Source organism: Podarcis vaucheri, assembly GCF_965113315.1.
Source record: "Podarcis vaucheri genome assembly, chromosome: 10".
NCBI classification, from domain to species: domain Eukaryota; kingdom Metazoa; phylum Chordata; class Lepidosauria; order Squamata; family Lacertidae; genus Podarcis; species Podarcis vaucheri.
In genome coordinates, this window is record NC_138748.1 from 43148881 (window position 1) to 43253889 (window position 105009).

The window sequence follows — 105009 nt, forward strand, 5'->3', positions numbered from 1 at the left end:
TTCAGTTGAGCATTTACCATCATTTACTGGGGTGGTTACATGCAATTCTGCTTTCAAGACCATTGCCATCTGTAAAAGTTTCAGGGCGGTGACACTGCTTGGTTTGCAATAGGTGCATGCCCTATCATTTCCTGCTAAAATCCTGCAAACTTTCCATACCACAAATGTTTCACGGGAGGTGTGTTGTTCTGCTTTTATTGTGCCCCTCCAGGTGGGGGCATTTGGAGGCATCGCAGAACAACTAGCATTACACCATGATGTGTGGACAGTTCAGTATAAACCCATCAATAATGTACTTTTATTGCATTAACAACAGGCTGCAGATTATACCCCCCACCGCCAAAAAACAACAACCTTGTCTGGAGGGGCCCTGGCAAAGCAATAGCATCCTAGATAGCTCCATATGGTACACTCAGGCAGAAGCATCCAGTAATGTTGCTTCAACAGCAAGCAAAACCAGACTGAGCCTTAAATATAGTTGCAGCACCATCTGGGTGGCTCCATCCATCACCGCCATCCCATAAGCCGAGCCTCTTTGTTCGGAGGGCCTGAGCTGCTGTCTCAGTCATTGGCTGCAACATTAGCATGATGGCACTGGGACTTCTGAGCTGGAGTCCCCAGAGTTGAAGGACAGCTACTCAACTTTCTCTGGTCAGAGAGGTTCAAGCCAAATGGACTTCTTTTGTACTGAAGTTTCCAGGGCAGAGGAGAAAACTTTTAGGATAAACCTCCTTTTGCCCTCTGATTCCTGGCCTGGCCACACTGTGTACGGGTGTGGGTGAAACTTGCCAGGCCATGCAAGTAAGAAACTGCCCTCCTACAAGGCTTGTTTTGCTGCAGCTCTAGGATGGGCTTGTGGCCCGTTTACACAGTCAGAACAGAAACAAGGCTTTCCCCAGAACTTTACCACATTAAGCTTTAGGTTGTAAGGAAGAGAATGCAGGTTGGGCTGTCTTGCGTACGCACACACTTTCCCTGCACATAAACGAACAGCATACAAGGAGAAGGTGAGGCTGACCCCTTCACCCTGACATGCTAAATTTCTGTTTGCAGGGAGAGCTACCTCAACAACAGGGAAACTTGCAAACACACTCCTGTCACTCTGAAGCCTGGATGTGGGCGATATGTAAGAAAAATCTTACTCCCTGACTACTTGTATAAACTGAGGGCTGTTCTGGGCATAACTTGTTTTCTTTGTGATAGAAATGAAAAGCTATGCTAGGCCCAAGCCAGCAATGCCATGGCAATGTCTCCACAGCACTGGTGAGAGCATGAGAGCCTCAGGAAGCCCCCCTTCTTGGGACGGGTCTAAATTGCAGGGGGGTTGCGCTGCGTTGGGGGAGGGAGAGTGAATTCTGCTCCTGCACACGGCAAACTGCTCTTTGTCTCTTTTGTACTTCACCCTGTTGTGAGCTTGCTATCTGCTTTTTCTGAATTGGCCTATGATGATGGGTTTTGCCTTAAAATATTGACTTCTTATAATACACTATTTGATAAATGAATGTTAATGTTCCTTTTAACAGCTGCCGACATTCAACTCAATTGGCAATTCACTTGCAGGAGTGGGGTTTAGTATAAGCTCTTGGCAGTGTGTGTGTGTGTGTGTGTGCGCGCGCGCGCGCACGCGTGTGTGCGTGTGTGCACTTTTACTCAGCACTTTTCAGTGTCTAAAATATTATTGGAATGGGAGACAAAGGATGAGCAAGTAAAATCCTCAATGACACGTTGGGCAATAGATATTGGGCATAATGTAGAGATGAAAGCATGGGAACGATTGTGGAATATGGATATAAAACTTACAGCCTGTTATGGTCTAAGAGAAAATTATATGAAAATGATATATTGATGGTATCTAACACTGAGTAAATTGGCAAAAATGTTTAAATCTAAATCAAATAAGTGTTGGAAATGTTAAAAAAAAGATGGTTCTTTTCATCATATGTGGTGGTCTTGTAATAGGGTTAAAGCTTACTGGGAAAGACTCTCCTCCCTGGAAGAGAGGGGAGTGGTTGTGGGCGGGAGACCGAGCTCCGCCCCTGGTAGGGGGCATTAGCCCCCTCCCCTCCTACCTGGCTGGCGCCCACGCCCACCGGAAGTGGCCAACCAGGTGCCTCTGGGGGGCGTGTGTAGCAGCTTAATGCTGTGGTGCGAGCTCCGCCTCCTCCTCATTCGTCGTCGTCCCTCAGGAGGCAGCAGCCTGCCCAGGGTGTTCTAGACTCCAAGAGCTCTCCAGCTCATAGTGGGGGTGGGGCGTATATTATTCCCTGTTTTCACTCTGCTTGCAAACAGGGAAAATATTGCCAAGACACCATTAAGTCTCCAAGGTTATGTCAACCAAAATCTTTTGTGTTGCTCTTGGAATTTCTCACTTGTTTGGGGAAGTGGAGACTGTAACAACACAGTCTCTGCTGATATTCCTTCTCTCCTTTTCCCCATCTCATGTAAGAAAAAGAGGGGGTGCTTATTTATTTTGGGGGCTGCCAGGAAAAGGGGTATCTCAAAGGCATGCTATGTTGTCTTCTGTTGTTGATTTGTGTTCCTCAGCACAGCGGTGGCCCCCTGCCATTAAGTCGATGGTTGAAACAGGGACTCCTTGAAAGGTAGAAAAAGAGGGAGCAGGGCCAAGTTCATAGCACTTGAGACACGCTGCACCATCTGACATGTGAGGATTCAATTCTGTTGCTTCCCCACTCTTTTCTGCTCACAAACATGGGCTGAGTGGAGAATTGAGGAGCAGATTTCAAATTCTCCTGCCAGATTATGGATAATTCATCACTTTTTGCTGGGGCTCCTAGGCATTCCTCTCCACATATCTGTGTAATATTCGACTTGGAAAATAGAGCTGCAAGTCAGGGACACAGAGCTATGCCAGCAGTCTTTGGAGAAGCCTTCTGGTTGTTCAGTCACTTGAGCTTGCAGCCCCAAGCGCCCATCTCCTCAGCACTATGATACTTCCGTGGCTGCTTCTTAGACCTTCCTGGAATTTTTGCTCCTCCCAAATGTCCAAGGGATGTGAGGTTTCTTGGGATCACCAGGAGATTAGGAGATTCCACAACCATTGCAACCACTGAAAGAAGATTCTTTGTTCACCATGACAAACCATGGTTAGGAAGGAGCAAGTAATGGTACAGGTATGTCCTAGTAAGCAAGGAGGAGGAATACCAAAGGAGAACACCTCTCAGCAAGACATCAGAATCGATGGCTGGAGAGAACTCTTTAATTTTGGATTCAACAGTCAAATAAGATTTTCCTTAAAAAGTGGGGAAACATTAAGTTAAGCATGGTGTCATGTAGACATTCCCCTAAACTTGCACATGTAAAGGCCACAGGCAAATAACTCTTAATAAAATATCTTATTGCTTAGAGGGCGAGTGGTACTGATGAGCAGGCTTTGAAAAGGGTTATCTCAAGGAAGAAGCCACTCTGGAGTTCAGAAGCTGGACAGTTCCCTTGTTAGGAAATCTGCTGCAGTTTTAGATTTGAAATTTTGCTGTCAAATGTGCTTCCCAGGTGCTGAATATTTGTTCACTCGGTCACTTCAGTTTAGGCTAGTTCTTTGATATTGATTTCTGTTATCCCCTGGGGAGGAAGTTGGATGGTGCCTGCTGCAGTCTCTTGAAGAACGGAAAATATTATCAAACCCTACATTTATGAAATCATCGAATTTTAATAAGCCGCCTTTGTTGGAAGGAGCCCAAGGCAATTTGCGGTTTTGAACGGTGAAAGCAATCAATGAAAAATATAGAACAGAGGCAAACCATGGCTCCTTCATGAGCTAATGGCCTGTGTTTCTTCCTTCCAAGTATGTGGGTATGGGTGTACACACACACACACACACACACACCTTCCTTAAATGGCTCCAGGGGAGATTAGGGAAGTGACTGTCTCAACAGTTTTCTCAGCCTGATCCTACTCCTTGCCCTGGGTTCCTTCTTTTTGTTAAAAGGTAATGTGATATTACCACTAAAGTGAGTATTTTGCAAGCAGTCAGTCAATCTGGCTTCTCTTCCACGATAAAGAGGTTGTTTAGGGGGCATTTTCGCAGTTAAGCTTCCCACTGATGAAAAACAAGTGGAATTATTTTTAGCTGCATATTTTAACACTAGCTAAGGGCCTGTCAGTGTGACAGGCCAGGAGTGTAATTGAACCTCCCTCCTGATGGTCCGGCATGCCTTTCCTAGAGCCATCACAACATCTTGTGGCAATTAATTGTGTAAGTTAATTATTTGTTGTACGAATAAGTGTTTTCATCTTGTTTGCCCCGAGCCTTTGTTCCTGGTTCTAACTTGTTCTTCATTTTGTATGCAGGCAAAGCTTCCTTTCTAAAATTAATAGGCAGTCTTGCCAAAATAAGTATGACAGTACAAAGCCCTGGACATTTCTCCTCAGACTTGGTTTATTTTTCTCTCAAGTGTCCTGGAAAAAGTTCTCTGGCTGAAAGAGAATAAGAGTAAGGATTAGCCTGTGCCCTTTCAGAAATACGATGAGCTTCTCCGTGTATGTTTTTCTAGATTTGGACACCTCGAATCATTCCCTAAAGGCACAGGGGGGCTAGAATTTTCATCTCCCAATCTGAAAGAGTAGCTTTAATGCTGCTTTGAAGTTGGAAAAGTGGCCTAGAAATAATTTAAATTCATAGCTAAATGCTTTGGGGGGAAATTCAATAAAAGCAGCTCCTCCTGTCACAACATCAGCCTCTGCCACAGAGCTTTCCTATTTAAAAGCTGTACACATAAACAGGTGGGGACTTGCATAAAGTTCACAAATAGAGAGGGGAGGGTGTGCATGTCTCTGTGTGCATGTGATAACTTCTCTTTGTCCCTTCCCCTTTCGCTCTTTCACATATGTATTCATGCCGCTCATATCCATATACGCCCTTCTCTCGCACACCATTCAGCATAGCTCTCATAAACAAGTAGTATTTTGCACCGTCTGCTTACCAACACTTCGTTCTTGTTGCCTACACTCTTTTTCTGCCGAAACCCTTCCCACAAACAGCACAGTGCCCCATCTGTCTCTAGACTCTGTGGGCTGACCAAGTAAACACATGAGTCGTGCGAATGTTCATAAACATTCCGTGACACTTCAGCCGCTGAGCCAATGACTAAGACTGGGGACTCATTTCAAGAACAGAAGCCAATGTCCTTATGGCCAATCACTGTAGAGGTTCTGCAGGCTGCAGCTTGTGTTTAGCTTTCTTTTGTCAGATTTGAAGGGGGGGACAGAAAATTAGTAAAACAGCTATGTTTTCTGCAAGTGTTCATATTCTGTACCTCATTAGTCTCTTTGCCCCCCACCCAACCGTAGCGTGTGTCTTTAAAAGATATCCCAAGCTATGTTTGACCTCAAACAGATCTCTAGACTGGGGCTGGTAGTAGCTGTAGTTGCTCTTGTTGTTGCTGTTGTTTTTACACAGCAGCAACAGCAACAACAATGCTCTATGACCATCATTTCACAGTCGTGCTCTCAAACATAACATTGCAGTTGTAATACTGCCAGACTGAAGTTATATCTGTCTGTGTGTGTTTGCTAAGAAGCAGCTCTAGTTCTCTGCAGAGCTGCACATGTGAAAAAGGAGAGCAAAGAATCCAGCACACATCCAATTTCCTCCTCTTCTTTGCAAGTAGCATGCTTGTTTCCCTCATGCCACTTGTGCAGGCAGCCCTGTGGACATGGTCAATAAGGAGCTGCTGGTGTCCTCTTGCATCCCCTCTGGCCTAATGACAACCTCTGGCAGCGAGCCAGGACTTTGCACAGAGGACACGGAGCGCATTGGAGGAGTTGGCGAAGCTTCTTCTCTGGTCTGCTTTGGAAACTGTCAGGCAATTGTGGATCTGGCTTTAAGAAGAAATAAGGACCACTCTCACTCCTCCTATGCTCCCTCTCTCTCCCTCCCCTTTTCTTTCTTTCCCTCCTGACAATCCCTCCCTTTCTCAGTGGTGCAAAGGATTTCTTTTTTTTCCAGAAAGCAGTGTCTCTGAGGAAGAGGGAGCGAAAGCAAGAGAGGGACAGGCTGCTTCTAGGATTCTGCTCGAGCCAAGATGGGAATGTAGTCTGTGGTATTTCACAGCGCAGCTTCTCAGACGAAACTAGAAGTGTAGAATATTTGCTACGAAAGAAGAAGAAAGAAGAGAATTGTACATCTCCCCACCTCCTGGGATCGCACAGGAAATTGTGAGGTTGTCTTTTCACTTAGTCAGTGCTGCACATTGTTTTGATATTTCTCCTTAGCCTCATCCCCCTCTCTCCCTCCCTTCTTTTAACTTCCAACTCCCATCTTTATTTCCACCCATCCCACACCCTTCTCTGGGCTAGAGGGTTTTGCTTTGACTGTGGGGTTTGCGCCGGAGAAAACTAGTGAGGAGGAGCTGAAGTATCTCTTCTCTGCTGGAAGTGGTAGACGACGATTTGTGCTGGTTACTTGAGCTTTTAACTGGGAATTTTTGAATTCCCTTCTTTGGATTGTCTGTCTGGACAAAAGAAGATTTTTCTCCTTTGGGGAAGTCAGTCAGAGAATAAGAGAGACGAGACCGTTTCCATGATGAGCTGGGGTGGATTGCAGATGGAACGGGGTTATATTTTTGGATTCTGTTGCCTAGTTCTTTTGGATCCAGGACAGGTTTGGACTGGGAATCCCAGTACCCAGAAACCAGAGCCAGAAGCGCAAATTGAAGTCAACAGCAACACCAGCTTTGGCCCCACTTTGGAGGACACTGCTGTGGCCACCACTGAGGCCATACTTGGGGGCGATCGGTGCCTTGGTTATTACGATGTCATGGGTCAGTGGGACCCACCCTTTAACTGCAATTCTGGGATCTACAAGTTTTGTTGCGGGACCTGTGGGTATCGCTTTTGTTGCCAGTTCACAACTGGGCGACTGGACCAAAGTGGCTGTACCAATTATGACAGGCCAGAATGGATCAACACAGGCCAACCACCACCTCAGGTGGACGAGACCCCCGAGAACCCCACACGGGACAAGACCAACATGATTGTATACATCATCTGTGGTGTGGTGGCCATCATGGTGCTGGTAGGCATCTTTACAAAGTTGGGACTGGAGAAATCACAGAGCCCTCAGGCAGAGATGACCATGTCCAGGTAAGACCCCCCCCCCAAAAAAACCCCATATCTCTGTCTTTTATCCCTTCTGTGTCTCCTTTTGACTTTTTCTTTGCAGTGAATTTCGATAAACAACATGTCCAACTGCCTCCTGTAGCTCTGTCACCTCCTTTGAGGCTGACACTGAGGTCTACAAAGTCAACCAACATCTTTTCCTCTTCTCTTCTCATCTCCTCACTCTGCCCCACACATACAACCTTCTTTGTCTTTAGGTCTAAGTCCTCAGAAGACAAAGAGGGGATGATATGGCTCTGGTGAATCATAAAGGAATTGTGCAAATGGGTAGGAATGAGAAGTTCAAGTAGGTGAAGCTTAGCAAAGAATGTTTCTTGAGAGTGGGAACTGTTAATTTTACTTAAGAGGCTGAAACCTAAGTGGCTAATTTCGAAAGAAAATGTAAGTTGTTATAAAATGTGGAGAGTGGGAGGGAGGGAGGGAGATATACTGTGCAGAGAATAATAAGGGTGTTAAGATTAGCCCGGGCAGGCAGGTACACTTCAAGGCTGAAAGTAAAGTTGGTGATATCTTCATGTGTTGAGAGAGAAAGAAAGAGAGGGCATAATGGACCTCAGTACCTCAGAATATATTATTTCTTTTCCCCAGCGACCCTGTTTTTAAAGCAAGGCTGTGGAACTTTGTGGAACTTTATATGCAGTTTTCTGTTTGTGTTTGTGCGTGCGTTTGAGGAGGGGGTGATGAACACTGGTGCCTAGCAAGCAGACACATGCTTGCAGCTGCCCCTTGCACCCCTTGCCAGCACAGTGCAGAGGGATTAAAAGGCAAGTGGCGCGCGACACTGTAAAAAGCTAGGATATTCAAAAGCGACACCTCTCCAACTTTGCTACTGCTCAAGGAAAAGCAGCCCGGAATGCTGCTGCTGCTGCGGTATGTGCGATGAAAACAAGTTCAAAGCCATGCGGGGCGGGGGGGGGTGTCGGTGGAGATTGGAAGCGGGTTTGGCGGTTAAGAGTCTCCTGCTGGGACCAACCCTTTGCCTCCTCTCACTTTGCAGCTGCCATCTCTAAAGCAAAGCAACTGAACTCGGCAATTAATTGTAGGTTGTCTGGTGGCGTTTCCTATCTGCATCTCTTGCGCGCGCGCACAAGCATTCTCCCATAGTGTGCATTCCATTGTTTTGCTCTCCTTCGCTTCTTTCTTTCGTTGAGCTTCCCTTCCTCCGGGTTCATTCTCTCCCTGTGTTACAAGCCCAGTTGTGAACTGTCCTCTTTTCCGTTCCCCTCAACTTCTGTGCCTCCCCGCTCCCTTGATTTCCCTGTCAGCCCTTTCTGCCAGGGGCCTCTCTCTCTCTCTCTCTCTCTCCCACCCACCCGTCCCCCAGAAGCAATAGGGGAAGAAGGATTAAGTCTCTTGTCAGAGGCGAAGTTGTTCCTCCCAAGGCTATGTAGCACTTGTAGGTCACGAGTCATGGCTCCTACAACACACATAGCAACATGCGCGGTCGTTTTGTCAGTTGTTGTGGGAAGGGAATGTGGGGGCTCAGGGATGATGACATACAGCGTGGAAGAGCCGGGGAGGGGAGGAAGGGGGCAGGCAAGCAGTGCCACGCTGGGTGCCAGCTCTTTGTAATGCTAGCGCTTGATCTGCTTCTGTGCCAGGACTGCAATCTTTTTACCTAATGGGTAGCAACAGCAAAGAAGATGGGCAGCCAAAGGGGCTATCTGCCCAGTCAGCGACTCTCTGCTTGTGCTTGGGATCGAGGGAGGTGTCGAGGCAACGGTGTGTCCCCTTCTCGTGGGCATAATAAGCATCCCGGACAAATGGCCCTGGAGCATCTCTCTCAGCCCAAATCCACTGATCAGCTGCTCCTCTGACTCCCACTGGGCAGCAAGGAAGGCAAAGTCCAAGGCTGAGCACCGCACCAGAATCAAGGATCTGATGAAGGTCTCCACCTCTGTGTATGGGAGGCTGCCAGGGATGAATGCCCATCCAGTGTAGTGCCACAGAAACAGTCTCAGTTCAGGGGCACCCAACAGCCTGCATGAGGCACGATCACAAAAGTAGCCAAATGGACTTTTCTAATTGCCATGCTGTGAACTATTTCCAAGCAGCTATGTGACTCTGGTGGCAAGATCCCCCACCTGCTGTAGCCCATGGAAAGGATCAAGTTCTAGAATGATGTAGTCAAGGATCCAGGAAGCTGAACTTTGGGTTTCATGCCAGTTTGCAGAGCAGGGTGGGGATACCAAATTCTATCACACAAATGTCATTTCCCCAGGCTTCTCTTTGTTTCTGGCAGTGCAAAATATTGAAGTGTTTCTAATGACACCAGAAGTATGTAAACAACCTAACAGGCCGACGGAATCAGACCCAAGTTTATCTGTTCTGTTTCCAGCAGTGGACAGCCAGACATTTCTGGGAAGCTTACAAGCAACTCCCCAAGGCAATGGCCTGCCCCCTTCTGTCCCTAGATTTTAGTATTGCCTCTGACCATGGAGGTTCCACCATACAATGTCTAACAGCCATAGAGAGATAGTTCCCTCCCTATTAACGTAGGGGTGTCCACATCCTCCTTATCTTTTCCATCACATATCACGTTTGAAACCATGGATGCCTTAACTTGCTATAACTTCAGCAAGACTGAAATTTGGTAATGCCGTCCCAAAGTTCAAGTGTTTCATAGGATGGTTATGTGACACATTTTATAGATCTAAAAAGAAGAAATAGGGGAGAGATTAAATTCTTCCCTGTTCTAACAATTTGACCCTTTAACTAAATATGGTTGTATGTGTGCATGAACACATCCAAATACTTTATGCCCACTTTAAATCATCCCATCAATGCTCTTCTCTATGACAGCACAGTGACGTGGTTCCAAGTGGCATCATATACATGGCTGATCGGGCATAGCTGTGTTGTGATGCCTGTCAACTGCAATGCCAGCATAATGGCTTGCTTCAATAGGGTCTGGGGTTTTGCTAGCAGTGGTTGGTTCTGTGATGGCCAAAGTGCCTTTATGGTTGTAAGTGTGTTGTCTCCCCGATTCACCTCCCTCTGACCACTGCCATGCTCCTCTCCTATTGCTACGCTGCGCAACAGCTTTGAAACTCACCAACATACCACATCTGGTAATGACGCACATTACTGGCACAATAGCACAAACCCATCTGCTACATGAATAAGCAGCTTTGGGAAATGTGGTTAATAAAGCAGTACTAAGTAAATAAAAGAAAAGAAAATTTCATTAAGAAAATAAAATAAAAACAGGATCTGCAATGCAGGGTACAACTGCAGCATCCTTGTGAATTTGGCTGCTCGGCCTCTGCTTAAACATCTTCTGCCCACCACCTCCCAAGGCATTCTGTTCCACTGTCCTCCCTGCAAGGAAGTGTCTTCTAACGTTTAGCCAAAATCTGCTTCCCTGCAAATTTTCACCTATTTTTTCTAGCCTTCCTCTTGCGAGCAACAAATGATAGGGAGCAAGGGAGAATAGAACTAAAATAGGGCTCATCCAGACTTCCCTTTGCCCCACCACTTTCCCTCAGAGGGAAACCTGATCTTTAGTAATTGAGTTTTCTCCAGATTGGTGTTTGCTAAAGAGAGGGTTTTCCATTGGAAAGGAGTAGAGCAAGGGGAAAGCTGCTTGTCCCTGTGCCTAGAAATCATGGGTCAAGGGGGAAACCGCTGAGACCAAGGCTTTCTAAGCATGGGGCAAGCAGAAGGGTGGACAAGCCTGTAGTGTTAAACTAGAAGGGCCACAATGCAAACTTCTAGCATATACAGTAGACCACCAAAAGCAACTGGTTTTTCATTTTCTTAGGACAAAACAAACACAGTGAATTACAATTTACTAGTCCAGCTCCGTTTGGCTATATAAGTTTTTGCGGTGGTGGGCCTATATAGTTATTGCAAACAGGCCTTGATTTCAATAGTTTAAATTAGCACGTGTAACTTAATGTTAAATTATAGCCAAAGTCAAGTTAGTTCTGCTTTGGATGAACAGCCAAACTTGGGAATTAAAAAGAAAAAAGAAATCTTTCTATGCTTGGCAAAATTATTGCATCTTGAGGCAATTGTTCCGCTGTGCCCTTGATAGCAAATAAAAAGCATTGATTTTGGATATGGTTCCTCTATTTTGAATGCAGGTAAATATGACTGAAAATTGGGATCTTTGCTGAGCAGCCACTGCTGTGAAAATTTCTGTTTGTTCGGCTGACAAGAGGAACTTTAGATTAAAGGGGTCGGCCAACCTGTGCCCAAGAAGCAATTGCTTTGCTCAAACGTCTCTTGTGCTTTTCCTCTTTTTAGCTGCATCTCCTTCTCGGCCCCATGGCTAGAACCAGGCTGATCTTCTCCTGACCATAATGTTCTTCCTGGGTGCTTTGGGATGCAACTCATTTGTGTCCCTCACTTTTATTAACATGATACTTACTGTATTTTTATTTTAAGATTATTGTAAGCCAATGTATTTGCAGGGTGGGTTATAAATCCAAGTCATACGTAAATGCATGCATAAGTTCATCAATCACTAATGAGGCAGGTGACCCTGCAACTCACTCTGGAGTAAGGGAAACAGAACAAGGGATGTTTAAATGGGCACTTGTCCTCTAGCCCAAAGGAAACTATGGATGCTCCCATCAAGCTGCTTCTGTAATCTACGGAGGTCATTGCAGGAACTGTGAACTGGAACAAAATGTGTTGCCAAAACTAGGGAAGTCATAATCAGAAGAGGAAGAGACAGATTTTGGTATCTATAGAGACAGATGCTAGGGATGAAGTCTGCCTAGGGGCCAGGTGTGCTGGCAGAGGTGGCAGGAGAAAAGAGCACAGAAATAGCACCATCACAGTCAACACAGGTGTCACTGTTTCATCTTGCTTAAGTTAATGCTCTTGTTTTACTATTTCATCAAGTCAAATGTGTGCACGGCAATATTTCCTGGAGCAAGGTGTTAATCATTCCCGCTAGAGAGAGAACGTTTGGAAATCAGTCCTATGCAACCTTCCTAAATATCCAGCCCCCGTTTTGCATCTTTCCTGACCTTTGATAATCAGTCTATCCTCCATAGTACAGCGATTGTACAGGCAGCACTTTATCACTTGACTAACTTTGCTTGATGGGTACCTGGGAGCAACACTGGTCCTAAAGGATCTACACTGGCTCCCATTGCACTTCTGAGCACAATTCAAAGTGTTGGCCCTGACCTTTAGAGCCCTAAATGGCCTTGGCCCTGTATACCTGAAGGAGTGTCTCCACCCCCCATCATTCAGCCTGGACACTGAGGTCCTAGTCCATGGGTCTTCTGGTGGTTCCCTCACTGTGAGAAGTAAAGCTACAGGGAACCAGGCAGAGGGCCTTCTCAGCAGTGGCACCCACCCTGTGGAATACCCTCCCATCAGATGACAAGGAGATTAGTAGCTGTACAACTTTTACACCTGAAGGCAGTCCTGGAGAGGCCACAGAGGCAACAGGAAGCTTCCTCACAGCTGCTCAGGACAGGCACTGGCTCATCCTCCTCCCCAAGCTTGGCAACAGCTGCACTAGTAGAGGAAATAAGGATGTTCCCCATGTCCTCCAAATGCACCAATTTTCCAGGGACATTCACCTTGAGAGCCACATTCCCTTCTGGGAGCCACAGGCCAAAGTGGGTGGAGCAATGGGTGTAAATTTTACCTTTGTACAGTAGATTAGTTTCTACAGTCACTCACTCACACACAATTCTCTCTGTCCTCCCTGCAGACAAACAAGAGGCATTATCAGAGTTCATGGGCACATTCCAGCCAGGCTAAAACACTCAAGGCTGGTACAAAGCCAGGTGGTGAGGGTGTGGCCTGGTAGCTTGAGGAGAGTTTTGAGGGGCAGACGGAGAAGTCCAGAGGGCCCCAACTTGGCCCTTGAGCCTGAGGTTCCCTGCCCCAGAAAAACTGCTCTGCCCCTGAGTCCCTCCCCAGCAGCTCTCAAAGAAACTAATAAGGCTGTCGGAATGGACAGGAAATGTAAAAGCTCTGGAAATTTGGTAACTTATTGCCTCTGTGAGTGTCTGATCAGTGAGGTGCCTGCTCTAGTCTGCAGATTGTCTGCTAGGGAAACAAGTTTGGCAATAAATCCATGTTATATTTGTGGGTGAGTAGGGACTTGAGGGTGAATTGAATGAAATAAAAAAGCTACAAGAAATTGTTTATTAGGGCAAAGAGACTGATCTAGGAAACTGCCGCAAATTACAGCATGGACAACTTAAATTTATGTTTGGGGCTTGGCCTCCACATGCTTGCACACAGTTTATGAAACTGAGTGGTGGATATATTCCCTGGGAATAAAGCCCACTGAACTCGATAGGATTTACTTATGAGTAGACATGGCTAGGATGTACTGTGAGTCACACAACCAACATATGGCATGAAGAAAAGAAGTGGGGCTTGTGCATATGAATCGGCTCTTATTTAGTGCCTAAACCTATATCGTATAAGTGAGCAAACAATTACATGAGACAATATTCATACTAATTTTAAACATGGCGTTTTGGTTTATTTAATTTTGTGAGCTGCTTTGGGCCTATCTTTGATGGAGAAAAGTGGAATAAGCTGTTAAAATAATTGAAATGCATTAAAATAAAATAATAAGATGTTGAATACCACCCACAGCAAACTGAAAAGAGGTCAGCCATGCTCATCCCAGCCTGTTCCCTGGGCCATCAGCAAGAATAATTCTGCATAATTATTGGAAATAACTTAGGGTGAAATCCAAAGGCGTCTATCTTGCCCATCACCCATCAGCAGAATGGGCACAAATGGTGGAACTGATTATTATTCCCCTAATCCCTTGTTCCCCCCAAATCTGCTCTGGCAGGCTGGAGATTCCTCCAGATCAGATGGGGGAGGTGGGAGAGGGCTGCAGGGGGAGAAATGGAAAGGGAGGTCCTCTCTGCTTGCACAGCATGGGGTGTCACCCTATAACACAAAGATGTATATATGTATTGGGCCATTGCAATAACTAATGTATGTAGGAAATATAGACCAAGAATAAAGACTTGTAAAAAGTATTCTTTGTTTGATAAGCGTACAATCAGGGGCTATTAGAAATAATTAAATGGGAAGGAAGGGAGTTTTTGGTGGTATCAGACAGGGGCACAAAAAGCAAGAGAAGGAAGTGAAGAAAATGTGAACAAAGGGATTTCTATTTATTTTCTTAAAAAGAGGCAGGCAAAGTACTGGCTCTGGGAAAGCATTTTAAAATAACCCGTTGATTACAGTAATTGCAAAAAGGACCATATGCTGAGGAAACAGGTTGTGTGAATTGGCCCCAGTGGACATGTAACACTTCTCTGGTGCTGTTCGTGCAATTTCTGGTGTTAAGACTAGAAGCGGCACTTCATTAGGAAGTTTATCAATTAACTGAGATCTCAATTTACACTTAAGGCTCAGTGTAGAAATGTTGGCTCGCAAAATGTACATCCTGCCCAAGAAGTCTATATTTTGATGTTATGTCAACGACAAAAAAGTGCCATTTTGGAATGCCAGTGAGCATGGGCAGAGGTTTAGCAGCACCGAATAACTGAAACACACTCTTCTAAATTTAGAACTCCTGAACCAGGTGTAGTGGCGGAGCTTCATGCTCTGGCACCGGGAGGCGGGGAGCAGGTGAGGATGGGGCTGACGCGCATCTCGGGGCGTGGTGCGCTGCCCACAGGGGCGTGGTGCCCAGCGCGGGCAGGGGGCAGCCGCAATGGCACCCAGTGGCGTAGCGTGGGGGGTGCAGGGGGGGCCGGCCGCACCGGGCGCAACATCTGGGGGTTAGGGTTAGGGGCGCAAATCCACGAGTTAGGGGGCGCAAATCCATGGGTTAGGGGGCGCAAATTACTTGCCTTGCCCCGGGTGCTGACAACCCACGCTACGCCACTGATGGCACCCCGCCGGAATTGCACTGCCGTAGGCGGTGCACTCCCCCCGCACGCCTCTGCCTCTGCCAGTGGCCAGGGGTGGACAACCTCTGGCCCTCCAGATGTTGCTGAACTACAACTCCCATCATCCCTTGCCATTGACCAGGCTTGTGGGGCTGACAGGAGTAACAGCTGGAGGGCCAAAGGTTCCCCACAGGTCTCATTTTAGAAATTAACCACTGAACATTAACAAATGGGTTGTTTTGTTAAGATTCCTCCTTCAGATATGGAGGAAAGAAACCTTTTAAAACAGGCTAGTGTCAGGGAGCAGACATTGTGCCCTCACCTGGAAATGTGCTGGATTCTGGTGCTGAGAGGCAGAAGTGGGGGGTGGCTCATAGCAATCTTCTCATAAGGACAGAGAAGCTGTAATGCAGCCAGGATTAAGCCAGATGGTCTCATACTGCCATGCCAAGAGCCCCAGCAGCAGAAGGTGGCATGGATAATAACCTGTTCCCAAAAAGATGGCAGGGCTATGAAGTCGACTGTAATATATTTGAACAGTGGGTGACAGCACATTTGTGCTTTGGGCTGGGTGAGGAATAGCAGCTTTTGAGTACTGATTATGAAGACCATGAAGAATAGAGATGGGGAACTGGATCCATCTCCTTATTTTGGTCCATGGCCTCATCCGATGCAACCTACTGCTCCCTCCAGGTTCTCCGATGTCCTGGGCCTCTCAGGCTTCAGGAAGAGCTATGAGGTAAAACAAGCATAGGCCAAACTGGAGCTGAATCTACAGAGTTTGTGGAAGGAGGAGGAGAAGTGTTGGAAAACATATTCTGGCCAGAGTTGCCTGCCTATTGTAGTTGTGAATTATGGGCAGTGGCGGTTCTGGTGTGTGTGTGTGTGTGTGTGCAGGAGATGACAGCTTCCCCATGGAAGCAGTTTAGAATAACCCCTGACAGTTATATTGGCTTGAATTTGTTATGCGGACAAAATACTATCACTGCAGAGATTCTGATAGTGGATTTCGGGCTGATATATCAGTGCAAATGTCTTGGACTGGAGGAAGGATGAAAGGGTAGAAGTCTACTTGTGTTTTTGTCGGTTTTGTGTGTGTGCACTGAAAAAAAATCATGATTCTGAATGTATTTACTTGGAGTTGGAAGCAAGTGTGTCTGATTTGAGTGGAACTTACTAGCACTGAAATAGCTTCGTTGGCAGAGCACGAGACTCTTAATCTCAAGGTTGTGGGTTCAAGCCCCACGTTGGGCAAAAAGATCCCTGCATTGCAGGGGGTTGGATTGAGATAACCCTTGTGGTCCCTTCCAAAACTCTACAATTCTATGAAACACGTTGAATGTTAATACTCTATGTGATTGACTAGCATTTTGACCCTTAACACATTTCTGTGGAGGCACTACCCATAGCAGGTACGTGCATGCTTAAAATGAATGTACAGTGGTACCTCGGGTTAAGAACTTAATTCATTCTGGAGGTCTGTTCTTAACCTGAAACTGTTCTTAACCTGAGGTACCACTTTAGCTAATGGGGCCCCCTGCTGCCACTGCGCCTCTGCCATGTGATTTCTGTTCTCATCCTGAAGCAAAGTTCTTAACCCAAGGTAATATTTCTGGGTTAGCGGAGTCTGTAACCTGAAGTGTCTGTAAACTGAAGTGTCTGTAACCCGAGGTACCACTGTACTCTTATCACCCACAGTGGGAATGAAGATAACAGTGCTACGCTTGAGAAAGGAACCTGCCAGGGAGCACGAAGTGCCCTTCCCCCAACTCACTAATGAGAGCTAATTTTCATCTTGTCTCCTTTTATCTGTCCTAATGTCTTGCTTGCATGTAAGTTGAACATACAGTTGCCCCAGGGAACAGGCCTGATTGGCTGGTAGAGTGATGTCTATTAGAAAAGAGCAGGCTCTGCTAAGAAGAGGTTCCCAGCCTGTTGGGAGGGCCACAGGTTGGGAAACAAGGTCCCACATAAGGGGACACCGTAAATATTTAAAGCCCCATAGAGCTGAGGTAGGAGAAAGCAACCCATCAGGCTTGGTGCTGTAAAGATGCAGAAAATAATTGTCTTTCCCCACAGAAAAGAATTCAGCCTTTAAAAGGTATAATTGGGTAAATGCATAGGGAAGCAGGTCAGTTTGGTGATCTGATCAGGAGCGCGGGAAATGGTTGTGCTAAAGCAGGACTAGGGACCTGTGGGACTCGAGATGCTGTGGGGCACGCAGCTCCCATTTTAGCCCCTGTTTGTGCAGCCGATGGTCTGGGGAGCTGTAGTCCAGCAACATCTGCAGGGTCATTTCCTCACGCCTGCCCTCAAGAATCCACACAAAGACTACAAGCAGATCACACTTGAATTAGTCAAAACTGCATATGAATGTGTGTTTATTAGGAGACATTTGCCCTGAAATGTTGATGAATTTTGATGAGGTAACAAACCCGCAAATGGCTGCAAAGTGCAGAGAACTGAATTTAAGATTGGGGAAATGAGAAATGGAGAGAACCAAAACTGAGAGCTCCTTCCATCCCCGGCTGCTGCCAAACTTACTCCTTCCGACTGTGGTGAAGGCTCAAGCCAGAGGGGAGAAAGCGGTTGCCTTTCTACAAACAGAACCAAAGGTGCACTAAACACCAGGAACAAATCCAGAACTGCACACCCCCCCTCCAAAGGCCAGCAAGGTTATTTTGGCAACCTGAGGGAGAAGGTCTCACAAGTGCATTTCCTGGTAGTAAAGATGGAATAATTAAATAACTGACAATTTGTTGCCTTTTCGTGTCGGCCAAAACGTTCTGCCAGAAGTGGCTGCCTCACTCTGGCTAATGATAGGGCTGGCCCTGCTAATCACTCATGGCATCGTTCAGCTGTACAGACAGTGGGCACTTCCACACAGCAGTTTGTGGAGGACTCAGGGCTGCTCACACATGCATGTTTTGTGTGGGATCCACATGAGATCATCCTTGCCATATCCCTCCCCCCGCCCTATTTCATCCAAATTTCTTATTTGGATTCAGCAAGTTTAGAAAAATCCACAGAAACAGCAAGTCTGTGTTCAATAGGGAAATAATGTGTGGTGTCATTTTGATGAGGACTTTGTTGTGTGAATGCTATGAAAAACTTGCAGACAAGAGCAACCCCGACAATAAACTGCAGTGTGGAAGCATCTGGTGTCATAGAATAATAGAATTGTAGAGCTGGAAGGCACCCAGTGGGTAATCTAGTCCAATTCCCTGCAATGCAGAAATAACTGTCAATCCTGAATTTTTCTGCATGTTTTCTTTACACCTCTTTCCATCTCACCCTTACTTTATGGTCACTTGCAGACAGCCTGTTTATTGAGCATTCATCCTGATTTGCTTGTGGGAAGGTTATATGACTTCAGTTATCACGTACTGTCTGGTGCACTTCCCCATTGCTTTCCTGACCAAGAAATCTGTGGGGGGGTTTAAACCCTAAAACAGGTTTCTTTGTGCAAGAGTGCCAAATCCAGCGTTCACTGTGCAACCTTGGCTGGATCTAGACATGTCAAAGAAGCAATTCAGTTAAATGCATTGTAAACTCATACAGGGAAATCCAGTAGGGAAAGTTGGGACTCCACAGCACCATCTGGTGTCACAGTGTTATATCGCATATAAAACACTTTTTCTTCAATCTAGCTGAATCCCTGAATTTGCTGCTTGGTGATTGAATACCACCTGCAAAGTAACCACAGCCTGGAAGCAGCAGCCCTCTCCCTCTCCCTCCATCATTCTGTCGTGGGAACCCCAAACATTGCTTCTCTTTCTCACTGGCTCACATCCCAAAAGTAGTTTGTTCGGTGTGACCAGACGAACGTGTCGCGAGTAGTCTTGGCAGTTAAAACTGGGACTGAGTGTAAATGTTGGTGGGGCAAACAAGAATTTTGTGACACTTGTTTTAGTAGACACTGATTAGTTAAGTATTATTAGCTCAGGGCTAGAAAAGCAGTGATGTATAAGGATTTTGAAATGTAAAATTATTCAGCCTTGTGGTAGGGCTGGTGCCGTAACAAATTAAGATGGTTCTGAAAAGATGTTGACTGGCACCTCGGAATTTGGTGCTGTGTTTTTTTTCCACCCTCTCTAGTCCTCCACACCACACTCCTACATTCAGCATACTATCAAAGTCAACAATCGAAATGCCATTGTGTGAGAAACCCCAATATGGGTTGTGTACTATGTTGTTACAGCCCTGACTGTGCCCTTCATTGTACCCTTCCCTACCAACAGCCCCTCCACTCCTCTGGCAAGGATTTCTCGGCAGCCTATGACCAGCTTCACCTCTAAACATGAAGTCACATGATTCCTGCTCAGGAGAATGCCACCCCCTGCTGTTACTTATCGACTGGTCTTTTCCCTTGCAAAGCCACACTGTGGACCCTATTTATCCTCACCCAGTTTCTGTCATTCTTTCCAGCGATACATCTGAGCTGTTCGGACACATGTTGGGCTCTAAATCAACATGGTCTGGACTAGCTGGGATTGCAGCTCATCACTCTGCCCAGAAATCCAGCATGGAGGCCAAACTCCCCTCCAGAGCTGATCTGACCCACTGAGCAAAATGAAGCAGATATGCTCTTCAGAATGCCAGTGTGTGTGTGATCATTATTGATTATGCAACTGGTACATAGAATTGCTCTTTTTTCCTTCCAGTTCTCCTTTTGCATCCCGACACTTTGCTTGTCCTGTGTCTAGAAAGCAGGGGTCCAAGAGGTGTTCTGCTTGCTTCCCTGCTTTTCCCGGGACACCGAATTTACCAGTGAATTAGAGCAAATGTCAGTCTGCGGAAACGCAGTTGATGTTAGTCCAATTCAGTGAATTTTCCTGGGGGGAAGCAATGGGACAAGCAGATGTGTTTGGAGTGCTTTTTTTGTGTGTGTAAACAGCAAGCCACCTTAACTGCATTGGCAGAAAGGCAGTATATGGAGGAAAAAATAAATACTTTGAACACTCCTCCACTTTTTGTCAGCAGCCCTTGTGTGTGGCATAGTAAAACAATATATCTAAAGGAGAGCAGTGCCCGGTATCAGTTACGCTTATTTACCACATGCTGTAGGGGAGGAAAGAGTATGGTTGGGAAGCTTTCAAAATGTGCCCTCTCAGTCTCTCACCTGCATATTTCTATGTCACCTTCATTCCATGTAACACATATAGATCAGCTCTCAGCTGAGGTGTAGGAGGTGAGTGAACCCCTCCCTGAAACCAAGAAGTTTTCTTTTCAACAGATGGCACAGCAAAGGCAAGTGCCCTGTCTGCATGCCCTCCACTTGCCCTCTAAAACCCACTTCCCGTCTCCTTCCTCTTCCCTCCTTGCATGTGAAAGGAGAAGCCCCCTCTACTCCTGTCAGGTCAGAACAGGGAGGCAAGAACCTTGTGGCACAAATCACTGAGAGGGTTTTTTTCCATCCAGAACTCACCAGAACTCAGCTCTGGCACCTATTAGTATGGCAAGGGAAGGAGGGAAGCGAGGGAAGCAGAGTTTATATTACAGACACAAACACACACACGCTGTGAAGAGTAAGCTTTAGTTGGCCCTTTTGCTTGCATGTACAGTGGTACCTCGGGTAAAGAACTTAATTTGTTCTGGAGGTCCATTCTTAACCTGAAACCGTTCTTAACCTGAGGTACCACTTTAGCTAATGGGGCCTCCCACTGCCACCGTGCCGCCGGAGCACAATTTCTGTTCTCATCCTGAAGCAAAGTTCTTAACCCAAGGTACTATTTCTGGGTTAGCGGAGTCTGTAACCTGAAGCGTCTGTAACCTGAAGCGTCTGTAACCCAAGGTAAAAAGGTAAAGGTAAAGGGACCCCTGACCATTAGGTCCAGTCATGACCGACTCTGGGGTTGCAGTGCTCATCTCGCTTTATTGGCTGAGGGAGCCGGCGTACAGCTTCCGGGTCATGTGGCCAGCATGACTAAGTCGCTTCTGGCGAACCAGAGCAGCGCACAGAAACACCGTTTACCTTCCCGCCAGAGCGGTACCTATTTATCTACTTGCACTTTGACGTGCTTTCAAACTGCTAGGTTGGCAGGAGCAGGAACCAAGCAATGGGAGCTCACCCCGTCGAGGGGATTCGAACCACCGACCTTCTGATCGGCACTGTACAATTGAAAAATAGGCATATGGACACACACACAGAGAGAGAGAGAAAGGAGTTTCTCTTTCTTTCTTTCTTTCTTTCTTTCTTTCTTTCTTTCTTTCTCTCTCTCTCTCTCTCTCTCTCTCTCTCTCTCTCTCTCTCTTTCCTTGACTTTAAAATTTACTGAGCATTGGCAACACTGGTGCGAAAACGCCAGCTTGCCCTGAAACACAGCAACAGGGTTACAGGCTATGGGGTGTGGGCTCCCTTTGACTCTTCAGGTTCCCTTAAGTATAATCCTTCTTGACTAACATCATGGGTCCCTTCTTTCGCCTTTGCTCCTGGGCTTCAGGCCCGTGACTGCGACTGCCAGGCTGCATTTTCTCTGCAGGGCCCTGTACAAGCATTGAGCTGTACACGTCCTGGCTTGCTTTCCCGGGCTTGTAAGCCAGCACCGGAATGCTCACACCAGCTTCCCCTTGAAGAGATGCTTGAAAGCGTTTGGCCCTTCGCCGGTACTCACTGGCTCGTTTATGGTTTTTTCCAGAGCTCCTAACGAGGAGCTTAATCTGTCCACGATGACGAGCCTTTGCTGATGTTGGCTGGAGTGCCTACTTGCGGGTAATAAGCTGGCATCAACTGAGTTTTAGGAAAGCTTCTGTTTCATTTTAGGAGGTCAGTTGGTATCAATATTTCTATCAACGTCTAGGGTTGGCATACATCTGGAATTTCCCAGACATACCTGGAATACTGCAAAATGTCCAGGAAAATCCGTAGGTATGGCAACGTATGTCGGTATTTTTTGTGATTTTGCCAAAAAGAGCTCAACAACTTTTGTGTCTGGATTTTCACTTTTTGAAATATGGCACCCCTAATCACGTCCTCCTAATGCACGTGGGCCACTAAGGGTGGCTTACAACAATTTAGAATCACAATGCAATAAGTGGACTGAAATGCAGAGAATGTAATGAAAGAAATAACAAATAAAAAACATAACATTAAATATCCTTTGAAAAGCAACCAGAAGACTGAACGGAAGATTATTTTTGTAAAACTACCTTAACAAGCAAAAATCTTTATCAGCGGGCAAAAGACAACTGGGGGGAGGGGGTTGCTCAAGCTGCTTTTAACAGGAAAATATTCCATATAAAAACAAGAGTGTCAATGTGCAAATCTTGGTTGTAAGTGTAGGGTCTGAAAGCTCTTGTTGTACCAATAGGACTCCTAGACATTATCTTGATGGCTCTGTCAATGTGATGAAGAACTTTTCATATTCTCATATATATATATATATATATATATATATATATATATCGCTCACACCTTCCTTTGTGGGCGCCCTTTGCGGGACCGTGCACAGCACCTCAGGCCACGTGGGACTCACCAACTGGTTGGGCTGTCCTGCCAAACCCCAGTTAACCTATCAGCACTGTTGGGAGGCGGGGCCAGTTTCATAAATAGGATGAAGAACTTTTCTTTTAGAACTGGATCTGGAACAACTGACTGGTTCAAAATTGGGGAAGGAGTACGGCAAGGCTGTATATTGTCTCCCTGCTTATTTAACTTATATGCAGAAATCATCATGCGAAAGGCAGGGCTGGATGAATCCCAAGCCAGAATTAAGATCGCCGGAAGAAATATCAACAACCTCAGATATGCAGATGACACAACCTTGATGGCAGAAAGTGAGGAGGAATTAAAGAACCTTTTAATGAGGGTGAAAGAGGAGAGCACAAAATATGGTCTGAAGCTCAACATCAAAAAAAACGAAGATCATGGCCACTGGGCCCATCACCTCCTGGCAAATAGAAGGGGAAGAAATGGAGGCAGTGAGAGATTTTACTTTCTTGGGCTCCATGATCACTGCAGATGGTGACAGCAGTCACAAAATTAAAAGACGCCTGCTCCTTGGGAGAAAGGCGATGACAAACCTAGACAGGATCTTAAAAAGCAGAGACATGACCTTACCAACAAAGGTCCGTATAGTTAAAGCCATGGTTTTCCCAGTAGTGATGTATGGAAGTGAGAGCTGGACCATAAAGAAGGCTGATCGCCAAAGAATTGATGCTTTTGAATTATGGTGCTGGAGGAGACTCTTGAGAGTCCCATGGACTGCAAGAAGATCAAACCTCTCCATTCTGAAGGAAATCAGCCCTGAGTGCTCACTGGAAGGACAGATCGTGAAGCTGAGGCTCCAATACTTTGGCCACCTCATGAGAAGAGAAGACTCCCTGGAAAAGATCCTGATGTTGGGAAAGATGGAGGGCACAAGGAGAAGGGGACGACAGAGGACGAGATGGTTGGACAGTGTTCTCGAAGCTACAAACATGAGTCTGACCAAACTGCGGGAGGCAGTGGAAGACAGGAGTGCCTGGCGTGCTCTGGTCCATGGGGTCACGAAGAGTCGGACACGACTAAATGACTAAACAACAAACAACAACATATATATGTATATCCTGCTTAATGCCAGAATAGGCTTCAAAACTATTTACAAGTATAAAAACCAATTACACAAGCATTAAAATATAAACATCTATAATTAAAATGCACAGTGACACAATCTCATTAAAACATGAAAATATAAACACTTCTGGAAGTGGAGAGCCTTCCGGGAAGAGGGCGTGCTTACCTTTCCCTTTCTCTAGCTAAGAATGTGCTAATTTGGTCTGTGCAAAGAAAGTCATTGGGAGGGAACTCAGACACAAGTCAGGCTGCAGGTCAGAGAGTAAAAATCAAGCCCTAGAAGCATCTTGGGGTGGGGAATCAATATGTGCCGAGGTGTTCATGCTGTGAATTTCCACCTATATTCAACCTGTATTATGTGTGTAAATTGGGGTGGGAAATAGCTCCTTCCCATTTGCCCCCATGTGCCCTGCATCCTCCCTCCATCACATCACTCCTCCTGCAGTTAGTTTGGGGAAAAGCCTAATTGCAGTGTGATGATGCTTTGTGGCTGGGGCGTCACAGCTTGGAAAAGGGGGGGGGTTAACTCTCCCTGTCCCATGCACTGCAAACACCATCCCGCAAATGTAGGATAACCAAGATGCTTAAGTCTTATTAATGCATGAAGGAGTTAATACCATAGACTAAGCTGTCCTGCCAGGCTTAGCTATGTCACTTCCCTTACCTTAGAATGAAATAGGTAATCAAGTCTATTGTCCGTCCGTCCCCCAATCTACCTTTGAATTCATTGTGTGAATAAGGTTTGAGCTGGTTGCTCCAGCTCAACTGCATGGCTCTCACCAGCCACTCTTGTGGTCCTGTACCAATAATTTAGGAACTTTACCACTTTGTAACTAAACTAAATTTTACTAGCTGTGCAAATTTTCTGCTGGTGTATGGAAAAGCACATAAAACAAAACTTTGAAGAGTTTTTTAACTTACCAAACGTGTGGTTTTTTCCTGTGCTGGGGTGGAAGAGCAAAATTTTGGAACTCACTTGGAAGGGCATATTTTAAAGGTCTAACAGCCTATATTTCCACACTTTACTGCATATTTTGTGACTTTAAATCTCTGCTAGGGTTATCTCACCAAAGGGTTTTTGCCCCAAACTTGGATCCTGGCATACAGGATTTCATATATATAGCCAGCTGCTATCTCCAGGAACTCCATCCCCCCTCTAGCATTTATGTTTGAAATCCCCTCCCGCTGGCAATGAGGTTTCTGTTGTGTATGACATTTGGGGTTAGAATCATGGAATTGTAGAGTTGGAAGGGTTCGCGAGGGTCATCTAGTCCAACTCCCTGCAGTTCGGCAATATTTTTGCCTGATGTGGGGCTCCAACAAACAACCTTGAGATTAATAGTCTCCTGCTCTACTGACTGAGCTATTGCACAGGGATTGCAAGATTCCAACCCCAAACTGCATGGATCAATGCACCACAATCCTTTTTAACACTTTGCCATACTGATCCTCCATTATATCAATGAAAAGAATAGCTTTGATTATTCCCATAATAAATAATACAACTGTTGTTGCTGCTGCTATTCTACTACAAAGTACCTTAGTGGTCAGTGTCAGATCTTGTTCCTAAATCAGATGCAGGAAATCTTTACAAAATATATAGGTTTCTGAGGAACGGGCCACTGTAAGCATCCTTTAATTCCAGAATGGAAAACCCATAGTCCCCCTGAGGTCCTCCTCTCAGCATGTGCTTTAGCCCATCAAGGCGAAGTTTGTTTTAAGCAAAGGCTCAGTGGACCTTGGTAGCAAGAGCTCATGGCTTTTTTAGGAAAGCATATCACAAGCATATCACCTAGCATGAGAATGAGAACTATTCTTCAGCCAGAACCAAAGAATACCACAGAAAGGTTATCCATTAACCATCATTTTGTTTGAAACGGCAGATAAACGAGTCCTTGATTGCTCTAGCTTCACATTTCACAGTAATCTGTGTCAAGAAAAATGCATGCAGTTGCGATCTTCACTTAAGAATCTCCTGCCAGGAATCTGCTGCCACCCAGTTTGCTTCTGTGTCAATTTGCATGAAGAAAGAACCATTTGGTATAACGGACTCTGGAGCCGCACTATCGTAAGTGCACATGCCTCGGCCCAGGAGCCCCTGGGAATTGCAGGAAAGGCTCCTAGTGTTTCAAATGCAAATGTGACACAAATTATAGATGTTCCTTACGTGAAGTAATTTGGCACTTCATGCTGAAGTTATAAAAGCCATTGTGAAAAGGTATGAGAATGCAAGAACTGCTGGGTTTGGGCTATTCTCTAGGGCTTTTGTCTTATTATTATTTTAAAAGTTATCATGCAAGTTGCCATAATTTTTCTGGGGAGGTTTTTGTGGGGTTTTTTGCAGCTGATTATATTTTCCTGTTAAGAAAGCAGATGTGCTTTTTACATGTATAACAGGCTGCATTCGGGAACCTCAGGCCTGGGGTCAAAACTTCTGGAGAACCAGAGTTGTAGCCTCTAGGCCTCTCTCACTAGCCCTCAGGACTCTTATAAGCTACACTCCCTGCCCCTGCCATATCCCCTCTCTCCAGGCCATGGCCCTCTCCTCCTGTCTTGCTGTGCACCCTTCCTCAAAGTGCGCCTGTCCATCTGGAGTGTGCCCTTGAACCATCCCCCACAAACGTCCCTGAAAAAACAGGACATCCTGCGAGAGCACAGCAGCCATTTTGGGCTCCGTGATCTTACACGAGTCATGTGACTCACACAAGAGCATGACCAGTAAGACATGCGCCCTGGTTTTGGGACTCAACATGTTGGAGTGTATGTTGAACTGTCATAATGCCTCTTGCTTACCTGGATACAAAGAATTATACCTCTTGCACTGCCCACATTTGGACCCACCTACATTTTCCCTCTCAGCCTAGGGCTGCAATACATCCGGGATCTCCTGTACATATCCGGACCACTGCAGCCGGCAGCAGTGTCTGCTTGGAAATTGGTGAAAATTCAGACATATGGCAGCCCATGGCAGCAGTGCCGTTTTGGCTGACTTCACATAGAAATACCTCGAAAACGTCATTTTTACTTTTTTTGCAATTTAGCCTGAAAAGCTCAACAGCTTTGTCCCCTCCTATTCTCACCCTACCCACCATTGCTGCAGGGATCCTGTAAGACTATCCAGGACGAAATGCGGCCCCCAAGTGAAAAAAAAAGGCTTGCCACCCTTGGCAGCTAAGGCCTCAGGCCCAGTCACTGATATCCCCAATTAAAGTAGTGAGGCTGGAGGAGAGTTGACGCCAGTCACAGTGTCCCACTCTGAAACAGATGGGCCAGTCGCCTGCCTTGGTGCAAGGCAAGTTTTTAATCCACACCCAGAGGATATGTCCACAAAGAGCCTGGCAAGCCCTGGATCAGTTCTCATAAGGAAAGATTATACGTTGTGCAATGGAGAACAACAGATAAATTCCCCATAGGTCAGTTATGTGGGAAATGAATACATAAAAAAGAAATACCCTGGAAGCCCAGAAAAATGGAAATAATAGCAACAGTGCCATGTTGGCAACAGCCCAGATGCCAACACAGTAGCCAACACAGTAGCCCACTTATAATATGGCTTAATTGTTTCTCCATTGCTAATAGTTATGTATCTATTGTTGGTTTTGAGTTTCAGTTGTGTTTCAATGGGCTTTTACCTAAAAAGTGGGATAGATGTTTTTCCAAATATGAAATGAAATGAAATAATGAAATGAAATGAAATGAAATGAAATGAAATGAAATGAAATGAAATGAAATGAAATGAAATGAAGGGCAGCTGACAAGAAGCATGATCCAGACTACCAAAACACATCCACATTATACGTTTTGGTGGACAGCCCCCAAAATTCTGATTCGAAAACAAATTATAAGATATTCTCTTTGCCCTCTTCCCCCCCCCTTATAGAATGTGAATAAATTCTTCTTGTTGGTTTGGTTTCCTGTTGGTCCTAGACCAAAGCCCCTTATCGGGTTCAGCAAAGCTGCAAGTCCAACTGAGATTTTTTAAAAATTATGTTGGGGACACCGGAGCTGGTCCCCAACACTGGTGTTCATGACGCAACTCACAGACTATATAACCATGAAAATTGTTCAGCCCCATTCAAGAAAAACTGAGCTCTATCAGCAGATGAAAGAACAAAGTGCTGAGAAAAGGCGGCACCCATCAAACAGAAGCCTGTTCCATTCTGAGCAGGGAGGCTTATGCAACAAATGAACAGCAAGGGCACATACCTTGCTGTGAGTGTCTGGAAAAGCAAGCAGGTGCAAAGGGTAAGCAACGGATGAACCGAAACGACACATGAAAAAAGTGTCAGAATTATACTCACAGTAACAACTGCTTAGGATCTTTACTTATGATGGCGCTGCTTAATTTCCCTCCATACCTTTTCTAGGACGCTCACAGATCTCCTGAAACAGCCAGGAGGACATGGACCATCTGACATCTTGCCAGAGAGCCACATTGGCAGTGTGCAGGTCCAGATTAGCGATGGGTTTTCTCGATCTCCCAGGAATAGCACAGGTAAGATAATCACAAAGTCCTCAGCTGTGTGCATATTAACAGCTTAAAACACAGCTAGACCGTTCTCCTTCTCCCAGCCAAAAATCCAGGAACTGCAATTTGTTAAGGGCACAATAGAGTGGGGGCAAACTACAGTTCCCATGATTCTTTGGGGGGAGGCATGTGCTTTAAATGTGTGGTATTGTATGCAGCCTGTGTAGGAGAAAACTTTCTTTGTATACAGAATATCCCAGGTTCACAAATTGCTCATCCAGGGCAGTGTAGTGGTTAAGAGTGGTAGACTCATAATCTGGTGAACCGGGTTCGTGTCTCCGCTCCTCCGTCACACTTCTCTGAAGTCTCCCAGCCTCACTCACCTCCCAGAATGTTTGTTGTGGGGGAGGAAGGGAAAGGAGATTGTGAGCCGTTTTGAGACTCCTTAGGGTAGTGATAAAGCGGGATATCAAATCCAAACTCCTCCTCCTCCTCCTCTTCTTCTTCTTCTAGAGGATTTGGTGACAATTCACACAATCAGTTGGGGGGGGCATCACCTGGGTGAAACAACCCAAAAGAGGACTTCTACGCACTGGACGTCCAAGGAAACACCTAAGGCTTCTTCCCTTTCAACATGGCAGGGATAGATACCTAGAGTCCATAGAAACCTAGAGACAGCCCCTCCCCCCCACCTCACATCCTTGCATGACCTATATAATGCCTACCCTCAACCCTCAATATGCCAAGCTGCCCTCAGAAAACCTTTAGTCTAAGCACTACTTGGTATCAGTAAAGGAGGAAAATATATTCTCCCTCTCTTTTTGTTGAATGTTGCGTGCCATTCCATATTTATAGCCTACCTTTCCTCCCCAAAGGCAGCCCAAGGCACCTAAGGGGGGTGGGGACACAAATGCAGTCCATTCATCCACATCAGTATCAACTGTATAACAAACTTACCAAGCCCATAAATGCCTACATAATGTATGCAAATGTATACAAACAGTAATCCAGTACTGCTGCCCCATTAAATGTTTCCAGCAGAGCATATGTGTAAGAGGCAGAAACTTAAAGCGTTTCTGCTACGCTGCCTCCATGGGTGGGGGAGAAGCTGTACTTGTTGGACTTCTACCTGTTCCACTTATTTTTGGAAGCACCTAGGAACCCTGGGCAGGGAGGGATGATAATGATGACGACAATAGTTTTATTTTTTATACTCCGCCCAACTAGTTGGGTTTCCCCAGCCACTCTGGGCGGCTCACAGCATATATCAGAACATACTAAAACATCAAACATGGCTGCCTTCAGATGTCTTCTAAAAGTCAGATAGTTGCTTATTTCCTTGACATCTGATGGGAAGGTGTTCCACAGGGCAGGCACCACTACCAAGAAGGCCCTCTGCCTGGCTCCCTGTAATCTCGTTTCTCGCAGTGAGGGAACCAGCAGAAGATTCTTGGAGGACCTCAGTGTCCGGGCAGAGCGATGGGGGAGGAGACGCTCCTTCAGGTCTATGGGGCCAAGGCCATTTAGGGCTTTAAAGGTCAGCACCAACACTTTGAATTGTGCTCGGAAACACACTAGGAGCCAATGAAGATCCTTTAGGACCGGTGTTACATGGTCCCAGTGGCCACTCCCAGTCACCACTCTAGCTTCTGCATTCTGAATTAGTTGTAGTTTCTGGGTCACCTTCAAAGGTAGCGCCACATAGAGTGCATTGCAGTAGTCCAAGCGGGAGATAACTAGAGCATGCACCACTCTGGCAAGACAGTCTGTGGGTCTCAGCCTATGTACCAGATGGAGCTGATAGACAGCTGCCCTGGACACAGAATTGACCTGTGCCTTCAAAATGTCCAAAATTCCAAAATGACTCCCAGGCTGCGCACCTGGTCCTTCAGGGGCACAGTTTCCCCATTCAGGACCAGCGAATCCTCCACACCTGCCCGCCCCCTGTCCCCCCAAAATAGTACTTCTGTCTTGTCAGGATTCAACCTCAATTTGTTAGCTGCCATCCATCCTCCAACGGCCTCCAGACACTCACACAGGACCTTCACTGACTTCACTGGTTGAGATAGATAATATTTACTGGCCAGTATAGAAATATTGTTAAATAATAAGAATACTAATATTGGAACAGATAGCTTTCTGACTTAAATTCTCATGAGCATTTTGTAAAGGGAACAATTGTCAGTAATCCTTTCCCTGTATCTTTTCAGCCTCTGCTGCTTTTGAGCGGGGGGTGGGGGGAGGGATACCCCTGCGGAGAAATGCAGCTGGTCATCATGGGGGGGGGGATGTGTGACCTCTGGCAATGTCAGCCCCCACATTTTGCAAGGTGAACAGTCGCCAGGGTGAAAACCATCTGAGCACACCAGTGACTAGATGAGGGCAGGATTCCCCCACATGCACACTTCCCCCAAACATTTTACACATACAATCTCTTCCTTGCTAATTCTTGCAGTGGGGGGGGGCTGGCAGGCAAGGGGCTATCTCTGCTCCGATTTACATCCAGCTGATGGAGGGGGATGGTTTGCTGCTGCTTCTCTTTGTGTTGTGACTCAGTTCTGCCTGGGGCCGAGAGAGCGCTCTGTCTCCTCCTCTCTTGTTTGCCCATGACACTTGTCCCAGTTTAAATACAGATTTCCTCCCTCCTCTCCCTGCCTCCCTCCCTATCACCTTTGAACATTGGTTAACTGAAGTGAGAACTGACGAGTGTCACTCGCTTGAGGCCCTGAAGAATGAAATCTGAGCGATAACTACATTGGCAGCCACTGCCAGGGGTATCATTCAGATCGTCGTCACAATCGCCATCGCCTAATACTGCCGGGCCCCCAAATCCTTAATTAAGACTGGGATCCATTATCCCCGACATGCTTTGCAAAAGGCACAAACTCTGCCCGAAAGGTTTTGCTGTCACAAGATTAACCGGCAGCAGGTGGTGAGGTGAGAAAAGAATTACAGAACGCAAGCAAATCAATAAGCTATGGAAAGCCTCCTCCTGTGTTTCAAAGGTTGTTTGTTGTGTTGCTGTTCTGCTCATCCCAGTCTCTGAGTGGCAAGAGGCTTCAGAGATTCCTTTGCTTACCCAGGGTTCAGTTTCCTTGGATTGAAGGCCAATGGAGACTGTGGCTTCTTTAGCATATATAGTCTTATTTAGACATGTACAGTGGTGCTCCGCAAGACGAAATTAATTCGTTCCGCAATTTTTGTCGTCTAGCGAATTTTTCGTCTTGCGAAGCACGAAATCCCATAGGAATGCATTGAAAATCAATTAATGCGTCCCTATGGTCAAAAAAAGTCCAAACAAAGCCAAATTTGGTACAACAACAGTTTATTAACTGCTCTTTAAAGTCACACATACTGTAAAGAGCAGTTCAAAAATTTAAGGGAAAATAAATTAACTTTATAAACAAAACATGTCTTTGTTTTTAGTCAAAGAAAAAAAGTCGCGAGACGTTTTCGTCTTGCGAAGCAAGCCCATAGGGGAAATTCGTCTTGCGAGGCAAATCGCGAACGGAAAAACCTTTCGTCTAGCGAGTTTTTTGTATTGCGAGGCATTCGTCTTGCGGGGCACCACTGTATACAGCCTAAGCATAAGATGGAGGGGTTCACAGCATTAACCCTTCCAAGAGATCTTGCTTCCCCACTAGGTTTCCAGGGAAGCCCCTAGCCTAGGTTGCCACCTTTGGGACAAGTCGTGGGGGGGAGGGGGATTGGGGGGCTAAAACATACTTTACCTGGTGCAGAATGAAATGACCACAAAGCAATCCATTACACTGGGTTGTTTCCAATGCTGATCATAATCATAGAGTAGACCCAGTGAAATTTATGGATATAGGTTAGCGATGCACATTCATTCCAATGACTCACATCTTCCCCACCTGCTGAATTTCTGCCTGTCAGAAGAATGGTAAAGGTAGAAACCCAGCCAGAGAAAGAAAGAGGTGGAGAGAGCAACAAATTCTGTTTCTCTTCCTAACAGAGCTTTGCCTTCAACCTCCCTTGCCATATAGCTACTAATGCCAGTTCATTCACACAGACATAGTCAGACAACTTCATCCAGCCACTAGGGTTTACATCTTTTCTTGTCACGTATTTGAGGCGTTTTAAAAAGAATTCATCTGTTGAATTGTAGAATTGTAGAGTTTGAAGGGACCCTAAGGGTCATCTACTCCAACCTCCTGCGATGAAATTTCTAGGTGGTGACCTGGCGTTGGAGGTGGGTTGTAGGTCTTTGTCCTTCTCCATCAACTGCTGTTACCTCCAGAAGTCTGTCTGCTGTGCCTCACCATCTCTCTGCCTGGCACGAGGTCCACTTTCTTGGGAAACAGAATTTGCAATTCTCCTCGCACTTGGGAGGGCCTAGGACACTGAGCGGATTGTGCTGAAGCCTTACCTTGCCTCCTCCTTCTGCTTCCAGACAAGAACCACTTGAACAACGCTGTGGTTAACCCCTCCAGCATCTCACAGATTGGGCTGTCGCATTCACACAACAACCGGCTGCAAATGGCAAGCACGCTGCCACACCAAGCGCCCGACTATGCCAAGTATGCAACTCTCAAGGCTGTAGGTAGGTTTTGCGACACTGCGTCTCCTGCCGGGCAAAGTAAGGCTGGCATTTGCTGGAGGAAGGCTGTGAGAGCTGGTTGCCCCAGTGTGGTATGATATATCTCCATGTACTCATGCCTATCTGCCCATTGCTGTGTATGGGGTGACATCATTATTGTGTCTTTGTTGACTAGGGGTGGGGAACCTCAGGCCTGGGAGCCAAAACATGGGTCAAGCTTTTCTGTCTGGCCATAGTCCAGACCATGCCCCTTCCCTAGGCAGGCTTCACACCCTCCTCAGGTGTTTTTGCCCAGCTGCAATGTGTTCTTGAACTGTTGCAATGTCTCTTGCTTGCCTTGATGGAGAGGTGTTTGCATGGGGTGTGCCTAGGAACCTCTGACAGAATGTAGCCTTCTGTGCAGAGGTTAGATGGCCTCTGACATGTATGAAGCGGGGGGGGTGTTGTAAGGTCCACAAGGAAGTGGGACCATTGGGCTGGACCAAGTTTTCCCCACCATGTTGCTGGCCTTCCATTTTGCTGGATAGTAGCTGGTGAATGGGGAGAAACTAGATTCAGGTCGCATTTAAAGATAAACCTCATTCCACTTTCCAAAACAACACATGAACTGGAATGCTGCCACCTTTTGAAACTCATGCTTTTTCCAGTTTTGCAGTGCAGTTTTCCAGCCATGCAATGTGATGAAAGTTCATATACTAGGGGGACATGTGCATAAAAAGCATATATTAGTGGATAAAATTATGCATTATATTATGGGAAATTGTGTTGTGAAAAATGTGTTTAGGCAAAATTGCATACGAAAACGTGCATATTAGCAGTTCATATGTAAATGCTGATGCATATTAACAAGGACTTTGGTTGTTGTTGTTGTTGCTTTAAAAATACAAGCTGCTGTGAAAATGTGGAGAAGTGAAACATGAGAAACTGAGAGAAACCAAAATTCACAGATTCGCCCATCGCTAGTAGTAAATGCTGGATTTCACTAATGCCGGAGGAAGATTGAATGAGGTGGGAAAGAAAGGAAAGTGATTGCAGGGGAAGAAAAACATGAGCTAAGACAGAAAAGGGAGCTGTTTTGGAGAGATGAATAAGTCATGAGCTGAGGGCAAACAGAGTGAGTCTCATGGCCCAACTACAGTGGGGGTGTTGAATACAGAGCAGATGACTAAGAGCTGATGACAAAAATAATTTAACGTGGATTAGTTGCCCTTTAACAAATATTAATCACCCCTTTATACAATTATTATTCCTCACACTTTGGAAGAGTTTTGAAGGCCTTAAGACAGCCTTTGACGGCATGGTGCCCTCTAGGTGTTTTGATCTACAGCAGCTTCAGTCAGCATAGCTGTGTAACGCCGGGGGTGGATGGGAACTGTAGTTCAAAACATTGGGGGGACACCAGATTGGCAAAGGCTGGATTAAGGCATGACAATGGATTCTACCAACAGGCAACAGCTGGAGAGCCTCCATGGACCCGCCTATGACATAGAGAAGGGGTGAGCACCTCAAATCACTCCCAGCTATTTCTTCAGCTTTTAACCTATTCAAGAAGGCCTCGTTGTTATGGGAACCACAAACAAAGTTATTTAAAATAAAGGCCTATGCAGAAAGCCAAAGCCTATCTAGCTGTACTCACAGGTGTTCAAAACAATTATGGCTTTTCCTGCCAATGTCAAAATACCTGCATGTTTGCTCTTTGATGTAATTTTATATTAGACTTTGTATCATTCTTATCTAAATTGTTGAAATCTACCATTTTGTTGACCATGGTTTGGCTTGCCTGTCATGTTAAGCCAAACCATCACTTTGCACAAACCTCTGAGCTCTAGGAGAGGGGGTTGTGGCTGCTTTGCTCCCCCTTGTTCATTCTGCTGCTGTGCTGTGCCATGGGTTGGCTTGGCATATCCTTTGAATCTGGGCTCACGGTTCAGCCATCTCTAGACTAACCACAATTTGTAACCAAGGTTTGTCTTATGGTTCACAGCTTGTGGCTTGTTCAGGAGAGCTAAACCACAAACATGGGTTCAGACAACTTGCCAAGCCAAACCATGGCTTAGCTGAGCACCTGAACAATCCTGGATTAATGTGTGGTTTAGCTTAGCCTGATACACAAACCAAGACTGTGTGTGTCCAAAGCTTTCGGCAGACCTGACATTAACCTTCTCCTGCTTATGTACAGGTGGAATTAATTAACACTTAACATCCCTAACCCTCTAGTGATACTCACAAGCAGGATGGTTAGATGGTTACAGAGCTGTCAGGAGAGCCATCACAACCTTAAGAACGTTTTGCCCTTCGTTTTCTGCTCTCTTCCATATATTCCCTTCCAGAAAGTGCTCCTGAGGAATTCTACAAGCGGTTTCCTGTGGTGGACATGCCGTCATCAGCCACGCTGTCCTTCCCTCCCTTGACGCTACACCAGAAAGACATTTCTCCCTTTCAGGACGGCTGTGCTCTGATCGGCTTGGCAACACCAGGACAGAAGGCCAAAGTGATGAAAGCCAGTGCCCACACACTGGCAGGCAGCCCGGCCTTCAAACCAGGGTGGGATCCCAACCACCCCGACCTTCGACGGCAGGCCTACACCACCAAGCGCCAGTTCAGCATCGAGAAGCTCCCAGAGGTCTTCAGCCAGACGCCCACCCACTATGCCCAGCAGCAGCGGCCCTTCTCCACCAACAGCAAGACGGAAGTCACTGTCTAGAGCAGACCTCCTCCTCAATCTCCCCTCCCTTTGAAATATTCAAGCAGCCTGTGAGGTGCGGCCTGCCTTGTCAAGCTGGAGCACTTAGTGTTGACTTGGCAGAGCAACCCCCTCCTCTCGGCTGGCACTGCTGGGTTCTGTGAGAGAGCGAGGGAATTTGGAAGGAAGCTTGGCCACCGGAGCTGAGGGATCGTCTGCAGCTCCTGACAGAACTTGCCCATTTGCTGTGGCCCTCTGTTTTCTGCATCCTGACAGAACTCGGCCAGCATGCGTGGTGAAACCGGCATGCATGTCGCTCCACAATTCGATGCACGACTCTTGTTTGTAGCTCACGTCTTCATCACATCGCACATCCCAGAATGGTCAGCATCCACCGGAAACCAGAGGACTCCACTACCGTTCTGCATGGAGATGCATCAAAGGGAAAGTTGGCGGGGTGGTAAATAAAATATATCATTCTTTTCCCCTCGCCAGGAAAGGCCAAGTCAAAGGACAAGACAAACTGCTGCAATAATTAACCAGAACATTGTGTTTGAACATTTGCCCAATATAACATTCCTCTTCTGCCTTTCCCGGTGGTTAAACAAATGCAAAAAATAAAAATAAATGGGAATACAACAATGAAAGCAGTAATAAACTGTTCAAAAAGGGAACTGCCAAGGGCTGGAAGAAATTTTTATACAGTTCCCTTTGTTCTTCACTTCATTCTTGTCCTTCTCTAGCAAACCTTTCGGTTTAAGGCCATTTGTTAATATTTCTTGTCGCATATAAAACCTATATACTGCTGACACGTTTTTTTGCCTGCCACTCGTCAGAGACTCACTATCATGGATCCTTAACGGGGATTGAAAAAGGGGGGGCATTGCTTTCTAGGGGATATTTCCCACCAAACTCTGAGAAAGGGTAGTGCTGCCTATCATGAAGGTACAGGAAGAACTGTGCTGTGAAGAGTGTGGAAGAGTGTGATTATGTGTCAGGGGAGAGTGTGACTTGTGCACCTTCTTAGTGGCATTGCCCATGGAGCCTTGTAGAAATGTCAGTCATGGGTTGGAAAATCAGCTTTCTTATTTAAGGTTTGATCTAGCAAACCAAAAAGGAACCAGTGTGACTGGAGTTGGTGGTTCACCACAATAGCAAGAGATGGCTTTCATTTCACAACACTGAGTAGGAAATATGTGTGTAGACTCATAACATAAGCCAGACTTTCTGATTTGTCATGGTTTACAGTCAGCAAGCAGCATGTTGTCCTTCTCTATCAAACCACTGTTTGCTGTGCCACCATTTCTCTCTCCCTCTTTGCTCCTCTCCAGCGCAAGGGGAACAAACAAGCCAGGAAACCTTGGTTTCCTATTACACCCAAACTAGGGATTGCGATGTGTTGCTCCCTAATAAGTCATAGCCAGCAAGCCAGCAACAAATCACCTGGCAATCATGTCTTGTTAAGGAGCTTGTGTTCCAAATTCAGTCATACTGTTAGAAACTGGGGGATGCCCTCTGCTGACAAGGGCCTGGTGGTCAGGCTTCAAATATTGGTGCAAGTTCAGTGTTTTTAAATTGGGCACAGGGTTACTCCTTCATTTTTCTCAGGATTAGTACTTAAGCTGTTGGTCCAAGCTCGTTGCCCAAAAAAGCTGCTTCAATTGGTTTGTCTTCAGACCTTCTCGTACATATGGGTTATGACACTGCCCTAAAATCAGTAAAACAAAGACTGTGGGGTTTTGCCTTCTGTGATCTGTGGGCCCCCTCATTCTCATCCTGCTCACCAAGTGCTGTGAATATACATTATGCCAGGTCATTTTACACAGTTGAATATTTAAAGAATTTGCCAGCCACCAATTATGGTAGACTTTTTACTAAGGCCAGACTTAATGTGTTTCCCTCTGAAATGTTCCGAGATAGATTTGCTGGTGTCCCTTATTTCACATGATTATGTCTTTGTACTAACCAGGAAGCAGAATGCCTGAAGCACATTCTCCTGTCCTGTAGAATATATAAGCAGGTCCAACAACATTTGATTAATCCACTAATGGCAAATCTACCCGGAAAACCTGCCAATTCTATGCCAAGTTCCTACAAGACATTAAAATTCCCAGTGTGACTTTGGCCATTGTCAAATTTCTTTCTGAGGTGGTCAGGATCAGAGATAAATTTGCATTAGACAAAAGTCTGAAAAAAGCATAGTCTTAATGATTTGTCCAAGTAGATTGTGTACTTTTTAATGTATTTTATATGCACTGAATTTTGTCTATTGGGTCTTTTGGGCAGCAATAAAGAATTGATTGATTGATTGAACAAGCCATAATTCCCAATTCAAAGAAATTGGGAAGCCAAATCTTCCTGGCTTGTCTAAACCCAACTCACACAAAGGGAAAAGCAAAGTGGGAGAGATTGGAGAGTGTGCACCAGCCTATTGCTCATTCATTAATAAACTACAATAAGTCTGACTTGTTGTTACGCGCAAATGCTGCTTATGATGCTTTGATACAACAAAGACTGGACACAACATGTTCCTCTGCTTGGTGTGCCTAGAATTGGAGTCAACCTCTGGTGCATGGATCTCACAATGGACCTAAATCTCCCATTTTTGGTACAAACCTAGCCCTAGCTGTTTACCATTCCCAAGTTGGCCTCCTCCAGCTGTTTTGGATGACAACCCACAGCCAGCAAAGAGAGATGTTGTCCAGGACATCTGGAGGGTGCAAAGTTGGGGAAGGCTGGCATATACAAATGCTGACTTTTCACATGGTGCTACCACAGAAGCAACCAGGAAGGTGCTTATTTCAGAAGCAAACTGGGGGAAGCACCAGGTTGTGAATTTGAACTGGGCCACTGCTTGTTCTCTGTTCTGCACAGCCTGATGCCGTTCCTGATGCTCCCATAACAAACAGGCTCCACTGTTGCTAGGCTTCTCGCTTCAACCCTCGCAGCAGGAGATTGCCCAACACAGAAATTTATCATCACGCATCCCCACTCTTGTTTCCAAACAAAACACAACCTTACAAGTGCATAGATAATGACACAGGAATTAACAAAGTCAGGTTCACACAGCGTGTGGCTTTGTAGGGGAATGAATGGATCCCATCCAGAAAATCAGTGAGTTCTCTTTTGGGAGTGCATGGCAGCAAGGCCCTGGGGAACCTTTTGTCAAATAATTTAACCTGCAGAAGTGGTGGCGGTGGCTGGATCACAGAGCAAGCTCTTTACCTCATCTGAAGGATTGTGGGTGGTGCAATTATGGGGCAAGAGAGGAGGTGGGACCAGCATTCGGCTGCAGAGACAGCTGAAGTATTTTAGAGGATAGGACCTGAGCCAATGGATTCAAATGGCAAGAAAGGAGCTTCTGACTAAACATTAGGAAGAACTTTCTGACAGTAAGAGCTGTTCTAAAGTGGAACTGGCTCCCTCAGAAGGTGGTAGACTCTTCTTCACTGGTTAGATGGTCATCTGCCAGGGATTCCTGCAGTGCAAGGGTTGGATTAAATGACCCCTGGGATCCTTTCCAACTCTACAGTTCTATGATTTCCCTCTGGACCTTTCACAGGAGATTGTATCCAGTGAAGTGATTGCACGTGTTGCTTCTTTCCACTGCCACCAGGTGAAATAATTTTTCCCCCCTTGGTTGTCTCTCACCAAACAGCCTAAAATGCCCTCAAGGACACTTCAAAGCATTGTGGAACTAGGCTTAAGCATGAAGTGGTGAAAAGAATTGAGACTACAAAGTTATGAATTTAGATTAACAGTTTACTAAGATTTTTTTTTAATGTACGTACTTAGTAAAAAGATTTACCGTATTTTTCTCTCTATAACACGCACCCGACCATAACACACACTTAGTTTTTAGAGGAGGAAAATCCGTAGGCATGCCACCCGTAGGCATTCCCTCCATAACACGCACAGACATTTCCCCTTACTTTCTAGGAGGAAAAAAGTGAGTGTTATGGTGCAAAAAATACGGTAATATAGGAACAGCATACACAGCTTGCCTCCCACTTGGAGCAGAAGACCAAATAAACAAAGGATTAAATACAAATCTACTTTTCCTATCTTTCCTATACAGCCTCCAGGCAGACTATATGTTATTTATTCTTCCATTCTCAGATGCCACCTTGATCTAACTCTCAAAGCATGTCACTGGCAGATACAGCCTAGAGCTACATTAATTCCTGCCTATCCCAATCCATGAAACCTCAAAAAAGTACTGCACCTTCTTCCCAACAGCAAAGCACTACATTCTCAATGATTATTTTCCTTCCAATTGGATTTCTGGACAGTTTAGGCTTAACAAGTTAACCTCTTAATCCTCAAATCAAGATTTTGTATTATTGTACAATACAACAGAGCAGTTCATTTCCTTTACACACCTTAAAAGTCTAAAAAGTCTTTAAGTCTTTGCTTTCCTAGATTAGCCTCCTCCCCTCACACTTCAGTTGTGTCAGGAATTGGCCAGATTTATTTTAGATAGATAGGCACATCTGTTCTATAAAATGTTGCTTTTGTTTCATTTGGGCTTGAGAAATCTGAAGTGAATTTTAGTATCAGGAAAGCAAATGCCACAATAAACTGTTTCGTCTTTAAGATGCTACAAGAACGCTTCATTGTTTTGGACTGCAGCAAACAAAGATGGCTGCCCTTCTGGAAATATGGTTGGTACCTTTATTGGGTTCCTGCTATAACAACTGTGTTCAGGCATAAATTTATTAGGTTGGGGATTATACAGGTGAAAGAGGTGTAGGCCTTACGAGAACATGGGATGCACATGCCTAAGGAACCCCAAGTGCATTTGGTCTGTACTTTTTTGTCCTTCGTTAAATAATAAAATTTCCTAGGAGATCTCATTGTCTGGGTATATGCGTGTCTGAGGACCTATGTGTTCATGAAGCCTCCTCTCCTCAGAATTCAACCTCGGAGGAATTGGCATTTTCATTTTTAATAGATAGGCACATACATTTTGAAAAACTTCACTTTTATTCAAATCTGGGCTATGGAAATTTATATAATAAAACACCAGGTGTCCCAACATGAATAGAGCTTGGCAAAATGCCGTTCTTGGCATACACAAAACACGCTGTATTTCGTTCCTCACATTTCAAGCTCTTTTGAGGCTGCTTTCATAGAACTCTCTTTGAAGGCACATCGTAATATGATTCACATCACCCAACAAGAGGTGAAGGACACACAATGACCTATGAATAAATATGTATGCTTTAGCAGATTCCAAAACTCTTTGTCCACGTTATCCTGGCAAGACCTAGAACAGCACTGCAGGGAAGACCAGTGCAAATGGTGAGGGAATGTCATCTACTGAGGCTTCAATGGGGATATTCAGTGACCAAGTGGACAGCCATCCCTGAGATAGTTCAGTGAAAGGCGAACTGTAAGTACAAATATTTAAAAATAAAATAAATATGAGTTGGCAACAGGTCACAATCACATTAATTCTTATTTCATCTTGTTTATTGTTAGTCACCATGGATGGCAAACTCTTATGATATAAATTCCAAATAAATAACATTATTTGTCACTAAATCACATGTGCTTCTACCTATCCAGTTTCGCAACTGAATGCCTTAGCTTTTCACCTATAGCATAGATTGCTACCCACTCCCATTCACCCATTTCCCCCTTACCAGGAGTTAAGTTTATTTGCAAATGATTCTGCAATGCAGTCTTCAGACAGAACCAGACGGGTTTCAAAAGAGGGTACCACCCCAAACCAAGGCACCGGTGAAGCAATATATGTGAAATGCTGCCAGCAGCATCAACTGGATGATACTAGGCGTGCTCACCAACTGAGAGGTCTCATTTTGGGGTTCTCCTTTGATAGCCTGGACCATCTGTCGGCTTCTTCGAAAGGCAGGTCTGTTCTGTGGTGACTTGTAATAAATGGAGCACACACAGCTAGAAGGCATCTTGATCCATTTTAATCACTCTTGCCAGCAAGCTCTTTACAGACTGTTGGGCAAATAGTTGGGGAGATGGTAGCCAAGGGAAGGGGGGGGGAGAACAGCTTCAGCCAGTTTAATATTAACTCGAGTTGTCCCTTCCCCGCTTATCCAGTCTTCCTGTTCAAGATGGAAGTAAAATGTTGCGTCAGCCTAGGCATCGCTCAAGGACATAGGATGCTCTATGCAATGAAAACTTGAGGTGTTGTGCCCATCAAGAAAAGTGATCCCTGCTAACCTGCCCCCTGCAAACTGTCTATTTTGTTTCCTCTCTTGGGATTCCCCAGCAGTGTTTCAGAAACAAAAAAGAGGGGTTGCTTCCACCAGCTGAGTATAACTGACTGAGTTCTGTTCTGATCTCAGTAGTAGAGTACGTGTTTTTCATGCAGAAGGTTCCATGTTCAATCCCTGGTGTGTCCAGGTTGGGAACAACCCCATCAGAAACCCTGCACTTAAGCAAATGGCTTCCCCCATAGAATCCTGGGAGGTGTAGTTTACTCCTCACAGCCACCATTCTCTCAGCACCCTTAACAAGCTACAGTTCCCAGGATTCTTTCAGGGAAACGATGTGCTTTAAATGTGGGGTGTGGCTCGCACCACGTAGGTCTCCAATGACAGTCCCATGAATTTGTCTAAACCCTCTTTAAAACCATCCAAGTTGGCAGACATCACTGGATCTTCTTTCCCTCATGAGATGTACAGCTTCTGCCCCTTGTTCATAGAATCATAGAATTATAGAGTCGGAAGTCGATACCCATAGTTTAAGTAGGAATTGTGGGAAGGAGCAGCACCTTTCATCTTTCCTGAATCTCCCAATATTCAGTGCTTTATTGGATTCTGGCATGATGTTATGAGACGGACCACCCTACACTTTGCCCACATCATACATAATTTTATACACCTCGGCTGGAAGGTTCACTCACATGCCTCACACAGAGGTTTCCAGTGCCTGGCAGGGGCGGCAATGTCTGCCTTCTGCTGCTAGGGCAAATGTGGAAAACTTCCTGCCACATGAAAAGAGAATTTTTTGGACCCAGCTTACGGGGGAGCTAAGGAAAGTGAAAGCAATTTGGCTTGAGAAAATAGTGGCTTCTTAACAATTTTTTCAATCAGAGTCCCGAAGACATTTTGTAGCAAGTTCCTCGTATCTTTTAATCTAGTACTGCCAGGCACTGCCCAGATAAGTCAGATGTACTGACACATCACTCCATTGGCAGAGCTCTGATCTTCATTTTCTTGCTCACCCCCTACACACACACACACACACACACACACACACACACACACACACACACACACTTAGCATCAGTAGCAGCAGAGGTTGCCTTAAAGGCAGTATCAGTTCCTTGTTCCACTTTGTTCCTCAGAAGTGCTCCCTTTGTTGCCACTTTCCGAGACTCGGAAGGAGCAAAACGATTCCTGCCTTCACATAAAACACAGGCACCATGAGAAGAGAAAGCTACTGCCCAGAGCACAATGGCCTCATTCTAAAATCTTACATTGGAAATCCCACAGGAGGATTAATCTTTAATAGCTGAACCGAAACAGGTCCACCAAACAGTGTGAGTCTCTGCCAACCTGCCTTTGCTTTTAGGGAGGTGTGTGGAAAGGCAGGAAAAAAGAGAGGTGGAGAGGCAGGACAGTTCAAAGTGTGTTTCACTCCAGAACCTTTTGTGGCGAACACACATATCCTGGGTATGTCTTTGTGTTTTCATTAATCTATCCAAAGAACATATTGAGGGAGGAGAAAAATGCATATATATATGGGGAATGGAAGAAAGAGAGTACCAGGAGATGGAAGAAAATGAAAAATAGAAACTGCAGCCAGGGTTGTAATCTGTGCAGAAATGCAAGCCTGCACAAAGTAGAGTTCTGTATTCCATACAGGAGGATTTTCAGACTACAAATTAGTGGCACATATTCAAATTGAGGTGTTATGAAAACCCAACCTACCTACCTCCAAGGACTCCAGAATGCTGAAATAAGGGTCAGCAGAGTTGTTAGAATTACTCCTTTACTAAGTTACTTCTGCCCTCTGCTGGTCAATAGAAAAATAAAAGGCCAAACAGCCTGTCTCTGCTGTTAAGTGCAGAAATTTGGACTCGCCTGTTGATTTGTCTCTTCAGCGATGTTGGGGTGCAACAGGCTCTTATGACAGGGAGCCACCTACCTCCTGGACATGTCGTAGAAGGGCACCAAGAGGAGAAAAGACTTCTTCTTAGCTTCCAGGGTATATTCAGCAAGCCCAGGGACAGCCGCAAATTCCACTATCCATGTCAAGAAAACTAGAGCTTGGTCTTAAACACAGTAACAGAAATATGAGCCAGCAATGAGTAAGCTAAAGTAATAGGAAAGATTTATGGGACTCGTCTATCTAGAGATGTGGAACTTGTGGCCTTCAAATGTTGTTATAGACTGTGGATTCTCCCTAAAAGTGATATGTTATCGATTATATACACCCTTCCTCATAGCTCTTTCAAACCTGTGGCATATGTATCATCAGTGTAGGTTTTCTGTTCCAAGTCCTACAGATTGCTGGGAAGATTGGCAGATTAATCCTAATACTTAACAGCTTGCTCTGATCTGTTCTGCACTCCTCGTGAATTACTGTAGCTTATATTTATGGACCTTGTGTGACAGAGGAAACGCTGGTGATTTAACTTTAACAAAACCTAATCAATTCAATTAGGCCACTGAACACTGCAGCATTCTGACAATCCTATTTAGCCACTACCATTATCAGTTATTATTACTGTACTACCACTGGTGTGCAAGCATACTTTGTGGGAGAACGTTTTAAACATTTTCCATACACCCCCACCCAACAAAACACACTCTTCTTAATGAAGCTTCTTTTGAGTATCAGACTTTGTGTACAATTTGATTTTTATTAGACAAGTCGCGCAATGAACCCCAGGAGAGGGTCACAATCAGGACATATACCAGAAACGCTCACCCACTCACATCATTGCCAGCTACGTTTTCTTATAGCAAAGAATCCTTATTCCTAATTTCATTGGGATAAATACACTTTTCACATCATATATAAAAGCACAAAAAAGTTACATTATATACACAAAAATAATATAGAGATAGCCTGGGTGACAACAAACCCATAAATAAATGAGGTGTCTTCTTTAAAAAAAATGGTTGATGTACATGGAAAGACAGGGCGATTCCCTTGTGGAGGTCCCATCTACACAAGCATAAAGCCACAAGCTAGCAGTACCACCCTCAATGCCTCTTCCTGCTGTACAACATGAGGCTTCTACCCTCGACTGCAATGCCCATTCTCAGCCGTAGTATTCCCTCCTGCTTGACAGTATAAATGGCTTTCATAGCCTCAAATCCATAGAACTGTGAAATGTCCTGCGGTACACAGTGTCAATAGGAGATGATATTCTGATGCACATCAACTAATCCAGACACTTCAAAACTTAACTGCGCAGAATTATTTGCTATGAGAGCTTCTAGATGGAAAAGGTTTCCTTCTAAGCGTCAGGCATGCTAAATCACTTCGCCGAACACTCACAATTCGCGCAGGTCCTTGTGCTAATCCCAGATGGATGGCTGCTAACTCCAAGCAGACTGGAACAATCTGTGTGAGCGGCAGAACAACTGTGGAAGGAAACCAGCAATGGTAGCACCAAACACCCCAGGCATCCTGCTAGAATGTACCTTTTCCTTGAGGTAGTTTGTTACTCTTTCTGTTTTGTCGCTACCATCACTGGGAAAACGGCTGTCGGGAAGCACCCTTAAGAGAACAGGACAGTCCTCGTCTTCCAGCCTGCCTTATTTAAACATCTGCTCACGGATCTGCAGTGCTAAATCCAAGGCACGAGTATAGACTATGGTTGCTACCCATGTTTGTAAGATAAGCAACCCAGATCATCCATGTGATGTGAGATATGGAACTAAACTAGTCCTGGCAAAGCAACTTCCAAGGTTCACTTTCACTGTGTATTTTGATACCTTTCGCAAGTGCAACCTTTCAGACACATCCACTCACGTATACCAACGGGAAATTTGGAATGTTCATGAAATTACACCTCTTGTTAGTTCCAATATATTCAGGAAGATTGAGAATTGGTCTTCAAAATAACCAAAGTTAGCCAAAGCTTTATTGTGGGATCGTCTTTTGGTTTACTCTATGGAAAGTTTTAAAAATTTGATATCAATGTGATATGAATCTCTTAACTGTGCGATTCAGACCACTTTCCTTTAATTATGTAATTGTTTCAGTGTTTGGAAAGGCCCTCCCCCAGGATTTCATGTGTTTTGGGACACACAGAGCTTCATTTGAATTTAAAATTGTCAATGAGAGGCTTAAGGTGGAAATTCTTTTCTTTTTTTAATGGAGGGTCTTAGTTCTGCAGCAGTGTTCAGCTGTTACGCATGGAAGGCACACTAGCTGCAAGAACCACTGCAATGTACAGTTGTGTGGGCCTCCCCAAAGAATTATGTGCCCCCAAATTCATTTGTTTGGTGCTTGTGTGTTTGATTCGGACAGATTTGGAAGATGAAATAAGAGAGGATAAGCAAGAACAGAGATGGTGCACAGGCAACGGGAGAAGGCAAAAGTGATCTGTGAGACTCTGAGCTCTATGAAATATAAAATCTCTTTTCTTAGAACCTATTATTCCAACAAGGAGGCCTAGTTGCAACCACTCCTCTTTCTCCAAGTTCTAGAACTACATCTATACTACATATGTAAACCATTTTATAAACCTGTTTGACCGTCAAAGCTACTCCAAAGGAGACAGCTGTTGGTAGTGTGGACAAGTCCTAAGACTGTTATCCTAAACATACTCATCTAGATGCAGCTACCAAAGAAATCAAACATCAGAAAAAGGATTCCTAGGGTTGTATCCAACGTAGCGCAAAGTTAAAGTCACTTAGCGGTAAACTTGTTGCACTGGCAAAACACTTTTGTGCAAAAAAGCACAAATGCATTGCCTAAAATTGTTGCACAACAAGCTTTGGCTAGCACAACTATTGCATTGGATTTCTTTGTGGCCCAAACCTTTAAGCTCTGGTCTCGCACTAGCGGACAGAGAACAATGAATTCAGCCCCTAGTTTGCTTTTTTGTTAAGGTAAAACTCAATGCTGACTTTAAGTGTGTGATTCAAAAAATGCACTTAGACTTACGGTGTCTCTTTATTTACAAAAGAAACAGTAGGAGCGCTGATCAGGAGGGGTTTTTAACCTTTCCTCTCTGTGCTATTTTTCCTGCTGAAAATCTTCCCCAAGCTGTAGTTTGTCTTGGGGTCCCCCCCCAAAAAAAACCCCAGCAGCAACAAACTTCTAAAAGTAATGCGCAATCCCCTCCCCATGATCCTAATCCAGATTTTGGGGGGGAGTGGGGGTCTGCAGGTATTTTTTAAAAAAAAAACATAAACAAAGAGCAGTGGTTTGTCTATGCATGCTTTTTGAATCACAAGCTTAAATCTGCTTCTGGTTCACCACTAAGTCCATCCTTGTCCCCTCTTTTAGGGCATGGAAATACAACTCCAAAGATAATGACAGTATGGCTCCATCGGCTGCCAGGTGGCAGATACATGAGTAAGAAGTGGAAAGGAGGACACAGAAGACGGAAGAGAAACCTAGATGTTGTCCATAGTGCTTATAAAGCCATAAAATGCTATAAAAACCCCAAATTGCATTAAAAACTGTGATGCCCTTCCTTAGGAGAACCTCCAAAGGCTCTCAGAGAATGCAGAATCTATAGAAAAGCTTCTATGCTGAGGACCAAGGAGCCAGATCTCCTCTCTGGGTCTGCCAAAAGCATATGGCACCTGATGTGCAGATCAAGGGCCACCGCAGATGCCAGGAAAAGGGCTGAGGGCCGCTCTTCTTACTTTCTAGAAAACCCCTCCTCAAAAGATAAGATTGTTTTGTAAAGCGGTGGGGGACCAACCTTTCAGAACCCACCCTTCTTCATCACTATTCCAAATTCTTCTCTCAGTGTGCGAAAATGCGAACACTCTCTAGCTCCAGTGTGGGCACCCTTTGTACTAGAAGGCATATACTAGCAACAAAAGCTGGTTTACAAGAAGACCCTACCCTGGCTAGCGTATCACAACTTTCATGGTCCTAACCTGGAACAGTGTTCAAAAAGGGAGGAGGAGGAGGAGGAAGAGGAGGGTAGGAAGGGGCAAGAATCCCGTTCAATGAGCGCCGAGGCTGCAATCCTCCACGGTTAGGAAGCCGCAATTGCTGTGCCGCCACTCAGCTTCACAATCATCTGCTGACAATCATTGCAGGAACGCTTGTCTCCAACTTTCTCCAGTGTGCGGGCTGCTTCCGCCAGCAGGACGGCTCGCTGGCCCGGGGACGACAGGAAGGAGAGGGGAAGGTGGCGGCAGGCTAGGAGAATTGCTGTAGCTCTCTCTCTCTGCCCAGGAAGGGCGTCCAGTTCACCTAGGTATGGGGAAAAAGAGGCATCACAAGGAATGCCACGCTTGTGGGGGCAAGAAGTGCACCACGGGAGTCAATTTGTTTAAGACTACACTGGGGTGAGCAAGAGATTGCTTCACAATGGGTGCTACCCAACGGAGTGCAAGAAGCAGTCAACCAACTCCCACTGAAACTCTAGGCAGCAATTTATTCTAGAGGCTCGGATGCCCCAAGCTGAGTCCTGGCCGGCAGCCCAGACTTAGCAGCCTTGTGCTGGTAACAGAGATGACACTTGCACAGGTGGGCGAGGCCCACCCTCTCCATGACAGGCCTTTCTTTTGCTCAAATTAGCAGCCTCAGGTGTCAGCTAGCGAACATCTTTGTGCCACCGCTCCTTAAAACATTTTAAAGACTCTGGCTTGGATCCTACAATTTATGAACAAAAAGCAGCTCACCAAAGGGGGGGGGGGACATTTCCCATCCCCCCCCCCCATTCTGGGCAATTCCTCATCACAGCAAAACCACATTTGCCACCGTTTCAGGTTAATTAGGGTTCCAAAGGTCTCTAGAACTGCACACCAGGGGGCTAAACTAACTGTGGCATTTGTCATATATGGTTTGGCATTGCTTGCAAGCATTTTATAGATAGATAGTGCCGGGCGGGATGGTGGTGACCCAGTTCAGGGCAGAGATGGACAAGAAAGGGCACCAGAGCTTCCTGACCTTGCTTGGTACTCTGGGGTGTCCGACGCCTGAGACTGTGCTCCAGCAGCTGATGAGTGCGTGTGGGACTGGCCCCTGCCATCAAACGCACGGTGGCCTCATGCAGGAACACCTGGAAGGAGGGGAAAAGCGGAAGACAATGGGTAGCGTCTACATTTTAGCAACCTTCCATCACCTTGTGGTGCTGTAGATTTGGGCATGCGCCTTTATCAGATAAGCTTGCACCTTCTGGTGCTAATCCTCTCAGCCACTTTTCCTTCCCTAACTCCTTTCTGCTGAGCAAGAGTGTACAGGGAATGTGCCCTTTAAAAGAGGGGCATGCTACCCAACTATCTCTGACCAGCAGTGGTCCACACTCTACCACAGAACCATCTGCGCTGTTTGTGCATACATACAAACCAGTGGAGAGCAGTGATTAAGCCTGCCAGGCTAGAAATCCCCAGTTCAAATCTCGCAGCCACCATAAAAGCTACCTGGCATTAGGCAACCCCGTATTCTCTCATCCTCACAGCTCACATGGGTGACATGTGGATAATAGGAATGGCAAACATCACAGGGCTGTTTTAAGGATTATTGAGATAATTTACATAGAGTTTAGAACATTCAGGAAGTGTCACATTAGTTTAAATCCAGGGGAAACCGCAACACACACACACACACACCCAATGAATGCTACTTAAGGGCAAAGTCTACAACAGTAAGGACATATCCAGCAGGAAGCCACCACGGCAAACACACTGCTGGAAATTCAAAGCAAAACCAGTCCTGGCCTAGTTCGTGGACCATTTGCCCCTTTGGCTTATAACAGCATGCAGGAACTCAAGGGACAGGTCATCATCTCCTCACTCATTACAAGTGGCAGGATCTTACCTTTCGATAAGCAGGTCTGAAACTATGGGCCAGTTTTCTCAGGCTGCCGAGGTCGCGCTGGAATCCTGTCAGCTCAGAAGCAGAAGCATGGTAGGCCTCTCCCAAGGCCTGGCTGGAGTTCATCTGTTTCTGCCACAAAGTGGTGCGGAGGGACAGCAGTAGGTCGCAAGCTAGCAGCTGGATCATCTGCAAGGAGACAGACCCATTCAGTGACAGGAGTATCAAGACATCCCAGCATCATCAGCTGGATGCAGCAGCCTTTAGAAGGACAAAAGCTTCTCACACATATCTAAAAATACTAGCAGAATGATACATAGTGTTTTTATCTTAAAGATGAGATGGTATCAACTGACAGCTCTCTGGCCAAATTCCCTTTCTTCTCAAAAAGTGACCCAGCATGAGCATTCTGAATTTTTTGTTGTCCAAATATTATCATCAAAGGACATGACAACAAGATAACATGGAGGAAGCAACCAGGTTATCCAAAGGTAGCCAATGTGGTACCCTTCAGATGTTGTTAGACCACAATTCCCATCATACTTGACCAAGAGCAATGCTGCTGAGGCTGATGGGAGCAGTGGTCCAATAACATGTGGAAGGTAAAGGGCTGGCTACCCCTGAAGTATCCTGTGCCCCTTTGTAGGCCAAAATCAGCACCTATAACTGTGTTCTGAAAACATGTCAACACAAAATCAGGGTGCAGTGGGCTCCCAGCACAAATCATTGTTCCCACAGCATCCATCACAGTGAATATTCAAAGAATTACCTAACAAAAATTGGTTAACCGTACAAATGCTTTATTTGTTTTTTGTTTCCTGGGTGTTTTATGTGAATTCTACCTACCACCAAAAGATGAAAGATTAAGCCAAATGAAGAAATACTGAGACCACCACACTGTTTTAATGTGGAACTGAAGATCCACTGACAGAAGACTGTCCAAAAGATGGGCTGTGGGGGTGTACATTCATTTTTATTTTAGCCACCATGACTGATATGATCTCTGGCCTTAGGACCTTTCGGAGAGTAGTGACAGATGAATGAGCCTAAGGCTCAAATGACTTCTGGGAGACGATTAGTACCTTATTCTCCCACAGCCCTGCCACCATCTATGGACTCAGAGAACGTGTCCCCTGCAATATTCCCATCTCTCTAGCCTTGCAGGAGTCACAAGATAGAAAAATCATGACTTTGCCTTGACTGGACTTTACCTGCTTAACCTGACCTTGCACACTAACAATTTGCCTGCCACGACCAGATGCTACCTGCTTTTCCTGCAAATCTCAACGCTCCTGTGGAACAGGACGAACAGTGGGATTCTAAGAAAGTGTCCTTGAAAATGTGTCCCAAAGGTTCCAACAATTAGCCAGAAGTAAAATGAAGCAGTATGATCTTGAGAAGGTACCCTTGGGATAAAAAAACTGCAAAACAAATCAACATCTTCTACAGAATAGTATTTTGGTGCGCCCTCCAGTGGCAAAAAAAGTATCTTGAATATCAGTTCGAACTGCATTTTGAAGGACTCATTTTGGTTCATTCAAAAATACCTAAGGAAAATAGAAGTGTTGTTTTTACCGGGTTTTCAAAACAAGCTTTATTGCAGAGGCTTTGGGAGGAGGCCAGGGAGCTCCTAGTCCTCCTGGGCTGCTGCTTTCCTCATTGTTTCCAGGGTACTGTTCAGTTCCTCCTGCTTCTTCTTGGCTTGAATGAAGTCCCCACCCTTTTCTTGTTGAACTGCACAGCTCATTTGTCTTTGGAGATCTTGAACAGCACCATCACACATATCTTTTTGGAGACGAGGCAGCATGCCTCCTGGATCGTGTCTTACACAAACTTGGTGTGCTTGGTCAGGTGTCCATGGCATTGGCATGACTTTGCCCCATTCTTAGTCACCTTGTGGCCCTTGTTCAGGCAAAGGGCCACTGGGCAGCAGATTGCCATGGCTGCCACAGCTGCTGCTTCATCTAGGCCAGGCCCCAAAAATAAATCAGCTAAGTAAAATAGAGGTCACGATGGGCACTTCACTGCCACATATACCTTTTCTCGGCCTTTTCAACCCATGTGCTCCACTTTCATCTCTCATGCTTTCTTTCTGCTTGCAGTACAATGCAGTCTGGATTGTACAGATGGCCTCTTGGCCCCTTCCAATTCAGATGTAAAGTTCCTAGGAAGTTTCTACCACATCACTTAAATCACTGAATCGGAAAGAACAGCATTCAATCCAGGCGAGCTGAGGAGATTCCCACCTGCAGAGGAGAAATGGGTGCACCTCTGTGCTGCACTGCGGAAACATTGCACGAGTACTGCCAGAACATGCAATGCAACTACAATGCACGACAGCTGCCACCCAGCAGTGATGAACAGCTCCGATTCTTGTACAGTGCCAAAAGTTGGAAAGCCCCAGCTTCTCAGAGAAACAAGGAAATGAAGGTGAAACTGACACCCTGATACAAGGACTTCACACTGTTCTTGCCCACAGGAGACTAGACATGTAGTGCCTTCTGTGGGAACAATTCACCCAGGAGGCATAATTAAAAGCAACAAGGACAGGACCAAACAAGAGCTCAGCCTGCTAATTCTGGCAGTGCACTGGAAGCCAACACACTGGAAACAAATGCACTCCTCAAGCACTACTGTGGGAAAGGGAACACTGCAGCTCTAGTCAACACACACAAAAGGGCAAGAGGAGAGGGAACGTTCTCTGTCTCTCCAATCATGAAGAAAAAAATGTTAGCTGCTGCTTCTTCAGCTCCAGGATATTTGACCTCAGAGACACATGGAATGATGACTAAACATTTGCCCACAAGCCTTGGCTCAGGAAAGGATGGAGAAGGCAGTTGTACATGTACAGCCAGTTATAAATGATTGTGATGAGGATGAGGATACTTACGTTATTGAGACCCGTGCTTGAGACCCCACTGCTCATGTTGAGGCTATTCCAAAGGTGAGTGCTGGCTCTTTCACAGTGGCCAAAGGAGTTCTGCTGCCCATCTGCCTTGCTTGACAAGGAGGCGTTCATGGCTTTGCACACATGAAAGACAGCTTTCACAAGGGCATTCCTAGAAAGGAGGGAAGAGAGAAGAGAAAGATCCCAAGCCAGGAACAAGGTCAGTGCCTTTAAGGTATTGTGGTCGTGGACCAACCACCTCCATAAGCTTCATAAGCCTCTCACTTACTAAGTTCCCATAATAAATAATAATAATGTTATTAAATTTCTATACCACTCATCATAAAATAATAACAAACAAAAACAACCTCCCCAACACACACAGTTTTAAAGGCCATAGATTGCTTAGATTAGCCAAGGGCCTAGGAGAAGAGGAATGATTTTGTCTGGCACCTAAATAATGAAGGTGCCAGGTGAACCTCTCTGGGGAGAGCATTCCACAAACAGGGAGCCAACACAGAAAAGGCTCATCCTCATGTTGCCCCTTCTCTAGACTTCTTGAGGTGGCACATGAAGAAAGCCCTCTCCAGCAGAATGGGAATCCTCAACACCACCTCTAAGACCAGATCTGCCAGCTCAGGCAGAAAGACTGCTGGGCAGTGAGGTGGGCAGTAAACCAGCAGGATCTCTAATCTGTTCTGATTCCCAGTGCCAGGAACACACACTCCAGATCCTCCACCCAACTGGATAGAGAGCCTGAAGGGAGAGAGAGAGAGAATCTCTCTATAGACCAGAGCAACTCCCCCTCCCCGACCCTCAAGTCTGGCCTGATGCTGCACTGAGTACCCAGATGGCCACAGCTGGATGAGACCAACTCCACCCTGCATATAACACTTAGAAAAGTCTTTGCATCCACCACCCCAGTGCCTGATAGCTGGTATTTTCAGTTAATACAATCTCAAAATACTGCAGCTTAGTTTGGAAACTATTTAAAGTAACAAAAGGCAATTGTGAGAGTAATGCAAAAAGGCCACACACTCCATCATCTCCAAACATTTAGGAATTCGCTCCACGTTGGTAAACTGGGATCTCACGGCTGCATCATCACCCCTGAGCCAGCTGATTGTCATTGTGATTGCGGATGACCACCACCTGCACACCACATCAGGGCCTAGGTATGCAGAGACAAAAGAACAATAAATATGAGACACTCTCACCAATGCAAATCCCAACAGGTTTTGTTTTAATGGAAAATGGCTTCAGGAGACGGGAATCTTTTCCCCATCCACTGTTTCCTTACTTCAAGCTCCTTCCCCCTGTAAACCTATGAAAGTGCATTCAAACACACTGAAGCCCTGCTCCTGGGAAGGGGAGGCAGCCATAGGAGGAAGGCAATTTGGAGTAAGAAAATGGTAGGCAGGGAAAAGTCACACCCATACCCCCACACTTCTCTGTTCTAAATTTCCATCTTGGATCTGCTTTTCATTTTGAAGAATGGCATTGGGTCCCAGTTACACATATTTCTGTGTAATGAAAATGAACTTACCAGGAACTAGAATAGTGTGAGGTTGCTTGCTGGTAGGAGGACCCTCACAAGGAGGACAATGCTGAAAAGGTCAGTTTCTGACAAGACCTGCTCAGATCTCATTTAAGCAGCTGCTTTGAAATGCCCAGGGCCTGATTTGGGAAAGCGGGCAGGGACAAGGGGTTAGCAGCATGATACCATCACAGTAATGCTTCTGGGTGAGCCCTTCCTTGAACTAAACCTTCCCAGGGTCCCAAAAAACTTCCAGATTGTGATGTTGAACGTGTACAAGAGCAGGTCACTAGGATAAATTGTGGGAGAGAGAGCCAAAATGGACATTTGGGGCAGGCAAGGTGTGCTAGGCTTGGGACAAGAAAACTGATTCAACTCCCTTTGTTGCTGAAGTCAGGGCACATTAGTGAATGCCATCCTGCAGAGTAGGGTACCATCCACCTGCTGCTGCTGCTGCTGCTGCCGCTGACACACAGGCTGGTGCAAAGCCAAGCATCTTGCCAGACATTCCCCCCTTCATCTTACTGCTTCAGCAGAAGGGAACAACAACAGCAACCAGAGACAAGCTGCTCGGTACCGTCCTGCCAACATATGCATCTCATTTAAAATGCTTCTGCCTTGGGAATGGAGTCACTAACCAGAATTTACAAGACTCATTAACCTCTTGGCTGAGTTACCAGCTCTCATAGTGTGTTCCACAAAACCATTAAGTGGTCAAAAGTATTTACTTTCAGATCTCAGCTGAGAAGGCCGTAAGTACTGATCTCTGCAGAAAAAAATTAGATCCACATATTTACTGAACTCTCCTCTAGAGGTCTCCACTCAGCTGCTGATCAAATCTCACCATGATCAATGTAGAATACTATCACTGACATGTGACTGGACACTTGCTTGTCTTAAAAAGCAGAAACTGCACTACATCTAAAACAAATTTATCATGGGATATCAGGAAAATTCTACCTGCTCAATTTCATATTTCTTTGAATCAGCAGGTGTCTTCCTCATATATGAGGAATGGTTGAGAGAACTGGCTATGAGATAGGATAGCCATATTCAAATATTTAAAGAGCTGTCACATGGAAGATTGAAGATATGGTCATTCCATATCAAGGGGTCCAATTTTTTACCTCATGCCATCCAATTTTCTTAATATTTTGTACACTTGTTGAATTATCAAAACTAAGTTTAAATCTAAAGTTTATCTCACCCCAGGTTTTTTAGTTATGAGAGTTTGAAATTTCAAAAAAATGACAATTTTGGCCTTTATGGATTTAAAGGAAATATCATTGACTTAAGATACACTTTTGATCAACTGGGCAACTTTAATTAATGTTGCAGCTGAATCAAGTTTAGAACACTAACTCAGCAGTGAATGCTTGCAGATCTCCAGCATGAAGCTGAGAAATATGGGACACTGAGCAACCTGGGCATTCTTCACACTTACCCAGTGCAGACCTCAACACAGAATTTCCAGTGAAAGGTGGTGTTCCAATTCCCAAAGAGTCCACAAAAGAATTGAGTAACTTCAGGTATTCCAAAGCATTAGAGAATTCACTACAAGCACAAGCAGAAATCAGACTTTTACCAGTAAAGACAATGCAACACATTTCTACAGTGCATCAGTTTAACGTGTGCAACTTAGTATACTTAGTAAGGTAAGGTAAAGGACCTCTGGATGGGTATGTCCAGTCAAAGGTGACTATGGGGTTGCAGTGCCCATCTAGCTTGCAGGCCAAAGGAGCCAGTGTTTGTTCACACACAACTCTCTGGGTCATGTTGCCAGCGTGACTAAACCGCTTCTGGTGCAACAGAACACTGTGACAGAAACCAGAGCGCCTGAAAACACCATTTACCTTCTACGTTTATCAACTTACACTGGTGTGCTTTCGAACTGCTAGGTTGGCAGGAGCTGGGACAGAGCAATGGGAGCTCACCGCATCGCGGGGATTCAAACCCCCAACCTTCTGATCGGCAAAGCCCAAGAGACTCAGTGGTTTAGACCACAGCACCACCCGCGTCCTGGCTATTCTTAGTAAGAATGCCTGGTTACCAGCTCTCTCCTTGCTCTGCAAATTGCTATTATTCAAGTTCTGCTGGGGAACTTTCTTTTATCATGGAACTCTCAACAATCCAGCAGCATACTATGCATTTCTCTGTGCTTCTGTCTCCAAAACAGAAATAATTTACTGATGAACCTTGTTGCGCTTGAGTGTTGCCCTTAAAACTGCATGCTCCACTAATCCATTATCTGCAATTCAGTTACAAATTGCTAGGAGAAACTGCCCTTTGCCACATAGGCAATAGATATGGCAGATGAATTTGATTCAAGTTTCTGCATTATGTCAGGAATGTTATTCTGTTGGCCCTGCCACATTGCTCCTAACCAAAGAGATGAAATCTGTGCTCCTACCCTTCATCCCACCTGCTGGGCTACAGGAACTAATAGAGCAGGCAGTCAGAATTGGCTACTCAACCTGAGAAAAAATGCCAATAGGGTAGGGACAGAACTGCAGCTTACCAGGGCTCTTCATCATCATGTCCTGCAGCCCCCTTTGGAATCTGAGGTTTCACAAGGGATTCAACAGCTCTCTCCAGGAGGTTCTCACAGAATGCCTGGTGCACCTGTGCAATGGGATCAGCTGTAGATGAAAAAACAATCAGCTTTATTTCCTTTTCTCAATAATTTACAAAAGATTCAGGGCTGCTACCCTAGTAATACGCAGGTATCCCTCAGAAATAATCAGGTGCAAACCCTTGCCATGTTATGCAGGATTTGAAATATTGTACTAGGACCTGGGATCAAAACCCCACTTGGTCATGAAGCTCACTGGGCGACCTTAGGCCAGTCACCAGCTCTCAGCTTAACAAACCTCACAGGGTTGCTGTGAGAATACCACCTTGAGCTGGTTGGGGTGATCCTGGGATATAAATGAAATAATAAATAAAAATCTGTTTGGGCAGAGAAATTCTTTGCAGAAAGAACTCCATCATTTGGGAAACTGTCCATTTGATTGCTCAGTCCATGTTCCACAATCTCTTACAGCACCAAAAGCTTTCAAGCAAGAATTGGCTAGAGAGAGTGAGCATACACATGCATAACACTGTCCCATAACTTGGATGGCAGACTTAGGGCAACGCATTCACAAGCCTGCTGGGTCTCACCTGGGTTCCTCTGAGTGCAATATAGACTCTCCTTGGCAGCTGTTTTCACTGTCCAGTTCCGCTCCACAAAAAACTTTTGCCCCAATGGGTGACACAACCAACGCAAAGAGTCAGGGATGGCACTGCGCTCAGAACTACACAAGCTCTGGGCTTGACTTAAGAAATAACTCTGGTAAGAAAGAAAAAGTGCCATGGTAAGATATGGTGCTGAAGGAAAGCTATGCATGCCTCTGACTCAAGGATAGTAATTCTGCGTAAAGTTAATTATACAGATCAACTTAAAAGCCACTTCCATTCACATGCAAAACCGTGGTCAGTTGAAATATGCCACAATACATACTTGTTCTAAATTCTGTTGGGAGGCTGTTGGGATTTACTCACCGCCAGGAAGCCCAGCTTGCCACCACAGCGGGTCTTCAAGCCAACTGCAGCAGTCAGATGAATTTCTGCCAGTGTGCTTGGTGAAATCTTCTCTTCTGCACATTCAGCCAGATTCACAGCACACAGAGCCATGTGCAATCCTGAGTAGGCAGAGCTGGATGGTAGCTTACCTGCATCAGAAACCAGAGGAGAAAGAGTCATCTCCTTTAAAATAATTTACAGAGGGGCAGCCAAGATAGACTCTTGCACCAAAGACAGCCATGCAGAAGCTCAACTATAGCTGTATGAAGGGGTATTTCCTTGGAATATTTTCTTCCTGAATCTAACATTCAGCATCACTGGACAAATTAATTATGTCACAAGATTTTGTGGGCTGCAGTCTACTTCACCAGATGCATCGAGTACTATCCTGAGTTGCAGGTACATATACACATCACTTTTTTAAACTCACGCCATGTGAGACTTTCCCAGTACAATTAGTGCCTCACATGGGTTTGATTTGGGAAAGCCCTTTGAGCTACTGAGATTCTGTTGCATTCAAACCTTAAAGCGTAGTAATGTCCTGCCTTGCAAAGCCTTGGTTTATATCTATCTACAATCTTACCTTTGTAAGATTGTAACTTTGGGAATCAACCAAACAAAACCCAAGCTATGTATATCAAGCTCTTTCATACAGGCCAAATAGAAGACCATCCTTCATTTCACTACCTGAATCATCTCAGCTGGTTATACTATTGATTTTCAGGTAAGAATAAATCTAGCAAGACACACACCTGCAAAAGAAGAGTACGGCACTACTTGTATCATCAAGCTAGAATGAAGCACTCTCTGCAGACTTAGGTTTTTTAAATGTTCTATTGAACACAGTCAAAGTACGTAGATAAGTCTAGGTCATCACACTAGACACTCACAGAAGCGTCCACCTTCTCCCTTTTCCAATTACCTGTGATATGGAGCTGATGGAGCTTATGATAGGCTAGAGCTGCATCACGCGCACTAGTTTTGGCTTCATCCTCAAAACCTGCAGGGGCTTCTGTTGCTCGTCTCTGCCGAGATGTCCTCTTTAGCAACCAACGCACCAACCCCAATTTTTGGAGACTGTAGCGGATAACGTTCCAGGACAGGCCGCAGGCTAAGTCTAAACGAGAGGCAGGCAGTGCTCGGCCCAGGGCAGACAGACAAGTCTGTAAGTTTGATGCAGCAGCAGTAAAATCTTCCTGCAGGCACAGAACAAAAACAGAAAAGCTGGAGGTGCAGCAAAGACTTGTGAGAGTCCAGTGACTTCAGAGACTCTCTGAGATGGCATGTGGAAACTTGCACAATCAAGCATAATCACCTTTAGCCTAGCCTTGAAAGATGCAGCATCTTTGACTCTAAGGCTGCATTTTTTGTCTCTTCTATTTATCTCCACTTAAATCTATTTCTACATTTATTTATGTAACAAAATGTATATACTGCTTGATGAGAAAATCTCTACGTGGTTTACAAAAAAGCAGTTTTGCCAACCAATAGTAACTATCAAACTGCCTTTTTTCTCTATCTTATTCAAATATGCTAACAGTATATAAAGAAAGAATGAAATAGTAACTGATGTTCTGTAATACTTTTATTGGAGATACTACCTTAAACCTTCAGGCATATTAAGCAAATCTGTGACAATCTGGCCACTTTTACAATTAGCTTCAGTTGCAAAATTCAAATTTACCCCAGGCCCATGGCAAAAACAAAGATTGTTTTACACAGCTAAAGCTGAGAGTGGCAATTCAAAAATATTTTGGGGGGCTTTCTGAAAGGAGAAAAGTGGAGAACTAAAGAGCTCCAGAGTCTTTTACCATACAAGTGTTTCAGAAGTAGGACAAATGCTTGCAATCCCAAGTGCAAAAGCCTCTCTGGAGAGTTGATCTGCACTTTGAGATGCTGCCTGTTCAGTACTGCTCCAGAAGACAAACTAGGAAAGAAACAAAATTTGTTTTATGAAGCAAGAACTTGACCTACCTTAGCTAAATCCAGGTCTGCTTGTTTCCGATGCCGCCAGAAAGTAACCGATGACCGGGAGTGCAGTCGGGTCACTGGCTCTCCATGTACTAGGAGTTTTATGAACACACTCAGGACAATAACACCATTCACAAGCCACAGGATCAGAGTGGGCATCATCCAGCCAAACCAGCCACCAGAGCCTACAAGGAAAGATAACAGAAGAGATATGAAGGGGGGCCAGAGGGGAGATGGATGAGGTAACATATTAAAATAACAAGTCTGGGATGAATTTTAATTATGTAAAAAAAGCTGTGCATATAAGGAGGTGGGGGCTCAGGCAATAGGGTTTATTAGCTCTGAGTCCCAAATAAACTGCATTGCTAAAGTTGGGATTACAGATTTGTGTGTGTGTGTTACATATATATAAATATGTTCAAAATGTGCAACACAATCCGTATTGGCTCTACAAATGCTGAATTTTACTGAAACAGATAAAAATTATTTCACAGTGTAACTAGACGATGTGATTCTTGTAAGAATCTTATTTAATAACTCCCATGTCTTGCAGAAGTGCTATGAGGATGGGGTTTTAAAATGAACTAGTAAAACTCAGAACAGATGAAGGCTGCAACCCTATACAAGTTTTCTTAGGAGTGAGTTTCCCTGAACACAATGCAGCTTGCTTCTCAGTAAACATGCAAAGGAGTGCCCTGCACAATTCTTTACAGAATATTGTAGCAAGGGTCAAATCACTACTTTAATATACAATGCAGGGGTTTCTCAATATCCAAGCAATGAAGTGGTCAGTGCTGATATATTAATGAATGGTGTACATGTTTTGATGTAAGCAACCTTGAGTATGGTTTAACTATAGAAAGGGGGCATATAAATAAATAACATCCTTTAATATATATATTTTTAAAAGCAAATAAATAACACCCCATTTCCCCAGTGTCACTACTACTGTCTGTGTTCAGCTACTGTATATGTGATCCTTAAAGAACTCCAAACACCAAACAAGCAGCATGGAGATGTATACTGAAGTATACTGAAAGACTGGATTTCTGACAGTACCTGAATTTATTGACAGAATACTCCTCCCTGAGCTATGATGTACAGAACCATCAGAGTCAGCTGTCCTTTGGCCCTCCAGGAGGGATGTTAGAGGGTTGAAGGAGAGACAGAGGAACGTAAGAGCGCAAAGCAGCATCCGTGAGCGGTCAACCATTCCAAGAGCAGCAGCTGGAGAGTCAGGTTCATCTTTAACCTAGACCATAGTGGTAGAGGGCGATTTGTTAGAGAGCAAGAGAATTGTGAAACAGTGAAGATAATTCATTGTTCCCGGCCTACTGAGAATGTGTAAGAATTGACTGGTGTTCACAATTTATCATAGCATTTCAAACATGGCTATAAGAACAATCTCCGCTATCATGCCTCAACACGTTTCTGAGTGTGCCGAATCAGAAGGAGAGCTAGTGTTATTGTTGCAGCCAATCAATTTATATCTATAAACTGTGCACAACATTTCTTCTTCCTATTCTCACTCCTGTTAAGAGGCAAGAGAAGAAGGGGAGACAGCAGAGTTACGTCAACCTTTTTATTAAAAGGTCTGTGGGACGAAATATTGTATTATTAGGCTTTGGGTACAGGACTTCACACAATGACAGCCTAAACTAGCCAGGGATGATAATGTCATGGAACTGATTAACCTTTGTATTCTGAGTCACGTCTTCCTCTAGAACCATAGTTCCTTACAGCCTTTAATGCCAAGCACAAAATCTCCAGCTCATCCAGCACACATCACCCATGTCTACAAGTAACAGGCAACCCTTATGCACGCTTCCCTCTGTAGAATGTTTTAGGATGTTGACTACCTTTGCATCATCCAGCAGTGGGCTTCCTGGTTCTGAATCAATAGAATAAGGGGAAAAGCCTGCTTGTGACCCTGTGTCAGAGGCTGGAGGAGACATCAACAGAACATTTTGGTTGAAGTCATCCATCTTCAGATCCACATCATTGTCCACCAAACTGCTTAGGTCAAACCCCTTCAACAGCTCTGAAAAGACCAGAGATTGCAAAGATTAACTACTCACATTCACAATTCAGTTTTCTTTCCCCTTCATGCTTTCCCTTGCTTCCCTTGCTTAACCTGCCCACACAAAACTGGGCAACCAATAATATACGTCATCAAACAGTGAAGTAGGAGGTCAAAGGCACTTAAATAGCCACCCAACACTTACTGTTTTTCTGATTAGCAAGCTTCAGGACCATGTTCTCTTGACGCAGCTTATGGTTAACCTGCTGTAGGTACTTAATGTAGTCAATGGCCTTTCTCAGTACCCCTGACTTGTGCATCTGCAAATAATGTGCATACATTAAAGAGAATGAATAGTAATTTTTAGCAATAATGCCACCAAATGCTCTTTCAGCACAAGCTTCTACACTAAAACTGCAATGACTTTCCCAATCACAGGGAAGAATACGAAATGGATTCAAATCAAATACATTTAGCATCTATCATGGGAGACCAAAACTCCATATTGACTGAGCAAAGACTGATAATCTCAGTAAGAAGCAGAGAATCTAGGCGTATTAATACCACAAGATATCTTTTTATCTCTTTTATTTATGTCTCACCATGTTTAGTGCACATATAATTATGTATTTTTCTAACTTTCAAATGAAGAAAATAAAAAAGGAGCAGAGAATATGACTTGCAAGCATATTGTCAACTGGGTTTGAAATCACAGCAGTCGTTTTGCTTTCAGCCACAAAGCAACTCATACCTTTGCATCTGTTCCCATGACTAGGTCCTTCAATTCTATGATCTTGTCATTTATAGATGATCGGTACCGCTTCTCAATTATATTATGGGTTGTCCGCCTCTCTCCTTCCTTTGGTGGTTCTGGTTGCTTGGCACCACCAGGCACCTGCTTGATGGGCATCTTCTCCTGCCCTCCCATCACCATGGGCATTGTGGTCAAGATGGTACCATTGCCACCAACTAAAGTCTTTAAAAAAGACAACAGTGACCCAGTTAAAGATTAATTTGTTCGGTGGGTTGGGAGCTGGGGCCTCTGTGTTATAGTGGTTCTGCTCCTACTTGCGGTTGCTACATGAGATCAGCTCTGGGGGACTCCTGCTTGGCCCCTTGGCATTTGGTCCATTCTGTCCCTCATGCTGTTCACTATCTATAGGAAGCCCCTGGGAGCTGTCATCCAGGGATTTGGGACATAGTGCTGTCAGTATGCCGACGAGAGTCAGTTCATACCTCTCCATCCATCTGAATCAGAAGAGGTTGTGCAGATGCTGGATAGATGCTTGAAGGTACTATGGGTGTTTCCCAAGCCCAGGAAATAGGGAGGCATGTTCTGGATGGGTATGCAGCTAAGGGGTTCTCCTCAATTTGAAGCTGCCACTAGGGATACAGGTGATCTGAATGTGCTCTCAGTGGTGAGGGTAGCCTATGCCCAATTCCAGCCTGTTTTCCAGCAGCGGCCATTACTGGGCCAGGATAGCCTAAGCTCAAGTGTCCACGCTCTAATAACTTCATGACCTGATTACAGCAAAGAACTCCACATGGAGTTACTCTTGAAGAAGCTGCAGCTGGTACAGGCTTTAGATGCTCAGTTGTTAAATGATCCCCTTCTGCCTGTCCCACTTAACAGATTCTTAAAACACTATACTGGCTGGCAAGAGGGAGAAGGTGCATATTTGGGAAGGGAAAGCAAGATGCCCTACAGTACCTGCAAGGCTGTTGTCTGAATAGGCGTGGTCAGTGCTGTGAGGGCTGGATTCTGAACAGCAGTCATGACAGGGCTGCCATCAGCTTTCAGTGTTGTTAAGACAAGAGAATCAGTCTTGATTATCTGTGGCTGGACAAGGACCTAGAAGGAGAAGAGGCAGTTAAAAGGTTTAGCACAACAACACAAAGCTCAATACTGCAAACACTGCAGAAGCTGGGCAACCTTCTTTACAACAGATTTCTGTGTGACTGCATGGAGTTCAAGTATGCAAGTTTCAATATATATCTGCTTCATTGTATGTTCGCCCCATGCTCCTTCCTGCAAATGCCAAAGGCCAATAAGAACTTGCCAATGAGCCAACCTGTTGGGTGTATGGAAGACCCTCAATATAGTAAGAACTGTGCTGTCAGTATGGAGTCTGACTGCCATTGAAGACAATTTGATCCTTCTGTACAAAGAACAAGTTCTAACCCTTTGTAGTTATGAAGGCAGTTCTAAAACGTGTTGTATCCAACTGCTAAAAGCTTTCAGCAGTGAAACAAGGAATACTCTATTGTCTCTGATTATTTTCCCTTCCATTTAACAATACTGCAGCTGGCACGTTACTAAATATTAAACCCCAATATGCTATATATAGAGCTCTACATCTAGTAGTTTAGAAAAGTTGGCTCTTCCTCTCCCCACAAAAAACCCTCTCCAAAGTCTCTACTGACCTTCTTCTGATATTGGACCACTGCTGTCCATTTTTCTATGGCTAAGCTATCCTACAATTCAGTCCATCAGTGATCTAAGCCTAAGGAACTTCACTGCTGAGGATAGTTTGGTCTCCAAGCAGTGAAGCCACTTCCTGACTTTGAACAGAAAGGAAACCACCTGCATAAATATACACGCCTCGGAAGTGCAGAAAACTAAACCTTCCCGCATAATATTACAACATAAAACTACTCACTGGAACCTGCTGGACTTGAGGGGCAGCTACTGCCTGGACTGTGGCCGGGGTCAGTGTCTGGATGGTGCCGTTGGCTGTTTGTGTCAAAACCCTCTGAGCTTGCATCGTTTGCACTTGCTGCTGGATAGTGACTGGTTGAACTTGCGAGGAAGTCACCAGGCTCTGAACCTGGGGTTGCAGCACTAAAAGGAAAACAAGAGCAATCTGAGAAACTGCCTGAATGAGCTGATGCTGACAGAAGACTACAGCTTTCATTATGATGCTAAGCTGCAATCCATGACCTCTCAGGAATGGCCAGTGTTCAGTCAGCTATTGGGGGGAGGGGTGTTTCTCTCGATTCCTCCTCCTAGCAGCATTAGACCCAGCAAAGCAATCTATGAAGAATTTAAAAACCAGCAGCAAATATTGAAGTCAGGAAAACAGATAAAGAAAGATTGTCTAGCTCTAGTCACATTTATCTGGACCAGCTCCCTTTTTAAAAAAACCCAAAAAACCAACAATGCTGCCATGAGCAAGTCCACATGGCTCAGAGGGGCTTCTCATATTCCTAGCATGTGTTTCCTAGTTGTTGTTTTTTCTAAGGGTAGTTTCAGAGAATGTCTCTTGTACAAGCTTTCTCATGTATTGGGGAGATCAGACATACCCCTACTAAGAGCACAGGCATTGCCTTAAATAAGGCTGAGTGGCACAAGAGTCAGAGCATTTCTGAGGGTGTTGGTCTTCGAGAAGTTAGTAAAGATGATTCTGTTACAGAGACTAGACAGAAGTCTTACTGAATATTTTCTCACTGAAGATTTCTACAGCTGCTAGGAGTTTAAGTTTTTCTATTCTAGTTTGTGATGTTTTAAACATACAGTATAGACTTAGATCAAGACATGCCCTTCTGTGGCTACTGCTGAGAAAGGGGGAGGAAGGGAGAGTCAATATTTGCCAGTTACCCCCCCTGTACCCCTCAGTACAACATCCTCTGCTGTACCAGGGGTCCCCCCAACCCTCCAGAGAATATTTCCATGGGACACAAGGGTCTGCAAGGGAAAGGAGGAACTGGCAAAAATTACCACAAAGCATCCCTCAAGCTGAGTTCTACATATGTAAAGTCTGAACCCAACACATCATTAAAAAAGGTTAGAAAACAGTAGATTCTATACAATCAGAAGTAGTGGAAGATTCGGATACTGGAGAGACAGCCAAGAATGAGAAACTGTCATGCTCTTACAGAAGAGTACAGGGACCATTTATAAGCCTTCTTCAGTTGTTATAAATCTAGGAAAGTAAACAGTGGGGACAAGAGCCCTACTTCCCCCTTGACCTCCTCATAGTTTGTCAACCTCCAACTCACAGGTGACTATCTGAAGCACAGAGACCTTTTATATTCATGGAGCCCCCCCCACTTTATTTTAGAACCCTGAAATATGAGTGGGGCCCTGATGGTGGAGCTAGCCCACTTGCCCCTACTGCCTCCCCCATATGTTAGCTTTCTTTATTTCCAACACCTGAGGAGAGTTAGAGTGATAAAGGTGCATGACGTATTGTGTAATTGTATGTTACTTGCAGTGATACCATTCACAGAGTTACTTTTGAGTGCTACCTATGCTTTACTGCACAATATTTAAGGCCACTCCCCAACTCCCTGGTCTTGGTCTCCAATGCCCTTCTTCACCCCAAATGCCAAGCTTCTCTAATTTGCCTGTGAGATCCTAGAAAACGTGCACCTATTTAGAAACATTTCAAGCAATATTAGAAACTTCTCACAGATATGAAATCAGGAATGGTGGCTGTAAATGCTGCTCTGATACCTTTTGCTCTGCTGGAAGATTAGGGTAAGACATTTAAGAGCTACCGACAGCATAGGACTACTTGTTACTACAAAGACTTTGCAAGTTACCTTGAAAACTTGTGGCTGCATTTTGGTATATTACAGGATGCTGAATGAACCGGGTCTGGGGAGCAGAGCTGAAAGCTGGAGTAATCATCACAGTCTGCTGCTGGAGCTGAGGCTGAACCTGGGGACGAGGCTGAAGAGCAGGGGCTGTCCGCTGTGGAACAGGTGTTGCAGCGGTTGTCTGAGACACCTTCACTTGCACGGTCTGAAGCTGGGGAGAAGCTGCACTAGGCGAGAAGGTCTGTAGCTGCCCCTGGCTGTAGGGCCTCTGTGACGAGGGATCCGAGGTTCCACCACCATTACATACGCTGTTGCTCTGGAAGGAGCCACACAACTGTTCAGAAAACAGATCTGGAAATTCTCCAGCTTGGTTGCTGACGAATTGGAGCATCTCTATAAAAAAATAAATTAAAAAGAAAGGAAAACAGTGAAATGATATGATGGACTATTGATACCAAGGAAACTGATGAAAGGGTCACCAGATGTAATCCCAGGAACAAAATATATACTATGCACATTTGTCTGTTTAAGATGGGAACAAATTCCCTCCTGAATAAATCAGGTCCTTGGCTTGGGGATACTTTTACATCGAGTCTTATAGCTGGACTGCCTGTTGCCCAAAGCGTATTTTGTTAGCTTTGGTTGTTGGCCAGCGTCAGCTGTTCCTGACCAAACCAAACCTTCCCATAATGCTTTGGTCACATTCCCATTATTACTGCAATGAGCTATATGTTTGGCTGTATTTTACAATTGCTTGCAAACTTCAATGGGCTCAAAACATGGCTGTCTGGTTGTTAACCTGGGCTTGAAAACTTGATCATATTCAACCCAGTGCTTAAAAGCAGATGCCAAAACTACAAGTGGCATCAGCAGAAGTGGCCAGATAAGGATGCCCTACCCTGCATGAGACTGCTAAAAAACCAATTTCCTCCAAGATAGCCCAGAGATTTAGAAGCAGAGTAACAGCTGGAACATCTGAAAGCAAAACCTTAGGACATATTTGCTCTTCCATTGTAACTCTTTGTATTTTAAATATATAGCTTTAAGCTTTAGTTAGCAGGCAGAGAATAAATATGCCAAATAACCAAGACCTCCACCAGCTACTATCCAAACACAATGCAAAGTTCTTATTTTAAACTTTATAGCCTCAGGCAGTCTGAGGTCACAGTACTTGAAGCTCCTATAACATGGGTAGGAAAACTAAGGCCCAAGGGCTGGATCCGTCCCAATCGCCTTCTAAATCTGGCCTGCGGATGGTCTGGGAATCAGCGTGTTTTTACATGAGTAAAATGTGTCCTTTTATTTAAAATGCATCTCTGGGTTATTTGTGGGCCACAGGAATTCGTTCTCCCCCCCCCCTTCAAAATATTGTCCGGCCCCCCACAAGGTCTGAGGGACAGTGGACCGGCCCCCGGCTGAAAAAGTTTGCTGACCCCTGTCCTATATGAACAGAGGTCCCACTTCAGGATTCCCCCTAAATAAGTGACATGGCTGGTTACTTGAAACAGAGCCTTGTCTGCTGTGACATACCCATACTTTGAAACTCTTCAATCACTCCAACCTACATTTACCACGTGGTTTTTACATTTACATTTTTGCCTTTTACTTTCAGTCAAGCATTTGCCACCCAGTGATTAAGATTTGAAATATATTGGGTTGTGTTCAGCTACGTTTTACTCGGAGTCGACCCACTTAAACTAATGGACTGAACTCAGCCATTGATGCTAATTTCCATGAGCCTACTCTGAGTAGGACTAGTACTGTATGCAACCCATAATGTTATTTGTTCTTGATGCCTGGGTGGTATTTCTTGTTTTTGCTGCTATTTGAATTCTTCAGTTGTTTGCATTCTATGTGTGCTGCTTTTATAACATTGTTTGTTTTGTTATCTTGTATGCTGCCTTGAGAACCTGACAGGGTCAATAAATATAAATATTTTAAAGACAAATATTTGGTCAACATGCCAGAGCCCATATAACAGTGGTATTTTAGCCTCAATAAAGCATAAGCCAGAGATATATTAAGTAATGATCTTACACATATGTATTTGGAAATAAACCTCACGGAACTAAGGACTAAACTACATGCTCCACAGGACATCAGTATTTTCTTTTTTAATGAAATGCAGTCATGATGGGGGGAGCACTGCTACAATTTGATCACAGCAGTTGAACCCTTTCCCCCTCCCACCCCACCTTCTGCTATAAAACACACACATCTGGTATTATTTGCTTCATGGTGGGAAGAAAAATGTGGTTAACTGTATTCTTTTCCTTCAATGGGCAGAACGGTAGCTTGCGGGGCAGGAGGGGGGAGGTGTTTATTGGGACAACAGCACTAGGGGTGGGCTCAACATCTGCTCTCCCCAGGAGGGCTGATCAACTGAGATTTCAATACAAAATAAGAATGTTGGACAACCTTGTGTAGCATGTGTAACAGAAGGGGAAAGCTAGGAGAGGGCTGTTTATGCCCTTCCTTGTGCAACTGCTGCACAACAGCCTTGTAAGGTAAGCCAGTTGCATCTTAACTATCCAGTAATCACTGCTGCCACCTCTCCTTCTTGTCACAGCCCCCAGATGGGACAGAATTCTGGGGTGCTCAAGAAAATATCCAGGATTCTAAGACAAGGTGTCCTGTGCCTCCCAGCAATCTCTCTTCTGGACAATGGGACTAGTATCAAACTGATTCTCCCAGCCTTAGATTTGGCATAGGCTGCTCTTTTCCCCATGAAACCAACTCTTTCACCCTAGCAGCATATGAACTACAGCCAGGCAAGTTTACCCGAACTTTAAGATCGGCAAACACACACTTCAGACCCCAACAGCCAAATTAGATTTTAATTACGAGTAGAAGGGAGAGAACTTACTTACAAACCAACATAGCATAGGTGGTTAGTTGCAGCATTTTCTGATGGTGAATGATAGACCCGAAGGGAAGGGACAAAGGAACAATTTCCCCAGACCCTTTTACGGGGGTTTTCCCACCCATGTGTGTCTGAATGACATTCGGCTCTTTTCAAAGAATGTCACTTTTGGCAGATAACTGGTGTGGCACTTGGATACAGTTGGAGAGATACAGACACCCACTGGGGTAGGCAAAGATGGTTACAGTGGTACCTCTGGATGCGAACGGGATCCGTTCCGAAGCCCCGTTCGCATCCTGAGTAGAGCGTAACACGTGACTGTGCGTCTGCGCATGCGCGGGTCGCGTTTCGCCGCTTCCGCTCATGCACGTGACATCATTTTGAGCGTGAGCGTCTGCACCTGCGCGAGCGGCGAAACCTGGAAGTAACATGTTCTGTTACTTCCGGGTCGCTGTGGAGCGTAACCTGAAAACGCTCAACCGGAAGCATATTTAACCCGAGGTATGACTATATTGCTTGGAGGAAATGGCCACTGGGATTGCTCACTCTTTGTGCCAGACAGAACCTTTCCTAGGCTTCTGGATTCGGAACTGGGTTAGAGTATGTGCTTGCCTTGCTCAGGCTTAATGGATGATAGGATAGTAATGTTTTTCTGCACGGCATGCAGTTTGATCCTGAACAACAGCACTAAGTAAACAAGCACAGGATCAGGCTGCAAAGGTTCCACAGGAGGAGTCTGCTTCAGCGTCTCCTTGCATCACTATCATTTATAACCAGTTCTACCATTCATATCAGAAATGTGGATTAGCTAAATAAATTAGCTAAGGAAACAAAAATCAGCAATCTGGATAGAAACTCGGTAAGCACGTTCGGTTACCAGCTGCAAAGTGGTGGCATTAAAACATTAAGAATGGAAGCAGTAATAAAGCTGCAACTTTGCCAACGGCTACATGTACTTACAGTACTAGCATTCCCTCCTACAGATTTAACAAGTGCCCAGAACATGTACACATGGCCTAATGGCACACAATGTATGTGCAACCTTTCAGACATTACTAGTGCAAGTTTAGAGCAAGGCACATTCAAAGTATGCTGGTAATTTCATTCTAAGATTTAAGAGAGGAAGCCATGGTTCACTTCATTAACAGCAGAGAGTTCTGTTTATTAGGGGGAACCTGCTACTATGTTGGTTTTTAGAACCATAGAGCTGTAGAGTTGGAAGGGATCCCGGAAGCCATCTAGTCCAACCCCCTGCAATGCGGGAATTTCAACAAGCAATCCCCCATCCAATTTGAAACCTTACTGGACCCTGCTTAGCTTTGCAAATGTGCTAGCAGTTTTATTACTGCAGCAATAGGACAATTTAGGTGACAGTTTAGGTGACCCCAATAAAGGATACTGTCATGCTGTCACTTTTAGATTGCTTCTAAAGGACCAGCATAGCTACCTGCATTCATTCACTAAGTAGTAAACTGTGACTTGGTGCTGGAGTGTCCTTCTGCCAAGCTCCATATACCAATTGTGTTTCATAGTCAATTGAATCAGCTGAAGTGGAAGTTGCCATTACAATACAAGTCTTCGGTGGATACATTTGTCTTGGCTGACAAGTGTTGCTTTCAAGGAAAGCTGTAGCCAGGATAACATTACAGTTGCTGTTATGTTATTGAAGTAGCTGAGAACAGGTCCTTAGAACAGAACAGAGTCAGACAACGTGTGCAATTTATGAGCAGGCTGCTGTTCTCCCAGCACATACAGGCATGTCAGCCAAAGTGTACCCACACCACATCTTGGCAACCACATACTGTTAATGAGGGCACCATTCTTAACATGTGCAAAGATCTCTTCCCAGATTGGGAGCAGGTCAGCCTGCCAAAAATTGTGGATCGAATGTCCCTAATTGTACAGAGATCACAAAAACTAGACAAAGCTACCTGCCAATTTCCCAAGTAGGAAGCTTAGAAAGCAGATCTTGTAACTGCAGAAGTCACTAAGTAATCAAACCCAGAAGCCTGTGGAAGCAACTAAGAACAACCATTCAGAGTACAAATAAGCAGTTCTGTTCATGCCACAACCTCCTTTGTTTCCTCTTTATTCTGCAAGCTCCGCCAAGTTAGTAGCAAATGAGCCACTCCCAGGATCTGGGCTATTGTGGGTAGTAATTGATCAGTAGTAATTGATCAGCTGGGAAACAGGACTTGATACATATGGAAACCTGTTAGGCAAGGAATATTGGTCAGGCTTACAAAGAAGCAAGGGAAGACTATTCACCTGACAGAGTTCAGCTGAGAGGTGAAGGGATAAAAGGAAAGGAAAGGGAGCCAAGACCGCATATACCCACCCACATGCTTTAGTGATTCTTTTGGAGAACAAAAAGGGTGCAAGTTTAGGAAAGTGAAGATATGAACCCTCATTTATAATCTATGGTGCAATCAGGAATGCAATTCCAGCAGGGAGAAAGTAGCAATGGGTTGAAACGCTCCCAAAATAAAAGTTATCACTAGAAGAGATCAACAAAAAGTTTGTGTCTTCCCTGACAGCTTCCTATGCCTCTTACGGAGATCCATCTGACTATGTAACCCAGGCATAGGCAAACTCAGCCCTCCAAATGTTTTGGGACTACAACTCCCATCATCCTTAGCTAACAGGACCAGTGGTCAGGGATGATGGAAATTGTAGTCTCAAAACATCTGGAGGGCTGAGTTTGCCTATGCCTGATGCAACCAATCTCCATTAAGAAAAACCTCTACAACAACCTTCATTAGCCTCCAGATATTTTGGACAGCAATTCGGATCACCCCCAGTCAGCACAGCCACTGTCTCTGCCAGTCTATCATATATAATTGACAATGTTGTTCAAATAACGCCACAGATTTTCTGGTCCAACCAATTTTTCAAACTTCAGCAAGAGCAAATATAATATAATGATCTCAGAGCTACTAAGCTACCTTGCTGGGAGATGTAACTAGCCCAGGCATGGAAGCCCTACAGAGGCAGGTGCCTAAGGGAGGCCATATGACAGGTTACAATTTCTACCACACAGCCCTTGGGCCACAATTAAGCCCTAATTGTTGCTACTCTCTCTATCCCCAAGCCATTTTCTTTTGACTACACGAGGCAGACATGATGATATCAGCCTATGATCCCTTTATTTGTCAGAACTATTCTGCAAAGTGCAAATGGGAACTCATCAACCAACTTTAGAAATATCCAATAACTGGCATTTATAACAAGTAGAAGGTAAAGGTAAAAAAGGTAAGGTAAAGGACCCGTGGATGGTTAAGTCCAGTCAAAGGTGACTATGGGGTGCGGCTCTCATATCGCTTTTCCGGCCGAGGGAGCCGGTGTTTGTCCACAAACAGCTTTCCGGGTCATGTGGCCAGCAGGACTAAACCACTTCTGGCGCAACAGGACACCGTGACAGGACCCAGAATGCACGGAAATGGCATTTACCTTCCTGCTGCAACAGTACCTATTTATCTACTTGCACTGGTGTGCTTTTGAACTGCTAGGTTGGCAAGAGCTTGGACAGAGCAACGGGAGCTCACCCTGTCATGTGGATTCGAACCACCGACTTTTCAAACGAGCCAAAGAAGCTCAGTGGTTTAGACCACTGCACCACCCGCATCCCTTGAATAACAAGTAGAATACAAATCTGAAAAGTTACCCCATTGAAGTTGATAGTATAAATGGCTAACATTTCAACCCTACCCCAGAACTCCTACTCTTGATATTGGACCTCCTGTCTAAAAAGAAAGTTGCAGGTATATTATTTTAAAATTACATACAATAATTATAACCTGGTATCTAAATGCTTAATTTGGCTTTTTCTATTGAGGGGGGAGAGAGACATGGGACCCCTGTTTTGGAATGTTATTTGATTAGGGATTCAGAAAACACTTGGATTTTCTGCTGAAAATTGTCACCCCTTTGGTTGTCTTCCTCACATGCATGAAAGAAGCCAAGTATGTAATGTTTTTCAGCAGTATGAGCCCCTGCTCTGGTCAATAGCCTATTTCCTATTGGGGTGCCATGACTGCTCCCCCCCCCCACAATAAAATTGGCTAGGTGAAACACACTTATTTAAACATGTGCAGTTTGGCCCTGAGGCCCTTGGAAAATTAAACAATCACAACATTTTGCTACTGTATATATTGCAGGGGTCATGCATATGCTTAGCATAGAAAGACCCACATGAAATTACTGGCATGGAAAATATGTGTGCCTGTAACCTTAGGGAGCCATTGCCCTTCCTGATGGACAGAATGGAGCTACAAAATGAGATAGGAGACTTCCTCATATTTCATCACATCTCCTTCCCTTTTAGAAAGAAATCAAAATATTCACAACCCCCTGCTATACTTCTTCCTGTTACTACTACCGTGAAACCACTATACAGCTGATAAACAGAGACTGGTGACACAGATAGGAAGCCAAAATATTTACAACTGGAAATACTTGTTTTAAACTAAGAGAGAGAGAAATCTTAACATACAACCATAGCCAAGAGATAGTCAAATGTATCCTATATCCTATGTTTTTTAAAAGTCAGGACTTTGGGGTAGTTGCCATGTAATGCCAAACCAGGTGTTGCACATATTTGTCATAAGCTACCGCACTCACTCTCCCACTTCTTCTACACATGCTGCTTTACTGACTTCCTTTTGCTTTTGTGGAAATAACAGTTTTCCATCATGTGCAAACCAGCAAGCTGTGGTTTGCACAAGCCCTACAAATTAAGATGTATATGCTTGAATTCTGGTTTGCAATCCTGATTTGAGAGGTTTGTGCAAGCCCTAGTTTGGAAGAAACAGAAAACAATGTTTTCTATGAAAGAAATTCATTAAAGCACAGCACACGAGAAAAGGGCAAGGAGAGACTATGCAATCACTGGGCTCATAATATTACATCAAACCACGGTTTGGCATCTCATGTGAACCAACCATAAAAGAAAAATGGGGGGAAGAACAGACACGTTTAAACATTCATGTCTGGCTGTAAGCATTCATATTTTGAACACTGATAAATCACAACCTGCGCTGTCAAATTTATGATGTCAAGGTCCCCCCCCCTTCCATTTATTTACATAGAAAAAACAGGCTTAAACTTATGTATGACAGAGATGGGTATATACTAGAGTTATCTCCTAAATGTGCTTGTTTGTATTACATTCTGATACTATTTCAAGCAAAACTGTTTCACGGGATATACAGCTGATTTCTTAATTGAGCAGATAAAACCAATAGTGGGTCCAACAGTCAAGAAGGCTGTTTCTGCACATGCTGTGTAGAGGGAAGTGAGGGGCAGATGGGGCTCATCTACCTGGGAAGGTAGCCCATCTAGGAGAAGGAAAACTCTGATCCTAAACCTCCACTGCCTTGTGGGATATTCTTTGGGAGACAAAAAGGCTAAGGAGTAAACCCTACACAAAGGGGAATCCCTAAGACAGTTGAATGGTGCCTTGTATGCCTCCTTCCAGCAACTCCTGCAGCCAAGCTGATGCCAAATTTCTGGCTCTGCTTTCCTTTGGACCACGTCAGCGAGGCCAAGGGGGGGTTCCTGTTGTCTGGGCAGCTCAGGACACCACACACACACACACACACACACACACACACACACCGCCCAAGCTTGTGCTCCAGCAGGTCACTTTGGTAGGCTAACACAGCTGTAAATGCCAACAACAGCACTTCCCTGAGAAGCTGTGGACAGCAATTATCTCTTAAACATCTCTCTTCATTTCCAAGGGCTATACCAGAGTTGAAAACATCTCGGGCACAAGAAAGGACAAGGATCAATTATCAACATCTAGGAATTTACAAGAACAGAGGTTAGCACCTAAAAATGTGAAGTGGTATGCTAGGAATTTGATTTTTTTCTAGAACAGGTTTCTTCGTACATCTCTCTTCTAAATCCTCTTGTTTTTCCATGTCTTTCCTCAAAGGTTTCCCCAGAGGCTGACTGCTACTGTGTGGATAAGACAGCCCATGACTACCTTGCAGAACCAGTAACCAGATTGCTTACAGTTGTTGCTGGAACACGGCTGCACAAGAAGCATTATGTGCAAAGGGAGAGAGAATCCTGCCAGTAAGATAACAGGACTAAAGGGCAGTTCATACTTTATGTAGCAAATATGGTTTCTGCCAGTACACCAGAGTTACATAAGTGTGAAAGAAAAATACCCACATGCATCTTTAAACATCCACATTCACAGACGTGGCAATCCTGGCCCAATCAGAGTTCCCACATGGACATGTATAAGAGCATGCACACAACGGTATATGTTCAACTGATTGTGTTTTTACACTTGTAGATTGCGTATTTACACTTGTAAATTACACTTGTAAATACACAACAATGTTTGCCGTGTAAAGCATTAAGCTACTCTCACACTACCTAAGCAAGGCAAAAGTAACAATTATGGGTTGGTTGTAACTGAATACAATGGTACCAGATAATAATGAAAAATCTGCTTCTTCGGTCAAATTGTCTTGTACAACCAAAACCATCTCAATTTAAATACCTGATACAAAGCTTTACAAGAAAACAGTAATGAAACCAATTTGTCACCCTTGTTGTTTAATAACCTATAATTTACGAATTCTTTCCTGATCTCAGCAGCTTGTAGAACACATTGTGCAATGTTAAGAGTAACGTCTGATGTTATCTGCTACTGAAAATATCAGGTTTCTATTTTCCACTTGTTATAAGAATTCTAGTTTTTTTTTCTTTAACACACTTCTTTTCAGATAGTTATTTCAAGCACTCTGATTCTTAAGAGCTACACCTCAAGTCAAGCAATTTTTTCCTGGCAAACAAAATATTTTCCCAATCTGGATAAATACATGAAGTTAGGAGTGCCGGAAATGTGCAAAGGTGAATCAAGTGGGTACATGTAATTTAAAACACTGAGCAATGTTTCCCAATAGTGAGGTACTATACAAAGTAACCTTACAAGGAATATGTTGAACGGCTAATTATTTTGAGTCATGCTAAAAATAGAGAGGAAAAAGAAACCGTATTGACTTTTAAAAGGTGGGGCAGGAAGGACTTTGCAGTAAGTTCCCCAACTTTTAAGACAGCTATTTTTAGTATGCATTAAATTGAGAACGTTGCTGGAAAAACGTCAGGTATAAAAAGTAGAAACCTAGCAGGCAAATACATTGACAGTCAAATTCAAATGAGATGCCTGAATAAGCACCCTTAATCACAGGCCAAAGACATTTCCATCTGGTTCTCGTTCCAGGAAGCTACATTCCAATCAACAGTCTTTATATTCAGGATGCTTCCACACACACAAAGTCCTTGCCAGTCAGAAGAGGTGGCAGAACCAGCATGAGAGACCACCTGAGGGCTATGCAGTCCATTTTCCAATTGCAGTGCTTCCTAAGGTGAAAGTTACCTACTTTCCTACAGGACACTTGAAAATAACACTGCCATACTGTCTCAAACCAGTATTCCAAATAGCAGCAAGTCTCCAAGGTCTCAGGCAAGGGGTTCTCCTAGCAATACTTTGGGGGAGTAAATAAATGACCTTCTGCATGCAAAGCATGTATTCTCCTCTGAACTGTGCCCCCTTCTTATGCTTCCAACTGTGCACTACAACAGCAAAGCAGGAGAAGTGGAACCTAATATTTTGATAAGCCTGGAGGCAGCATTACTTAGAATAATGGTTACTATTCCTCAGTGTCATATTGCAATGAAGAAGAGTACAGTATCCTTTGCGGGTAAATATTTAGGATTTTTTCCACACATGCCAACACAGCTACTTCTACTTTTTGAAGCTCTTAAGCAGCTGTAAATAGTACAAATAGCAGAATACTTTTGATGCAGACATTCTGCAAATCTGTAGTGTCCAGTAGCTTTTAAATAACATCCCTTTATTTACATTTTAGGGAAGTACTAGACTACTCAGCTGAAAAATACCTGCAGAACACTAGCTTCTCACTATTGCAGACAGTAGGTTCATGATTCATGGAAAACTATGGTCATTTGACTCAATAAACCTGTCTTCACACCAACTACCTACTCCACTATTACTCCCCTCTTTCTTGTTACAGATGGGTAGCCGTGCGGCTCAATGTGGTGCCTTCCATGGTTCCAGTTACAGATGGGTAGCCGAAGTGTGCATGCACACGAAAGCTTATACCAAGAACTAACTTAGTTGGTCTTTAAGGTGCTACAGGAAGGAATTTTTTTATCCCCTCTTTCTTGACAAGATACTTGAGCAGATGGTCATTCTTCTATCATTTTGCTGTGTCCTTGCCAGTTCAGTTTCTGACCTGGATATAGCACCCAGAGGGCATTAGGGTGCTGACAATCTTCTGACAACAAGAATTGTACTATCAGAACTTTCTGCAGCTTTCATAGTTGCTGAACATACAGTAAATTCCTGTGAATCTGGCTACAGAATATTTTTAAATTTCTTCCTCTTCCATGAGGTGGATAATTAAGTTTTAATGGGTTTTTGTCAGGACCAGCCCCCATATATTTTGGCACCTGAGCAGGACCCCTAAATGATGTAGATTTTCCCTGGCAGGAAGGGGGACATCAGGAACATGGGGAGAAGACTGGCATAGGGATCTGCTGACCCTGTGGATCCTGCCGCCTAAAGCAGTCACCTCATCTTGCCTCATGGGTGAGGTAAGTAAATGTTTCGGATCAGAATGGCAAATGCCATCATCATACACTGAGCTATAAACTCAAAACATTACAGATAGCAACTACCAAGTGAAACCAAGAGACAGAAACTGCTTCCTATTTGTCACACACCTCCTATACCAAATTAAGGCAAGCTTCACCATGATCCAGCTCACACTGCAAAGTGTTTGTCTTCAAAATGACAAACCTACAGGGGGGAAAATGATGCCTCCGTATAACTTCCTTTTCCTTAACACTCTCCAGCCCCAGGCACCTACACACAATCTTTTGCCACATATCCACTGGCTACACTGATAATTTACATAGATGTGGAAAACCACCTGCCAAGTAAGGCACATGAATGAACTTAAATCAGCACCTTCCAGATTTCAGTGATATGTATGAATAGGGGCAGGGGCTTCAGATCAGGGGCATCCAGACACTGCGATGAGGGACGGGCGGTCTTCAGACTTGCTGGGTCCACTTTGTTGTTGTTTTTACTACAGCCCCAAGTCCCAACCAACTAGAGCCAGATACAAAAGAATTCTGAGACCTGGGATTTGTTCCAATCGCTGAGAGAACCTACCAGTTAGAACCATATCTATCTTCTGCCCAGCCCTGACCCGGACCACACCTTAAGTATAATGAATTCCAATATGCAGGTAACACTCACTCAATTCACTCTGCTGGCACAGGCTGGGTAACTGTACTCAGAAATAAGCCCCCCCTCCCCACCCCCTAAACTCAAGGATGCTTAGGATCCCAGGCAGCTGTGCACACTGGGCTGCAATCCCGAACTTAGCAGCGCTTGCACAGCGGGCCATGCTCGCGAGGAAGCACCGCACGGGGGGGGAGGGGTGTCCCACGGGAATCCTGTCAAAAGTCTACAGCGCGCGCGCATCCCTCTGAGGAACCTTTCGCCCTCTCTTGAACAGTGAATTTGGGGAGGAGGGAGGAGAGCCATAGGGGGCTGAGGAGCGCGAAAACAACCATGGCTGTCGCCACGCATCTTGTGCGACACCTGCCAGCCCATCCGGCCAGGCTTATCCCGTCCTCCAGGGGCACTTCGCGGTGAAGGGGTGGCGACAGACCCTCTTTCCCCGCGACAAGGGGGCATCCACGGGCGGCGGTGGCGGCGCCTCGGCCCCAGCGCAGGCCGGGCGCGCCTTCCTTCCCCTCCCCGCGCGCACTCACCGTCGATGTCGCCCAGCGTCAGCTCGTCGCCGAGCTCCGTCAGGGTCTCCATGGTCTCCATGCTGCTCAGCTCGCCGCTCTCCATCGCCGGCGAGGCGCAACCGGCTCCTCCGCCGCCGCCCGCGAGTCAGCAGCCCGTCCCAGGGAGCGGCCGGGGTGACACCCAGCGCGTTAACCCCTTCCCGGCCGGGCGGCGCTGCCTCAGCTCAGGCTCCCGAGGCTCCCGGCCCCGCGCGGCGGCGCCATCTTGGCCCAGCCTCCGCCTACTCCGCCCATCCACCTGCGAGGAGCCACCGCTGCGGCCTGGGCTTGTTGTCAATGAGACCAGGTCCCCGCCGGCCAATCAGCGGGCAGAGCGGCTCGTGGTGTGATGGCGCGTCAGCGATCAGCAGCTTTCGTTAGCGTGCGGCCGGGCAATCCCCTCCCGGGCGGCCCGCCTCGCTGGATTTGAATATGCATAAGGGGGCGGAGATCTAACCCGTGTTCGGGTTTGAACTTGAAAGTGACAGGGCGCCCCTCCGTCCCTCCAGCAGAGGAACGGGATCGCCGCCGTACTAGACTGTGACACCGTGCGCCGCACGAGCAAACCAAAAACGAAGTGTGTTGGTCCAGTAGAGGGAGGTCCTAACATCCAGAGTCAGGCAATACTGTACCTTTATAATGAACGGTCAAAATGCCAAAATAAGGAGCAAGCTTTCGAGTTATCCAGGTCTCTTCGTCGGTCTGGGTGTAGTGGGGCGCGAAGTCTGCATTTGATCATTGCAGTTCGAAATGGATGATTTACTTACCTCCTTTGCACAAACTATTTGAACAAATCGTGGCAGTCAAAACTCAACCCTCAGGATTGAGCATTGACAGGTTTGGTCAAGTGGCTCTGGGCTTACTTTTCCAAATAGAATTATGCATAAGTAATAAAATCAACTTCACCACAGGTTTCAGCTTGAGAAGAGAAGTCAAGTCTTTCTAGACCATGATGGATCTTTATGGGGATGCAATTCCATACTGGGTGCTCTATTTGTTAGATATGACAAATTGCTCGCTACTATAGCTGATGCTATTAGACACTGTGCCTTTACCAAAGATGTCATGGACTTTGAAGAAGCACGAACTCAGGACGCAAGGGAGAAATGAGCTAAGAGGAAGGCACATTTGGCAAACCCTCACCGCAATCAACTCCTGCCCAGAAACCCATGTCCCCACTGTGGAAGGACGTGTGGATCCAGAATTGGTCTCCACAGTCACTTACGGACTCACTGTTAAGACTGTGTTCATGGAAGGCAATCTTACTTGGCTACGAGTGATCGCCAAATCTTTATATGTGCACTTTCCCAGCCCATTTTTTAAAAAGGAGCATCTTGAGCAAGGTATTTCGTATGGAACCTAATATTTTCATCTCATTTTTTCCTCAGTATTCTAAGGATTTAAATCTTATTTAAGCCTCCATTCAAAGACACTTCACATGTTATATTTGTCAATGGCATGGTCTCTTTCAGTTGTTTATATATGCTTATCAGAGTTATAGCTTTCTGTGCCAAGACCAGGAATACAGTGTTCTTCCTATGCAAACACTTTTAAAACAACATCACAAAATACATGCATTATCCAGAAATTATCCATGATTGCGTGTTTCTCCAAGGTTACAGGAAGCAGCTGAGGAGTGTCACTGTGAAAACAGCTCCTGACCTTTCCCGCCACAGTGATAGGAGGGGATTGCCTGTTTTTTCTAGAACTCAAAGATAAGTGTTAAGTCCTACAATGCATGAAATCTTATTCTGTGGTCCAGCATGTTGCTTCTCTCCCACTTCCACCATTGCTTCTCAATCAATTATCCAAATAAATAGTGCCATACTTTCACTGGATTATTCAAGAGGTGGCAGTGCAGGTTTAAATAGGGATTGAAAGTAATAAATGGGGCATGTTCACATTCTCAGATGTGCTTCAAGAAGAAAAGTTGATGCCAACACTTTGCCAAGCACCAGTGGATTAAGTTTCTTCTTGTATCTGCTTAGCACTGCTGCATCAGTTTTACAGAGTCAGCAGGATACAAAAAGTTGCATTTGATGTAAGGAGCAGCGGCACAGAGCCATACTGAAGATAAAAAACCAAGGATACTGGCCATATCTAATACCCTTGAATGATTAATTCATGGATGTTCCATCCCCATATATTACACAACATTAAAGCTCATGTGTTTTGGATGGCATCCTTGGCCTTTCAGATTAAAGGAAGTGGGCAAGATGGAATTCAAGAACACTTACCACAAGTTTTGAGTGTTCAGTTAATATATTAGTGAGCAAAGATAAAAACAAAAAGGTGACTAACTGAAGAAAGTTTCCCTAAATTAGAAGTTCTGTCACTATTCTATGTCCTAGGGTAAATTTCCATGCAAAATATCTTGTTTCATATGATGTAAAGTTTACAGTGTAATCCGAGGGCATTTTTGGTGGACACGGACACACACACACACACACCTTATATTCTTATGTTCTGTGTTCAATCCACAGCATCTTCAGGCAGGACTGGGAGAGACTCCCTGCCTGAAATCCTACAAAACTGTTTCCAGTCAGTGTAATCAATACTGAGCTAGATGCTATAAAGCAGCTTTCTGTAAACTTTAGGACTGGGCACTGTTAGAGAGAAATGATCAGCTTTGGGTATTTGTTGCAGGTGTTTGATGTTGCAAACTGATTAGAAAACCATCTCTAAAAATGCTACATGTATTTGGAACTCAAAAACCTGCTGCTTCATCTCCAGCCAAGAAAACAACATTGAAACAGTCCTACTTTTACGTCACACATTAAAGAGAGTCTGTCTTTTCTTCTCTGGCGATCACTCATAGCCGAGTAAGATTGTCTTCCATAAACACGGTTTTAACAATGAGTCCATAAGTGACTGTGGAGGCCAGTTCTGGATCCACACGTCCTTCCACAGTGGGGACATTGGTTTCTGGGAGGGAGTTGATCATGGTGTGGATTTGCCAAGCATGCCTTCCTCTTAGCACGTTTCTCCCTTGCGTCCTGCGTTTGAATGTCTTCATTGACAATCGTAAAAAGTATTTCCCATGCTATCAAGAACCATGCCTCACAAGCCAGTGACAAATGTTTGCATTTTTTTTTACAATTTTCTGTTTTATTCAAGAAAAGCAAAGTCCATTTAAATACATATCCAAAACCAAAGCAAATGTAATTTTGATAATAAAAGTCGTCACCATCTCTAACCTTGTAAAACAGCCCAAAGGCAGCAAGTCAAACTGAAATGTCCCCTAAAAACCCTCCTTTCCCACAAAACAATCTGCCACTGGCAAGATTGGTCCAAACCAACAAGTAGTGTGCCAAGTTATAGCGCTGCTCATGACAGTGAGGGGTCATCACACTTAGGGGAAATACAATACTCCAGTTAATCAGTGTTTGGAGATAATCTTGCTGGTGTAAATCTATCCCAGTCTTGAACAAGAGCTACCCATTGTGGCAAACTGCACAGTGGCTTCATGCTGAATGCCTGCAGTATACAGGCCTACAAGTCAGCAGGCTAGGGAGAAATCAGTAGCAGGAATTAAAAGGGAACACTGACCATACTGTGGGCAAGGCTGGCTGGCCTTTGCTATGAGAGCAAGTACAGTACAGCTGGAATCCAAAACGAACTTAGCTCCAGGTCCAAACCTAAATGGAATGCTTGAAAAAGTCAAGAGAAAAGGCAGCTTGTTCCTGTGGAGCAATAAGGCAGTAGACTGGGTGGGAAGGACAATTCCCTCAGAATTTCACTGACCATGTAATAAAGACACAATCGATAGGCAAGCAGAGAAGAACCACCGAGAGAACAAAATCTACACTGTCAGACTGTCTGCTTTTCCTCGGAGTAAGAACAGTGGCAAGTGAGTATCTCATCTTGACATTTCAAATTAAAGGTCTTCACCAAGATTGCGACGGCACCATTAACTGAGGGATGGGGATGTACTGAAACAGTCAAGAGTCAGCAATTATGGACACAGCAGTTCCACTCTGTACCCACTGGACAATAGAAGCTGAAGAAATTTACATAATCACTTCTCTCTAGCTCTTCTAGTGCCTCACAAAGATGAGCAGATAAGTTCCCTTCACCATAAAGAAGGGGAATGAAATCTCCCATCTCCTTGAATGTTTCAGTAATTTCCCATTGTGCAGTAGTGGCACCGTTGATGACAAATAATAAATGTGTTAAGTCTTGAAAGTGCCACAAAAGTCTTTGTGCTTTTTGTTACAACAGACCAGTACAATATGGCAAAACTGTCAAGTGCAAATGCTCGTTGATGACGACCCGACCGTGCTGTTCATCTTCTCAAGCCAAAATTAACCACATTAATTCCCGTCCTCCTCCTCTTTTATGAGAAAAAATGGTTTAACAGCCTTGTGGAAAAAAGAGGAAGACTTTGACACCATAGAACCAGAAATGAGTGTGGATTATTACGGCATTTTAATAACAGCACCTCTTTGACGTATCCTAGGTACATTCAAAAGGAGTACTCTGTCAGTGCATAAATAATCCCAAGGAATCTATGTCCTTAACCCATAACTCTTAGAACCCTTAACTTTTTGAAGGTGATTCTGCTGCCCGCTCAAGTTAATCTTGCAACTCTGTGTTACCTTACCATTCTGACTGCACAACAATTCACAACCTCTGGTGTTATGAACTGCAGAGGTGGCATGAGCCAGAGAACTTCCCTTTCGCCGCCCCTCTCCCTAAGCGTTACAAACTGGCAAAAGCCACATGAAACAAAAATACACAGAGACATGAGGAACAGCCTCTGACAAACTCTGTACATTCCAGTTACTCGAAAAAGCCTTCCCATAAGGGAAGATGTGCTCAAAGACCGCAATCTCTGCCTGAGGCGCTTCCCACAGCTCAATCCAGTCGTTAGCCAACGTCTTGCTGAAAGAAGAAACAAACTTCCAAAACCTTACAAAACAAAACCGCAACATCCTGGCGTTTTCCTGAGGTCACCAAGGGACTGGGATGCGCCTTTCCCAGCAGCTTCCATCTCCCACCCAGGGCAAGTCACGGTGACAGGAGCAGGTGGCGGCATTACAACTCCGACTGTGAGCGGGAGATGCGAGGCCCCTTGCGGATCTCCTTCCGCTTCTCCTCTTTCTTCCTTCGCTTCTCTTCCTCCCGGAGAGCCTTCTGGAATGTGTCCGCACTGGGGAAAAACTGACAGGGAACAGGATGAGCTCAGCCACGTGGGAACAAAGAGACAGTTCTGCGCACAAGCCTCACAGTTAGCCAATTACACCTCCTCCTGCCACTTGCACCTGTTTTTCATATCTGTAGTTTCAATGACTTGGATTCAGGAGACATGAATTTGGCTTTAGATTATATAATCCCATCCACAAATAATGGATTGGGGATAGTCTTCTTGGATCTGCACTACTGCTGTGCGTTGGAAATGGCATCTCTATGGAAAAGGGGGTTCCCAATAGTCACCGGAACAGAGAACTTATTAGGATTCCAAAGTCAACTCTTGATTATTTCATGGAGCTACCTGTAGAACCCTAGTCAAGTGCCTCAGTCACTTCTGTGAATAAAAGAAAGATAAAGAGGCTTTGTGCTGTAGTGTTGGACAAGGACCTGGGAGATCAGGGTTCACTGGGTGACCATAAACCAGTCTCTCATTCACAACTTAACTGACCTAACAGGGCTTTTTCACATGAGGTTGGGGGCGGGGCGGGAAAACCATGTACAATACTTTGAGATCCTTGGAGGAAAAGTGGAATATAAAATAAAATGAATAAATTCTGGCACTCTAAAAAACAACAACACAACTATGTCACACATATCTATGTCAACAAACACTTTTGTTAGCTAATAACATGTATGGCATTATTTGCAAATCTGCGTTAGTTGGAACAAAAAACTAGGAAAGGTCTCAATAGGTGCAGCTCCCATGTCCTGAGCTATGATAATTATTCTACTCAAAAACCTATTTCCAGGGGCAATCTGCTTTGCAAAGCAGCTAAATCGGTCCAGATATGAAAGAGACAGAGGAAAGAAATAGGCATCTGCAGCTGCCTTTGATGCAACATGCATCAAGTACCAAATGCAACTGAGCATGGCCACTGTGGGCAGCTCCAGATGAGATTTCTGTGTGGCAAGCTGAGCGCATGGTCAGTGCCTGCATCCAGCTGCAGTGCTGGGTTGTCACATCAGAAGGGGAACTTCTACAGGTTGTGCAGATGCGCTGGCTTCCTTTTTCAATTTCCCTTTGGAGGTAACAATATGAACTGTCAGCCAAACATGCAACCAAGTGTGCATTTTGCTGGCTGCACAAGATTTCCACACTGGAAGTTGCTGCGGAGAACAGAGTCACTATTACCAGCTAGTCGTGCCTAGGGATTACCACATATCCGCCATGAAGCAGTGCTGCCCATTTCTTCCCTTGCCAAGCCCCAGAAAGGTGTCAGCAACCCAATGGCCAGGATAGGTAAAAACAGGCAAGGTGCACTAATGGCTTTATTATCTTACTTCAGAATTGTCTGTTTTAAAGGGGTTCCGGTATTCTGGAGATTTCTCACTTATTCCAAGCTCTTGAGCCATCTGCAGAAGAAAAATAGTGGAGATCAGCTTCATTCACATGTCTTGTAATCTTCTCACTCTGCTGCCTGCTTCTCAGTTCCTGCAACTACATCACCCGCCATTGAAGCTTCCCAGCCTCATTTGGTAGTTCAGTGCAAATTCCCCCAAATGTGAAAAAACTATCCCTCCCAAATTAAGGGTACTGCAAATGCAAGAAGTTTTGATGCCCCTTATGGGCTGAACCACTGATATTGCAATTCATTCACTTGCTGTGTAAATTATCAGGAAACCGCATAGGCTGCGCACAAAGGTAGCATGGCTTAAAGGGTTGCTGTGAGCTAAAGCAGCCTATCAGAGACCAAGATGCAGAAATGTGCAGCCATACAGTTGAATGCACCACCAAGGAAATACAACAAGTGACTCTAACCCTAACCCCACACAAAGTAGAAGAATAGAAGTATAACTACCCCACCCCACTCATCATTCCCCCCTCCCCCTCTTTTCTTCCTAATTGTTTAAAGCAGATATAGGCAAACTTGGCCCTCCAGGTGTTTTGGGACTACAATTCCCATCATCCCTGACCACTGGTCCTGTTAGCCAGGGATCATGGGAGTTGTAGTCCCAAAACGTCTGGAGGGCCAAGTTTGCCTATGGCTGGTTTAAACCAATTCATGAATCAAGAACTTATCTACTGACCTCTAATAATGAAACATGTAGATATTTTTCCACATTTATTATGCTGTTTTTGTGATATACAAGTGGCATGAGAAAACTTGGTATACTTATTTGTATACCATTATTCTTGTTTATAAAACCCAAGAAAGAAAGAAAGAAAGAAAGAAAGAAAGAAAGAAAGAAAGAAAGAAACAACAACACATGTATGAATGGATTATACCAGTGGGGTAGCGTGGGTTGTCAGCACCCGGGGCAAGGCAAGTAATTTGCGCCCCCTAACCTGTGGATTTTAGCACTTGAGTCTCTTCCACTAGATTAGCGCCCCCCCCTCAGATGTTGCGCCCGGTGCGGCCAGCCCCCCCTGCACCCCCCACGCTATGCCACTGGATTATACTATTGCTGAGAAGCAAAAGTCATTACTACTCAGTGTGCACACATAGTGTGAAATGCGCATATAAGTTGCATATTACCATCTTTATGCAAGCTTCATGCTAGTTCCTACACAAAAGCACCCTCCATATACAGATACTGAAACGACTGAAGCAATCCTTAGATTATTGGTTTTCCGTCAACTAATATTCCTTTATCCCACATTGCCAACCCATTGTTGGCCATTATCAGAGGCCAACAACATCAGAGCAGAAGTCAAACCAGAAGTCTTACCAATCCGAGGACTTGTGAGTGCGGACCTTGGTCAAATACACCTGTCTGATTGCAGAAGCCAATTCCCCAGCGAATCAGGTTGTTCCAGTTGGAGTTGCGGTCAAAGTAATGATGTACTATCTTGGGAAAACGCAGGACTACATCACCAAAAAATGCAGTGTTCTCCACCACATGGGAATATGCTAGAGGTAAAGAGCCACAAATGAGAAATCAGGAGTTTTACCGCTGGTAGAGATCAGACAAGTTCCATGAGAATAAACATAGAATCCAAATGCAGGGTGCGTACCACCTCAACACACTCTAACCATTCCTATTGCTTATGTGAGTGAGGAGAAGGGAGGGGAGAATAGAATAGAATAGAATAGAATAGAATAGAATAGAATAGAATAGAATAATAGAACCACAGAGCCTAGGGCTTGCCGAACGGAAGGTTGGCGGTTCGAATCCCTGCGATGGGGTGAGCTCCCATTGTTCGGTCCCTGCTCCTGCCAACCTAGCAGTTCAAAAGCACGTCAAAAGTGCAGGTAGAAAATAGGTACCGCTCTGGCGGGAAGGTAAACAGTGTTTCCGTGCGCTACTCTGGTTCGCCAGAAGCGGCTTAGTCATGCTGGCCACATGACCCGGAAGCTGTCTGCGGACAAACACCAGCTCCCTTGGCCTATAGAGCGAGATGAGCGCTGCAACCCCAGAGTCGTCCGCGATTGGACCTAACGGTCAGGGGTACCTTTACATTTAATCTATGTTGGTGACTGTACAGAAAAGGGTTTATATTTTATTCCAAGTTTATGAATACAGAAAAAGAGGGCTCAACCTTACGTACACAGCATTTGAAAATAAAATATTGGTGGGACAGATTAATATGCTCACATCCAAATCTGTGAACTTCAGAAATCCAGAAAGCAAGCTAGCAGCCTACAAATCTGGCAAGGAACCCAAAGTAGTGTGTCATTCAATCTGACATATTTTTTCCTACAGCTATTCAAAGGAAATAGAAGTCGCATAGTATTTTCAAAATTATAAGAGAATGAATTCCAGGTGGGTTCAGGCTACCTGTGATCAGTGCAAAGGAAAACTATTGAAACTATATCCTTCCCTTCATTACAGATATTGATGGCAGTAGCACTGTTGGGGGGAGGCTACTGCTGCTCATTGTCTAGGTGGCTGGCATCAACAGTTTAAATGAGGATTTAATTCTGGAAATCTGCATGGCCAAAAAACACCAGCCAAAAGCACAAGGTAGGATACCTTAATATACTAAATCAGTACCTTGGACAAAAGAACTGGAATCTCTGCTTCTCTACAAGTACCTGCCATTTTCATGCTGCAATAGCTTAAATTCTGGCTGCCCTCATAGGTTCAATTGCCCTTCCTTTTCCACTCTCTTAATTTTTCTTTGCTCAACAAACATTTTTTAAAAGTGACCGGAAACATAACCAGCCAGTCTCAAACTGTAAATTCATGTACCTCTCTGTAGACAGTGCAAATCTGCATACATTTAGTCCAGTCACAAAACCAAGGGTTCCAGTTGCAGAATCCGACCGGGGGTGGGGAGAAACTGGCTATCAATCTGAATGAAGCCACACGTCCCTGTTTAATGATACTGACCAGCCTTAGGAGTGTTAACTTTCCATTATATGCACAGGCGAAGTAATAAGATTCTGTTCTGCTTCATGTACCATATGCTATGTAGCCTCATTTGGCTCTGTTCCCATCCCAGGACCTTTGCAAATGTCAGAAATGATGACACACAAGAACAGAAGTGACAGGGGTGGCTAAGCAAGAGTCGCCAAAATGGCAGCGAGAGCTGTAATGCCAGAACAGCTCATTGTTACAAACTTAATGGCTACAGAATGATGGATGGAGAAATCGGGATTATAAAGCAAAGAGCTCCCACCATCCTTTAGCTTCTCATCCTGAGGGAACGGCCCATCTGGAGGAACATCTGCTGCTATAAGTACAGCCCGCGAGTCTTCAAGAACCTGCACATCACAACAGAAAGCGGACATGGTTGATATCAGCTCCTGCCAAAAACATGTCTTTCCCACACCTGTGCTGCCAGCAACAGCCTCTTCTCAGCCGCACACCCCCACCTCTTCTGCTCTGCTACGAATGCCCATCTGACACAGCCCTGACAGATGAGGAAACTTGGGGGAAATAACAACCTCAAAAGCCAGGAAACCAAATTGTGAGAATGAATATCCCAGCCCTTCAAAACCCCTCACATTATTTGCGGAGGAACCAACAGCTGCAGTTCCTGGACCGAGTCTGGTTTCAACAGGCTTGGCGGTAGCAAGCACAAAACACACAGGAACATTTGTGCTGCGACACGGTTACATCACACAGCGCAAAATGGAGCTTGTTGGCCAAGCAGGTGGGGGCCACAGACAAACAGCAACTGTATGAAGCCACAACCGCCTTCTCCATGCGATGTGATGCTACCATCGATAAGCTGCAAATCACTTCTCAAGTACCTAGTCTAATATAATACCTCAGCTATTCATTTAAACCCAACCAAATACCAGCCCAGAAGAACAACTAAGATCTCATGCTGGTCCTGAATGTGCAGACCCATGCATTGGGCAAATCTACAATGTAAGGCAATCCATTTTTATGGAGCAGGTGCTGAAAGTGCTCTTCTACATACATACAGGCGGTGACCATTTTGCATGGGGTTCCATTCCTCGCTGCCATGCACATCAGCAGAGGTGTGCATAAGCCCGTTCTGCCTCCATTCCATCCTTTTCTGGGTCAAAAAGGGCCCATGCATCGGCAGTTGTGCATCAATTGGACACACCTAAAATGGTCGCTACCTGCCTAGGACCCTCGTACATACGGGAACGCATCTCCTGGTATGCCCCAAGGAGGAGCTTAAGGTCCATAAATAGCAACACCCTAGAGGTCCCAGGCCCTAAGGAAGTTAGATTAGCCTCAACCAGAGCCAGGACCTTTTCAACACTGGCTCCGGCCTGGTGGAACACTCTTCCTCATGAGACCAGGGCCCTGCAGGATCTGATTTCTTTCCGCAGGGCCTGTAAGACAGAGTTGTTCCGCCTGGCCTTTGGCTTAGAATCAATTTGATTCCCTCTTCTCCTTTCTTTTTTCCTTTCTCCTCCTGTGAAGAGGCTGCATCTTAATGTTTTAATGTTGTATTTAAATCTTGTTTTTAAGTTGTATTTTAATCAACTTGTTTTTATTATTGGTTGTTAGCCGCCCTGAGCCTGGTCTTAGCTGGGGAGGGCGGGGTATAAATAAAATTATTATTATTATTATTATTATTATTATTATTATTATTATTATTATTACTCTGCAGATGGAAGTGTAAGAAAGCACTTGGTGAGGGTGCCTAAGGTAAGGCCTAGACCATCCTAGGCTATCTTCCCACAGTAGATTTAAAACCAGCAGACCCTAAGAGGTACCATCTCCCCTCCCCTCACAACCAACTGTGTCTGGAATGAGTGGCAGCCACTACATTCACCAGCAATTCACTAGAATTGTGAGGTGGTCATAGTGCCAAGTCTCTTCCCCACCACCACCTCAACCTTTTCCAGTAAAGAAGCATTGTTGACGAAGACACTACACTCTTGTTCTTAGGCCCCACACACTGCTTTTAAGATTATCTAACATTCCATAACTAAAAATAAATAAATCCTGCGCTCTGTTAGACAAGGCTCACTTTGAAAAGACCCTTGAGCATGATGTCTATGATCTTGTATTGTTGGTTCACATCGTTGAGCTCAATCAGGTTCTTCAACGCATTCATCTGGTCTTTGCGTTTCACTTCAAACAGCTTCTTATCTGTAACTTGGTCAAGGATACCATGCGCTACAGAACATCCAAACTCTCGCCCCATGTTCCCCTCCCCACAACCCATAGCACAATCCCAGCGTCTTTTTTGCCCTTCACCCTGGGGCATTGTTAGGTATATAAAAAGACTTGGAGACTTTGCATAAAATGCGTATATGCTAATTTCTATGTATGGATGATGGCTCTGAACCATTTTTAAAAAAGTTTTAAGTTTAAGAACAGAGAGGGAAGGCAATAGGAGATCTGGGGCCCACTCCATCAAAGTAGCCCTTACAAGGGACCAGGCTTCTTCTAACTACTGCAACCAGTTTCTTTAAGGGAAAGCCAATGACAATAAATAAAGTTTACGGAGACTGCAAAGAATATCTGCTCTCGGTGGCCTGGCAGCTGTAAACTAGAATCTATGGAGGATGACAGCATAAATCCAGAGGGAAATACAAATGACAAGGGTTCACATTACCAATTAAAAGCAAGGGAGAGTCAAGGAGAGAGAGAAAAATACAACCCCTCCTGAAACAGAAAGAGCAGAGAAACTTTTTGCCCAGAGGAAGAACCATGTGACATGCCATGCTGCAATCACCGTGTCAGCATAAAGAATCCATCTATTTCACAGTGGTGTTTTCCAACTTGATGAAGATCATGTGAAGAATGGCTTTCATACAGAGAGTATGGAGGGAAAAGTTGAGTGAGCTAGGAAGGAAGTGAAGGCTATTTGACATTACTGAGCCAGGATAAGATCTCGATCTCTCTCTCTCTCTCTCTTTTTAAAGAGTGTTGGTATTGGGGTACATAGCTTATTTGGGAAGGACAAGGTCGTTATACTTCTCACACAGTACAACACTGCATATCTGAGAAAAATACACCAGGCCCAAGGGCGAAATGGTTGGTAATTCCTTTAAGAGTATTTGGGCAAGATGGGACATTTAGAATAAAAGGCATGCCTGACTTGTGGCCTCTTTGGCTCTGTCTTTGGAGACTTCACTAGCAAAATGAAGGTGCCAGGCACACCTCTTTGGGGTAGGAGTTCCACAACTTAGGGGCTGCCACAGAGAATGTCTTATCCGCCATGCCACCCCCACCCCCAAGTCTCTGAAGGTGGAGGAACTACCAAGAGGGTCCCCTCTGCCTATCTTAGCAGCTGAAAGGGTCTGGAAGTTAGACAGCTGTGGATGCAAGAGAGGACTTTGAAGCGGTGGAGCGTCAACATTGGAATGCTCTTCCCAGGAGGTTCACCTGGCAGTGACTGATGTCCTTTTGGCACCAGGCAGAGACATTTTAATTCACATGGGCCTTTCAGATGAGCTTTCCCCAGCCTAGTGCTTCAGAATGCCCCTTGTGGTATGTATGCGTACCCTTTTGCAGTTTATATACTTTTACATGCACATGTACAAATCTACATGTTTTCCCAAGGCTTACAAATCCACTCCCTTTCTCCACCCTTGCTAAGCACAAAAGGGCCCCCTAACAAGCAACACTCTCTCATTTACACCCCACTTTCACAGACAAAAATCAAGGCAATGAAAGAAGGATACAGATTTCTAATCCTGAATCAGGGGTTTTCTTCTCTGTGTCTGCCGTGACGCCTCTGGATAATATCAGCATAAAGAGAAAAGTGAAGGCTCGAAAATAATCCATCCTTAAAATCCTGGAATGGAAAGAAGAGGGGAAAGGGAAGGGAGAATACTTTAATCATTCTAATGATTGAGGTTAAAGCACAGAAATCTCTCCACTCTCACTACCTAATTTATATTCATTAACATAAGCAACTCCCCATGTGTAGGAGAAGACAACAAAGAAATAAAGCAACAGACACCACTGGCAGTAAATGGACAGTAAACCTCTCTCTCATAGGCAAAGTTTCAAGACTGAGCTTCAGCATACAGGTGGGCGCCCAACTACATTGAGTGGGCACCACATTGGCTACCTCTGTACTCATTTCACAGGCCACATCCTGACTTTAGCCGCATGATCCAATCTACCCACTTCTTTACCAGCCTTGCAGCCAAACTGGAAGTTACTGTTTTCCCTGGCAATGAGGATATTTACTTGTCCTTCAGCATCGCCACAAACATCATTGTGTGCAAATCCAAACCCCAGGTCTCACATCCACAATCTGATCAATATACAAAAACAGGCTTGAAATTTCCAGTCCAGGAGTGGCTCAATATAGTAAAACAGAAATTGTGATTACCGGTAACTGCTGTTCTTTGGCAAATCCCATGCGAACACAGGCCAAATCTCAGAAATGCCTAGAACTTTGAGCATGAGGCTCTCCATCCCTCCCTTTAACTGGCATTTTGTCCACCAAGCTCGCCTGCCAAAAAACCTGTTCAGCTTCTTCCTAATGCTGCAGGTGTGCATCAATGGTATCTGCAGCCTTTAAACCAGGGAGGAGGGCTGGCTAAGTGACTGCACAACAGCAGTTTCCCAGTAAGCGTGCAATCCCACAAATGGGGGGACTATAGCGTTCCCTACTGAGCAGAGGGAATAGAAGTCCATCACCCTGCAACACTGCTCTTCCAACCCTGGTTTAATTTCTGCCCTCAATGGCCATTGCATTCTGCTACTTCCACTTTGCTGGCATCCAGACAGCTGCAACTGAGACACATGTCTGCAGTGCTGAAGATGGCTGAGCTTCTTGTGGAGGATGTGTGAATCTCCAGAAATAATAAACCTAGCAAGGGTCTGGGAAGAAGCTCAAAAAGCTCTACTCCTTCTTGAGCAGTCAATGAAATTTAGCACCTCTTTTTCTAAACTCACAAGTGCAATGCAAGTAAAAATCAAATGGCCGTATGGACATCTAATGAATGCAATTCACACTTCTGCTCATCTGAAGGATTTGAAAAGATGATTGACAAAACTGTGGTTTGCTTAATGTGAAATGAATATGGTAGTAATTCCAAAATAGGCCTTAATGCAAGGCAGTCCTTATGCACCATCAACAATGAAGCACAATCTTTTCCATACACTTTTCTCACTGAAATGATTGTCTTCAAAACCGCAACCTTGATGGTGAGATAATCCATTAAACGTGTTGCTACTGGTTCAGACTGTTTAGTCATCAACGGTGACAGAACATGAAGCATCCTCTTAGGCCAGGAAGTCTGAACAGGAGGAAGCCTGAGTCAATTCTGTAAGAAGTTGTCTCATGCAGTAAGAGAAACCTGATTAGCTTTCAACGGGAACAAAGTGAGCAGGAATTGCTGCCAGATGAATGTTAATGGAAGACTAGGCTATGAGAGTGCAGTGCTATTCCCTAACTGAAAAGATAATCCAGTACATAATGTACATTACAGAAATGTGCCGCATTGTGTCTAGACGGTTCCATGACATGTTGAATGTTGTGACGAACGCAAATCAAAGTGGTCTGAAATGAAGTCAAAAAATGGTGCAATGACTCCATCTCTAACCACCTTTTTAAATCTTTGATGGTTCCTACATTCAGATTAAAATAACACACCAAAACATGGTTGAGGGGTTATCTCAGAAACATTTAGTCAGAACAGAAAAGGACAAAAAAATGTGATATATAAGATATCAATAGGATTTATTTCCTAATGTGAATTGGCCCCACTTGAAGTAGGGCCATGTGTTTCCACATTACTGCCTAAGTACTAAACCTGCTACCAAGTGTTGTGATCTCCATGACTCTGCTGGGGTCAGGGTGTGATTGGCAGAGTGTGTCAAGAGGAGGAAGAAGATGATGACCCCAGGATGGGAGGTAGCAGCAGTTTGGGCCATGATGTAAAGGAGGAGCCTGACATACTGCCACTGGGCCCCAGTCTCAATTTGAGGGATGAGAACAGTCGAAGCAGTGATTTTGAAGAGGGTCCCCACCCAAAGCCGCTCTGGGGCCACCTGACCTCACAGAGAGGGAGGGGGTGTCAAGGATGTCCTGACCCCATCCCTGGGGAAGGAGATTCCCCTAGGAGCAGAGGTGGTGGCTGGCAAATCAGGAGAGCAAGCCAGACAGGAAGGAGGTGGGCAAGGAAGGGGAATTGGAGGGGTGGATGGCAGGCACAAAGAGACCCAGTTAAAACACACTTCCAGTACTCTCACCCTCCCCTCCGGGCTTATGAATTTGGCCACCCCTGCCCAATAACATTAAGGAAAATGGTTCCTACATGTAGATACCAGCAAGGCAATATGCCTTTATTGCTTAAAAAATGGCAAGATTTCCAATTACATGGAATGCTACAGTTTCATCAGTTATATGGGGATCACAGTTACCTATTCATGGAAATAAATCCAAATAGGCTTTGACTTGTCCACAAAACAGTTGCCTCCTGCATTGACAAAGAGGGAATTATAGACTGCAGTAAGAATCCTAATTAAGTTGTGTGTTTTGAACACAACATGCTTTTGAGTATAAAGAGCTTATACCTCAGGAGACAGGTGCGCCTACAGAGAACATGTTTTCATTATCTGTAGACATTTTTCCTATGTAAATTTATTCAAGATATTTAAGATTGGTTCCACCCATGCAATTACTATTGAGAAAATTATATTAGGTATACCCTACCATTATACAGAAAGAGTGTTTGCCCAGAGTAATATAGACTTATAGTTATCTTTTTAAAAGATTTACTATAAAAGAAACTGGGAGTATGACAACAGCAGACTTTTATTACTGGTTATAAATCTACTTTAGCTACAAGCACATCTCAGAGCACAGCTTAATTTAAGGACAAAAACAAAACAAAGACCTCTACCTGGTAATTCAAATAAAGGAATGTAGAACAACTTGTTCTGGCTATTGTGATGCGCACTAAACCACATCAGGCAAAGCCGTCAGTCAATGATCATCCGGAAATTTTTTCTATGAATCTTCTTCAGCAACATCACAATTGTGTTCTTCTCAGTTGAGTTTATCTGCAACAAAAATTAAAATTGTTGAGGAAGAGCCCACCTATCAATACCAATGTTTTCCCTAAAGGCAAACTTTACCACACACAAGCTCAAATATATTAAAACCTGTGGGGCCAACCTAAATTTAGTGACATGGGATCCCTTCACTTCCACATCCCAAAAAACTGAAACCTTGAGTAACAGTTTCTGCTTCAGCGATAAAAATCTACATTGATGGATTTCAAGAGAAAGTCCATTCTCATCAACCTTTTACAGTAGACATTATACTCTTGGACTTCCAAAAATCTTTTGACAAAGTCTGCCACCAAAGCAGATGGACAAATCTAACAACAGAAGGAAGGATGGAATCAGTGGGCTGACGCAAGGAACCATAACAGGACAGATATCATTTTGCTTATAAATTGCCTGGAACTGGAGTGAGAAGTTGGCCAAATTTGCGGACGTTACCAAATTATTCAGGATGACGAAAACTCAAAGACCTCCAAGAAAATATCTCCAAACTAGGTGCATGGGCAACAAAATGTTAGCAAGCAAAAACAACCCCTAATTTCACATTACAGCTGAAGAGCTGCTCATAAGGAAAAAAGACATTTTGATGAAGGTGGCAACATCAATGGCAGTGAAGAAGCTAAATCCCATGCTAGGGATTATTAAGAAATGAAGTGAAAACAATACTAGATAGTGAAGTGAACCTGTGGTCTGATATCACAGGCCTCAGAAACATGCAGAAAAGGACAAGCCAAAGTATTGAGGAGTGGGAGGACCTCCTCTACAAGCAAAGTCTATGAGGTATTTTCATTCAGTTTTTAAAAAATGACTGAGGGAAGAGAGAAGCTAGAGGTTGATAAAAATATGATTAGTGAAGAAAAGCCAACCTTTTCTCTGTACACTTTATTTAGGGGCCATTTTGGAAAACAGTGGTGTAGTGGTTAGAGTGTCAGACCAGGACGTGGGCCACTAGGCTTCCAATCCCTACTCAGCCATGAAGTTCTCTGGGTGACCTTGGGCCAGTCACTGCCTCTTGGCTTAACCTATCTCACTGGTAGTAGTGAGTAGTGAGGTGAAGTGAGGTGAGAATATTCTCCAGAGAATATTCTCGAGAATGAGAATATTCTAGACAATATACTCTGCTAGAAAATTATCTGGAGAATATTCTCCACAAACTGTAAATTCTAATGTAAGAACTAGTTTTACAACCCACATTTAAAAAATATTGTGAGGATAAAATAGGAATGAGGAAAGGTACGTACACCACCCTGAGCTCCTTGGAGGGAAGATGGGATATAAATGCAATAAAGACATAAACAAAAGCAACAAACAAGTATTATGCAAGCAAAGAGGCAAGTGCAGATGAAAACCGTTCAGACTGGAACTGTAAACATCTGGTCATTTAGATACTTAAACAGTTGGTGCTAGAATTTGGAAAAGCTCTTGATATATAAAGTTATATTATATGTGGCTCCCAGGAATTTGAGATATTTTCCCAAGTAAGCACCCACAGTGGTGGAAGACGCCTCCTGTCTGTTCCTGGGATTCCAAAACAAATTTGGAAACAGATGGAGCTGGCTAGTGAGAGATCGGTTGGTCCACTGGGAGCTTACAGTCCAGACTGTGAAGTGAATGTTAAGTACCAATTACACTGTGCATAAAAGGACTTTCACAATGCGAAAATAATAGGTTTTATTCCATGAGCAATATCAAAGCAAGTTGTAGTGGCTGAAAGCTACACACACGGATGGGGCAAAAAATCCATTAAGCGGCATTAAATACTGTAAAGAGCATTCTGCGGCACAAGCTTATCTCAGGTACTTGACATAGATAAGAGCATGCTCCTATTTTTATTTTGTTTTTACCTCCAAGAGAGCATGTTTGGTAAAGTAATGCAAAGATGTACCAGTATTCTTAACACTGTCAGGAATTTAGGATAGCCTTACGGCAACCAATGGCTACTAGGCTTGATGGCTATGTTCTGTCTCAGCTGTCAGAGGCAATATTTCCAAGGAAGAAGAAGATGATGATCAACGAAGTTTTCAGGGCAGTACACAACAGCATAAGAAGAGCTTCCTGGATCAGGGCAATTGGCCCAGTTAATCCAGTATCCTGTTCTCACAGTGGCTAGCCTATGGGAATCCCACAAATGGGACATGAACACAAGAGCACTCTACCCTCTTGTGGTTTCCAGCAACTGGAACTCAAAAGCATCACTGCCTCCAACCACAGAGGCGGAACATAGTCATCATAGCTAATAGCCATCACCAATAGCCCTCTCCTCCATAAATTTGTATTTTGCAAGTTGGTGGCCATCATCTCCTCCGGTGGGAGCACATTCCAAAGTTCAGCTATGAAGTAGTATTAGTTGTAGTAGGGCCTTCATTTATCGTTCCTGAATCTTCCAACGTTCAGCTTTATCGGATGGCCACGAGTTCGAGTGTTGGGAACAGAGGGAGAAAAGCTTTTCTCCGTGCCACACATTTTATAAACTTTATTTCTGGTTTACTAAAACAATTTACATACCATTTAGCTACAACAGACTAAGTTGTTTACAAAGATACAATACAACTGATGAGAATCAGTGAAGAAAGCTATAAAATTAAACTACCATTAAAAGGCCTGCTGGAATAAAGCAAGTCCTGTCCAACCCTACCATTCTATGAATTGCATTTGCTATTATCTCCCACTTCACTCAGTTTGACAAGGTCATTTTGGAGCTCTTCACAATCTCTCTTTGTTTCAGTGACCCTGAATAGTATATACAGAATACAGTAAGATGCAATACCCCCCCCAAAAAATCAACAATTGAAGTCATACAATTATTCAACTAACAGAAAATAATAGAAAGTGCACTCCTATAAATACTTTCCTAGGAGCAAGGGCTACTGAACACAAAGGGACTTGGTTCCAAGGAAGCAAGCTCTTAAAATGTTTTTGTTATCCAGTTTTGTTTTCCAGACGTTACGATTACTGATTGCTATTTCCTTTTCTGATCTCCCCACACCCCGATATTTACTTTGGTTCAGTACTTCTGTTTCAAAAATCCAACCTATTTCAGTCTATCACAGCCCAGCTGCGGCCCATTCACAGATATTTTCCAGTCATGTTATCTGTGCAAAGCTGATGTTGATCAGATACCTTTCTAATTTGGGGTGGGACTGTGTCATTTACCAGCAGGGCTATTTTCCTTTATGAGAGCAGAAACTGAAAATGTTGTATACAGCGACAGATGTACATGCCACCAGTAGCTTCCATGAGACAGAAGGAAAGGTGATATAATAGAAGATATCTGCCAAGACTTAAACCATGAGGAAGATGAAGTGGTGGCAATTGACAGTACTACTTCGACCACCACAACCACCACTATATCATCTTTACTCTGCAGCACAGGTTAAATGTGACACATAAATATTCCACTAGAGAGCCATGCTCAGTCCTGCCTCAGCTAACAAGACAGCAAATGACTACATACAGAGAAGTTAGACCCGCTCCACGAGAGGGGCTAATGGAAATCAGAGCAGCTTGCTGCTCTTAATTGGAGGGTTAGAGGAATTGCAGTTTGCTGCCAGGCTTTCTGGTTCACCAATTTTCCTATGGCTTCCTAACCATTATCCGTACAAAATAAAACAGGGCTGAAAGAGAAAGACACACCAGCCTTTCATCTTGAAGCTTTCAACATTTATATATAACCCTGCTCCAATAAAGCCTTTTCCTTTTTTCCACTTCTCGTAATTCCACATACAGGGACGGCGGCAGAAGGGGGGCTCCTCCAAGAACATTGGCTTCTCTTAGCCGGTTTTAACAAATAAAGGAGAATAAAACCTAATTCCAATATAATTTAAACTTCTTAAGAAGAACTGAAAATACTTTTAAAGGAGGCAGGTGAACTATAGCTGCATCATTAAGAGCAGAAAATTGAATTACCAGCCCAGTGTCATCATGCATTGACCCAAATGTTGCGGAGAAAATGCATATGTGTTTAAATCTTAAGCATTCCAATAATTCCTCTGACTGTAATGGATTCAAGTGTGTAATACAAGGTAAAAGGTAAAGGTACCGCTGACCATTAGGTCCAGTTGCGGACAACTCTGGGGTTGTGTGCTCATCTCGCTCTATAGGCTGAGGGAGCTAGTGTTTGTCCGCAGACAGTTTTTCCGGGTCATGTGGCCAGCATGACTAAGCCGCTTCTGGCGAACCAGAGCAGCGCATGGAAATGCTGTTTACCAGTGTACATGTTCATACAAAACTGACAAAGTGGGCAACCATCAGGTACTAGACCTCTCCATTCAGCATCTTAGCCAAAAAACCTTTTGTTCAATTGAACTCTTCAAGTTCTGCCTGCACAATGAACAAGATGCCATCAAGGATGCCAGGAACAATGAACGAGATATTCAAGTCTATTTGCTTTGCTTGGCGTTCGCAATTTCCATCGCGCAATGCAAACAGTGCTTCAGAATCCTGACTGTGCATCACGATCCTATGAATATTTACTCAGAACTGAGTCCCGCCCTATTCAGTGGGACAAGTCTGAACCCAGCAACCTAAATATTAAGGCTATGTATTGTGCTAATGCTAGGCCATGCCAATGCAAAAATGTGGTGCTGCCGATTAGCTGGCCTTTGTTTTATAAGGCTTATACACCTTCATTTTGAAAGCTCAAAAGCCAGCGTTAGCAAGTTCTGGTGGCCATTATGCCTCCCACCTAAGCTCCCTGCTGCAATCCATGTCTTCGCCTACTCGCTTCTCCAGTGCACTGCAGGACAATACTAGAATTCCATTTGCTGCAGCAGGCAGGCGACCGGATGCTCAAAGTAACTTGTGGAGCAGCAGAGGCTCTCTTGGCACTGCTGAGGTTTTCCCAGGAGACAAGCTGGATCTCAGGTGGAGATTGACTCAGCAACCCCTACCAGGTTTGGATCTGGGGAGATATAGGTTCAAATGCCCACTTCACCATGAAGCTTATTGGGCAGCCTTGGGCATAAGCACTTTCTCTGAGGCTAAAAAATGATAGCATAGAGTTGTTCTGAAGATAAATGAAGAATTTGCGGAGCACTCTGTGCACCTGAAGGTTTCCACAGAACCTTTTACAAGTTGGGTTGGGCAGAGCTAGAAGAGAAAAGCTTCTATTTCAACAATCTGGGGGTGGAGGAGAGAAGAGTCACCGCTTCCCAGTTCTCAGAGGGTAAACATCCAATTTATTTGCGTTTACCCCCGGGGGCATTCTCAAAAGCTCAGCTATCGGACTGTCATCTGCACACTGCTATTCTATCAATTAGGAAGCGATGAGCAACACAAAAGTAGGACATAAACCTGTCAGAATATAGGTTACGAAGGATTTGAGAAAGCACCATCAAGTGCCCTTATCTTTTGCAGCCTCCTTTCCCAACACAAATGCAAAGAACACAAGAGAAGCAAAGATGAGCACCATGGGGGTATCCTTTTGGGGTGCATTAAATGCTCAGTGTTCCTTGCAGATCTGGAAAGGGTGCCCTGGGAGGGGAATATATGTGAGGAGGAGATCAAGACACAGCAATTGTATACAAGATTTAATATCCACTACAGAAGCAGCAGCATGTTTTATAAGAACAATCTGCTTCACACACTGAAAAATATGTCTGAGAATTCATTTACTGGAGCAAATCCAGAATCATATCTGTAACAAAATATCTTGTCATTTGCAAACATTAAACTGAAGCACTGTAAAAAAAAATCCCTTTGACTTCTGCTTCTTTCTGCAGTATTCAGCAGGCAGCCACTGGTAGGATCCAGGCATGCTATTCTATATTAGCAGCATACCACATATCCAGGATGAGAGGCAGAATATCATATCATATCATATCATAAGCATATTAGCAACATGGCAGATGCACCTACACACAGAAGCCAAAGAGCAAAACAAAAACCCTCCAAAGGGCTTAGCTACATGAAGGGTAACTAATATGATGCCCTCCAAATATTGTTGGGCTCCAGTCCCCATCATAATTCACCTTTGGCTGTGCTGGCTCTGGCTGATGAGAGCAACAGTCTAAGAAAAGACTGAGCCCACAGTACTGGATATCCCTGGATATACTGCCCAAAATAGGCAGGAAGGTGGCATAGTGAATACATCATTATCACATTGCAATCTTGTATATGTCTTCTCCTAAGTAATCTCCATTGAGTTTGAATGGGACTTACTCCTAGGTGAGTGTTTATTAGACCACAGCCTTAGTCTAGAGATTGGGATAAGGCAGGCATCGCCAACCTGAGGCCCTCCAGAAGTTTTGGCCTACAACTCCCATGATCCCTAGCTAACAGGACCAGTGGTCAGGGATGATGGGAATTGTAGTCCAAAACATTCTTCTCTTATAATACTGCGTTCTTATAATATGTAATCAAAGTAGCACCAGGTGAAGAAGCTCAGTGTCAGAAGCAAGTTCCATTCGTTGTGCAGCCATGTAGACAAGACATGAAGCAGAAAAGAATAAAGAGTGGAGGCAAATATAACAAGGCAGTAAGAGGTATAGTTTCCTCAACAGAGGGTAGGACAATCCGCTTCCAGGCTTAATTCAAAGTGCTGGGTTTGACCTTTGAAATTCTGCATAGCATAGAACCTTCAGATCTAAATGAATGCCATTTCCCATACATACAAGCCCATGCCCAAAGATCATTACTGAAGGCCTTTCTACAATCACCAATGCAAATGGAAGTGTGCAAGATTACGATGATAAAAAGAACCTTCTCAGTGGTGGCCCCCTATTATGAAACACTATGCCTAGAAGAGGCACACCTGGCACATATGTTGATGACCTTTCAGTGCCAAGGAAAAACAACTTCTATTCTCCCAGGTCTTTCAACATTCTCTCATTCTTAATTAATATTATTAGTATACATCTACATTCATTGGGGCTGTCTTGCTCTTTGCTCTTATGTTTTTAGCTCTTACAAGGTGGTTTCTGCTCTCCATGTGACAAGGTGAATTTGAGTGTAATGGTTATTAGATATAAACAATCTGTGCAGTTTGGGAATGTGTTGCATTTATATTGAATTATTTGTATTTTATTATTTTGTAACTTTTTGTTGCACATTGTCCAGAGATCAGTGTTACGGGGCGATTATCAAATGCTAAATAATAGTAAATCCAATAGTTAATCTGTAAGAGGATCCACATGGAATCACTGGTGTTGGCTTCAAGAGTCAAATGACATACCTACAAGTAATAAAGAGAGTTGCAAAGGTCACATTCAAGTTCAACAGTAAAGAATAGCAAGAGTGCCTTGAACATAAATTTCATGGGAAATAAATGCTTAATGGAGTTACAAGTATAATTAAGGGTTTAAGGCTGCAATCCTACAAACCCTGGAAGCCAGCTCCATTGCAAGTAAATAACAGGATCAAAACAAATGCCACACTATAGTCACTATCAGAGAACTAAAAGAGACACTATGGTTTAAGTTGACAAATTTGGAAAAAAAAAAACTAGTTTAATGCAATATGCCATAGGAAAAGTCATTAATGTAGTGCAAGGAGGTGTGTGTGAGAGAGCACAGCAGTTACAGCAACCGATTCGGGGGCTTTGCAGATTCATCCACCCCAAAAACTTAATCTGCAGGCAACCTCATGTTCCAAAATCATCTAACACAGTATCAAACAAGGCCCCTAACCTTGGAGCTTGTCATAGTGATGGCAGTAGTAACTGAGCTTCTTCATGCCTCAATTTACTTCTGTAGAAAGATATGTTTTTAAACATGCATGCTAACGCAGCTGTCGAAACCCCTCTGGCATCTGTGATAAATGGTATTGGATTCCAGAGAGAAACAAGGGTATGTCTAGATTCAGGGCCTTTCTATTCTAGGCCCTCCTAGGGTATTGTTTGTTATATGCTCAACTTGACCAAAAAAAAAAACCCAACAACCTAAATTTGCAACTACTGGGGTTGGTATTCAGCTAACTTGGACTCAGAGTAGATCCACTAAAATGAACCTTAGTTAATTAATTTCAATGGGTCGGCTCTTGAGTAAAATTTAGGTACATACTATTCCAGTTTCCCCAAATATCTGCAAACAGAGCTTTTCAGAATGTGTGACAAATATGTGTAGAGCTCTTTTTTAAAAAATTGTTTCAGATAATCCCAAAAAATAATATATAAAATGTTGCAGGACTGAACTTGTATAGCAGCTACTAGATAACATGAAAAGAGTTTGTGGTGCTAACTAAAAAACGGGCAAAATATTTTTTCTCTCTCTTACCAACACAGAAAATAATTCATTTTGCATTTTGTGCGTCTATATAAAATCAAGATCAAGGTGAAAACCCTTTTGCTGCTTAGTCCTGGGACTCAGGATGCGATGGGTACTAGGTACCCGACCTCAAGAACCCTTTTATAAAGCTGGACGAAATGCGGGCCTGCTGATCAGGGAAGACGAAAAGTGCAAAAGACCCGAACAGACACCGCGCGGAGGAGAGCTTTGCACCTTAATTCACCACCAAAATCATCATTACTACGGTGTAGACCAGAGCACCTTCCTCCATTAGTTTAGAATGACTGCTGTGACAGGATCCTCTTTCTTTGTGGCATCGATCATGATCATTCCGCAGCTATTTCTTGCGAGGGGCGTCTCACCAGCGGACAGCGTGAGCTACGTAGTGATTAAATACATCTCCGTAGTCTAGTTTAACACGCCGGAGGACCTCGCTCCCCCAAGGGCGCGACGCCGGCAACCCCCCGCGCGCTCCCCCAAGTTTGCAGAGACAAGTTCTCGGCCGCCTCGCTCAGCCTGCCTACGCGAGCAGCGAAGAAAGCGAGGGCGATCCGCACTCGCTCCCCGCAGCCGCGCGGTCCTTCCTTCCCGATTTCAGGCAGCGGACCGCCCAAGCGCGCGCTCTCCCGCGGATCCGGGGCTGCAGCAGAAGTCCGATCCCCGCCACCTGCTGCCGCCGCCGCCCCCCTCCCTGGTCGATGCACTGGGGCTCCCGGGACCTCCCGCTTCCTCGGGGCCTGGCTCTCCCGAAGGGCTTCGACGTTTCCATTCTCGCCCTCCTCCTCCTCCTCCTCCTTCTCCCTCGGCTGCATTTGCAGGATCGGAGGCGCTCAGAACTACGGAGCAGTTTGCTGCCAGCCTGGCAGTTTGCAGGCAGCGCGATCTGGGGCTCGGTAAACCCAACCCGCCCGTCGAGAAGCAGCTTGGGATCGCACGGGGTGGAAGCTGCCCGCTTCCCAAGCGACCCTCGCTCTCGAGCCCCTGGGAAGGAACCTCACCTGCATTGCCCGGAAAAGGGCACGCGGCGTCTCCAGTCGCCCGAGCAGCAGCAGCAGCAGCTCACTCTGGCGAGGCTGTCATGCTGGAGCCGCTCTTCCTTTTCCCGGCAGCTTTCCCCAGCGGACTGGCCTCGCTTGCTAAGCACACCAGCATGCCCTGCACGGGCGCGTCATTTCCTCCGTGCGCTTCCCAGAGGCCTCTGTGTTGTAGTTCTTCCAATGGGTAGATCTCTCCCCATCACCACGTTTACAAAGCTGTAAGCAGGGGAAACAGCCACGTTTACTAATAGGGGGAATGCCAGGTGCTGATTTGCATGGTGGGTGGTGAATTTTAAAAAACCAGAAACCCACACACAGAATTTCGGAAGCAATTACTGTACTGCACATACTGGGAGAAGCAGCGTGTAAATGATAATCAGCATTGAAAGGCAATTAGAGGAGTTCTTTAGACTGCGCGCAAGTTTGGTCCGGGGAAGCGGGGTGAGCGCAGGAAGCAATTAGTGATTAATGAGAACACCTGCTTGCTGTTTAATCAGTTGCAATAATAATTAGCAAGCACAGGTACTCTGTCTCTGTTATAAATATGAAGGACGCTTTTACCAATATCCATCTGGCTAGACTGGGACATGAGAGGTGCCTCGCTTTACAAGACCCAACAATTGCATGATCACAGCAGGCAAAAAAAGTGCATTGCTGGACGTTACTCCCAAAGTAAGACACGTTGAGGACACTGGGATTTACCCTTAGGTGAGTGAGAATAGGATTTCCAGCCTTTCCAGCCACTTATGAGCAATAAATTATTAAATTTTATTTATTT

At 44.6% G+C, this 105009-nt stretch overlaps 3 protein-coding genes and 2 long non-coding RNA genes across 5 annotated transcripts; 1 reads left to right on the forward strand and 4 right to left on the reverse strand.

Moving 5' to 3' along the window:
- Nucleotides 1-5296: 5296 nt before the first annotated feature.
- SHISA8 (shisa family member 8) lies at nucleotides 5297-36051 on the forward strand. Its single transcript, XM_082241398.1, has 4 exons — nucleotides 5297-7101; nucleotides 27900-28027; nucleotides 32415-32564; nucleotides 34892-36051. Exons 1-4 carry the CDS (start codon nucleotides 6539-6541, stop codon nucleotides 35263-35265), a joined length of 1215 nt encoding a protein of 404 aa, XP_082097524.1. The 5' UTR covers nucleotides 5297-6538; the 3' UTR covers nucleotides 35266-36051.
- Nucleotides 36052-38878: 2827 nt separating this feature from the next.
- On the reverse strand, nucleotides 38879-39306 carry LOC309542545. Its single transcript, XR_014224291.1, has 2 exons — nucleotides 39233-39306; nucleotides 38879-39061 (listed from the first exon to the last, which is right to left on the reverse strand). It is a non-coding gene; the product is annotated as an uncharacterized lncRNA (long non-coding RNA).
- A 905-nt stretch (nucleotides 39307-40211) lies between these two features.
- On the reverse strand, nucleotides 40212-41658 carry LOC309542553. The gene is made up of 2 exons (XR_014224292.1): nucleotides 40893-41658; nucleotides 40212-40637 (listed from the first exon to the last, which is right to left on the reverse strand). It is a non-coding gene; the product is annotated as an uncharacterized lncRNA (long non-coding RNA).
- Nucleotides 41659-44075: 2417 nt separating this feature from the next.
- On the reverse strand, nucleotides 44076-78673 carry SREBF2 (sterol regulatory element binding transcription factor 2). The gene is made up of 19 exons (XM_082241401.1): nucleotides 78407-78673; nucleotides 65719-66108; nucleotides 63834-64015; nucleotides 62885-63025; nucleotides 61925-62149; nucleotides 61379-61493; nucleotides 61013-61194; nucleotides 60213-60405; nucleotides 59157-59338; nucleotides 58105-58378; nucleotides 57162-57331; nucleotides 56781-56949; nucleotides 56137-56257; nucleotides 55063-55172; nucleotides 53120-53252; nucleotides 52085-52253; nucleotides 49198-49383; nucleotides 48328-48439; nucleotides 44076-47628 (listed from the first exon to the last, which is right to left on the reverse strand). Exons 1-19 carry the CDS (start codon nucleotides 78489-78491, stop codon nucleotides 47408-47410), a joined length of 3360 nt encoding a protein of 1119 aa, XP_082097527.1. The 5' UTR covers nucleotides 78492-78673; the 3' UTR covers nucleotides 44076-47407.
- A 4163-nt stretch (nucleotides 78674-82836) lies between these two features.
- Nucleotides 82837-104352, reverse strand: CCDC134 (coiled-coil domain containing 134). The gene is made up of 8 exons (XM_082241404.1): nucleotides 104193-104352; nucleotides 94807-94966; nucleotides 91627-91739; nucleotides 89964-90085; nucleotides 88185-88269; nucleotides 86291-86472; nucleotides 84902-84973; nucleotides 82837-83590 (listed from the first exon to the last, which is right to left on the reverse strand). The coding sequence occupies exons 3-8, from the start codon at nucleotides 91727-91729 to the stop codon at nucleotides 83465-83467; spliced, it is 690 nt and encodes a 229-aa protein (XP_082097530.1). The 5' UTR covers nucleotides 91730-91739; nucleotides 94807-94966; nucleotides 104193-104352; the 3' UTR covers nucleotides 82837-83464.
- Nucleotides 104353-105009: the final 657 nt, after the last annotated feature.

Coding starts and splice junctions, on each gene's coding strand:
- SHISA8 (XM_082241398.1), top strand. CDS start 6,539: ATGATGAGCTGGGGTGGATTGCAGATGGAACGGGGTTATATTTTTGGA. Junction 7,102..27,899: donor GCAGAGATGACCATGTCCAG/GTAAGACCCCCC, acceptor TACCTTTTCTAG/GACGCTCACAGATCTCCTGA. Junction 28,028..32,414: donor ATCTCCCAGGAATAGCACAG/GTAAGATAATCA, acceptor TTCTGCTTCCAG/ACAAGAACCACTTGAACAAC.
- SREBF2 (XM_082241401.1), bottom strand. CDS start 78,491: ATGGAGAGCGGCGAGCTGAGCAGCATGGAGACCATGGAGACCCTGACG. Junction 64,016..65,718: donor TGCAGCCACAAGTTTTCAAG/GTAACTTGCAAA, acceptor TTTTCCTTTTAG/TGCTGCAACCCCAGGTTCAG. Junction 53,253..55,062: donor TGTGTTGAGGTCTGCACTGG/GTAAGTGTGAAG, acceptor CTGCATACCTAG/GCCCTGATGTGGTGTGCAGG.
- CCDC134 (XM_082241404.1), bottom strand. CDS start 91,729: ATGGATTATTTTCGAGCCTTCACTTTTCTCTTTATGCTGATATTATCC. Junction 88,270..89,963: donor TGCTCAAGGGTCTTTTCAAA/GTGAGCCTTGTC, acceptor TGTGATGTGCAG/GTTCTTGAAGACTCGCGGGC. Junction 86,473..88,184: donor GGATGAGAAGCTAAAGGATG/GTGGGAGCTCTT, acceptor CTTTACCTCTAG/CATATTCCCATGTGGTGGAG.